The 141,736-nt window shown below is 40.8% G+C and overlaps 9 protein-coding genes across 17 annotated transcripts; 5 read left to right on the forward strand and 4 right to left on the reverse strand.

The window, feature by feature from the left end:
* The first annotated feature begins 2,918 nt into the window (after positions 1–2,918).
* LOC121192678 (amyloid beta A4 precursor protein-binding family B member 1-interacting protein-like) lies at positions 2,919–17,728 on the forward strand. 3 transcript variants are annotated; one of them, XM_041054464.1, is made up of 13 exons: positions 2,919–3,038; positions 7,836–7,895; positions 9,588–9,675; positions 10,760–10,971; positions 11,093–11,164; positions 11,247–11,406; positions 11,502–11,623; positions 11,732–11,803; positions 12,002–12,145; positions 13,761–13,871; positions 15,130–15,228; positions 15,368–15,452; positions 15,814–17,728. In XM_041054464.1, exons 1-13 carry the CDS (start codon positions 2,943–2,945, stop codon positions 15,951–15,953), a joined length of 1,461 nt encoding a protein of 486 aa, XP_040910398.1. In that variant the 5' UTR covers positions 2,919–2,942; the 3' UTR covers positions 15,954–17,728. The 3 variants fall into 3 exon arrangements, with proteins under 3 accessions (XP_040910398.1, XP_040910399.1, XP_040910400.1); XM_041054465.1 differs by lacking the exon at positions 2,919–3,038 and adding an exon at positions 3,810–3,939; XM_041054466.1 differs by lacking the exon at positions 2,919–3,038 and adding an exon at positions 6,690–6,762.
* A 98-nt stretch (positions 17,729–17,826) lies between these two features.
* Positions 17,827–40,323, reverse strand: LOC121192677 (abl interactor 1-like). Of its 2 annotated transcripts, none has more exons than XM_041054463.1 (10): positions 40,127–40,323; positions 33,925–34,092; positions 28,978–29,154; positions 25,749–25,852; positions 25,336–25,476; positions 23,709–23,809; positions 22,877–23,092; positions 21,087–21,176; positions 19,024–19,209; positions 17,827–18,916 (listed from the first exon to the last, which is right to left on the reverse strand). In XM_041054463.1, the coding sequence occupies exons 1-10, from the start codon at positions 40,241–40,243 to the stop codon at positions 18,741–18,743; spliced, it is 1,476 nt and encodes a 491-aa protein (XP_040910397.1). In that variant the 5' UTR covers positions 40,244–40,323; the 3' UTR covers positions 17,827–18,740. The 2 variants fall into 2 exon arrangements, with proteins under 2 accessions (XP_040910397.1, XP_040910395.1); XM_041054461.1 differs by having other exon boundaries at positions 22,877–23,122.
* On the forward strand, positions 40,316–47,427 carry acbd5b (acyl-CoA binding domain containing 5b). 3 transcript variants are annotated; one of them, XM_041054469.1, is made up of 14 exons: positions 40,316–40,492; positions 41,505–41,626; positions 42,033–42,156; positions 42,417–42,489; positions 42,856–43,006; positions 43,208–43,246; positions 43,675–43,893; positions 44,763–44,978; positions 45,201–45,295; positions 45,444–45,630; positions 45,763–45,977; positions 46,192–46,242; positions 46,384–46,499; positions 46,619–47,427. In XM_041054469.1, the coding sequence occupies exons 2-14, from the start codon at positions 41,521–41,523 to the stop codon at positions 46,629–46,631; spliced, it is 1,605 nt and encodes a 534-aa protein (XP_040910403.1). In that variant the 5' UTR covers positions 40,316–40,492; positions 41,505–41,520; the 3' UTR covers positions 46,632–47,427. The 3 variants fall into 3 exon arrangements, with proteins under 3 accessions (XP_040910403.1, XP_040910401.1, XP_040910402.1); XM_041054467.1 differs by lacking the exons at positions 43,208–43,246; positions 43,675–43,893; XM_041054468.1 differs by lacking the exons at positions 40,316–40,492; positions 43,208–43,246; positions 43,675–43,893 and adding an exon at positions 41,168–41,256.
* A 417-nt stretch (positions 47,428–47,844) lies between these two features.
* Positions 47,845–56,021, forward strand: yme1l1b (YME1-like 1b). Of its 2 annotated transcripts, none has more exons than XM_041055505.1 (18): positions 47,845–48,022; positions 48,660–48,794; positions 48,886–49,063; positions 49,451–49,549; positions 49,823–49,932; positions 50,339–50,489; positions 50,595–50,678; positions 50,995–51,168; positions 51,337–51,489; positions 51,665–51,797; positions 52,533–52,595; positions 52,796–52,908; positions 53,023–53,178; positions 53,338–53,489; positions 53,599–53,725; positions 53,895–53,968; positions 54,078–54,164; positions 54,259–56,021. In XM_041055505.1, exons 1-18 carry the CDS (start codon positions 47,990–47,992, stop codon positions 54,400–54,402), a joined length of 2,166 nt encoding a protein of 721 aa, XP_040911439.1. In that variant the 5' UTR covers positions 47,845–47,989; the 3' UTR covers positions 54,403–56,021. The 2 variants fall into 2 exon arrangements, with proteins under 2 accessions (XP_040911439.1, XP_040911440.1); XM_041055506.1 differs by having other exon boundaries at positions 51,016–51,168.
* Positions 56,022–56,280: 259 nt separating this feature from the next.
* On the reverse strand, positions 56,281–59,341 carry LOC121193536 (patched domain-containing protein 3). The gene is made up of 4 exons (XM_041055887.1): positions 58,616–59,341; positions 58,407–58,528; positions 58,073–58,218; positions 56,281–57,870 (listed from the first exon to the last, which is right to left on the reverse strand). Exons 1-4 carry the CDS (start codon positions 59,333–59,335, stop codon positions 56,351–56,353), a joined length of 2,508 nt encoding a protein of 835 aa, XP_040911821.1. The 5' UTR covers positions 59,336–59,341; the 3' UTR covers positions 56,281–56,350.
* Positions 59,342–60,544: 1,203 nt separating this feature from the next.
* On the forward strand, positions 60,545–65,396 carry LOC121193171 (ras-related protein Rab-18-like). Its single transcript, XM_041055362.1, has 7 exons — positions 60,545–60,726; positions 61,156–61,211; positions 61,355–61,416; positions 62,185–62,257; positions 62,585–62,703; positions 62,972–63,038; positions 63,763–65,396. Exons 1-7 carry the CDS (start codon positions 60,659–60,661, stop codon positions 63,933–63,935), a joined length of 618 nt encoding a protein of 205 aa, XP_040911296.1. The 5' UTR covers positions 60,545–60,658; the 3' UTR covers positions 63,936–65,396.
* A 1,686-nt stretch (positions 65,397–67,082) lies between these two features.
* LOC121193170 (homeobox protein Mohawk-like) lies at positions 67,083–73,581 on the reverse strand. The gene is made up of 6 exons (XM_041055361.1): positions 73,352–73,581; positions 72,866–73,025; positions 72,587–72,740; positions 72,071–72,409; positions 67,722–67,755; positions 67,083–67,422 (listed from the first exon to the last, which is right to left on the reverse strand). Exons 1-6 carry the CDS (start codon positions 73,579–73,581, stop codon positions 67,083–67,085), a joined length of 1,257 nt encoding a protein of 418 aa, XP_040911295.1.
* Positions 73,582–77,848: 4,267 nt separating this feature from the next.
* Positions 77,849–96,334, reverse strand: LOC121193180 (MAGUK p55 subfamily member 7-like). Its single transcript, XM_041055374.1, has 18 exons — positions 96,310–96,334; positions 95,815–95,933; positions 94,866–94,943; positions 93,275–93,355; positions 90,470–90,604; positions 88,058–88,139; positions 87,837–87,922; positions 87,135–87,212; positions 86,280–86,476; positions 86,119–86,177; positions 85,908–85,919; positions 85,381–85,425; positions 82,163–82,336; positions 80,281–80,361; positions 80,077–80,170; positions 79,845–79,953; positions 79,111–79,254; positions 77,849–78,076 (listed from the first exon to the last, which is right to left on the reverse strand). The coding sequence occupies exons 1-18, from the start codon at positions 96,332–96,334 to the stop codon at positions 77,849–77,851; spliced, it is 1,827 nt and encodes a 608-aa protein (XP_040911308.1).
* A 2,287-nt stretch (positions 96,335–98,621) lies between these two features.
* LOC121193409 (WW domain-containing adapter protein with coiled-coil-like) lies at positions 98,622–108,037 on the forward strand. Of its 3 annotated transcripts, none has more exons than XM_041055669.1 (13): positions 98,622–98,945; positions 99,397–99,430; positions 99,987–100,176; positions 100,558–100,649; positions 102,110–102,219; positions 102,378–102,475; positions 102,688–102,957; positions 104,407–104,523; positions 104,787–104,938; positions 105,157–105,248; positions 105,611–105,794; positions 106,241–106,368; positions 106,482–108,037. In XM_041055669.1, exons 1-13 carry the CDS (start codon positions 98,788–98,790, stop codon positions 106,549–106,551), a joined length of 1,695 nt encoding a protein of 564 aa, XP_040911603.1. In that variant the 5' UTR covers positions 98,622–98,787; the 3' UTR covers positions 106,552–108,037. The 3 variants fall into 3 exon arrangements, with proteins under 3 accessions (XP_040911603.1, XP_040911604.1, XP_040911605.1); XM_041055670.1 differs by having other exon boundaries at positions 105,674–105,794; XM_041055671.1 differs by lacking the exon at positions 104,407–104,523.
* Positions 108,038–141,736: the final 33,699 nt, after the last annotated feature.

Consider the following 141,736-nt stretch of genomic DNA (forward strand, 5'->3'; position numbering starts at 1 on the left):
AACAGTTCGGTCATACTCAGTTCATGGTATGCTCCACATGGTCCAGTGGAATTTCAGAGATTTAGTTATAAGCTGTTTTCATGTGTAACTACATTCCTATTCAACGGGCAAAGTCTTTCTTTCTAAGTTTCTGTTCTTTCGCCATCCGCTTTGATGACAGGACCAGCGCTGTGGGTTTTTAACAAGCCCTGTCAGAATTAAAATCTTCGCTTTATATGGCACCAAAGCTGTGATCTCCTCTGTAGCACTACATTTGGGTGCAGTGATAGGACTTTTAAAACACTACTCTGTAATATAGGAAAGTTGGAGCCTAAACTGCCTCTCCTGTAAAATGTAAACTTTATCACAGTTTATTGCCACTCTCATTTCCCTGCTCTGACCCCACATGGCTTTGATTAAAGCTTCCCCCCACATCAGAAACACTTAAATGTTTCCCCCTCTTCTCCTTTTCATGGTAAAATGGTGCGCTCACACGCACGAAAATACACACAAACACACACACACACACTGAATACATGCTGTGTGTGTGTGAGAGAGAGAGAGAGAGAGAGAGAGAGAGAGAGAGAGAGAGAGAGAGAGAGAGAGAGAGAGAGAAAGAGGGAGAGAGAAAGAGAGAGAGAGAAGCATCACATAATGTATATATTGATTTGGGAATTTTGGATTTTCTTAAAAGACTGTTCCAGGGCTGAAACAGCAATGTGTGCACGCACACACGCACACACACGCACAGCAGGTGACAGCAGAGCTGCTCTTATAGTTACTAATTTACTTACTGGGGCTGTTTGAGAGCACACATGATACTGAGCATAGTTACTGTCATTAACTCGGTGCTTAAGAATAGACTGGACCAACAGTCACAGCTTCATCAAACTGTTAATATCTATCAGCCCCCCCAGACTTTATTGTTTTCTATCTAACTGCTTTCACAGTGGTTGGACATCACACGTTTTACTCTGCTTACACTATTCATAGTGGTGCTATTATCATCTATAGCTGCTACTACGCCAACTTCACCCCAGTCCCATGTGAGTACAAATGTTTTATATTTTAATTTTAACCGCTGCTCATGCTGAACACTTCACCCATGTCCCCCATTTCACTCATGTATTTTCTACAGCTCCCCAGCTTACTGGGTTAACTGCAAATTTTTCATGTATTGAATTAAAAATGTTTACATTTGTTAATCTATTTATTTATTATTTCTTTATTTTTAGCAAACAGTAAGAAGCAAAATGCTATGCATGCAACAGAAGATGACATGGAAACACACTTCAAAAACTAGTATGGGAGACAACCCGAGCTGACGGCTAAGGAAAACAATTTAATTACAAAAAGTAATTAAATAAGTAGTAGTTTGATAATATAACAAAAGGAAGCCACATCATGATGAAGTGCTTCGAGAGACTGGTGAAGGACCACATCATCTCCAAACTCCCCCCCACATTCGACCCGCTCCAGTTTGCCTACCGGCCAAACCGCTCCACAGAGGATGCCATCTGCTCCGCTCTTCACCTGAGCCTGACACACCTGGAGGAGAAGAACACGCATGTGCGGATGTTGTTCCTGGACTTTAGTTCAGCATTTAATACTATCATCCCACAGCATCTGGTGGGCAAACTGGGACTCCTGGGCTTTAGCACTCCCCTGTGCAACTGGCTGTTAGACTTCCTCACTGAAAGACCACAGTCAGTGCGGGTCGGCAAGAACTCCTCCAGCGTCATCACTCTCAGCACAGGCTCCCCCCAGGGCTGTGTCCTGAGCCCTCTGCTGTTCACTCTGATGACACACGACTGTGTCCCAAGGTCTGCCACTAACCATATTGTGAAGTTTGCCGACGACACGACAGTGGTGGGCCTCATCAGAGATGATAACGACCTGGCCTACAGAGAGGAGGTGGAGCAGCTGGTGAGATGGTGTGAAGGCAACAACCTGATCCTGAACGTTGACAAGACCAAAGAGATCATCGTGGACTTCAGGAAGATCCAGCCCAGTCACGCTCCTCTCCTCATCAACAACTCGGCCGTGGAGGTGGTCAGCAGCACTAAGTTTTTGGGGGTGCACATCACAGACGACCTCACGTGGTCGGTGAACTCTGCGTCTCTGGTTAAGAGGGCACAGCAGCGCCTGCACTTCCTGAGACGGATGAAGAGAGCCCACCTGCCCCCACCCATCCTCACTACATTCTACAGGAGTACTGTAGAGAGCATCCTCACCAGCTGCATCTCTGTGTGGTGTGGAGGATGCACTGCTGCAGACTGGAGGAATGTGAGGAGAGTGGTGAGGACAGCTGAGAAAATCATCGGGAGCTCCCTTCCCTCTGTGCAGGACATTGCTTCTCAGCGCTGTGTGTCCCGGGCCAGCAACATCATCAAGGACGCCTCACACCCTCACCATAGACTTTTTTCACTCCTACCCTCCGGAAGAAGATTCTGCAGCATCCGGTGCAGAACCACTAGGTTCAGGAACAGCTTCTTCCCCCTCGCCATCAGACTTTTAAACTCTTAGATTCTTAAATCCATAGACTGCACTACTGTCTCTTTCAATCACCGTATTGCACTTTGCACTGTTTTTTTACTGTATTTATATTTTACCTGTGTTTATAGTCCTTATTTATTCATTTCTATTGCCTATTTCCTCATTTCACTGTCTACATGCCATATCCTTTATCTTTTTATACTGTTGCGAGTAAAATGCAACGAAATTTCGTTCTGTATACATTGTATACCTGAATGACAATAAAGTCTGTCTAAGTCTAAGTCTAAGTCTAAGTCTAAGCTGTCATCTGGTCTCCCAAAGAGAGAGAGAGAGAGAGAGAGAGAGAGAGAGAGAGAGAGAGAGAGAGAGGAGAGAGAGAGAGAGAGAGAGAGGATGCAGACTGAGGGAGAGTTTACAGAGCAGAGCACACCGGGCCCAGGTGTAGCTCATGCAGCTGATCACCCTCCATGCAGCACCTGCAAAGTACAAGCAAAAAAAGCATCAGGCAACTTGAAGAGAAGCTATTTGAGGAGAAAATTTTGAATTTAGGAGTTTTTATAAAGGTAAGATTAACACTTACTGTTACTTATGTGTTAGTTCTTATACACAGTGTGGTATTACTGCATGAAATCCTTGTCCTTGTAGTCCTTGTAGACTTCTTCACAGCAGACATTGTGACTCAGGCTTGTCATGGCCGACTTAACCACAGGTTTCATTTAGGTCTTTAGTGGATGAGAAAACTATAACACTTAAATTCAGTGTTGTTAAAGTCAGTGTTGATGAAATGTGGAGATACGTGATGCATAAAAAATGTATGCTGGGTCTTAATGTTTGGTTTTGACTCTGGGGTCAGTAGGGAGACCTGTGCCAGATGGTCTCAGGCGTCTGGACAGTTCATAATGTAGCAGCAGATCAGAGATGTATTTGGTCCTAAATGATTCAGTGCTTTTTAAACCAGCAGTTGTATTGTACATTGAAATCATTTTTAACTGATGTAGTCAAATTAGGGACATATGCTAGGAGTTTGCTGATGACCCCAAAGTCCATCTACTTCAAAGTATGACAAAGGTGCAACATATTTCAGCCTGACAGGTGCAGCCAAACTGAACAGAAGAGTAAGAGCGTAATGTAAATCAGTTATGTTCTGTACATGTGCCGAGCAGAGGTCTAATCAGACAAAATAAGTGAAAACACCTGTGTGACTCCACCATGACTGTGCAGCGTTGTGGGAAATGAGGAGAAGAGACAAGTATATTATGGTCAGTAGTTGCATAATTAGAAAAGCATAGCCCCTGCTTTACTGGAGAAACAGTTAGAGCTACTTCCTGATTTCGCAGGAAGCTCAGCTAATATTTGCAGAGGCGGTGAAGGCATGTGAAAGTATTCACTTATAGACTGACCCATGAGTGTCTTAGCATTTACACACACTTCATGATGCTCCCCTGTATGAAAGAGACAGACAAGGTAAGAAGACTGAGAAATTTAATTTTAGTGATTTTTTTTTTCTTTAAAGAAATGTGTGAGTGATAGCTGCAACTGCATAGCAAAGGAATACAAAAAAAAAACATGCATATTTCTCCTTTCTGTTAGTCCCTTTAAGAGTTAAATACTTGAACGGTCACATCAGCTTTGTTTAGGACAAACACATGTCCTCTCACAGCAGCCAATGAATGGTTGTGCAACTAATTAGAAAACAGTAAGAAGCTCTCGACCACAAGAAAAGAGAAAACATGTTGGTTTACTGTCAGCAGGCAGTGCTTTCTGATTCCTTTCATGCATATAAGTCTCAATAAATCGCTCTCTGTTCTCGGGCTTTGGCTCGTCCGCCTGTTCGCCTGCCTGCCTGTCTGTCTCCTCGCGGTTCCTCGTTCTGTTGATGTGTGAGACCACAGTGGGAGACGGCAGCAACAATCTGACGCCGCTGATGAGAGCATGGAATTCATAAACAAATGCGGTTTTGTCATGCATGTTTCAATGAGCACACGCTCGTACAGTATCACTGACAAGTACCAGCAATTAATCTTGAAAACAGATACATACAGTATCTGACATGTGTTTTGATATGAGCAAGAAGTTTCAGAAACAGAAGTTAGGACTGATTCTCACACGCTGGAGGCAGAAGTCCTGAGAGGCCGCAAACGTAGAAGTTCACTTTCTTGATCCACAAATTTCACTTTCGCATGGAAACAACACTTGGTTTACTACCATCGTCTCCGCTCTTCCCCTTTCACCTCATTACAGTTTAATGGATGGTCTGTTTACTGTTCAGCATAAACACAGAATGAGAGTGGACAGCACAGGCAGGACTGTACACTGTATGTCTTTCTGTTTTGCATATGCACATTAGGCTGCATGTGAGCGTATATACATATGAATATGTTTATGAAGAAGATGTGGTACAGAGCAATAAAGAGAGCGACAGAGACACTACATTTGTGAATGTCTCAAACACCACATACAAGTTACTGTATACAGGTCAAAATACGCACTTTGCATGCCTACAGCTGTGGCTTTAATGTATAAAACATTTCAGTTTAAGTTTAAACACAGCCAAACAGATGTTTGCTGTGCTCTTCAGATGTTTAGACTCAACGTCCGTTTCACTTCTCTCAGATACTATATCTAGAATCCCAGTGTGGTCTGGCTCTGTTTGAAGGAGGTACATAAAATGAAGATAAGAGCAGTCTTAGTTGCTATTGTCTTAACAGGTATTAAGAAAAATAAAATGATCATGAAATAATTAAAGCGACAATAATCAATATTTTTACATTAACGGTAGATTGCATGACAGCTTGCATGTGAAAGGGTTAGCTCATAAGGGATTAGCAGTTCAGTTCAATTCAATTTTATTTATGTAGTGCAGAGTCATAACAAAAGTTATCTCAAGGCACTTTCCATATAGAGCAGGTCTAGACCATACTTTTTATAAAATTACTATCTACAGAGACCCAACATTTCCTCCAAGAGCAAGCACAGCTGCAAGGAAAAACTCCCTTTTAACAGGTAGAAACCTTGCACAGAACCTGGCTCATGGTGGACGGCCATCTGCCTCGAATGGCTGGGTTGACAGAGACAGAGAGACAGCAAGAGGGAGACAAGAGAGAGAGAGAGAGAGAGAGAGAGAGAGAGAGAGAGAGAGAGAGGGAGAGAGAGGGGAGGGGGCCAAGAGGGGAAAGAGAACATAGGACAAAGCAGGTTTCATGAAGACAGCAAGAATTGGAGTCTGCCTCCTGGACCCAAACTGGTAATTGGTTCCACAGTAGAGGAGCCTGATAACTGAAGGATACTGGTTTGTCTGTTGGATGTGTAAATAAGCCTCCGTACACTCACAAGGTTGCAATATCAACTTAAAAGGTCATAAAATGTCAGTGTTGTATTTATGGCTTGTTTCCGCTGCCAACGAGTACACGAAACAAATCAATTAATGCAGGTTTAACAACAAAAAAGAAAATGAGGACTGACTTTACAGATCTAAACACACACACACACACACAGCTGAGAGCTTAAACACAGATTTAATGGTATTTCAGGTCACAGGGCCTTGGAGCCTCTCCCAGGATCCATTGAGCAAAAGGCAAACTAAAGACTAAAATATGTGAAGTGGAACATGGTTAATGAATTACAGCATTATGCTTTGCAACATAACAACAACAAAGCTTAATGACATACAGAAAAGAAAGCAAATACAATACAAAATGTGAGTTCATAAAATATAATCAAAACCAGGGGCAAGTTGTACATGAAGAACACAGCATGCATTCCACGTGTCATTTTCACATTAACGTGGTAACAGCCAAGTTATGTCTAGTTGTACCGTACAAGCATAAAATGGATGATGTGTACATTTATGTGCATTTATGTATAAATGTCAGAAAACTGCAAAGAAATACCTTGCTAAGTTTAAATGTCAGCCATGGTTATTTCATAGAGGGTGTGCAGTGTGTTGTGTACAGTTGTTATCAGTTTAGAAAAATAGGTAACACATGTCAGCAGGTATGTTATTTGTTATAGGACTTTTCCACCACGTCCATGGTTTTACATACACTGCTTCTCCGTGCGTCCCGTAACAGAGAAGTAATGAGAAAACTGCAGACCACAAGCAAGTAACACATCATTGAAAAAACTTGCTGTTCAAATCTTACCACAGGTATCACTTGTACAGTAGTTGCTTCCTCTGTTTAGATGTAGTGTTTCTAGTTTTAATACAGGCTGCATTTAGACATATTAATACCTGTTGTTTACTGGTGACCACCTACAGCAACCGATTCAAGGAGCTGGCAAGAAACTGTGAGTTCATTCTTCAGTTTCCTTTTTAAGTTGCTGTGTTTTTGACCTTAAAGCTGGCAAGATGCCACCTCCATATGGTAAAACCAAGATGCAAATTTTAGTTAGATAAAAATCTCTCATCTGAAAGAAGCCTCTTTTTTTTTTTTCCAATGAATTATCAATTAGTAATTCCAAGAATGTTAGGTACTTTTTCTTGATCAGTGGTTTTGGCACATGACACCTACAGAAGGCCTTTCAAAAATACTATTGGTAAACTTATTTTTAGTGAGGAGTCTGATATTTTTAGGAGTGACTTCACACTGCTTTCCATCAGCTCTTATGGTGTCTGTCAGCTAATTATGTGGAACTGTCAGAAATTCACTTTTTTTCACTTTTTTTCACTTTTTTTTAAAAAAAATTGCAGCCTAAGTGAAATTATTTTTGCAGGGTAGAATGGATGTGCTGTGAGATAAAAGGAGAATGTGGACCCAGAAATACAGATGAGATCCTAAATTATCTTCAATTAGGTGCAATAATTGAAGCTGCAGTTTATTGAAGATGAGGTTCGCTGGATGGCGATGAAAACAACTTGTGTGACTTCTCAACCAGAGCAACATGGAAACCATTTTAACATACCACACGCTCTGCTTTGTCACTTGTAGAATCATGTCAATGACTCTGCGTTCCAGTGCTTTGAACATGTTTAAAAACAGAGATCACATTTCTTCAGTTCTTTGGCTGACTAAGAACAAACTTTGCATATTGTTTATCTGTTTTTACAGCTATGACAGACATGTCCAAACTGTGTATATATGTCCAAGCATATGTGTAGCTCCATACCACAATAATGCCTGTTGGTATGTTGACCTTTTAGTACAGTTTATTTCCCAACTTTCCCACTTGCTTCTTGACAAGCTGTTCAAGAAATGAATTTTAACTGGCCTTTACAAACCGAACTTAAACTGAACTGAGACTGTCCAAAGTTTTCAGTTCCGTGTACTTCTGTGTTTCTCCCACTACAAACTTTATGCATTTTCTTTATTCCCAGTACTGCTGCTAAAATCTAAATTTCTTGTTTTTCTATTTATCCTCAGATGGACGACATAGATGCCATGTTCAGTCAGCTGCTTGGAGAGATAGATCATCTCTCTCAGGTGAGTTGTAGTTCTTTGAAAACAAGGCTGAGAGTCTACAGTCATGCTAAAGTCAGCATGTTAACATGCCCACGATAACTTTAACATGAAGCCGTTCGACAGATGTCATATTTACCAGATTCACCATCATGGCTAAGCTTGTTAGCATGGTAACATTTGCTAATTAGCACCAAACACAGTACAGCTGAGAACAGCTAAGGCAGATGGGAATGTTATTGGTCCTGTAGGTATTTGGTATAAACCAAAGCAGTGAGCAAATAAAAAACAGACCAACTTTCCAACACGGCCAGCACTAGTGCCACACCACTAACATGGCAAAAAATACACTGGTCAGCATATCCCATAATGCATTAGTAAATTTCATCTGGAATTGTGAGAAATGCAACAATAGTGTGATATCAAACATCTTTGGTCACATTCTTCCTCAAAACATGACCAGATGAGCTGTGACTCTAACACTCAAAGCTGAAAGTTCCCATCAGTCCTTTTGAAGTAGAAACAGGTTACAAGAAGCGAATCAGAATGTTTACTACTCTCTGATCTGGACATAGTCTTTGTTTTGAAACTGAGCAACAGACAGAAAAATGTGAGGCGACGCTTAGATGTGAAGTCACAGCATCTGGATCGGACCGTGGGCGCACACATAAGCTGCTCATCATATTACAGCAGCTCGCCAAGAAAAACATTACACACTTCTGACTGATGCAACCTCAGCCTGAGGTGCAATATATTGTTCTCCTTTTCAAATCTCTCCATGTAAGCTGAATGAGTGCAGCCTCGAGAATGGGATCAATTTTGAACATTACATCAGACGTACCAGGAAAAGGCTCTATATGTCACCTTGGCATCCTTCCTCTTAGAAAGCCACAGCAGTGACAGACACAGCTCAACATTACCAAAGTTTACAAGAAAAGCATTTTGATTACAGCGTTTAAATCCAAAGGATTTAAAGTAACTCCTCTTACTGCCTTGACTTACTTCTTTGCTTTACTTCTTTGGAGCCAGAAGACAAAGAGGGCTGTTTTATTTTAATCCCCAACTAAAGGAGCTTGGAGGTGTCATTTAAGCAGCAGCTCCAGCATGAAGACATATGTTTTCAGACACATTCATCAGGGTTGAACTGCATGCTAGCAGGCATCATTATAGGCACAGGTTGGCAGTCTGCCCAGCTTGTTTATTATAGAATATGATTGAGCCTGTGGAGACATGTGTTAATGATTAAAACAATGCAGTTCAGAAATTAGCCCTTTTCCCTCATGGCATTCAGATTCTTTAATGGAGACACAGGGTTTACAAGAAATGTTTAAATTCATAGAAGAATTAGTGCCATAGTTCATTGGTTCACAGGTTCAACTTGTGTCACTGCAGCATTGCACTTTTGACAAATGAGATGAAACCACGGCATGATGTGAAGCGCATGGAAACAAAGTCACTGATAAATAACAGAACAGCAGCTCAGATCAGTTCAAGGACACAAGCGGCCCACTTTGATTTTTGATTGCAAGTGTTATCTAAAACTACAAACTTCTATCAAAAGGATGACTTTGGTGTGAAGTGTATTTTAGCACATTAAATTCAATTACACATCATTTTTCACAAAATATGACTGCCATTTATTGGTGTGGGCAAGACAGTGTGGCCCCGGGGGAGTGAGATGTTATTAATGTGCCATCACATCGTTTCCCCCCGCAGAGTTTATCGCCTGAAGGGGACCCACCAGAAGCGGATCCTGATTCACACAGAGAGAGAACCTTCTCCGTTGGCTTCACAGACCTGAATGGTGAGTGATTACTCACATGTATGTTCATGCTCTCATCCAAAGCAAGAGAAATGAGATCAGCAGTGTTACACAACCAAGAGTCACAGTGCCCTGTGATATAGAAGGATGTGAGCGGGGAAGACATGAGGCAGTTTGGTCAAGAGATAAGATTTCTGCTTGAAGTTGGGGTGTGACTGTTTTTTCTTGTGCCAGAAGGTCATGCCAACCTCTAGAAACCAGGAAGCATAGAAGTGGTGAAAATCATCCTTATTTTGGGGAAAATAAAGATGATGAACGCTAAAATCTTTGGCAAAAATTAGAACTTCTTGTTGTGGCCAACAAACCAAGCTCGTCTGCAGCTTCAAGAAAACTGAGCGAGCGGAAGAATGTTAAGCTTTGATTCTAAACAAAGTGAGAAAATGGAAGAAGTTATTTTAATGAATAGTTGCCCATATTTTAGGGAAAACACCCCGCCTGGCTCAGAGTGTCCTAGTCATTCAGACATCACCAAGGTTACGTTATGTGTCAGTTAGTGAGCTGTTTCCTCCTGATTATTATTTAAAGATTTGCTAACCTAATGGTGAGTCATGAGCTCAGTCCCCTGGAGATGGAACTGGAGATGATGATTTGATAAAATGTCCAGCTAATCAAAATAAATATTCCAAGTAGGTACAATGTGAAGATGTTTGATATGTAATTTGGAATAAATTAAAATTATAATCCAGAAGATCTCCTGGTTGTCCTGATCGACTTCGAAAATTTAAAGTGAGGTTGATATCAGTGGAATAAAATTACAAACAGTGACGCTGGATTATGTCCTTGATTGCTCCTTTTTAATCCCTTGTACTTCCCGGTGGGTTAGGGCATTTGAATCCCACTAACAACGAAAACTATCACGCATATCTATTGCAGAAAAAATAAGTGACCATAAATATCATTAAAGACACTATTTAAGTTCATAAAAATATGAAGGATTATATATATATATAACTTTAAGAAATTTAAAAATGGTTTTCCAGTGAAGAGTCACTGAGAGCTTCACAGTTTAAAAACAGTGTGATCAGTTTCCATAACCTTGGCTGCCACTGCCCTTAATTCATTACAGAGTCTCTTAATGAACTGGAGGACCAGGACCTGGATGCCCTGGTGGTTGCTCTGGGATCAAAGTTGAACCCAGGAGATCTCTCCACTTATCAAGAGAACAGCAATCTCACAGATAATCAGAGTCTACCGCCTGCCATGACTCAGGGATCTGAGGCAGCAGCTGCCCTTCCTCTAAAACCAGACACTGACACGTCATCTGGAGTGCTACAGAGGGTAACCCAAAACTTGCTACTGATAAAAACAAAAACAAACAAACAAACAAACAAACAAAAAAACCTTGTGATTTGCATGAACAGGTATTAATAATTGATACTTTCTTATATTATGCTTCCAGAGTGAACCCCAGACAAAAGCAGACAAAATTAAATTGGCTCTGGAGAAGCTGAAGGAAGCCAAAGTGAGGAAGGTAAAGTCAGCGCGGTAACGTCTTCCTTCACCACGCAGTTACACAGTTAAAGTAACTGAGCTTGTCGTCCCTCTCCTCCTAGCTGATAATAAAGGTGATGATGAGTGACGGCAGCTCCAAGACTCTGATGGTGGATGAAAGACAGACGGTGCGAGAGGTTTTGGACAAGTTGTTTGAGAAGACTCACTGTGACGGTAGCATCGACTGGTGTCTGTGTGAGACCAATCCTGAGCTGCAGATTGGTGAGATTACTGTACACACACACACACACACACACACGTTCCGGCAAGTTCAGGGAGTCTCTGGCTATTGTTTTCCTGATTACCCATCATTTCAGAGAGAGGCTTTGAGGACCATGAAAGTTTGGTGGAGCTGCTGTCTACGTGGACTCGCCACAGTGAAAACAAAATCTATTTTGTGTCAAGACCTCAGAAGTATGTGATGTTCAAAGACCCACAGGTAAGTAGGAGAAAGAAACTGTGTGTGTGTATTTTCTTCACACCAAAGTTTGACTGCTTGGTTTAACACTCAGTTGGTAAAATGGATCACGGTTTTCTCACCCTGAAGGTATTTTATATGTGGAAGAAGAAGACAGTTTTAAGTGGGATTAATGAGCATGCCAAGCAACTCTTACTTAAGGTTAGTTACCAAGTCCACGCCTCAAATATTCCTGGGATTTTAATAAGTTGTGTGTCGTTTTCAAACTGGAAATACTTGATTTGTGAGCTTACATTTGCACGTTTACATTATATCACAAATAGAGGTCACTCTACTGTCGTTTCTTCGCCCTGAGTTAATTTCAGTTTTGCATCTCATCTTTCTCCTCTGAGCCTGCAGGAGCATTTTGAGGGTTCGACTCTGATTGTTCCTGATCTTGAGGGCACACTCCATCTAAAGGAAGATGGGAAGAAGGTCTGGAAACCTCGCTACTTCGTGCTCAGGGCCTCAGGCATCTACTATGTGCCCAAAGGAAAGACGAAGGTACGGCAAATCAAAGAAAATTTAAAAACTCTTCAAATTTCCTTTTTAATGCAAGCATGTTTACAGTGCACTGTTGCTAACAATGCATTGTTGTCCTGGAGAGACAACAGGTAGGTCAGAGACATTTAGCACCCTTTGTGGGGAAAACTACCTCCCCCACATGTAGCCTGGAGGAAATTGTGACTGTTGTCATGACATTAAACATGAATTTCAACCTGAAACAGCTAAAATGGTATTTTGTGTAACTATGCAAAAGGTTTTTCAAATAGAGGATTAACGATTATTTAGTTAAAGAGGCAATTGAAAGAGAAAACTGAATAAGACAAGCATAGCACCAGTCCTTAAACGAAGACACAAGAGATTTTTCTTCCTTGTGCAAAGTCTAAGATAGCTAACATGTGAGCGCTCTGGGGTAGCCAAAGCAGAAAGGCAAGAGGAAGAGCCGGAGAAATGAAGATGGACAGTGTGAATTGAAGCCTCTTCTCTGTTAAAGAGAAACATGTCCTTCTGTCACTGAGACAGAGCAGATAAACACCGCCCATACTGAATAACTCCAAAAAAATCATCCAAGAGGGAGAAATAGATGGAGTGGAAATAGTGGAAGGCAGATGTGCAAATCGCAAACATAAGAGAGCTGCAGGAATCATCTGAAGCCAAGAACACATGGATGAAGCTGAGGAGGATCTGAAAAGGATAGTTCATTAGACAGGGAAAAGATAAATGTCCAAAATCAGACAGAAAAAAAACATGTCTTCTGAGATAGTCCAGCAGTCTGAAATATACCCACATTTATTTGCAGTGCAACAAGACCGGCAGAGATGTGAAAAATTAGTGTCATATATGAAGAAATTAGAATAATGGAGCCCTGATGACCAAGCAGGCAGAGCTGAAGAAGAGGTTAGAGATGAAAAGACGAAGAAGCCTGAAAGAAGAAAAAAGTGAGAACAACAGACATCCTCCGTGGGTCATTTTTTCTTCCTGGAAGCTACACTTCCCGTTGTCAGTGAAATTTAATGTATGAACGTGATGTGTTTCTGCTTAAAATCAAAAATGGAAGGAATGCTGAAATGCTTCAGAGAGAAAAACAAAACCTTTCCGCTGCCTGATTGTGGACTTCCTTTGAAAATTAAATGAAGACAAATAGCCTCTCATTGACTTGTTTTCTTTGAAGTTTTCTTCATTTCTAATACCTACCATATAAGAAGAGAAAATGTACTTCTCTACATTACATGCTAAACACCAGCCAGAGCTTTAAGACAAAATAATGAACAGCCAGCATTTAGACTTAATTTAAGTTTTTTAGTTTATAATATTCAAAAAAGAAGTGCTTGAAAATTGATTGCTGTGTCCTTCATATACATTACATACTGTACATGGACAAACATATGTGTTGATTTTGCAATGCTGCCAATATTTGAATTTTTCTACTGTTCCCACTAAGTATCCAACAAGAGCTCTGCTGTGTACAACACATATGTGGAGCATAACCTGAGACTTATTACGGTATCGTATACGTAAACACTACAGTTAGCCCCAACAAGTATTCATCAAGGCATATGTTCCACATTTGTGTCTGTCACAGTATGATAATATGCTTGTGTTTTCTCTGTTCCAGTCTTCCACTGATCTGGCCTGTTTTGTCCATTTTGAAAAAGTCAACATCTACACCACCAGCAACTACAAACAGAAATACAGAGCTCCCTCCAACTTCTGCTTCATACTGAAGGTAAGCTCATCATTCAGAATCAAACAAAGTCTCTGCACAGCATGATAAGAAAGGCCATTTAAATAAAGCTATCCTGAACACCACAGGGTCTTTCTGCACTGTGGTGACGTTGCACATGCTTGGAATCCCATTCACTTTAAAGATGTGTTTTCAAAGGGGATGGAGAAGAAAAGTGAACACAAAGATGAGTAAGAGTCAGTGAAACAGTGGTGACATGAAGTGGACTTTAGCATCACGATGGTCAATGCAGAGGCTGCAGCCGGTGATGGCAGTTTATTTAGACACTTTCCAACAGAAAGTGGAGCAATGTTTAGGCTGGTGGTCCTGTGTGTGTGTGTGTGTGTGTGTGTGTGTGTACTTTTTAAGTATGAGCAAAAATGATTCCCATGAGCTTTATTAAAGGACACTGAAACCACCTGCTGTACATTACTGTATTAGGGTTTGGTCGCAGCAAACATGAGCCACATTGCAGACAACAGATCAAGATTAAGGTGTCAGGAGATAAGAAGTGTTAGCTATCATTACTAAGTCATGCTGTGAGGAAGTGAGAAGGGTACGGAAACACCAACAACCGTCCACTGGTTTTATTCACTTTTAACCTTTGAGTGAAAAGCAACCCCCCCCCCCCCCCCCCACACACACACAGTTAAAACAGACACACACAGTCTGGCACTAACAAGTGTTTCTCAATTGTGAGAACTCAGATGAAATAAATAAATGTTATGTATATTTGCAATAACTGTTTTCTTTTCTGGCAGAATTATAGTCACATCTATGATTTCTGGTTTTTGTCAGTTTGTTTTTAACTAATTTAAATGAATTAAGATTCAACCACATTTCCAGCCAGTGTTTTTAACAGTAACAGCCTGGTCCACAGTGCAGTAGCAGCAGCTTGGCATAGTGTGCCCTCTGCTGGCTCTTATGTGTACAACACATACACAAATTGAGAGTAGAGATGCAGCATTTGTATTAATTAAGGAGCATTACATCAATTTTACAAGTTTGGGACAGCTGTTGTGGGGAGTACCACCCTTTGTCAGTCTGTGAATATAACCCGGATGATGTCACAGTGATGTCATCAGGGTCATCTCAGGTTGACCTTTAGAGACCACACATTCTCACAGTCTGTAAGCCTCTGTTACAGACTGTGGCTGTGGAGTTTGAAAGTCCTTTCTTTATTCTTTATGGCGGTTTATTACTAAATCACTGGAATATCCCTTTAACATCACTGTTGTCTCTGCCTGTGCTGTTTTCCCAGCATCCCTGCATCCAGAAAGAGTCTCACTACATCAAGTTCTTGTGCTGCGACGACGAACACACGCTGTTGCTGTGGGTGAACTCCATCAGAGTAGCCAAGGTCAGATTCAGTCATCTGTCCTGTGAGCAGTGAAATGAGTCGTCACTTCCAAATCTGACAGTGCTACAGACACAAATTACATTTATATTTCATCACAAAGAGTGTAACAGATGTGTGTCCTCTGTGTGTGTGTGTTCAGTATGGGACTGCATTGTATAAGAACTACCGGGATGCAGTGAAGAGAGTGTCCACTCTGCATACTCTCCAGTCTGCTGCACACAAAGGTAAGCCTACACATATAGAACAGGGCGATATATGTTTAAAGAAAAAAAAAACATTTAGGAATTGATCTTAAAAATGATCCTGAACATCCTGAAAATCTCTGTAAAATGTAGGACTTTAAAACTTGCTATGTGTGTAAGATGTTTGTATTCACATTTATAGCATGTTGAGTGTTAATTCTTAATTCTAAGAGCTAAATTAGATCTCTGTGTATTTTGATGTACTTAAGACTAGAAATTTTGCTCTGAGTAGTTTTACACATTCTGGCCCAGGTCACAAAAAAACAAAACAAAAAACCACATATTCAAACCGTAAAAAACCCACATCCAGGATTTATGTCTCATTTGATCATTTGATTTACAGACAGATCCAAAAACCAGGTCCGTGGGATCAGCCCACAGCCGGGTCCGCCTCCACCCAAAATCACAGATGTTGAAGAGTATTCACAGGAGCCACCGCCTGACTTCATCCCTCCTCCTCCTCCTGGCCACACACACACCTGAGACTCGTCTTCACCTCCTCCTGTGAATCAGGTTTAACTTCACATAGGCTGGATTTAGCCAGTTTAGCTTATATTATAATAGCAGTGTTACCTGCCTAAGACGCAAAATAGTGTATTTTAAATGTTATTTATTCTCAAATCTGTAACAGTATTTATTTCTGTTTTGTTTTGGGCAAATATATTAACATACACAACAGTAGGTTGCAAATTCTTACATCTTTCTCAACAGCTTTACCAAACAAAACAAACCGTTCTGTTCATTCTTTCAATGAGCTGTTTATTACAAAAAGACTGTACATAAATTTCAATGAACACATCCTATGTACAAACTGAGAGGAGAAGACAAATATCGGATTCTGTTCCCATGAACATTTAAGTTACTGATCTTTTTTTTTTTTCCACGTTTGATCATAAGAAAACACACATTAAAGAAAGGCGCCTTGACCTGTGATGCCCTGAAATGCTAGACGTTAAGTGGTAAACATTACAAAGTTCTGCACGTCAGTGGTTGTCTCATGATTTCTCTATGAAAAAAGTATAAATAAATCCTTTACATACAAACTGCTAACGAACCTTCCTCAGCAGCCTCAGACATAAGAATAATAGTTGAATGCAAAGCTAGAAATACATTAGGTAGAAAAAGTTGTTTCCTCACAAAAAAATTACCTCATGATGGAAAAAATACAATCAAGAATGGGATGTAGTGGCAAATCATTCACTGTAATGATGCGTAGATACTTTCATGCACAGAGGCTGAATGAATACTGTTGATCTGACCGAGTCATTGTCTTTTCTGGTCTGTGCAGAAACCTGAAAATGTAACCTCTGTAACCGAACCAGAAACAAAGTTCATGTCCAATGCCCGTTAAATTCCAAAGTACATGTGATTATGTTTGTATATCTGACTTGTTAGAAACATATATTCTGAGATAAGTATTAGCTTCAATGATATTTGACAGCGAGTATTACTTGCACCAACAATCACTTTGAAAGAGCAGGCATCTTATTTTGCAAAAGCAGTAGAAATTGGAAAACAGAAGTCTTCGTATCAGCGCTGAATTTAAGCCCTCAGGATTGCATTTCATTCCTTCACTGCAGACAGCAGGTGTCATTCATGTGTAGCACAAAGTCTAGACCAAAAAAAAAAAAAAAAACTTAAGTAGCAGATTCTAGCTGTAGTACATTACTGCTGAGTCGCCTACATTCACTACAATGCAGAAGTGACTGAAGATCAAAACGACCAGTGTTCACCTTCTGGAACAAAACGCGGAGACTAAAATCCTTGGTTACATTTCTATGTAGAGCAGTATTGTTTTGAGGTTGTCTGGGTTGGTGATTATGGTTATTGAGCACCAATATGAAGCACCACACCATCAACCACTGAAAGAAATGACGACAAATCTAACGGTTAATCGCTGCTCCTCAGACAGCAACTCGTGTTGTTGCATTCAGAGCCAAGAAGGAAAAATCGCAAAGTCCATCACAGTCGTTGATAACTAATCAGTGCAGCTAATCCAACACAATGGTAAAACAACATGAAAAACATACAGGTTAGTCCTTCCTCTGCTTCACAGTCTGAAGCAGGAAACATCTCAGAGCTCTGCTACAGTAGCTGGACAGCATCACCAAATACAGTGACAATGATATAACTGTGATTTAACAGAAAAATAAATGTTTATACACGGCCACTTTGCCAAGATAAAAGTTAAAATGGCACTGTGAGTGATGAATAAAATTAATATTCAAGTAAAAATAAACACAAAATGTTTAAAAAAAAAACAAAAAGCCTTCCAATCTTGGCACCACCTCCACTGACGCTGATGGAAACTCACAGGTGAAACACACTAACTGACAAATGTACTGTACTGTACTGGCAGCTTCTCACGTTACAGTTTATATACACGTTAGAGAAAAGAAAGAAACTCCACCAGAAAGAAGAGACGGTTGTCTTTTTTTTTTTTTTTTTGTAATGCATTCTATACACTCACGTCACCCCTTTTTAATGGCATCCCCACCCACGCACAGCATAGTAAATACACAACTCCAGGTTGCTTTTTTTTTTTTTTTTTTGCCCCCTCATAAACATCTTGTGATTTGGACATCGACGGCATGGAACATTCAGTCGTGTCCTAATGCACTTACTGATGTTTGTTTGTCCTTTTTGTTGTTGTTGTTGTTGTTTTTTGATAAAGTAAGATGGATGTTTTTGAAAGGAGGAGAGAGCTGGTCTGCTGGTCTACAGTGCAAATGAAGGGGCAGGAGAGTTGCTGCTTCATCTGTTCAGAGAAATCGTGGTAATACTTCACTGTCTGGATCAACTGCGTACTGTAAATACTGGAAATGTACACATATTAATACTACATCTAGATTTGTTTGGCGTTTGTTGAAACTGTTTTGACTCTACGTCCTTTATTGTGAGGCAGAAAGTGAGCCTGTCTGAAAAGTGCTACCGATCGCCACGGATATGACAGTGATAGAAAAACAGGGTTTATCTCCTCCTTTTCATCCACAGTGTAAACTAACAGACCGAAGCTTCAGCACCTTCCTTCTTTGTGCAACACTTTTTTTTTTTTTTTTGGAGCAAAACAAAACTGTGCAAGCACAAGCCCCACCCCCAAGAAAAGAAAACCATACGGTATATTCCAAAGACTTCACCATGGCACTTCATTCAAAACAGGAGCTGTATGAACTGCTATCGCTGCACTGCAAACATCTGTACATCTTCACGGTTTTATCTCGGTTCAAAACTGCAGTGCCGTTTCGGGTGGGTTTTTGTTTGTTTCTTTTTCTAGTCAGCATAGTGCATGATGGACTCGACGTAGTTGCCCGGGAAGAGTCCAGTGACGCCGTTGCAGACGCCTTCGAACCAGCCGTCATCGTTCTTCTTGATTATGTAGATGATGGCTCCCTCCATGAAGGACAGCTCATCCTCCTTGTCCTTGGTGTAGTCGTAGATGGCCACAACTGGGAAGAGGCAAAAAAAAGAAAAGAAAGAAAACAGTGGCAGTGAAAAATAATCAGGATTTTCCACAGGTGACAACAAGAGCCGCTTGTTTTCCCCTGGTACTAACCTTTCTCTAAATAAGCTTTGGGGGCCCAGTGGGGGTCTCCGTCAGCGTAGGGATCGCTGTAATGAACCACTGCTGCCTCCTCTTCCTCGTAGTCCACAGGTGGGGGAGGAGGAGGGGGAGACGGTTCCTCAAACACACCTATGTCCTCTGGTGGAGGGGGAGGAGGCGGGGCGGGGCTGTCTGTAACTAGAGGAGGAAAGAGTGGGGGAGAAGAAGAATCGGTGAGAGGATGTTAAAAAAAATTAAATGAGAGAAGCACCAATGAGAAAAAGGCAGACGTGATCTGATCTGGAGCAGCAATGAATTTCAAAAATTCATCTCCTGCAGCAGTGTTGTGTACTTTTTCCCATTTCAAAATTCAATACTTTTTCCAAAGCCTATTTTTTTAAATTATCTATTTTTTCTATAACTGTTTTGAACCAATGTAACTGTGGAATCAATGTAACCAACCAACATTATTCTAGACTGTGCATGTAGTCAGCTTAACTTTTCACAGCAGGGATTTTTCTGAACCTTGTTACTATGAAGAACTCTGCAGATTCCTGAGGTTAATATTTTTTAATGTGCAGTAATTTAACTGTGCACTAGAGGGCAGCTTAGGGTCTTTTTTTTTTACCCCTTAGTCCAGCAGTCCTCTTACAGCACCTACTACCTCTACTAGTAACCGTATTCAGACTCCATAGCCCCTTTATGAGTCTAAATCACCAAAGACTCATGTTTCCTTTATTATGTTCAATTATATTTTAAATGTATATACGGAGTCTAAAATACTGGAATTAGATTACAAAACTAGAATGTACAGTATCTCCCTCCAGGTTGCTAAAGCCCCAGACTTCTTACTTGAGCCACTTTGTGACACCTACTCAGACAAAACTTGGGTGTATTTACACATAAGGCCATTTTCTGAAGGTTCAGCATGTTCACACGAATGCGATGTGGTAAAACGGGTGGATCAGTGTTGAACAGAACGTGTGATTTTAAAAGCTTGACTCGGCCCTGACCTGCTTTCCACCGGTCCTGCAGTCTTCAGTCCTTGAGCTGTATTTGTGCTCATGATACAAGTGTCCTCTTGGAGCAAATTTCCTTGCATCCTTGTCTCCTCAAGTTCAGCCATTAAAGAAAAACTGTACATTTTACCTCATTAACTTACAAGTTGAAAAAACTTAATGCATCCCTTCATGTCCAATCTGTTTACATACCTGTTTTTCAAAAAAACTGACTTTAAATCTGTTAAAGCATTAAGAGCTTAAAAAGCTTCACTATTTTTAACAACTGTCATCTTGGATTTTATAATCTATTCTTTCATCTGACTGTATGACTCATATCCAGTGGTGTGCTTCTGTTCAGTGTGACGACAGACAGGTACAGACAGTTCCACATCTCTGCACAGCTGCATCCCTGCAGACTGGCGGGTGGTGAGTCAGGACACGGCATCAGGTCACATTCTCTCTCCTCAGTGGACGGAGAGTACAGGACGCGCTCTTTCAGTCATCCATCCATCACCATGGCAACAGACAGACATCCGAGCCGAGGGGCGAGTGCTCCCCCTCAACCCCGCACACAGTGCAAGAGAAGGTGCGCCGAGTGTAGCAAGCCACAGAGCAGAGTGCAAACGTGAGGCAGTGTGTGGAAGCTGAGACCATTTCAGTGACTAAAGACAGATAAGATGAAGCGCGTCTCCATCGATGTACAAATCACCTTTTCCATATGTTAGTGTAAGTAATCCCAGATCCCCTGCTGTCACAGGATGTAATTGCTGATCTCACTTTATAGACATGTAGAGATTTATAATGTAGGTAATTTAATAAGTACAGTCTGTGTGTGTTTTGTACAAATGTGTGGAAGTGAATGTGTCTTTGATTAGGTAGATATGAATGGGATGAGTTTTGTAGTGTCGTCTTTAGTGTATGATTAAGCGTAATATGATTTTTGGAAATTCACAACAGCTCATGTACCTGCAGGTCTCACACTGTGTGTGTGTGTGTGTGTGTGTAGGGTATATTTGTACAGATATCTTCATAAATAAGTGCAAGTTCATGTCTATGTATGTGCTGAGTACTTACTGCTCTCCTGCATTCTGGCCACAAAGCCGGTCAGAGGGATCTGTGGGGTCAGCTGAACCATGGGAGGAGGAGGCGGAGGAGCCACAGACACTGGAGCAGCACCACCCAGAGAAGCAGAAGGAGCAGCGGAGAGACAGAGAGCGATGGAGATAGTGGACAGAAAGAATGACAGAACAAGAAAAGAACCAAAGACATCATAGAGGAGAGAAAAGTCCCAAAGTAGAACGGAGAAAGAGATGAAAAAAGAATAGGACAAAAAGCTTGTGAGCGAGCGGAACAGTGCGGGAAAGCATTGCTGAGCAACTCATTTACACATTTCCAATCAGTGTTCTTTTGTGCTGCGTTTTTCAAGCTGGGCTAAAAGATGCATTCAACTCATCTCGGTCGGAGAATCTACCTCATCAGCATCTGTTTTAAGTCAAAAGCAAAGGCTGCAGGCAGCCGTAGCTTTTTTTTTTTTTTTTTTGCTTCCAGTGAAAGTGGAACAAAGCTCTACAAAAACACAATGGTGGCAAGGTGACAGTTAAATAGCAGAAATATCGTCCTCGAAAAAGCATTTACACGCAGAGCTGCAGCATCTGGATCTGATCCGACTCCGAGTTTAATTAAACACTCATTAGAGTGGTGTGTGTAGATCAAGCGCAACATTAAGTGAATGAACTTGTATCTGTATAATCTCTTTCTTAAGCCCCTATAAAGAAGCTTTTTGCTACGCTGTCCTTAAAAAGGAGATGAATGGACAGACAAACAAAGAGAAACACAGCTGTCCTCACTCAAAGACATGATGTCACACACATGCAGACCAGGTCTGACTCATAAATCACATGTAATGGAGGGGCGTCTGTTATCTCACTGGGCAGTAATGTCTTATTATTCCACCCAGCTCTCACCGCAGAGCCGCATCCATCCACAGCTACACCCTGTGAGATCGATGAGCTGCCTCGTGTACAAGTAGCTTTTCGTGCTGTAAAACTTTTATCACAGCCGCCTGAAACTTATCTTTTACTTTAATTAAATTTCAATGACAGAGATGATATGATGCCCCAGTTTAAGTCCCTGCTTGATACAGCTCTGCATCATTGTCTCTCTCCTCCCAGACAAGACAGGCACGCCTCCTCCTCCTGTGTTTTGTGCCAAGGAAGATGCTTGTCCTTTGAGAGAGGAACCATTAGAAGAGAATGGCTCAGAGTGACGCCTGCCAAAATAAATTCTACTCTTCTGACAGAAAATATGCATATGTCCCAGGTTTCCCCTTGTCTAGCAGCTGTTTGTGTTTTCTGTCCTGAATTGCCTCCTGCCTGTCTCTCCTGAACAAGAAACCTCCTCCAACTGACTAAAGTGATAATGTCGTAACTCAATTAGAAATGTTAATGAAATGCTCTGCACAGCAGTGCTGAGGAGGGAAGTTTTCAACAACCCTGACTTCAGTAATTACAGTTCATCATTCATTTTCATTCGCCTCTGGAAAGCCCAGCCCACGTATATCTCTCAGAGCCAGAGGACAGTTTTTAGCTGTTGAGCAGCAGCTAGGAGAGGCCGACTTCTATATCCAAGTTTCATTATATTTAGATAAGGCTTCTCAGGAAGCTTTAAATCCCAATTAGAATTAAGTTAAAGATCATATTCCCTTATAAGGAAACACAATCAACACAAGATATACACAGAAATACACACTTATTTTATATTAAAAAAAGTTACTTCTTGTCACCAAAAACCTCCTTTTACTCATTCTTTCTAAAGACCTACCACACATAATATAACAAACGTACATGATGTTACATCTGAGTTACCTGAGTTCTGTGGGTAGGCAGGGCCACCGTTGATGTGAGGCTGCTGGGAGGAGACGGAGGGTGCGCGGCGGTAGGTGCCGGTGGCCGACACCATGGAGGCCGAGGAGGTGGTGGAGGAGTTGTGACGGGAGATCTGGCGAGAGATCGTGCCGAACTGGGACATGGGGATGGGACCCAAGCCGGGGCCCTGCGGCACTGAGGCTGAGGACGTCGCCACTGCAGGAGAGCGGATGGAGAGACATAAAACTACAACCTCACTTTTAGTTGCTGATTTACCTGAAATATTTAGTAGTTTCAATAACAGTAGGTGTTCATTTTCATTATATTTCCATGCAGAATATAAATAAAAATAATAATGTGCTATTTGTATAAGATTTACTTTATTCAACACTTCAAATCTGTAAAGATAAAAAAGGAAAACTTTAATCATCAAAACAGTTTGATGTTTAAGACTCTTAACGACTTTAATATTTATTGCTTCTCAGTCACTGAAGCAAGGCCTGAATAAAACTAAATGCTTTAATCTGAGATTTACACAAGTGTCTTCAACATCAAGTGAAACTTTAAGATTTGTATGAACTTTTATTATTCATATTATCATCAGTCCATATTTAATCTCTTTTGTTTGACATGATAAATCTTAGTTTGAGTGAATGTGATAATGTCTGAGCGATAGAAAATGCTCAGAGTGGACCACTGAGAGCCGGAGTGAACAAGTGACACACACACAGATACAGAGAAGAGCCCACAAATATCCATTCATGTAACCAGCAGTCAGAACACACTGTGGACACTTGTGGTGAGCAGTAAGGTTACACCTGCTGAGGCTCACCTTGCCCCAGACTGGGAGGGGAGGGGGTGGGAACTGCTAGAGGGACACCAACTCCACTGCTTCCACTGTTCTCCCTGCCGCCACTACCCCCACTGCTGCCACTGCAGGGGGGGAGAGAGAGAGAGAGAGAGAGAGAGACATTGTGGAGATCATTAGAGGATGTGTGAGACAAACTTAATTACATGACAGCACTTGACATCCTATTATTACTCTCACGTATGTCATTCTGTCATAACAATATTCCCATCACCGTGGCAACAGAGTCTGTGAACACGCTGTGTGCGCGGCCTGGAAACATTTACACATGAACTCTGGGCACCAGTCTGAGAGCACACACTTACATTTGCAGTCACACAGTGTAACAAAAACAATACAAGAACCAAAGCGTAGCAGCTCTGATGGAGGGAGTAATTAGACTTTGCCTAAAGGTGCTGAGTGCAAAATCTGAACTCAGTGAATAAACTATAATTGCATTACATTTCAAATGTAAGTGTAGTTATGATAAACAAACAGGGACACAAGAAATAACAAAAACAAAAAGACTTTGGGCTTTAATTTAAACATATTTATTTTCATATTGAGAGAGCAGTAGTCCTGTCTTTGTCCTCCATGCACTGTTCAAAATTTCAAAAGTGTGCTTGAGCAAGATACCGAACCCCAAATAGCTCCTGGTGGCCAGGCCAGCACCTGGTGTGGTAGCTGCGTGCCATCAGTGTGTGTGTGTGTGTGTGCTTGAATGAAAAAACTGAAATGAAAATGAGGCCATTTACCACTTATGAAAAAGGCTACAACCGCAACACTTTGTGGTTTTAGTTAGTAAGCTGACACCCCTGATTTTAGGAAACGATTCCTTTCACAGTTACCATACATGTTTGATCTTTACCTGGTAAATACTGAAGGTAGAACATGATAAAAGCATGTATTTTACAGCTGTAACTGAGTAGCTGAAGATGTTAGTATAGGTACACAGTCTAAAACATTTTGACATGTCATAATAGGAAAGGCACAGCTTATACTAATAAGATTAAAGGGCTCTGCTCTGTTCAGTAAACAATGACAGTGTGACACTGAAAGCAGCATGCACAACACCAGGACCTGGAGCAGCTAAATGCCATCGTTAACTTTACTAGTTACACCTGTGCTTTTCCTACTAATATAAGGAACATGAACACCCACGCTGCTGTTTTCTCTAATCCTGGTAAGTCTGATTACTTGTCTCCCCAGGTTTAAGTTCACCACACTCTACACAGAAATCTGTACATGTTCATACCAGTTGCTCTCTGCAACAAAACAAAACTGAGAGATGAGAGACAATTAAATAAGGCATGTTAGTAAAATACAGCCTGTATACGTCCACACAGTCCTGAGACGAGGTTCTGTTCTCATAATAGAGCAGTCTGACACCTGTATACTAAACTTGGTTTGATCTCCACACTGCTGCTAAATTCTGGTAGAATGTGGTTTATAAAGTGCAACCAAAATAGCTGAAGTGTGAAGCTGTGGTTAAACGTGATCAGCTTTTCAGTGGAGTACAGTGCATTACAGCTTTTCCTCTGCACTACATTCATTCTCCCCAAACAGAGACTATATGTCAATGTCAGGAATAAGAAGGGAGGGTCTGTGCTACCTGTGTGTCCTGGGCCTCTGGTTGAGCGAGGCTGTGCGTGCAGGGCTGTGCTGGCTGCCCAGTCGGGCCGGGCTCGTCATGTAGTCATTAGGCACCACCGGCGGCTTCACTGGCTCCAGTGTCTTGTAGGGAGTGTTACGCCTGGATGGGCATACAGTTAGAGAGAGAAGACAATTAATTCAATGTTTTCATGAAGTGAGAGAAAGTATAAAATCGTTCTTTGGGCCTTTGCAGACTCTGCTTATGGACTCATGGTCAGGTCATCCTGGTGTTATGATCAACCATCGTGAAATGTATGAACTGTCTCAAATAACAGTATAATGGTGCAGAGCTAGTGTCTATACCAAAGAACTAATTTTACTGAGTTCATTAAAAGCATTTTAAAAACTACCCCTACTGCTGTAAGTCCTTACCCCAGGGTACCACGACCAGCCATGGGGGGGCTTGGGGGTTTCTGTGTCGGGGGGTTGGTCCTGGCGAGCGTCCCTCCTCGCCCTGCAGCATTGTTCCCATGTTGCTACAGGAACAAAGACAAGTTAAAACCCTGCTTTTGTGTTTCCCTTACTACTACACATTACAGCTGACGAGTCACTTAACCTGAAGATGATTAAATAAAACCTGGACTGATTTCATACTAGCAACTGTTTAACTGAGCATAAATATTTGGAGAAATATTGTCACAGAGACAGGAGGCAAAGAGAGATATGAAGGGAGGAAGACGACAGAAGCCATTGCTAAATAGGTGGGTGGTGTCTTGAATGGGATGCCACCCATTGATGGGTAAATGCATGTAGAAATACAGGAGGACATAGGAATATATGTTAAAGAGTAAATATTGCAGATATGAAATATAACGTTTAATATCTTCTGTTACCCATTTTTCTTTCCTTCACTGTAACATACAAAAAGGTGTATTAATGACAACTGCTGACCTTGTGACTAGTAAGAGTGAGTAAAATATTCTTATGTGTAATGGCTGTGCTTTGTTGCACTGTGATAAATCAGCCTGTGCATTGAATCCTATTCGTCCCATGAAACAGAGATACCTTGGTACTGCAGCTTTGAGTTTTATCAACAGATGACAAAAAGAAGAGAAAGGCAACCAGCTCTTACCTTGGCCTTAAGCCACTGAGTGCAAGCAGGCAAAAAGAGAGGACAGAAAACAAGACATGCTCATTGGTTAATGGTTAAAAAAGTGAGTAACATTACAATTATAGTGACAGTAAGAATGAAATTGAATTATTTTATGTGAACTAATCCTTTGTTAATTCAATTTTTACAGACAGTATATGGAAAGAGCATCTTGAAGAACAAAGTAGCAGAGACAGACATCAAGGGGACAAATATAAGAAGGTATGCAAGTCAAAAAAGTCTGTTCTCTTCGAATGTGTGACGTGTGTTTGTTGCTGAAGCTGACAATAATTTCGATGATCAATCTGTTTCATGTACAGAATGTCAGAAAATGCTCATCACAATTTCCCTGAGTTCAAGGTGACATATTTAAATTGCTCTATTTGTCTGAAACAAAGAACATGCAATGTATAATGATATAAAACAGAGAAAAGAATTTTAGCACATATTCTTGAACTTGATTGTTTGAAAATGATTATGATAATGAATTGTTTCAGCACAAGTCACATTTTATGAAAGCAACAGAAGCAATAACAAACTGATTTTTAGATAAAATCCATATAGTTAAATCACTCCTCAACCCTGTTTGTGTGTATGTGTGTGTATGAGCCTGTTCTTTGTGCATCAGTGTCTAGGCGTGTGTTACAGACTGTAATCAGAGTGAGAATTACTTAAATCGACACACTAGAAATAATGAGCAGTGGCTTTACTGCACATGGCTGTGCTGATGTTTTAAGTGTTGCTCTGAGAAGAGAAAAAAACAGTAAAGCACGCTGAGGTCATAAATAACAGGAGTGAGGTGTTCAGACTGTCGGAGTGGCTGAAACTATGTCACCCCGGTAACTGCCAGTAATGCCAATAAAGGCTATTACGTTGGAGGGTTGAGCACAGTCATCCGTAAACGTGTGAATGGGTCTTTCCATGCTCAAGTTTGACTTCCCATCTACCCATGGGTGAGTTCCCCTGGTTATGTGGATGAAAGGCAGAGGGGTGGTGATCACGTCTTGAATGCTCAAGGGATTTCACCACAGCCAGGAGGAAATAGGCTGTAAAGAGTGCTAATAAGCTACTATTTCCCACCCCGCATGAACACAAATTACACATGTATATGTATGACAACAAATACACTAACAGACCCGTATACACACACACTACTGTTAGAATTCTCTATTTATCTAGGTAGTTGCTGGTGCAGTACTGAGTGTGAAATGCTATCAATTCTTGATATCCTGAATTATTTACAGACGTGTTTGTGTGTGAGAGAGAGAGACTGTGTTCTGGGGGAAGAATGTGGAATATGATGTGCATTTCTGTCTGCACAGAGCCAGACAAACGCGCATCCACGAACACTAATGTAGGCAGACACGTCCAGCCCTGATTAAATTAAAGGGTCTCCCCGAATGTAGAAATCATTCTACAGCTGTAAAAGACTCTTGTTGTTCCTAAGGAAAAAAGGTTGCACATTTTCTCACATCTACACTGATCTGTGGTGATTTCTGCAGAGATCCATCATTTGCAGCATCCATGAATGGTGCTTTATTTGCATAGTGGGCCATGACAAATATGTCTCAGTGTGAGCCAGCTCTCAGAGGAGGAAACACTAGCTTTTGAATTTGAATCAGTGGATGTTTGAAAAACAGCGGACAGCCACTATCTCAGCAGAGACAGACAGGGGGAGAGGGATGAAGAGGCGGACTCAAACAAGCTGCGGACATTTATGAAACCAAAAATCAATGCGCGCAAGTGTGTGTACACGCTAACGCACGAGCACAAACACACACAGAGTGCTGTATAAAAGGGGAAAAGAAGAAGAGAGAGGAGAGAGCGGATGGATCATGGGGAGAGGGAATAAAAAAAAATGAAGAATGAGCCGGAAAGGGGCTGAAGGAATATTTTCCCACGATTCAGTTGGAGATGTGATGGTGTGAGTAACACTTGGCCGAGATGCCTCTTTCTTGCTCACACTCTGGACTCCACACACAAACACCCACACGCCTTCCAGCTTAGGAAGTTGTTACTCGGCATGAACAAAATCTTAGACAAGCAAAGCCTTTTAGCCACAGTCAGCTACCAACTTAGCATCTTACTCTTGTACAAGTGTTTGTTACAGTTCTAGCTGTTTCTGTACGTCATTAACTAAAAGGCCAGAGTATCGATCAGCCTGTAGTGTGAGTGGATGTGTGTGAGCGAATCATGAAAGCAGGCAGTCAGCTTGTTCACATGAAAGTGCCAGGTGTGAACTCGCCTAAGTACGTGTTTTCCTGTCTCGCAATATCGACGCTGCAAATCAAGACCACATATCAAAGTAATGACTCGGGGATTTAACTGCAACAGTCTGGTTGTGATGAATGCTCGAATGGTGTCGAAGTGCTTTTTGAAAACAGAACAGAAACAAGGAATGAATCTGCACTTTAGGTAAACAGATATACTGACATTTACTGACCTTTAAGTTTGCTATGACTGCTAAATCTGAGGGTTTTTATTTTGAAATAAAGACCAAAGGAATCTTACTTTGACGCCGTGTCCCACATCATCCAGCAGTGTGTAGTCGATGGGCTTTCGAATGTAGCGCACCGGCCGCTCCATGTTGCCTGGGGCGATGATCTTGTGGGTGCGAGAGGTGTTTTTATTCGTGGTCAGGATGCCGATCTCCCGACGTGCAACCTTCTCTTTATGAATGTCCACAGTCTGCAGGAGAGACAAATGAAGGAAGCAAAAGTTAGGGTTTACTCTGCATACTGTAAATTATCGAAATGAATTTGCTTCAACTCAAAAGTTGCCTCTATTTAAGACAGCCATGATTTATTTTCTCTGTTTTGTAAATATATTTTACTAAAAGGCCTCCCTGTTGCCTGCCGCAGTAATTTGCTTTTAATGCAAACTTGGTACATCTGTTTCACATTAAAAGCCTCCCTGGAGTTTAGAGGGCATAATAACTCCCTTCCCTTCTCTGGGGGGATTTTGTTATTAAAAAACGTTTTTGTAATTTATAGAGCCATTTTAAAGTGTTCAAACAACATGACCACGTTTTTAAATTGCAACACCTTTTCTTTTTTAAAGCATATTTACTGTTAAAGCTATTTACTATTTATTTAAGCATATTTACTATTGTTTGAGATCCGCTAATGATTTGAGTGCCAGCAAACATTGGAAGAACAACTGCTGTTCACAGGCAAAATCTAAATTCAACACACGCTACAACTACAGAAATGCATTTCACAAAACAACTCAACATGTATTTACATGACAAAGAAACGTTATTGAATTTCACACAGTTCATTCCTCTGTGGTTTTTAAATCCCAAGACCTCCCCCTGCTTGGATACAGATTCTGGGTCCATCCTTCTGAACTCCTACTGACCCACTATTCTGCTCTATTGGCCTACACCCTGGGGCCCTTTTGACAAAGCTCTCCTTTAACCCCTCGCTCCAAGACCAATTGAAAATACCAATGACCTCCATTTCTTCTGCGATTACAGTCATCATCGCTCACAGCATCTCCTCACAGCAGGCGGCTGCATGGACTGGCCTTCAGTTTATGAATGATAGATGAAACTGGAAGGGGTGATGGATGCAGGGAGGGAGGGAGGGAGGGAGGGAAAGCACTGAATGAAAAGTGCTGAAGAATGAGAGAGGATGTGGGGCTTCATCTGTAGAATATGAGATCACACTTGGGATGATGCTGGTGAGTTTAAGTGTATACATGTGTATATTTTACATACATATAACCTATCACTAATATTATATGTATAAACCTATGTTGCTAATCCTAAATGTGACTCATTTTCTTATGTGTGTGAGAGCCCCACACAACAAAGAGGTCACACATCAGTCACCACTCAGACATCTCATTCAGTCGAGCTGACAGTTCCACTGCAGCAGCCGCCTCTCTCTTTGTGCTGGAGATGAAAAATCCAACTGAGAGATTGAAAGTCTGACACTGTAGGTGTTGAAGTTGACCTTTGACTGCCCCTCCCTCCTGTTGTGCAAAACTCTCTGTGTCTGTTGCATGCGAGATGCTATATATATGTACATGCATATATATATATAGAGAGAGAGAACATGCTAGGTTCTTTTTTTAGGAGAGGAAACCGAAGCGACACACCCAGCTTCAGCTGGGAAGTAAGAAAAAAGACCCGCCTATTTCCTGCCAGTGATAGGCGAGTAGAGGTGGAGTGCCGATTAGAGAAAGTGAGAAAAACAAAACAGCAGAGAGACACAGACAGAGAGAGAGAGAGAAAGACAGAGAGAGACAAGATAAAGACAATATAAAGAAAATATATAAAACTAGAATCTTCTGATGGGCTATCATGATCTAAAAGAAATGGAGTAGAAAGGAAAGTGGAGATGAGACAGATGCTAAGAAAATAAACTTTACAGTCTCCAGATTTAGGACTACATTATTTAAACTGTACACAACAGATGCTGTGACCACCCATCGTGTGTTTACACTCTTTTACCATTTAAGACCAAATAAATCTTGACGATGGGGAAACGTTGAAACAACAGTGACACAATTAGGGTACACATCTTTAGGTAGATGACTGGATCCTTTCAGCTTCATTGCAGCATTTCCACTACATGAAGACTGGTGGGGAAAAAAAAGTTATTCAAGTGATCCAAGTGAGGTAATCTTTATGAAATATCTAGACATAATAACTGTTACCTAATCGTTGACGACAGACCTCTGTCTGCCCTTCCTGCACTCTCTCAATCTCATTTTCTTTTGTAATCTCTTTACATTAATAAACATCTGGCTGTCTGCTCAACCTCAGCAGGGAGATTCTGAGAACAGGCACAGCTGCAATATTCACTGTTGGATGTGTACAGTAGTTTCAGCCTAATAAATCTGCGCTTTAGCAGATCATTATTCTTTGCTCTCAGCGGGCTAAGCTGTAGATATGTTTCCTGTTGCTGAAGTGTTACTGGCAGGAAGGAAAATATGAGGTAGTTTGTACTGAGGTTCCAGGACGTGTAAACAGATGTGTGATTTCATACATCAGTGATCTCATATATGGCTCATTAACAAGTCTACAAATTTAGACAATTCTACTGTGGACACTAATATTGTGGGGTTACGAATGAAACCTCACAACTGTCCGGATTATCGTTGTTAAATTTACCCTCACATATAATTCTAGGTACTTTTTGCACTTGAGAGGACTGGGAAAGAGACACAAGTGGGTCACTGAGTTGATGAATGACAATTCTGGAGAAACAAAAGGAAGAGATGAATCAGAAAGCAAACTGGACAGGACTCATGGAAGTGGGAACGAGACTCATGGGAAGGTCCTTTATGTTTTCCATGGCAACTGAATCCCAAAGAAGCAGTTCTGTTTCGTTTACTGCTGCACTGGTTTGGGTTCAGGCACTGTAAGTGAGTGCAAACGCAACCATTCAATTTAGCTGATGCATACAAAGAGGAGAAATAGACTGCCACAGCCCTGCTCTGATTAAACACACTGTTGTTTTGCATTTAGATCGCAGCCCATCTTGGATAATTTTGTGACAGTCCTCTCTGCTGTGGGCTTTCAAATCCTACAGAGACAGGACTTGGATTTGGCAGCGATGTTTGGCTACCTTCTGCTTTCTAATCCCATTTAACTCTTTCAGTTTGCACAATCTAAGCCAGAAAAATGCCTGGCACAAGCGAGCAAGTCATAATTTAATAATTTCTTGGACACATCGCTACTAGAATAATGAATCTACGCCCCGGGAGAGGTGTACGAGATGCATGTAAAAGTAAATTCACTTTTCTCTGGGTTGAACCAACCAGTTCGTTCCCTGAGATATCTGCTTTGAGACAGCAACACATATATGCATATCATAGCACCTTTTTTCAAACACCCATATCAATTGTACTGTCATTCATTAAGCCTACATAGAGTCTGCTTGGCTGACTTAGGTTACACACAGGGCTGGTAAGTTAACAATACTGTGTCATGTTTGTTTAGTATAAGCACAAGACCAAAAGACACTGTGGTGCCTCTTCTTGTACATACATGTATGAAACTCCTTAAACAAAAAAATTGATAGGTACCATTCTCCTGTTTGTTATCTTGGGTTTCCATAAAAAAATTAATAATAGTGCTATAACATCCTACTCTACTGGATCATTTTAATTGCATATTCATTCATTTTAGTACACAGTACACAAAGTAAATTGGTGATCCAGTTTTATAGCATAACCATACCTTGACGGAATTTTTCACATGCAGCATAAGGAAAAGTACATGTTTAATTAATAACTTTGATGATGGCTTCATTCTTTGTTCCTGTTCTAGGGCTCTAGTATTAATATTGCATATAGGCTCATGCTGGCTTCACCGGTACACTCATATGTAGTGGAGCCACTGTCAGTGTCATTAGTTACACCTGTGCTTTCCTGCTATGACAAGTTAAAATGGCTGCTATGAAAAAGATCTATTTTAAACCGGATGGACAGACTGGAGCTGATGGAAGTCTCTTCCTAGACACTGACAGACAACTGCTCTCAGTCCTGCCTACAGTTAAATGACCATAGTGACTCGACAGTTTCTGTATCAGAGAACCGTCAAATGTTCACATCAGTGTGTAAGGCCCTATAGTGCTATTACATCTGCAGAAGAAATGGTCCATAAAGCACCACTGACCATTTCTAAAGGATCAATAAAAGACTCCGGTTGCTCATCATTATACTGCAACTAACTCCGCTCCGTCCAGCAGCCTGCAGAGTAAAGTGGGAGCTGGAAATGCTAACCAGGCGAGAGTGCTGGCGTCAGGATTTCACTTCATCCCTGACAGGCTTAATGAAGCACACAGGGAGAGGACGGGGACATTCACTGGCTGACAGGCAGGGTGGCCACATGAAGCACACAGAGAGGGAAAGCGTTAGATAGAGAGAGGACTGCTGATGAAGCATGAGGGACTGAAGAGGGGCTGTGGAGGTTTGGCAGCTGCAGCATGATCCATGTCCCTGCCATATCTGTCTGTTTGTATAATATGCAAATGTGTTACTGTGCACTTTGGTGTTATGGCATAGAAATATGTCAGCTGGCAAGTATTTTATTGGTGTTGAATAAGCTTCTTCTAAATCGCTACTATCAGTGGCACTAAAGACTTCCAGCAGATGTTTCACATTAGAGACAAGTGGACAGTGCAAGACAACTGTGTTGTTGTACTAATCGAATTAGTCCTGTGAGTTTGCATTAAAAGTAAACATGATCAAATTTATTTATAAAATGGGAAATTAGAAGTAAAGAGCTGTATCTAATATAATTCTCTTTTAAATAAAAGCCTGGTTAACACTGAGGTAGATAGAGCCCCCTGCTATTATTTGAGAATGAATATCATTTGTTCACATGCAAACTGTTCAGTTCAGGTCAATTTGCTGTGAACTAAAAGATTTAACTGTTGGTGAATGCTTTTTAAATTTTATAAACTGTGGTGTGATTCTGTCTTCTGGAGCGGTGGTGTGTACCTGGGAGATGTGGTTGATGGAGGACTCCATGCGTCGTAGTTGCGAGGCCTGGATGTCCAGCAGCTGCAGCACATTGTTAGCTAAGGCATTGATCTGGTAGGCCACGCTGGCCAGAGACTGGGTGGTGTAGGCCTTGGTCTCCTCCAGGGCCTTCTTCTTGTCTTGAGCCTGGCAGCGAGAGGTAAGAGGGGAAGAGAGGAAGAGAAATCCTAAGTCAAAAAAACTGTGGAGAGATGTGTGGGTGAAAGAAACTGAGAAGTTGGCAAAGGGAAGTAAGGTATAATGTTGAAAAAAGTCTAGAGGAAATGGTGCGCTCTCATTGTTACATGCCTAGAAGCTGAATGAGTGGAGAGTGAGAGGGCAGTTTTTCTGCAGGGAACAGTATTTGGCAGGATCGTTCATTCTTGGCTGTTAAAGTACAACGCTCGGTTAATATCTGAAGGGAAGAGTTTATGACTCTCTGGGGAACGACTATTGTGGAATGCAAAGCAGCCTGGAATTGGACAACAATAACTTCCGAATAACTCAGATGAACAACATGGGACAGGTGCATGGTGGAAGCTGTGCCGAGTGAGCAATGCTAAGACATTTCCTAGGATCCCAAATCTCTACCCAGCTGTGCAAATCTGTTTCTGGCTGCCTTTAAATAGCAATGGGACTGAATGGACATATTTATAGTTTGGAAACAAAACAAGGGTAAAAGAAGGCCACACAGAGAACCACTCACACAGGGGACAGTCAGTCTTCTTCAGGGAGTGGGGACGCGTACTGATGGTCATTTTCAGTATAAACTATTGTAGTGATTTTATTTTTCCTTTAATCAACAATAAAGTGAAGGATGACATCTTGTAGCTACTTCGTACTTATGCCGTGGATTCAGCATTCCCAAAAGGTTAATTTAGACATGTTAATGAATGAAGAATAATGAAGAATGAAAAAATTAATCAATCATAAAAAAAACCCCTGCAACACTCTTGTGTGCATGAAAATACAAAAAAAGAATATACTATATTGAGTATACGATACATAATATATTTAATTAATTTTAAATTAATTAATTTAAAAAAAGACAGGAGAGTGGTATCAGTCCTTCATTTTCAACGCTTCAGCAAGAGAACAAATGTGCACATTTTTCAAAATGTTGAACTATTCCTTAAAAGCCTTTTATACTGGCCGAGTTTGATCTGTTGCCGTGTTTTAAACTCTTCTGACACCAGGATTATTTTGTGTTTATTTTTTTAAAGCTCTACTCTAACAGTCCCATAAATACAGCCTGAGTGGCTCAAAGACAAAAGCTATTATTTACCTGCTGTTACCAGAGAACAATTTTGTGTGTCTGTGGCAGCAGAAGGCCTGCACTATGACACCATTTTACAACGTGACAACCTGCCCACCTGCTATATTGTAAACCACTGGCAGCGACAATATCTGTTGCATATGTCTGCAGAGACCTGTAGCTCAGGCCTTGCCATGCACATCTCTGCCTGCCAGTTTGTAAAACACAGCGGCAGCAGAGGGAAGCACTACAGGCTTACTCAGCACTATTCCAGAGACTGGAGCCTAACCTCATACCTGAGCTTGGAAAACGCTGACTTGTGTATATTCCCAATGACATATTCAGACGACTGAAACACCTTGCGGAGTCACATTTTGCAGTTCTCATGAGTCACTTTTATGCACCACAATCACCAAAGTGCTGAGACTGTTACATACTGTATTCATAAATACACATTAACAATGATGTCAGACAGAAATACACACTGTTATCTTTGACACAGTGCAATCCACGCAGCAGAGAGAGGGTGTTAACAAGGATTTATAGAGAAGTTAAAACTTCCAAAAGAATCAAACTAATTAAAACAGTCTGAGAATAGCATGAATAGAAAACCCCTGGCAATAATATCCTACATCTCCCTAATACACATTGTTCATTTTGGATCTCTCTCTCTCTCTCTCTCTCTCTCTCCTGCTTTGAGATATTATGTTTCATATTAAGCTTACAAAAGGCTCTTTGTAAGCTCCCTATTTGGAATTCACTTTTTGTTAAGCACCAGACTCAACCTTAACAATGCAACAGAAATAAAGCAATTTTTGAGTGTCATATCAAAGTGAACACGAGGTCTGGTACTGGAATACTGTGAGCCTCACGAGTCAGGAATGAAAAAGCCGTGAGTCAGAGGGGTAACGTGAGCTGAAGGGGGGGGGGGGGGGGGGGTTTCATAGGGGACTTATTAAGTAGAATCATGAGTTTCTGTCTAACACTTCATTCTTGACACATCTCGACACATACAGAGAAAAAAAAACAGTAAATTTCTCTTAAACTTTGAAAAATAACTGATACTGATTCCTATTGGTGCAAATCACATACTGGAACCAAATGAAATAAATGTAGCATCTAAATGTTTAGATCCACTGACACACCAACAGAAGCCCATCTGTATCCCAAAAAACATAATGATTTCACTGTTTGATATTAAAATGATTTCAATCAAAGAGTTTCTATTTTGGTATACAAAGGTCTTTAGAAAGGCACTAACAAAGCTGAGCTCTGCTTTCAAGCCACCAAAAATGTTGTAGGTGACAGTCTGTCAGTTCTTCAAATGGCCTATTTTAAATGTTTCATCTAAGAATAAAACTTCTAATTTTTCTCTGGTATCAGAGAGTGGATTTACATATCAAGACGTTCATTGTCAGTGTGGTGTATAATTTTGGTATTCCAGTTGATAGTGTGAATACACGGCTGTTAGCCACCACCGGATTCTGCTGATCTATCCTACATAAGGACAATTATTTTACATCCATGACAACAGTATGTGGCAAATTAGACTAAAACATGCTTTGAGAACTTGGAGCAAAAAGCTCAGTGTACAACTTTACTCAGAATAACGAAACATATTCCACTGCACACAATCTGATCATTAGCGATAATGGCATGCAAAGCCTCCTTACTCTACATTCCCTGTTGTGTTTGTCGAGTGTGTTTATATGCTTGCAGGATCTGAGCTAATGTTTTTAATGTCCCTGAAGAAATCGTTATTCAGAAGAAGCCACATACAGGCATCTTCATATTCCAAGCATGGCTGTCCTGCTGTAATGAATAAACACAATATTCTAAATATTGAAGAAGGAAGTGACACAACAGTACGTGTTTCTGAGAATCAGCAGTAAAGGGGATGAAAATCATCCTGCATTCACATCATATAAATGCATAAACAAAGAGCCTAAGCATTTGTAAATAATATGGCATGCTCTCAACTGAAACACTTAAATCCACCCAAAAAGGCTTGTGTTTACTTATAATTATTTTAACCAGACAACCTTACAGTGTCTTTTAGGAGCAATGTGTAAGAACTAGTCAACTGTCGAATTCATACCCCAAACAAATAGGGAGCAGCACATGACCAGAAAGTTGGGGTGTCCACCCCTATCATAAGAAACAAGGACATGGACTCTTTGATCCCTCCTGCCCCCTCCCCTTCCCCTGTGCCATACTTGGACTGGCCATCAGGCATAGCGGGACAAATCACAGTGGGTCCTCACATCAGTGAGCTGGTGGGTTGTCAAACATCCATAAAGTTTTTACCAGCCCTTTCTGTGTACCTGTCATTCAGGGTGTGCATGGGAGCACGCTGCATGTGTGTTCTGGCACTGGGCTCAATCACGCTGAGCTACCGTTAGCTTGAATATACCTAACCTCAGCATAAAGCAGTTGTTGCCAAACCTGCATGGACTGGGGGAATAATGTTTTCCACACAGGTTTACCTTGCAATCTCAACATGTAACTGGTAGGTTGTTTACTTCAGTTTATTGTTAGACACATGCCATCGGCTTCACACCCAGTCTGCCCAGTCAGAGACAGGGAAGATGTAGCGGTGGCAGGAGTAGAGAACGAGCTCAAGGAAAGCGAGAGGGAGGGAGAGCATGGTTAGCATGCTAACTTCAGCAGATATCTCTGCAACAAAGTACACAGAGGCCTTTGACGTAACATCAAAATTGTAATTACTTCACAATCTGTTTGCTGATTTTTGAGTGTTTTAAACTAAAATGCTTGCATATTGCATTGACATTTTAAATCTCTTGGTCCATTGTGCATGCTATTCTTCATCACTGTCTCCTTCAACTATATATAAACAGATGCAACATCAGTGAGGGCAATATATCTCATCTGGATGATGCTGACTATTTCCAAAAAATGATCACAGTGCATTCTGCCACATAATGTGACTCATACATTTCATAACGTGTTAGGTTACAGACATTGGCATTATGATGCAAACATGTGGCAATGAGGATGGACGAAACGTTTTTCAGTTGTTCCCTTCAGTGCTATCTCCATTTTGTTTATTTCCATCTTTCCTTCACACACTATAGCACAAGAAATGTTTTTCTTAATCAGCTGATATGTGAAAGATACACAAATCTTTTACCTTCACAAGCGTAACATTTCCTCTCAGACTGTCCACGTCAACTAAATTGGCCGCTAAGGTAGAAATACCTATGAGACCTTAAATAAAATCTGATAACGGCACAAGCTTTGAGCAAAGCATTAAAAATCTCAGGTATCTTTCTGCATAATGATACTGGGATGAGCACACTGCTGAACAGAGCTGTGTACGCTCACCAGTATGTGGTAAGCGTGCATTCAAGCAGTCTAACCTACATTGCATTTCTTGTGACAACCATGGTGAAGTGATCTGACGTGTTATTATGGCATAATAGTGGGTTTTCTCAGCACCACAGTCAAAAAATTACCATGCTGGAGCACAGTGGGGTTTCTGGTTTGTGCCCATCTGTCAACAGACACTGCTGTTCACACCAGACCATTCAGTTTACCGACGGTCTACAATGTCAGTTCACACTCTCACCCACATTTACTGAACACACTCTCACCATGAGAGAGGAACACAGTGATGAGGTTTATTGCGAGAAACTCTTCCCGCTCGAAATCAGCAAGCATTTCTACGAAATACATTATCCACATTAGGACATAAACCCTACTTTGTGTTTCTTTTTAATGAAAAATCATATAACCATGTTGCTGAACCGCTGAGGTTATACTTCCTTTGACAGTATTTTGAAGGTGGAGAAATGACACTGGCAACAAGGAGGCTTCTCATAAAAAAAAAAGTGAATTGAACAAACATTGATAAAATGACCTTAAAAGTAAAACCGGAGGTTTGTGCCCTGATATGGCCTCACTGCTTTTCACAACTGATTCACCCTCTTCCTCACACTGATTTCACCATCAGTCTAGATATGCAAAAACAAGCAGGCACACCTATCCTCAACCTGCACCATGCATTTGATTACAAGCAAATAATCCATGGTAGACATGCTGTGGAGCCCTGTTGTAGACACATGATACGTGCATCAGGAGTAGCTTGACAACACATGAACCACATAATCATATCCACTGATAAGCCCAGTAAAATACTGAGAGATGTTTGGAGCCTGTGTTAATGGCTAATGGGAGAAAATATCAAAAGAAAATCTTAGTAAGTAGGGTGTCTCATGGCACAGATAAAGTGAGTTTATAGTGACTAAGCTTTTAATGGTGTCTTATATTTCATTTTCTGGTATAATCACATCTATGGATATATTACTAAATACTTACAATTTTGCTACCTTTTGAATTTTACACGGGTAAAATGGCTTTTTTGGGGGGTAAATTGTGTTCGTTAAATTTCTCCTTTATAACACTGTTATGTGGCCTTAACGTCGTAACGCCTGTTTGGCTTAAGTCATGTAAAAACTGATTACTAATAAAAAAAAAAAAAAAAGATGTGTATAAACGAGGGCCGAGATTATGTTCGTGTCACAGGTACCTATCAGAAATATGCAGTCAATGACAAACCACTTGGTCATAACAACGACACACCCTCTATAAGCCCCCAGCAGCTCACCGAGCACAGCCTTTAAACGTGAACACGGCTCCGGCACACGGGGCCAAGCAGCCAAAGCTAGAAAATAACGAAATACGGCCATGCCCGGCAAAGCACCGAGCCGCGGCTGAATCACTGTGCCGGGAGGGGAAGGCCACTCCGTGTAGCTAGCGGTTTGAGGATCCCTTTCGTTGCGACCAGCGTTTCCTGTCCCTGTGGTTTCACTCACTTCTTCTTCTTCTTCTCGTTACAGCACCGCAGACACGACGGAAGCTAGCGATAAATTCAGCACATTTTAACGGCCGTTACACGTCTCTTACCTGAACATAATTGTTTTCACAGTATTCCGCAACCCGGGACAGGTTCTGGTAGCTTTCCACGAGCGCTCTTTTACCGGCAGGGATTTCCTCCTCTAATAGCATTTGTAGCTCTGCCATCTTACATCCCTTTGCATTTCTCTCCTCTCTGTCCTTTTTTTTTCAGTGAGGCGAGGCGGTGATGCTGTGGTGTGTTGCTGAGAAAGGGGCTCCCCCGCCTGGCATTGTGGGGCCGCTGGCCTCCGATTCACAACAGCCTGTGACAAATCGCAGCTACGTTAAAAAACGGAGAGCGCTGATTGGCTGAAAGGCCGACAGAGAAGAGCAGCAGACCAATGACATTTCACTGCGATGGATTATTATTCATTGGTAATACAAGTATATAGCGTAAAGTAATACGGAATAATTATAGGATGGAATATTATGAGTATATAATATATTAAAATAATAATACTATCTTTTAATTATTTTTATTATTATTATCCCATTATTATTATTTCTTTTTTATTATTAGTTACAGGTATTTCGACTAATTGTCAGTTCAGTTCAGCTTTACTCACGCATCACTCATTTACACGTCTACATGATCATCACATGCGTCATCTTAACACTTATCACATATGAAGCCTAAATGGGACAGGTGACCTAAACGGCAGATTCCATAGTTTACACTCATCAATATCATAGATGTACTTGTATAAGCCAAACAAATAAACTAATGCTATAAAACTGATATAAATCTTTTCATGTTTAACAGGATGCATAAAATATTTGATGCTATATGTTACTCATTAAGAGTCAAAGACATGGAGTAGTCCCTGTAGTTTTTCACAGTGTTATTTTGATCTGTAGACCAAAAAAAACTCATATTACTACATTTCCCATACATCCCCGCAGTTTAAATCCCCCCTGATAAGGGGTTGTGGGATTTGAAGGACTAAGCTTTGAGCGTCAGAGCACCATTTGCCAAGTGTTGCTCAACAAAACACTACATTTCCCAGATATCTTTAGTTCTCAAGCGTTGACTGTTTGGCTCATCCTTGACCGGAGTGAAGATTGGCTTTCTGCTGCATATTGCAGACAGACACCGGGGTAATGAAATAATTATTGCACCGGCGAATATGAACTTTATGGTGAGTCTCAAATAAACCAGCCATAGAGGAAGCATTTCTGTTAAAGAGTATTTAGTGTTATCGCTGAAGCGTCAGCGGCTTGTTAAATAGACCAGTTTTATTTAATATCTCCTAGATTAAGGGGGAGACAATCTGCCTCCGTAGATAAGACAAGTGGCAACTAGCCTGCAGTGATGACCAAATTGTGTTGAACACATTCTGAATTGCTATTGATTTTTCCATTAATTGCCTCAAATTTGTGTTCCAAGACGTGAGGACTCCTTCATGTCATCCTCTCTGGGGCTCAGCATGGCGCAGGCGGAGGACAAACGCAGCCTGGAGGCGAAATTTGCCGCTGCAGTTAAAGTGATGCGGAGTTTGCCTGAAGAAGGTGAGAAGTCTATACTGCTCTACATCCTAGTCTATGAATGCAAGTGACTGGACTCAGGTCTTCAGTTATATGTGCTTATACAGTGTGAAGTCTGTGCTTGTTGGTGTGTAAACACTCTAAGTGACTGACCTACATGCAGAGCATTTAAGAGCTGTCACGCTTGGCTGACCCTCCATTCATAAAGCTGCTGTAAGGATAAGAGCTGATTAAGTGAATCAGTCAGGAGTAATAGCAACTGCTGCGGTTCACATGTATCTCAGCATAACAATGAGTGATTTTATTGCACTGTCAAGGTGTCGCTGCACATGAATGTCTTGTAAAAAATAAAAAATAAAAAAAAATCAAATATGATGTAACATAGTAACAAGAGTGCTTCAATTTACAATCAGCTTTTTTCATTTCTCAGGTCCTTTCCAGCCCTCTGATGACATGATGCTGATGTTCTATAGTTACTACAAGCAGGCCACCGTTGGGCCCTGCAAAATCCCCAGACCAAGTGGCTTCTGGGACACTCGTGGAAAAGCTAAATGGTATGTGTGCGTTGTGTTGTCTTTATGCACATATAACTGTTATATTCCACAACTAAATTCAGAGTCATGGTTAATGGTAATATAGGAGACAGAGAGCTGCTGCATTTGCATGTTTCACTAAATACTGATCAGCGTCTCAGCAGATATATATACAGTGGAGAACAGATGACTTACTACTCCTGTAACTGCATATTTTCTGTTGTTCTGTGTTCACTTTCTTCTCATTGTTGAAGTGTTCAACTATGACTTTGTGTTGCCAGGGATGCATGGAGCTCTTTAGGAAATATGACAAAGGAGGAAGCCATGAAGAATTATGTTGAAGACATCCAGCTGGTAAGTCCTTTCAGGGGAACCTGAGGCTGAGTAAGAAGGAGCGTGCATAATAATAAACACACAGACGTCTCTATTCACATTAATGTTTTTGTATGGTAAGAAAGTAGGTTTGCAATACTTGTGACCAAATACCTGCAAAACAATCACATTCCCATCAGCCTCAGCTGTACTCTGTGGTTAATGCTAATAAGAAAATGCTAGCATGATAAACTACGATAAACATATGCAAAACCTCACAGAATTACTAGCATTGCTTCAGACTTGTTAATAAGAAATGAGTCGATTCATCTTATAGAAATTTGTGAGTGTTGCATGTGTCATATTCTCCTAATCCCTTCTAACATAAACTTAATTATTTGTTGCCAGATTTTGGAGACCATCCCAGTCTCAGATGAAGTGTCCGACCTGGTACAGAAGCTTGGCAACTTCTACACTGAGGTAGACGGAGAAGGAGAAGATGACGGAGAAAATGAAGTGGACAGGAGACCCTTCACCAGGCCTTTTGCCAAACATGCAGGTAATGTAAAGTGTATAATCAGAGATGCCATAATAACTTCACACTCCACACTTGGAGGCATATCAAAGGAAAATAAAAATACAATCCAAGGAGGCCAGTGCTGCTAAAGTGGGACATAGAACTGCTGTTCATTTCTCTGTCAGTCACAGAGTGTTTTTTTTTCAGAGCCTATGCCTGTCTTTCATGTCTTTTTATCACCAGATGAGCTGGTCAAACCATTTAAGAAACCAACAATGGAAGGCAAGTCTTGTGTTTTTTGTTGTAGCTACAGAGTTGATAGATTGCTCCTTGTAGTCCCAGGCCGAATAAGCTTTTTTTTTTTTTAACTTAATGGAGTTGCTTTTGTTCGCTTTTCATTTGACTGACCAAGGGCATCATTCTGGGCTGAATTTAGAGCAATGCAAATACACTACAGGAACTGTGAGGAATGTGCTAGGTGAAAGCAATGTGTAGTATATGTGCTGTAAGGCATGTTCAGTGGTTAGTCAGTGTGTTGGTTTGTTGGCTTATATCATTATTTGCACTTTGTGGTATAGATTTAGTGTGCTGAAGCAGTGACTTTTAAAATGCTCTGTCAAGTGTGTGTGTTGTTTGCTTTATATTGATTTACATGGTGCAACATATTCTTTGATAAAGGGTTAATCAAGAGTGTTTCCCTCACTGTTCAGGATATGGGGATCTGTGGGATGATATACAAAACCTTCAAGGAAAAGACAGTGTTCATGGCTTAAGTGTCAGTAGCGAGGAGGAAGCGGGGAGTAAAGAAAATAGTGAAATCGAGAGAAAGGAGGAAAGTAGTGATTGGAAGAAAAGCGAGGAAGAGGAGAATGGGGATGAAGAAGACAATGCAGAAGATGAAGACAATAAGGAAGAGGAGGAGGAAAAAGGTACAATCAGTAGTTGTAGTTAGCTGTGTTTTTCCTGTGAAGTTGTGTGTGCTGTGTTGTAGAGGTTACACACACTAAGCCGACACAGGGAAGTATTTTTTAAATCACTTAAAGGGTAAGGCTGGTTATATCCTTTTTTTTTCTAAATGCAAACAAATCCCATGAAAACACCAGTGCAATGCCTGATATATAGTTTCCAAAGTATGTGTCCAAAAACACATCAGTGAACCCCACTGTTGTACTGGATGACATGTTTCTTCATTGCCATGAACAGGGGCGCTGCTGTCAACTTTGTGCTGTAAATACTCACTAGTGCACCAAATGCGTTTCAATCAGCAGCTGAAAATAGTCTGTGACTAATACACAATTTACTGCTGTGTGAGTAACTCTTGTTAAAAGATCACACTGCCCAGTTGTTTTTAGAAGGTACTAGGTCTTTTTCAAAAGGAATGTATTCAATCCCAAAGACGGCTTTGTTTTTTATGTGGTGAAGATTTATTATTTACAGCATGTAAACTCCCTCATTTCTATGCATTGCTTTTGTATATGCACTATTTGTTCATTTTTGGTTGCATTCGCTTCCTCAGTTGCCCATAAACTTAAAATTTCTTAGTATTAGTAATTTTCACTATTTTCTGACACCCTTGAGTTCCTTTTGAAGGTGTAAGACATGAATGTGATGCGGTTTCTCTCTGAATACATTCATATAAATGAGAACAGTATTTCAATAAGATGAGAGAAAGAAAAAAAGCAATTTTCTCCTCATCCAGGGTGAGATATGGACAGACAAAGAGCACATAAAAAAGAACTCCACTCTTTTGTAATGCTTTGTCGTTCTCTCTCTCTCTTGCTTTCTCGCCTTGTCTCAGTCTGGAGTCCTGACCCAAGGCTGCTGATGGTGGAGGACAAGAGGTGGAGGTCTGACACCAGAGGGTCCAGCAGCAGTGTGGAACCCAGCATGTCCTCCTTCACCAACGGGACACACAGCTCCCTCAACAGTGAGGTGGAGGAGGAGGAACTGGCCTATTCTGTAGAGCCCAGTGTGCAGTATAACCCATACATGCACTTTAATGGACACCTGAATGGTGAGATTACAAATGAATGCAAAAAGTGTGTATTTGGTTATGTCCAGTATATGGCATTAGATTTGATATCTCATGTCTCAATATCATTCATGATGATGATTATTCTGTAAAATCTTAAATATAGTATAGTCCTATAGTCCTAAATATAGTATAGTCCTTCAGGTAAAGCAAACCAAAGTAGGAATAATTACATGTTAGAGTGCTGTGTTTTGCACCCTTCAGATCACAACGATGCCGTTCTTGAGAAGAACCACCGATCCACAGACTCAGACAGTGAGGAATTCTGTGACTCAATGGAGCATCTAGCCATGGAAGAGGTGTGATGTCCTTCTTCTTCCAAAGTGTACATGACGTTAATCAACATAATGGAAAGAAAGTTACAAATATTCAAATAGAATTTAAGGTGATTTGTCCTATTAATGTCTATATTTGATTTGTGGTTGACTATCACTTTTCTCCTATAAGCGGGCGTCTACATCAAAAGTCCAGTCACCTGGATCAGGAGCTGCCTCAGTGAATCAAAAGGATCTTTGGTTTGAGAGCAGCAGTACCCTGAATGGAGGAGAGGATCAAGTACTAACAAGGGATTCCTACTTTAAAGAAGGAATTAGTACAAGCCAACACAACAGCTCCTTGTCAAGAAGAAGGAGAGGTGAGACTACACTGAAGCTGTATCCTTAATCTACCATTCCCCAAAGATGTGTACTTAGTTCAGTCTCCTTAGTATTTCAGGCATCAGATAAATTGCAAGTTGTAGCATTAATCGGTCACATCCTGACTCTAGTTTCAGGTTCTCAGTCGCCAAGGGCTGCCTGCAGCTCTCAGTGGTGTGTCAGTGCAGATGCTGCCAGCTGTTGTGTGTCACAGAGCAGACGTCCCGTCGGTGCCTCCAAGGGAAACGTCAACGAGCAAATAGCTACAGCTCTGCTGAGGCTGCAGCGCGACATGGCCAGTGTGTTGCACAGGCTGCACGCTCTGGAGATGCTCACTGTGTCACAGGTCCGGCGTTTTGGCCTCTTTATTCAGACATCATCATTTCTTCTTGCCATCATACCAGCTGTTGATTTACTTTCCCTGTTTTTGAATGTAGAAAAAAGATTCCTGCTCATACTTGTTTCATACTCATACAGGCAACTGTTTTAAACTGTAATGTTGCTGATGACAGTCTCCTTGACAATTTATTATATTTAATGACGGATTTCTATATTTTCAGTCAAGATCATCTTCGCCAAGGCAGGAGGACTCCTTACCTGTAGCACGAAAGGTCCTTGAAAACTATTTTCTCACGTTTGTTAGATTTTTATATCAAATTGAAAATTGCTTTCTCTTTATGCAGCTTTCTGATCAGTTAGCATCTAATCGGGAAACAAACAGCCCCTTTAATGCAAGTTCTCTGTTTTTATAGATCTTTAGACCATCCTGGTGGCCTTTTGACTCCTCTCCACTCACGGTGGTGTTGACTGCACTCTGGCCTCTGATTGCTCATTGGCTTGTCCAGCTTTACTTGCAGCGGAAGAGAAGGTAAGCAACACTGTCATTAGAAAATAACACTCCAATTCTATTGTCACTGATCAATTCTATGATCTCTAATCTGTTTTTATGATCACACAACGGACAAAAACTCTGTTTTCTCCTCATAGGAAAATCCCCTGAATTGGCTGACAGCCATCAGCATCAATCAAAGAACATGAACCTGGGATGAAACTGTTGCTTGTTTTGTTGCTTTGTGGCTTTTGAAAGTCACCAACACAGACAATGTAATGAGACACCAGTAGAAATGGAAAGACTATGTTAGATAAATTGATGGTCAGAAAGGCAATCAAAGGGAAACTCTGAGGTACAGCATAGCATTTTGACTTCATGGACTCTGCGTAGGGTTTTAGGAAGGGGAAGATTAATGCATTTTAAATGCAGGCACATTTTCATTGTTGTAGCTTGCTTAGCATTGGCAGGTCTTATTTATGACATGTCTCATAGATCACCAGGAACTCAATATCTACATAACTCACATAACTAAGTCAACTTTGAACTGAGATAAATTCATGATCATATACTCATACTAACTGTCTTTACCCGAAGAGTGTTTCACCATTGTCATTACCAGGTATCTTATTTATTGTACATCTCACTGTTTATTTAGGTTTCTTTTCATATTTTTGTCAAATAATATATACATATAAATATATATATTTTCCTGATAATTAAGGACATCTGCATTTTATATTGATGGTCTGAAATGTAGAAGTATTTCAGGAGCATTTCCTTTAAGACCAAATAGACATTTTAAAAATAAGGTTATTTATGTGTAAAAGTGAATGTTTATTTTATAGTTTCAGTGCAATGGAATCAAGAATTGGACTTTTGCAAAACAAGAACAAAAAAAGTGACATACAGATTACAGACAATCTATATATCTATATATAATCATTCATGTTTCTTGTCAGCTGTACACTGGAAATGAATAAGCAAGGTTACAGTGCTTTCAGAATATACAGTTGTAACAAATCAGTATATGAACAACATTTGACATGCAATAATAAAAGCATTCTTTGAACACACACATTTATTGTAATATGTTTTTGATGCTTGAACTGAAACAAAAAAGCTTTTTTTTTTACTTTCTTATTTCTGAGAAATAAAACCATTAGCTGATAAATTTATTACTTACGTATATAAATGCAAGTGATAACGACGCGGTATTTATTAAATTTTAGACAAATGTAAATTAGCAAATTAATATTATCATGATTTTATAATGACTGGCTGAACAAGCGGAACCAAAGCCAGTCGAGAAAAGGGAACACGGATTTCGACAGGGATATAAAATATGACACAACACTGGTTAGGTCATATCCGGTGTATTTTCGGCTGTCAGAGCACCGCAGAAGTTAGCAGTGGGACTTTCTGAGCCTGCGACAGAAAGTAAAAGTGACAGAGACGCAGATCTTTGTCTCTCAGGGGCAGTGGTATAACGTCGCGTAACCGTCGCGTTGTACCAGTGAGAATTAAAAATGTTTTCCTTGTCAATGACGGTCCAGCCACAGGTAAGACGGCAAGAAACGTCAGGCCGAGCTAATGTTAGCATTGTTGTTGTTTTGGTTCTTTCCCGTTCAGCTGAGCTTGCTAGCATGCTAAGGTAACCTTAGCGCCTGTTCGCTTGTGGGTGAGACTGTTGTGGACCTTTCGTTTTGGTTTGGTGATTTCAAACAAATTGACATTCACGTCTTACCCTTAATTTATCAGAAATATAAAGCCTGCTGTGTGGACCGTTGAGTTGAGAGGACCTAACTTAGTTTAACCGCTAGTGCTCTTTTGAGTGTCCAGTGTGTCCTTAGCTGCCAGATGGTAAACTGCGTCAATGAGAGACAGGTTTGACTGCTGATACTTTGAATACTCTTATAAATCAACAATTTAACCAAGTTTCTGTAGACAAAGCACAATCAACTGTATCTGTCTACTCTACCCTTATTAAGTACAAGACTAAAAGCTCGATTTAAATCATGAAGAGTTAGTAGCACCAGCCAGCTGATGTACTTTACCGGTGGCTACTGTGGGTCACAGTGTTTAGCTGCATGCGTGTTGCCTGACAACCAGGGTTTTTGATGAAGATTGTAACATGTGTGATAGTCATCATTCTTTAATATCCAAAACATGTAACTTCACACACCTGTTTGACCACAGGTGACTGTACCTCTCAGCCACTTCATCAATGTCCTCCACTCTCTGAAGAGCTCAGTGGGAAGCAGCAGCAGTGCCACCTGCAAATCAATAAAACACAAGGAGCATGCCTCCGATTCAGAACTAGACTGCACAGAGGTACGTAACCGTGGGTTGCATGTTAGAGTGGCCACTGTTTATAACTTTGCAAGGAGCAAAATGCACATTTCTGTAATCTACTTGTGTGTAGTCCATGTGGAACCTGCGGGAGCTTGGATTATCAGACCTGGGAACACAGCAGCTGGATGAGCTTGTGAACCGTGTGTTACCACACTTGAGCACACAGGCGGAGCTGCTTCCAGTGGGCAGTCAGACAGCCTGGAAGACCTCCCATCTTTCTACACACTCCTTTTTCTACAACAAGCATGGTGAGAATGAGTAACGCTTTACTGTATTCCGCTTAAATAGGTGTGCCTTGGACTGGTGCTCACTTTGATCAAGCTTGGTGAAACTGGTGCTTCTGTCATGGTGTCGGTGACTGCTGGATGCCTATTTTATTGCTAAACATAAAAGGTGTTGCAGTGTTGTTGTTGTTTAAACATGTTATTATGCTGATCTTATGCAGAGAATTGAACTGGAAACTGGTTAGTGGAGGTGATAAACATTCTTAGGACATTTTGATGCATTGCATCTATTGTAATCAGTTTAGTTAGTTTCTAGGTGACTCATAGCATAGACCCGTTGCTGCCCCTTAATCCTGAAGTAGTCTCATTCAACTGTGTGTGTAACAAACAGCACCTTTTCCCTGTTCCCAGGGTTCTCATGTGGTCCGACGCCAATGTCGGCCCAAGTTTTTTCCAGGCAGCAACCTTCACCTCTTCTGTCTCTCTGCACAGAGCTACAACACTGGCCAGGTAAGCATGGATTAGAAACACTTATAAGGGGAAATTTTTGAAAATAATATAGAGTAACATAACAAAGATAGTGACAAATAATCCAGCTGACTGTCAATATTATGTGTTTCCTGCTCTGTATCTACACTGTACAAAATTATGTGCTTGTATGTATATGTATATGTACATTTATAACACTTATGTTAATCCAGTGAAATTCTATGCTGTGCATATATGGTTGATTTTTAAACTCATTAAACATCACATACTGTCTGTCTGTCTGTTTGTTTCAAGTGTTGGTTCAGAGCAGAGGCTTTAAAACTTTAAAGAGCAAAACCAGACGACTGCAGTCAGGCTTCGACCGCCCTCTAGAGTCTGAGGGGTTCACACCATCTTTTATGAAGGTAGGTACTTAGAGATGTTCACTTGCTTAACATGCTTAGGCAAATCTTTCAGCACATTAGATTTTCTGCACACAAGAAAAGTGGAGGAGAAGTTGGGAATTGGTGTTCTGCCTAGCCTTTGTCACTAAAGGCTTATCATTTCACCACTGAAATAGACGGTATGTTTATACTATGTAGTTAGCTAATGTTATCAACTAAATTATTGACAGCAGCTGACTGTAAGGTTGTCCGACACGATAAAAAGCTCTCCTATCTGTGCAGGAATTCAAAAATAAAGGCAGAACAGGAGCACCTTAACTTTTCAGCCCTACAGGGCTTGTCCAGCGTGATCACCTTCATAGTCAAGGTGTGATAAAAGTACTCTGGCCCTGCGACATCTGCTTATCAATCTCGCCGCGTGCTGCAGGGTATCCTCTCACGTGACAAGGGGATTGAGGTGGAAAGTCTAGACACCCTGTTGAAGAACAAGAACATACCTAATGGACAACAGGATGCTTTCAAGAGGGGCTTTGCTGAGGGTTTCCTGAAAGCTCAAGCCTTGACACAACGGACACAAGGCAAGTTTTAATGGAAATCACACACCTTAGCCATTTTATCACACAAGTTACCATTATTTAACAGTACGGATGTGTGGTTTTCCTGTTATTTTTCCAACTGTTCAGACTCTCTGAGGAGGACTCGTCTCATCCTGCTGGTGCTGCTTCTTGTTGGGCTTTATGGTATCTCCAAAACCCCTTTCCTATCGGGTAAAGGCTCCTTTTCTCCTCTAAAGCTGCTGCCTATATGTTAATATTTAATATGTGAAAATATTTATATTAATAATGATAAAACTCAGCATTTGCCTGCTTTATTAATCTATGCATATTAAACTGTTATTAAGCCTGAAAAGAACAGAATCATTTTGCAGATAACAATGTTGTATTCTAACTTGCAATATTGAAGCACTAATATATGCAACCAGATGTAGCCATTAAATAACTGTGTGTGTGTGTCTGTGTGTGTGTGTTCATTAACCATGCCATGCAGTGTGATTTCGAACTTTAATCTAACCATTTTGGACAGTGCGGTTCCGAACCACATCAGGCCTGGACTCTGCAGTGGACCCTGTGCAGATGAAAAACGTGACATTTGAGCACGTCAAAGGGGTAGAAGAGGCTAAGAATGAGCTGCAGGAAGTGGTGGAGTTCCTGAAAAACCCACAGAAGTTCACAGCACTGGGAGGAAAGCTGCCAAAAGGTTAGGTGGTCGCTCAGTGTGTTTTAAAATAGATGAAAAGCTTTATGAATTACAGCAATTCTGCACTTATGTGTGTTACCTTTTTAGCACTGACCATTCAGGGCTCTGTTTTTTTCATCACTCTCTCCTTTAGTCTGATGTCCTCATCCTTGCCTCTCTATACTTTAGGTGTTCTACTGGTCGGCCCTCCTGGGACTGGTAAGACCCTACTGGCCAGAGCGGTGGCCGGAGAGGCAGATGTTCCATTCTACTACGCCTCTGGGTCAGAGTTTGATGAGATGTTTGTTGGAGTGGGAGCCAGTCGCATCAGGAACCTTTTCAGTGGGTTTTTTTTTTTTAATCATTTTAACATCAGAGTTGACCTTTTCCTTCCTTAAAGGACAATTGAATGTTTAAAGTTGTCTTTTCCTGCTGCATGGTTGTGGCAAAAATAGTAATTATAATTGTGCTGAATATTGTAGTTCATATGTTTATGTTTGTCTTGCTGTTTTCTTAGGGGAGGGTAAAGCCAATGCTCCCTGTGTGATTTTCATTGATGAACTGGACAGTGTGGGTGGGAAAAGGATCGAGTCTCCCATGCACCCTTACTCCAGACAGACTATCAACCAACTGCTTGCTGAGATGGATGGGTAATCTAAAAAAAAAAATTAGCAGTTGCATTTTTACATTTTAGGTATGCAATGATTGAGGAGTCATTTTCCTTCAGATTAAGTGAATTTGGCATGTTCTGACTGGCAGTATGGTGGGTTTGCAGTGCGTTTGTAAACAGGGAGTGATACATCTGTATGCAAAAATCTGGCCACCCCCAGCAAATTCCATATTTTGTTGATTTTCGAACTGAGAAGAAGTAAGTACGACCCCTAGCAGCAAACAGGTGTTAAGAAATGATATTGTACTTAGTTCAAATATTAATGCACTGCTACTTTTTACTTCATGAACTTTAGAAATACACAAAATTAAACTAATTAAACAGTTTAAATTGTGACATGTGCAAACTGTGGAAATCAAGAAAAGATTGTGTACACTATATAATGCATTGCGATTGTGACAGAGTAAAAGAAATTATCTATAGATACATCAACTATACTGGAATCTAATCTATTAATGAAATTATGAAAAATCAAGTTACTTCATCACACTGATGCAAAAACACTGCTAATCTGATCTAAACCTCAAGTCTGCATTTGTCTTTAATCACAAGTACATGCATTACAGTGCAGTGCAGCGTTGGTCAACACAAGAATAAACTACATACTGCCTTGTGGCACAATCTGTGACTTACCAAAAAAAAATTCTTCAGACAACAGTCATCAGAAAACAAGAGGAAAGTTGACTTGTTTGCACCCTGTGATTTTACTTTATAGGTTCAAAACAAATGAAGGTGTGATCATCATTGGAGCAACAAACTTCCCAGAGGCTTTGGATAAGTATGTTCACCTCTGTGTCTCCTGCTGTAGCAAAATGTCAAAGCTTACAATGCACATTTAGAAATGTGAAGGTTTATAACCTTCAGAGTCACAGTCGTCCTTGTCAGTAACAGAGTATGGACGACAGCTTAGAGGCTGTTTCAGAGCTGTATGCTGACTCAGCATCAGTATTTTAATAATAAACTGATCTACCCTTTCAGTGCCCTGATCCGCCCAGGACGTTTTGACATGCAGGTGACTGTCCCCAAACCGGACGTGAAAGGACGCACAGAGATCCTCAACTGGTACCTGAAGAAGATTAAAGTGGATCCAGGTGTGTAGTCTGATAATATATTTTACTCGAATGTATAATTGTAGTGCATGGTATTTGAACTGTTGACAGTCCTAGACTGACTGATCTAGAAAACTGTGGCAATGTTGTGTGCAGCTATTGAGGCCAATATCATTGCCCGGGGCACGGTGGGCTTCTCGGGCGCTGACCTGGAAAATCTGGTCAATCAGGCCGCCCTGAAGGCAGCAGTTGATGGCAAAGACATGGTCACTATGAAGGAGCTGGAGTTTGCTAAAGACAAAATCCTCATGGGTGAGAAAAGCTTTGCTAGTCGGTTAAGAAACACCACATCATTTTTCTACCAGTCCCTATTTTCACTGTCTGCCTTCCTAAATCTTTCTGTGGCTCTCTTTGCCCCTCTGTCCTTTTTCTGGATGAAATCAATTCGTTCATTCTTCTTACTTCTTCAAGGCCCCGAGAGGAGGAGTGCAGAAATAGATAAGAAGAACAAGCTGATCACAGCGTACCACGAATCAGGTCACGCAATTGTAGCTTACTATACCAAAGACGCCATGCCAATCAACAAGGCTACTATCATGCCCAGGGGCCCAAGTCTGGGACATGTAAGAAAACCCGGAGCTTGTAAACCTTATACTTTAACTGTGCATATTGAACTTTGACACCAGCTCTGGTGCAAACGTTCCTCTTTTTTCCCCTCCTCCTTCTTTCCAGGTGTCCATGCTTCCGGAGAATGATCGCTGGAGTGAGACTCGCTCTCAGTTACTGGCCCAGATGGACGTTAGCATGGGCGGCCGGGTAGCAGAGGAGATTATATTTGGCCATGACTACATCACGACCGGTAGGAAATAGCTCCCAGAAGGGGGCCAGTGAATCATAAAATATTTTAATTGAGAGGGTAGAATATAGGAAAAATCTTGATTTTTCTTATATAAGGAAAGCTGTTTGGCAGACTGAAATTTAAAAAGGCAACATGAGTGGTTATATACATGTCATTTCTTCCTCTACAGGAGCATCAAGTGACTTTGACAGTGCTACTAAGATCGCTAAGATGATGGTGACCAGATTTGGAATGTGTGAAAAGGTAGGCGGACATGACAGGGACTTAAAAAGGAAAGAGTCATCAGATTGTATTCAGTCTATGTTAGAATATAACATTTCTTTATGTATGGATTTTCTTCCTTGTCTCCCAGCTGGGTGTGATGACCTACACTGACATGACACAGCAGAGCCCAGAGACGCAAGCTGCTGTGGAGCATGAAGTCAGGCTGTTACTGAAGGTCTGTGTGATCTGTTATCATGTGACTAACCATAAAAACCAACTCAGCTCCTATAATAATATTTCTAACCATCTTTTTCTCTCGCTGTCTCCAGGAGTCTTACGAGCGTGCCAAAGCCCTGCTGAAGTCTCACGCCAAGGAGCACAAGAACCTGGCAGATGCTCTGCTCATGTATGAGACACTGGATGCCAAAGAGATCCAGCTGGTCCTGGAGGGCAAGACCCTGGAGACAAGATGAAACCAGCGAGGACAGCAACAACCTCGGGGAAGCAACAGGGAAGGGGTCAGATTTTTAAGAGCTCAGGCACTAAGGTAGGGGGAGTGGATTCAGATCTTGAGCAGTTAATCAGAGGCGTAGGAAGTCCTGGCCTACATTCACTAAGTCTCTTGACAAGTGCTCATGTGGGACAGTGTTCATCTATCTTCATGCTGTCACCTTCATGGAATCTCATCAGTGTTCACAGACAAGTAGCTTTGTTCTTTGAAACTTAAACATGAATTTCCCGCATTCAGAGGTAAGCAGATGTATGTTGCATGGGTTCATTGTATGTGGTGAAGGTTAAAAGTTTAAGTGTTGAGGATGTTGCTCAGATTTACTTTATCAGCTGGGATTAGAAAATAATACATGAATGTAAATATGCACCTTGGGTATAAAAACAAAAAATAGAATTTCTTTTCTTTTAAATTTGGGTGTATACTGTTTAGCCAGGTCTATATAATAAATTCCTATTCTGTCAGCGTGAAGCGCTGAGCAGGGAATACCATAAACCCAAAGAGCTACCATGTAATCATGGCAACCAGAATTTAACTTAATCTCAACTCATTTTTGTTGTGTTTGTGTTAGTGTCTGTTATTTGTGAAGTAAATCCTCAAGGTCAAGGATGTTTGAAAAGATCATGCATACACAGCATATATACATCCTCCTGTCCTGTGGTTCTCCTCTGCTCACGTCCCTGTTGTTTATCTTTAAAGGTGGCCTTTTGGGGGAATGTACTATAAGTATATATTTGTAAAGTGGGAAGTGTAAAAAGTTAAACTGCAACCTCTCAGCACTTTGAATAACTGAACAAATTGAAAATGCACTCATGCACTCTTCATGTAATTTATTTCATTTATGCTGTGTGTGTACAGATTGAACAAAAACTGCTGCTCAGCCTCAAAAAGCATGAAAGAAATACAAGCTGCATTTATGTAGTGATAATCGGAATAAAGTTGTGACGTTGGCCTAATTTATTAAAATACTCCGAGCTCGGCTTCTGAAAAGCCTCTCTGCAAAAATATCAGTTTTTCTTTCAACTGCAAATGAGTGGACTCGGCCATAATCCCTCAGTTACTGACCATTAATGTCTGTGAAACGTGTGAGACCAACATGACGTTTTAGCTGTCACCGTTCAGTGAGTCTAAATGTAAAGAGACATCCTCGATTCTAAATATGACATTTCTTCAACACAGTTCGTGGGTAGAAACTTGCAGTTATGTGTCTGTTAAAATATTGAATGTCTTCATTTTAAATTAAATAGTTAAAGCAGCAACAGCGTATGTAATCCTTACTTCAGCATTTTAGAACAGAAAGTAGAGCTCTCTCATCAAGATTACCACCAGCCTATGTTATATCACAGTGTTATCTTATTCAGTTTCTTTGCTTCAGTTTGGCACAATGTTTGTTCTGTGTATGTTTAGCTGTATATATGATGTGATGGGAACATTGTATATAGATGTATAGTAACGCTTTTATGCTGTGTACACACCTGAATGGCTCTCTGCTGTTGATTGAAAAAAAAAAACCTCTTGACAATGTGATGGCAACGCGTGATGAACATTTGTGCGGCTGAATTAAATAAAAAGAAGAAGCCCAAAGAAAAGGACATTTTTGGTTTGTGTGTGTGTGGCTCAGTAGGTCGAAGTGTCCCACAGATTTATTTTTACAGAACTGCACAAAATGGCACCACATATGCCTTTGTTACAAATTTAGATAAATGGCTTAAGGTTTACATTTCTGACACGTCAAAGCAGAATGGACTTTGAACCATTCTCTTTCTTAGTATGGCACTGACATATGCCCAAAAAAATTTACAGAATAAGCAGTAAAGATGAGCTGAAATTACAACGGCTGTGGTATCATTTTAGGCTGTGTGTGTGTAAAATGTGAAGAATTCTAATGTCAGAGTAAAATGGACATCCCTCATTTAACAACACCCCTCAAAGGCTCCAAACAGTGTGAGAAACACTGGAATAAACACTAAACCATGGAGCAGCCCAAATGTAATCACAAGAAACACAACCTTGAAGAATGTTCTAAAGATATAACTACTAGACACGGACAGCACCACCACTCCTAAAATAGTGGACAGTCCTCCTTGCAGAATGGGATACCCTAAATGGGCCAAGGCGTCCACAGCTTTCTCATTCACGTCACTCTTGGGACTGGAGACAAACGAGTAAGAAATATGTGCGGAGAAGTCCACAGAGAAACCAACGCACATGACGAGGTTGATCATGGAAATGGAGTCCAGGCTTACACCCCACAGGGCCATGAATCCTGTCACGCCGACAATGACTGAACAAATGGCAAAAGTCACCCATACAGAGCAAAGCAGCCTGGGTATCAGGATGAGTGAGACGACTAACATCGCAATCGCAGCCACCACAATGGTTTGAATGGTGTTGTCCATGATGACGGTATACTGGTCAAAGTAGATGAAAGCAGGGTGGTACACCAGGAGCTCTACTGGACAATCCTCTGCTGTCTTCCTGAGTCCAATCATCATGTCCTTCATTGTGGTTTTGTTCAGTGTCTGAATGAAGAAGCGGGAGGCCTGAATTTCATTGTCTGTAGTCAAGTTGATATCTTGTCTGAACGTAGAGGTGAGTTCTAAGAAATGAGACAAGTGGGATTGGAAAGCCTCTTGCGAGTTTATGTTGACACTGGTTGTGTTTGCATAATGTTTAAAGGAAAGAAACCAAGCAAATGTGCTATTGACATAGTTCAAACTTTCAAAATTTGAAATGCATGAGTGCAATTGCTGCTGTCCTTCCTCGCCCCAGTATGGGAAGGGCTGTTTCACTGCCACCATCACATTGCAGCTGTACTCAGAAAAGTGCTGCCTTTGATTATTGTAGTAATCGATGATGTAGGAATCATCCAAAGCCAGATTCCTGATATCGAGTCCCTCCTTTAAGACCCAACATCCATAGATACTAACAGCCAGATAGCCTGCATAGATGACAAATACAAGCACTTTACTCACTTTGTGGGTCAGAAATGGGCCATAGAACTGCTGAAAAATGTGGCTTATGAACTCAGTGTCCTCCTTTTCAGTGATTTTATCGTATTTCCCTCCAGCACAGCAAATACTGAAGGCTTTTGAATTCCTGGATGGTAAGTCTTCTGGGACTTTGGCACAGGTGAACCAGTGCTTCTTCTCTGCTTCCCTCTGTCCGTTCAAAGCTATACAAGCCCCCAGGAAAGTGATGCTGTACAAATAGCAGAAGCAAACAGAAATTCCAGCATAGAGGCAGAAGGACCGGACTGAGCCAAAGGGCGAGCTGTAGCCCAGGAAGAGAGCCAGGGCATCGGTCAGGGTGGTGATGGTGATGGAGACAGCAGCATCCCTGTAGGTGTCAGCGAGCCGGTCGGGGACGCTGTCCAGAACACGGGTCCTCTGCCAGCAGGAGATCATGATGAACATATCATCAAGTCCAATACCTTTAAGTATTTGGAGAAAGAGGTTATTTTAAATGGCATACATGACGTCTGAGTCTTACCCTTGGTGTGCGCAAGGTTGAATTAGCCCCAGGTTTGTGTAAAGTCACGTCTATGTCTTAATTTGTTCAGATTTTTAGTTTTGAGTCATTTTCATCTTTGTTTCAGTCCGGGTGAGTGGACCATGAGGTTCAACACAACCTACCTAATATCATAAAAGGACAGGAGGCAGCTGTCATGACAAAAGGTTGGCTCAGCACCAACAGGGCACCAAAACCACTCAGGACTGCTAGACCTGTGGAGAGCACGCCACAGGATGCCACCCACACCTTGGTCCATACATTATCCAACCTGAGGAGATTATAAAGATTCAGTCACTCAACATAAATGTTTTTTTTTTTTTTTTTTTAATTTTAGACTTTCATTTTGTGAACTTAAGGGTTTCTGGCTTTAATGAGTTCACTGTGGAATTGCTGTGAAATGCTCTCTCTAATTGATAAATCAATCCAAATTCATCACAAAAGCAGATGTTTACCAACCTCCAACAGGATATAATTGAAAATGTGATGGCTATGGTGTAGGTGATGGAGAATAAATAGATGACCGAAGCTGGGGATTTCTCAAATTCCCACTGCATTGACATAGAGGTGGAGTATGACACCTAGAAAGATTATTAATACATTTAATAGATAGCACTTTTGAAAAAAGCAGATAATTTAAAACACGGGCCTGTTTAAAGTCTGCTTACCTGAACTGAAGTTGATGATTCATTTGAAACCAAATTGATGAAACTTTCCAACCACAGATCTGTTTTTGCTTTGGTGTCCTCTCGTAAATAGTAATGGAGCTGTATGGCTTCAGCACTTTCAACAACTGAGCTCTCCTGATCCAATTTCACACTCCCCAGATTTAAATGTAGGGGAATTTTCCTCAAATCAGAGTGATACCACGGAAATGTCAAATTGACAGCATCTATGTTGCTGGCATCGTATTTAATAATATCTAGAATTTCATTAGAGGTGCAGGATCCCATCACATGAGCACAAACATCCCCATATTCAAATGACTGGTTGTTGAACTGCACTATCATACTCCTAATTTTAAAGTCCAAGTGTAAGATGTCCTGAAGAGACTCCACTGTCAGAATATTCCCGTCACTTGTAGCTATGAGAGTTGCATAATTCCCACTTGTGCTCAGCCTTAAGCTTGAAAACATGGACTCATTTCCTGGAAAAGTTTCTTGGATGTATTTCCTCTCCATCTTGGCTTGTCCATCAACAGGTGTGAACTGTTCTTCAATATTGTTGGACATTCTGTCCGTGAGAAAATAAAACCCGCTCCCCAGACCTGCCGAGAGAATAACGGGGCCGATCAGGAACCACCAGGGATGGGATCCAATAAAACATCCCATCATTTCAAAACAGATCCGTAGGGGTCTCTCGATGCAATCTGAGCGGCACTTGGCCATGGCTGCAGAAACTTGGTCCCTTCAAAGCTGTACTTCAGGTTGGCATTTAGTACAGAGACTATTTTCCTGAATATACAAGAACTGTATTCACAACCAGCTGTATTTATTGTGCCGGAGACTCTTTTCAGCTCCTTCATGGGCAGAGATTTGCATAATAACAGGGTCGGCTTTCTCTGTGATGAACAGAGGCAGATGAGGATTGAGGACCAGCTCAGTCAAAGAGCCTATTGAAGAATGAAAGGTGTAGTATGGCTCATTGGTTACATCAGACTTCTTAATACAGTCACTGGTTTCTTATTGCTTATCCCCCAGGCGATTCCCTTTCATGGCTGGGGTAACATAACGTTTAGGGCTCTTGAAGATCAGTGCAGTGTAGAAAAGGCACAGAACAAAGATGTGTTGTGCTTTATAATGTGGGTTTTCATTTAGATTGTTCAAAGGTTTTCCTACCTGTCTATTGACATTTTCTATGGTAGATTTTCCTCTAACCACTCCAATTCTACTTAAAGGTAAACAGGGCAACATTAGCATAAGCATGAAAGATCTACATTTTATCAGCAACATATCACACAGCCAAATCCCCAGTGCAACCTCCTGACAAATAAAGCACTCTGTCATTGAGCAGTAGGTTATTTCTTAACTTTTACACCAGCCGGTGCACAAAGAGGCAAATATCAACCACACCAACCATTATCAAGTCCTATATGGTAGTTGGTGGTCAGTCTTTTATTTTAGATTTAGCCAACCGACATCTGTAGATGTGGAGTGCTCTCTGCTGGCACTGATCAGATGTATCAAACATCACTGTCACCTTCATCTTCATTTCTTAGTCACAAATATCATACATGACATACAGTGTACACCCTTAGCAGGGTGGGGTTGCATCAGTCATAGGTCTGAACCATATTTCTGAGAATGAGATGTGTCTTAATTTCAACACACTTGAAAGACTCAGAGCTACCTCCTATTTTTAGACACTGTATGCATTGTGTTCTTAAAAAAAAGATGATTTTCATTACAAAAGACAAATCTCTCAACAATGTATAGACAATGTATTTTATTTGGGAAAAAAATATAACCGCTCAAAATCAAGTACACAAGAGTACAATTTATTGATTTATCTTTTTATTGTGTTTTAATTAATTTTTACTTTAGTTTGAAGCCTCGTGAACCAGCGTGACGTCACGCGTCGCATGTTGGACGGAAGTTGCGCGAGCAGCAGGCTGTCATCGGAGCAGCTAGGCGCCTGCTTCCATAAAAACAAGTAGAAAAATATCGTTTAAGTCGTCGCCAAGTGCAAGTCAGACTAGCTCCCGTAGAAACATGGACGAAGACGTGTTGACGACTCTGAAACTGTTGATAATTGGTGAAAGTGGAGTCGGGAAGTCCAGGTTTGTCGCTGCTTGTGGAGAGCTGAGTAGCTAGCCTGTTGTGAATGTTGACATTCTTCTTCTTGTGTGAGTTAATTCCCCACCGCTCAGCAGCTGTTGCTACAGCTAGCTGGCACAGTTGCTGCTCTTTGTCTGCCTGGGTATTTTAAATAATCACCGAAAACAGGATGACATGTGGGTGACTTAATAACGCAGAGGTTACGTTTACTGTTGTAAAACATTTCCTGAGTGTTTTTGCGACGGTAACGTGTACACACGGTGTTGTTCATCCATAATCATGGTGAACATCAAACCTGTGTAGTAGTGATCCTGAAATCTTCAACGAACTGACAGAGGACACGGCTGACAGCAGCTTTTAGCCAACTCACAAAAAGCCTGTTGTACTGTATCTCCTGCTCATTTCCATGTTATCTCTGTTTCCCCTAACAGTCTCCTCCTGAGGTTCACAGACGATACTTTTGATCCAGAGCAGTCAGCCACAATAGGTTTTATTCACACACACACACACACACACACACACACACACACACACACACACACACACACACACACACATATAGAGTACACAGAGTTTAAGATTGATCATTAAAACTCCTCTTTCTTTCCTCTCTCTCTCATGACTGATCAGGTGTGGACTTCAAAGTGAAAACACTCGCAATAGACGGAAACAAAGCAAAGCTCGCCATATGGGTAAGACAGAAGTCTTTGTTATTCTATGTGCAGTTTATCTGTCAGGAAAAAACATGATGAAGTACAGTGTTTCTCCACAAGATGGCGATGTTGCTCAGCAAAAATCTCAGGAAAATAAAAACTGAAAAACAGTTTAAATGCCCCATCAACAGGCACAAAGTGGCAGGTTCTCAAAGTACCATGAAGATGCTCCATACACACAGAGGCTGTAACCGAAACCCCAAACAATAAACTGTCTCAAATGTATTACCTGTGTTGTCAGTCAATTGTGTGTGCGTGTATGTAGGATTGTTCAAAGGCTCAAAATGCTTTAGGAGGAATCAAACACCACTTAGTAAAGTCATGTGTTAAATGTGCAGAGGCAAGTATACAAGGCTGAAATTACAATGTAGTTTAACACAATGGAGTTTACTTTCTTTACATATATTTATTTAAGAACTACACAACTACATGTAATTTTTTTTTTTCCGGCTCGTTCAGTGTTCTGTTTTTGTGGATATTTTTTTGATGGTCATCCCTGTTTTTAACATTAGAACAGAATAAATTGTGGATAGTTCCCACAAGCAAAGGGTCTTAGAATCCCAAAGGTCTACAAGTAGTCCTCAGCTAATGGCCAGTTCACAGTGGGACAGTCCTGAGACCTTGCAAACTTATCAGGAACATATGTCAGAGTCAAAGTCTGAGTGTGGACACTGGGACTTGGCTGCGGTACCTGTTGGTCTTAAAAGTTTTCTGTCATGGAATCTTTTACTGTTTTCACTTCTGCAGGACACAGCTGGACAGGAAAGGTTTCGCACCCTGACACCCAGCTATTACCGCGGTGCACAAGGAGTCATACTTGGTAAATAATTTATACTTGAAAATTTAATTTTCATAATTAATTTTTTTTGATACCATACGTCGATCAAAAGGTCTCTCTTTATATCTGTCATTGTTTCTTGGTTTGTCTTTTTTACATGGGATGTTATTGATACTAATCCTTCTGATATCACAGGAATAATGTCAGCCCTCCTTTTGGTGACCTACAAACACAAGTTAAATACGCAAACTGTAAATTGGCAGCAGCAAAATTAACGGCAGTCGTATTTCTTTCAGTGTTATGAAGATGTTATTGCACTGCCATCATATATGGATTCTCTCTAACTCCTTCTCCCTTCCTTTCTGACAGTATATGACGTCACAAAGCGTGACACTTTTACAAAGCTTGAAAACTGGCTGAATGAATTAGAAACCTATACCACACGTAACGACATTGTAAAAATGCTGGTCGGGAACAAAATCGATAAGGTGAGTCACTCTGTACAGAACTCACTTTTCCACTAGCCCACCTCAGTGACAGATCTGGGATTACTGGTATTAATAGCTTTATAAATGCAGTATTTCTTAAATTGTTAATGTAAAAAAAAAAAAATAGTTTTGTAACTGTGCTCACCAGCCATGGATGTTGCTTGTCGTTTTCCAACACTTGTGTAGTACATGATGTTTGAACACTTCATCCTTTACCATGTTTATTCCACATAGAGAAAATTACAGAGCATCTCTGTTTGGTTTTCAGGAAGACCACGAAGTGAACAGAAATGAAGGCTTGAAGTTTGCTAGGAAACACTCTATGCTCTTTATTGGTAAGTATCCATGTTAGAGTAAAGTTAGAGTAAAATGTACCTTAAAGCTATTAAAAGTTACCATACTGTACTTAAAAATCAGAGCTGTAATTGTATAGTTGGAACAAGTTAAGACATCACTTAGTAAGTCATGTATTTAGTTTGGTTTTGTTGCGTTGTTTGTACTTCATGGGGATTTGTGAGTCCCTGTCAGCGCTGCATTGAAAGATGCGGCCGCTGCAGAAGAACTGCATTATGATTAAAATCTAGCGGGCTCTCATTTATCGAATCCATGTCTACACGTGTTCCTGATTCTCATCTCCAATCTGCCTCTCTCTGGGAAATTAGGTTAACATTTCTGTGGAGTTTCCATTTTAGAACGGCTAAATTAAGGGGTTTTGAGAAGGGCTGGGCAAGGAGATGTCATTGATTTAATCCTCTGTCAGGATGTCTTCATCCCGCTGGATATCTCCTGATTCTTAACTGAAGCATTTCATACTTTATATGTTTATCATCACATGGATGTAATATATATAATATTTGTCATTGGGGTGGCGCCATTTTAAAAAGTTGAAATGTTTTGTTCTGTTTTGCATTTAAAAACTGAGATGTACTTCTGCTGATTTTTCTCTCTCTCTTTTTCTTTTTGTAACGTTTTGGAAAGAGCTCTCCTGTTTTTTTTTTTTTTTTTGTTTTTTTTTACTGATCTCATAAATCTCTTGCTATCCTTCTTTCCTTTGTACAGAGGCCAGTGCAAAGACCAAAGATGGCGTCCAGTGTGCCTTTGAGGAGCTCGTGGAGAAGATCCTCCAGACTCCCGGGCTTTGGGAGAGTGAAAACCAGGGCCAGAGGGTCCGTCTGGGGGAGCAGGAGCAGGCCAGTGGCAGGGCATGTGGAGGGTACTGTTCCATACCCTGAACCTCGACAAAATGTAAAAGCTCCAACCTGATAGGAAAGACTACAGACCAGAACCAGAGAGCGAAGAGACAGAGAGGGAGAGCAGTGGAAGTGGATGAGTACCTTTTTTTTTTTTTTTTAAAGAAAAATTAATTGTTGGAGTAGTTCTGTCGGTCAAACGAACTTTGCTGTTTGCACACTTCCTTTTCAACCATCAACTGTCACATGTCTCTGCTTTCTGTTTAAAACATTAATGAAAGGATCATGGAAGAATAGCCTCTTCTCTAAGGAAGTATGGTATTTTAAATTAACTTAACCTTGCCAAGTGTATGTACTGTACGTCTGGTACATGTCTGGTTTGAATTTATCTTATTGGCAACAGTGATTCTGTTGTACGTTAAGGCATCAGGTTAATAGTGTAGTGCCTATGACATGAACCAATTTGTAGGTAACAGTACATAGCTTGTCAAATTTCATTCAAAATGATTAATTATAATCAATATTTAAGTCTCTTCAGTCATTTACTTCCAGGAAAATGCTTGTCCTGCTTATGCTACGTGAGCTGTAAACATCTATATGTAGCAGCAAAGTACAAAATGTTTTACATGTCACATACTGTATATTTGCAAGCTTTATTAAATGCACACCACATCACTTTAACTGAGGATAGAGGTGGAGGAGACTTGTTATGTGGACTGTGTTCGTCTCAATGTAACATCTCTCATTTTGCACCAGAACACTGTGAATGCTTCCAATGAAGACATCTCACAATGAACCTTGGCATTTACTGATACCGGTTTATTTTTACTGTTAGTTTAACTATCATTCATTTAATGGTTATTTCCATCAAATTTTATGCTTAAGAATATATAGATGCTTTCAGATGAACTGATTTCATGGGGTTTTTTTTCCTCTTAATGTGGGAATATGCAAAACAAGTAATCGTCTTTGTCTTACAGGATTTTCTGCAACCAAACCTGTTTTTGTCTTTGCATGGCTGATCTGGATCATGACCTCCAGAGCTATAAGTGCGAGGTTTACAGTATTGAGAGCTTATTTTCCCTGTATGCATTTGGTCTCAAACTGGTCCAGTAAGCTTGTTTTCCTGAATTAATTTTGCAGTTTCTGTGTGTTGTTGTGGTCCACATAATGTCCCACTGACTTACTGAAGACATTTCTCACACATTATAGGATGAGAGCATTCCTGAGAGCTTTGTTTCTTCCTGTCTTCAAGATATATTTAATGTATTGTTGCTATTCGGTGGAATCGTATTTTCTTGTTTAAAATTCTGTTGATTGACCCTTTCTCCTCCTTTTACCCCATACTGTACTTTTCCCTGTTGCTTTTGCTGTGCATCTGTTTGAATCATATACAGCAATATGTTAAACTGATATCTGCCTTAACACTGAATGACATTTGCTATAGTTATGGTCAAATAATGTTTCTATTGTTTCAGACTGAAATAAATGACAGCCCCAAGATGCCGTCAGTCAAGACTAACTATTGTTCAGTTGCCATTTGAGAGCTGCCATTTAGTTTCCATGTTGTGTAAAAGTCTGCCTAATCAAAAGCAGGTTTACAGTGGAAACAGGAGTGAGGTGCTCTTTCCATAATACTTCGTTGATGACTAGCCTGTCATACATGCAGGACTTAAAACATTCTTTGCACAAAATGCCAAAAAAACAGACTAAAACCAGGACACAAGTGGAAAAATCCTGTTAATCGTGTTTTGTCAAAAAAGTCCCAGAGGGCAATGTGTGATTGCAAGCTTATGTTTGGTGTCAGGATGTCCCTAGATGGAACAGGACGCTCCCCGCAAATCTCTCTACGGAGGGAGAGTACCAGACATTCTTCTGAGGCTTAACGTGTCCTCTGTATTTCCAGTATTAGACGTTTTTTGGCAGCTGACCCTGTATTGAGGTCAGAAAAATTCCTGAGAGCTTATTTGGCTAGAAACTAATGTTTTAGCATCAAAAACAAAACGGTTGGATGTTTCACTTTTCAGAACAATGTTCGCTGTTTGAGGTCAAAAAAAAAAAGATTTTGTTCCCCAAATGGACAGAAACCATGTTCTTCTAGTAAGGCCCCCTATCCTATTATTCTATTATTTCAACATAGTACATACATAATTGAGAACTATTCCAAAATTAAAATCGGGTTTTGATCCGCTCTGAGCTCTCCTTAACTCTCCTTTTAGCTCTGTTTTTGGTCTCCACTAAGCTAACACCTGTCTCTTTAGCTTCTAACTGTGTCTAAATCTGTTCACCAGCAAGCCGCTAACTGTCTTCTCTGTTGCTTGGTGCTGAGTAGGGTACAGTTTTTAGTGCTTTTCCAGTAAAAGTTAGGCTGACGTCTAACAGTTAAGTAGCCTGCAGTACAATCAAAACAATGAGTGAAAAGATGCAATAAAGCGATGTAGTGCCGAAGGAGTACAGTGATTATTCTCCGTAGTTCAATGCTACTAACGAGCCTTGTCACATACAAGTAGTCACGTAGTCAATTGATACTATAAAAGTATTATTGTTGCTGCTGTAAACTTGAAGTGACTGTCGTGTCCAACATTAGCTTTACTTTTAGCTTTGATTTTGGTCTCCACTAGCTGCAGCTAACCTGTCCAACTGTGCATCGATGCTCATCGGAGGAGAGCTAACCTCAGCTTTCTGCTTTAAAACTGTCTTCCTACTCAGTCCAGCGTGCCACACTCCTGCCCATTTTGCAACCTTTTAAAAAGCAATTTGAAAGGATAAAATGAAACTGTGAGACCCACAATTGCACACATGAAAACCACCACTAAATACAGTTCAGTGAAACATAACTGCTGCTTCAGCCGCTGCTAAGCAATGATTTAAAGCAAACGACTGGTCAAAATATTTCACATTGGGTTTATTCAAATAGCTGCTGTCAGACTTTAGCATTGGATGATAATCCAGTCTCATTGAAGTTAATATAACTTACTGCAACAGAGGGCAATAGGAGGACATAAGAAACGTAGCAAAAACAGTAGAAAAATTCAACGGTGTTAGCTTAGTTTTTCTATTTTACAATGTAAAAATGATAGAAAATGTCAACGTTTATTAGCATTATAAAATAATAGGGGCTGTACATATATTGCAAGGCACTCAAGCATCTGGTATTCCTATGTGGAACGCTGTGCTTAGACCAGGCACTCACACACTGTTTGCCAGAGCCACTTTGACAGTTTGGACTTCCGAGATATGTGAAGACTTCTGGATGATGCGGCTGGTGAGAGTGGGCCCTGTGGTGCAGCTCTGCCGCAGAGCAGAGGAGGGTCCTGTAACGCAGATCTTGTCTATGATAGTTGTTCTCGTTATGGAGAAGGGCTGTCGGGTGCAGCTCTGCCCCGTGGCCACGGTCGGCACCGTAACACTGCTCCGGTTCACTGTGTGAGTCTGCCCCTGGGCCAGGTTGGTCAGAGCCACGGCAGCATGGATCTCCCTCCAGCCTTGGTCGTCTTGCCTCTGCTGGCCTCGGTCCTGCTGCTGGTCCCTATGAATATATTAAAGAAACAGCTGTGTGAAGTGGAATATTATCTCACCTAATGCCTGAATTAACACAAAAAAGAGAAAAAAAGCCAAAGAGAAGTTTTAGAAATTCAGAGCAGGAATTGTCCAATTGCTTGGATATCTCCTCTTTATATAAGGCCAGAATAACACGGATGAATTAGAGGTGGTGGTTCAATTTCAAGAACAATGGCCAAGTGAGATTATGAGTAGTGTTATTTTTCAGGTTGAAAAGTGCAGAAGGCTGATTTGATTGTGGATTGAGCAATGAATAATTACACTTACCTGTCACATTTAGTTGAAGTATAGTCCATTGTGTCTGCACAGGAGAAGAAAAACAGTCATGTAAATATGCCATGAAGCAGTTTTACTTGATAGCAGTGAAATTGCAAACAGAGAATATTTACAGGACAATCAGTGTTTGGATTAGGAAACAGGACTGTATGTTAGTGATATTAATGTGTGAATGATTTGAATTTACAGCATGTGTGAGTATCTGTATGTGTATTCATAATGGGTTTAGTGTGTATTTGTGCATCCAAATTCTAATCTGTGCATCTCTGAATGTTAGTACATTTGTGCATACAGTTCCTACTTGTCCTGCACGTCTCTCCCTGGATGTGTTTTGCAGCGCCCAGAAAGATTTGACTCCATGAAGTGCACCAGTCTGCCTGAGCTCAGCTACTCTGGCCAAAGCAAATGCAATGTGGTGTTTCTCTTGAGCTTTTGTGGAGGGAAAAAATCTGATATCTGCATCGTGTCTTGAGGACAGACACTCTGTTTTGAGATTTTGAAAGCTCTGCTAGCACCTGTAAAAGTTAGTCTACAGTGTGTCATTTCTCCTCCAAAACAGCGTCTGTGCCTCTCCAGCACTAAATGAATTTATACCAGCGGGCAAGGGAGTGTCTGATGAAAGAGAGCCTGAGAAGAGAGAAGGGCCAGTATTTTTCACAGTAACCTGAAATCAAACTGCAGAATCTCTGGCTATTTCAGAGGCAGGGTGAATAGGACTTTGGTGTAATATTATGTTGCTTGCACAATTTCTGTTTGTGGTCTGTGCATAAGTGTGCATTATATGTAGAGCATATTTTCCATCTCAGTTTTGGAATATTGCCTTTTTTTTTTCTTTGGAGCAGATAGACACTGGTCAAAACCAATTTTTCTTCAGAGAGCAATAGACAGGGAAATTAGAGGCCCGCTGTGAAACATAGTCTTTCAATGCTAACAGCCCGAAACATCTCCGTCTCTGATTACTTCAGCCAGCCTGGAGCCAAAAGCAACTACTTGTTGATAGTAAATCATTTTCCTGTTTTATGCTTTTTTGCTACTGACTGTCCCTAAGCATTTCTCTCTTTAGCCCTAACACGCTTTGCCAAGAAAGTACTTCTGTACCTCTGTTGCATTTATTACCGTGAAAAAAACATTGTTCTACCTCTGGTGAGTTTCAAATTTACAGCAGGGATCAGTTACAGCTAAATTTTTACAAGGGGTAATGAAGTTGCTCAGTTCTTTTTTGATATGACATTGTGCTGCAGTGGTGCAGTATGCTGTAATTTCATGTCAGAGCTAACATTTAACCATATTTATTTGCAAGTAAGAAACATTGGGGGAAATAAACTTTTTATCTCATGTTTGTACGTATGATGATACAGGTAGAAACCGGTTAGCTTAGGCAAAAAAGACTAAATCATCTCTGTCTGAAGGTGACAAAACAGCGCCTCTATGGCTCACTAATCAAAATGTTGCATTAAATTCATTCATTCCCCATTCACTCAGCAAGAAAGCCAATAAGTGTATTTGAATTAGTATGAAAAGTATGGAATTCATCTTTCTATTACCACAATAAATCCTGTCTCATTTATCCCACATCAAAATAACGTCTGCCTGACCAGGTTATAGTCTTGGGTGTTCACCCACAATATGAATTTAAATCCTCTCATGCCCCAAGGTCAATGACTTTCAGTCATGCTCACAGGTGTGTCATTGGGATCCACAGTGGACCACAACTGTGAACTAAGAAAATAATGTAACATCTTATTTCCTCAATGCGGATATGTATTTGAGAACAAGAGACTCCCCTCCCAGCAAGCATGTTTTGATTTGAAACAAAATGGGTGGAAAACGCAGTGAGGGATTTGTCCAGATATGTTTTCGTCTCTCTGTGCCCAATAAAACATGATTCTAGTCACATTTATGGCTCTCCAGCCTTTTTAAGGGAAATACTCAACTTGATGTAACTAGCACACTATATGGTGTAACCATACACTCCTGTACGGTAAACAGTAACATCATTGGCATGCACTTTTTCCTTTAACTTTCACACTGATGTGCTTAAAGTGTCCTTGTAAGACACAGTGTCGTGGTATCACTTATTAGTCCATCACTTGACTTTCACTGATTGCCTCAGCCGTCTCCCGGGTGGAGTATAAACGTGTTAATGGTGTTAGTGCCTGTAATGAATCTGGCAGGTTGATTTTCCACTTCACCGTCACAGTGGAGCTGTACAGGGCTGCAAACACCCTTAACATGACCAGCAGGGATTCGTTAAAAGTCTGCACAAACATTTCAGCAGCGCTGTGTACGATGACAACGAGAAACCCCCAAAGGCTCCAAAAGAAATATGGTTTGAAGTACCGCTCCTAAAATTGCAAATATGAACTGCAGCAGATTATTATCATATCTGAGCACAAAGACTGTAAATACTGTGGAGAGAAACATCTAGAAACATCTAGCCTGTCCTGTCCGGAGACTCCCTGTGAGACAACAATTTGTTGTTTTTACATTCTGGTTTTTGTATAGATAGATGACTACGGTTTAAAAGAAAACCAAAAAAGTTAAAAAGAAAGCCACCATTTCAATTTTCATACAGATTAAAGACTGCAGCTTTAAAACAAAATCAGAGAAGGAATCCACCACTGTGGTTTTTGTACGGATTAAAGACTGCAAATTAAAAAACTGTTCCCAACCAAGAAATAGCTAGCCGAGCACATAACCTCTTGTAAGACCACGATATGTCATTTTTGCACTTAGTTTTTTGTAGATATTAAACAAATCAGATTAAAAATGTGTTCATTAACTAGGATTACAGGTCCTTATAAGAGGATTTAGATACCTTAAAACAAAACCAGGCTAGCTGTTCCCCCTGTTTTCATTCTGTGTTAAGCTAAGCTAACATGAGAATGATATGCTTATTTCTTTTTAAAATGAATGAGAATTCTTGTATTAACACTTGAATTTATATAAACAGTAATTAAAATGTAAAATTAGGCTCTATTTATTTATTAGTTTAGGTAAGACAGAATACTTCGTATGGTATAGCATTTTACTCGTTCACTCTTCCTGTAAATACACTAGCTACTAGTTGAATTATCCTGTCAGTGTCAGTGGGCCAGTTTGAGGTTAGACTGAGTTTCCTTAATACAGATTAAGCCTTGTCACAGACTATAAAAATATCCATTAAATAACCTGCTTTAGTCTGGACTGGGCTTTGTGTTTTTTTTGCCAGGTCTCTAGTTGAAATGGAACTCAAAGCATGCCTTGTTTTAGAGTGAAGCTATGAGATGTGCTAAAGAGTAGGAATGGTTTCAAAAATCTTTTCACAACTCTTATAATGTAATGTAAATTTAGATTGATTTTGAGTAGGAAAGTAACACTTGGGAATTGCAGACTGCCAAAGTGCACGAGTCAAGGAAACCAAGCTACACCCTCAAACACTGATGGGAAAAGGCAAATGGATATCAGTGATCTCGCTCTGCGTCGTCTCACAAGTGAGTGGCAGCTCCGACAGTCACTCTACGAGACGTCTTCAGTACTTTACTGACAGACTGCTCCATTTCTACTTTTTGGCTGAGGTTTCCACTTCTCACCCTGGGAAGAATAAAGTCTCAGACATTCTGTAATTGTCCTTGAGACTGGACTGGACATTTCCACCATGGCAAGAAGCTGAGGCGGAACAAATGGCACATTCTAGTATATGGAAATGATATTTGCGGTGTGCAGCGGCAGCCAGCACGAGCTCCATCCAATTTTAAAAATGAGGGATTTCAGCGTCTGCATGAGTCTTTATTAGGGATGTTTGTAGAGGCTTTGGCTCCCGTACCTTAGCGGATTTGAGGGTTGTCAGTGAGTTGTGCTCCCTATAGGTCTGAAAGGGCACCCAGGTGTCAAACTCCTTCCCAGTTTCGCTGTAACTTTATAATTGAATCTCGCCGAGCTTCTGACTCTGGGTGGAATGCCAGCGTTTTATTAATGTCAGGGAGCTCTGAGGAGCCATGTGGAAGTTTCTGTTCGTTCTCCTCTTATTTTACTGTGCACTGTGGTGTGGTAAAAATGAACCGAGGGGAAGCAAGGTATTTAAACTGTCATTTTACCTCACATTCAACATTAATCCGCAATTAACAAGGAGGATGCTCTAATGATTTCTGTGAACAGGGGATGCTATGATTTCTTTTCCATCTAATTTCCCCTCTGTTTTGTATTTGATTGCTTAACTAGTCATGATTTTATGCACAATACTCGGTTACACATGTGTAACACCAACATGAGTGTATAGATTATTATGTTTTTCCACACATTGAGTGCAGATTCTGTGTTAAACCATTTTCCATTACAGAATATAAACTGGTATCTCTCACCCATGTGGTAGACAAAGTTGGTCTCCGTGTCATAGGACGAGGCCGGAGAGACGACATCTCGGTCACATTCGTTGGAGCTGAAGGACTCAGAGTGACTCCTCCTCTTGCGGGACGAAGTGACACCATCTGCCTTCGCTGCCATCATGTGTCTCAGGGTGTCGTTCAGATACCGATTCAGTAAACTGCTCTTGTATTTGGACGGCGGCGACGTGCTGTCGTCGCTGTTGGCGGAGTCAGCCATGGCGAGGACGCTGCCCTGTTTCTCAAGCACGCTCTTGTGGGAAGATGGCCTGCCAAAGTTTGACTGGCTGATAGGAGTTTGTAAGTGACACTCCTCATCTGCAGCAAAAGAAAGGAAACTGATTATTTCAGATTCAAATGATTCTTGTGAATACACGAGATGTTACAAACTGTGATAAATACCGAAGTTTCAGTGGGACAAGTTTTAGATCCAGTGACTTTTGTTGAAAGACAGTTTCATAGAAAAACAAGCAAAAGTATTAGTGGAGCCCTCACCATCTGAGTCGGTGTCATCACTGCACACACTCAGCCTTTCAGCATTTCCCTGGATGTATTTATTATAAAGTTTGATCCTCAGGGCCCAGCTCAGGTCAGGCTGTCTCACTGTGTTTTTCAGCCTCCGCCGGGCATTTGCAAACCAGTTGGAAACCTGCACAGATGCACCTTGTTACAGGACGCTGGCTCAAAAAATTCAATATCAATGCACCCCTGAAAGTGCTTTTCCTTCATTCATCCATCACTGCTTTTTGTTTTCTTTGCACAAGCTCGTCTCACCTGTACTAGCGTCATGTGAGAGCCCAGAGCCAGCAGGACCTTCTCGGTCTTGGTGGGATAAGGGTTGTCTCTGTGTTTGTACAGCCAATGTTTCAGGGGTCGGGCCATATCCTGCAGCACCTGCCTCTTGTGGCGAACTTTAACCCCACCCAAGCGAGACCTGGAGGAGTCAGGAATCACCTCATAGATTCACTAAGTCCACCTACATGTCCCTCATCTTAGACTATGACACTGATACCTCAAACAACAGGAAACTTGCTAACTCTACCTGTGATCAGAAATGTGTGCTTACACAATATCATGCATTTAATTTTAACCATGTCAGTTAAAGCAAAGCAAAAACAACATTTTAGCAGGACAGTCTTTATACTGCATTTTAACTATAACTGCTTTAAGATATATCTTTAACTGCAACACAAAATACAGTATGACCACCAGATTTTTTATATACAGGTATATTTCCAACACAGACAAACGGGGTCGTACCCATATCTCCTGTACTTGATAGAAGAGCTGTTTTCAGTGGCGTCTTGGCGTTGCAGCAGGTCTGAGTTCTGTCCATCTGTTAAACCGGTCTGAGTTAAGCCTACACAGTTCAGTCTGCTCCTCTCCTCTGCTCTCTTCTTGTCCTCCAAATGAAGCAGGGTATTAGATTTCATCACAGCAACTTTGTTCATTCTTAAACACGCAGAGTTTTCCTCGGTCAACAGGTGCATCAGTAGACTTCCAGATGTAAATAGAGACAGTAGGTTCCCATCCTTGATACGCTTGATGTAAAGGTAATTTTAAAAAGGTTTAAAAAATGTCCCTTGCTCTTCTTTCCGTGCCCACGGGAGCTGTGACCGAGAAGAGAGACGATGACAGACTCTTATGAGAGAATAATGTTTGAAAAGTCAGAGGATGTTGTCTGGTGTAGCTGAGCTGTGTGAGGAGAGTTCAAATAACCTGCTGCTCCGCCGCCTATTGGCTCTCCCACCATCCAATCACTTTGAGCACTGTGAGGAAAAGCTTGCAGAGCAGCAGCAGTGGTAGCACCCCACAATATAAAAAATATTGCACATGTGAGTATATCAGCAAATGCGGTCATTAGATTTACAAGTGAGATTCTGTCTGGTGTGACTGCAGCCTGTGCTGAGCAGTTCGACGTGCTCTCATATTTTCTACATGAGGCACATGATTCTCGTGGATCTTGTGGTTTTACCAAAAATCGTGTCAGCAAATAATAATACATGTTTTACCAGGGGATTCTGGAAATTTATGGGTGTAATTACACGGTTCCTAATAACCAGCAAAACCACCAAACTGTGCCTCGCGTCAGGCAGTGAATCCTGCTGAGTACAAATTGGCTCATAATGAAGACAACACAAACAGTGGAAAATGAAATTGAACTTTGCCCGTATAATCCTCAGCCGGTGTTGCATGTGTAATTCACAGATTTTGGGAGCTGTAAGCGCGTTAGCATGTGCACTGGTGTGTCAGAATTGTGCATCCTTCGCTCTGTGTGCAGCGCGAACTGGGGTAACCAAACGATAATGCTCATATTTGTCAGTGTTGGTCTCCACTTTGGATATGACAGGGACTGTGAACAATTATGAAAACTAAGTCTGACAGAAGCTTAGCGTTGTCCTTAGTGCAACTAGATGACAACGTGTTGGCAGTGAGCCCAGTTCTTTAACTTTAGCTGTCAGCCACTCATGTTTCTACTCTTGACATCTAAACACTCTTATGTAAGACTGTTTGGATATACGGTAATGACTTTGCCATGCACAGTCATAACTTAATAATCTTTAAGCAAACATTTGTGATTAAAATGTGTTTTTCCTGCCTGCTCTTTAAACTTTTGAAGGTTATGGCTAAAACCAGAGCAGCACTTGTTCAACCGTTAAACATATTAGAGGATCTCATAAGTCTCATCCCTGTTCATAATTCAGCTGCATCAGTGGGGAGGCTCAGTTTCAATGGTTTCAAAGCTGAAAAACACATGGACCAGAAGCATCCCCGTTAGGTGCAGTAAATTCCTCGCGCACATTCCTCAGCAGAGGTCGGAGAATGCTACATGCTATCACACACCATTTACTCTTGTCCCTCTGTGATGTGTTCACCGGCTCAACTGTTGATATTAGCTGGGAACACACCTACATTCGGCAGCCAGGAGACCTTGAAAAAACGCAGTGGGAGGAGATATATCTGTTTTTGTTTGGATAGTTTGGCGCTTGTGTATGTGTGTGTGCATACGTGTGTGCGTGTCTCGCAGGTTCATGAACTCCAGGCCTATCCAAAGGGCCAGACATCTAGCAAAGTACATTGGAGAAATTGATTGTTGTGTCCTTAAATATCCTGAGGAAGTAACTAAAGCCAAATTTAGCTATGGCATTGCATTAATTGTAATATAGTAGTTCTAATTCAGTAGATGGTTTATTAGTAATGCTTTTCATGCTGTTACATGCAGCTGCTATACTTGCTTTGCAACTTATGCTGAACTAAGGCCACGGTGGCCAAAGGAGGTAATGACAGCACAATGCCTATGTCTGCTTTAAAGCTGCACTTATCTCTGTTTTCATATTGACAGTGGATCAGATGACTGTGTGTAATGTAAAGGATGTTACTCATAGTGACAAACCCAAAGAACATTATCACTCTTCCTCTCCCCTCTGTTCTTTGAACAGCTGTAGTGTCTTTTAGCTCATTGTTTTGGTTTTACAGCCCACAACTGTGATGGGTTGAGCAGTGAGAGTGAATAGAATAGTATATTCTATTCTATTCTATCTATTCTATTCTATTCACTCTCACTGCTCCCATCAACCCAATTTCTATTGCAACTGGCAGCTGTTTTTAGTAGAAAGCTATGATAAACCTAGTGTATACTACCTAACCAGCACCAAACACAAGGTTACTGTCTGGTGAACATAGTTCAACAACTAAAGAACCAGATTTTTGCCTTGGGAGTTGGTGGAAAGTTAAAACAGAGCTAAAAGGAGAGTGAATACATTTGTCATGTTGCGCTACTTCAGCTGGACATGAAGATAAGCAACTGTTTGCTAACAGGTTCACTGTAACAACTTTATAAGCTGATGAACATTGCATTCACAACTTATTATTTTCTGCTTCTACATGGCAAAAACTTTAAACGTCTCCTGGTGAGGTCTGGGATGTTTACTTCTTGTTTTACTTCTGTAATGAAACCTGTTTCTCTGTGACATGCTAATATGTAGTTTAACAGGTGAACAATTCTTGAAGTGTGTTTGTTGTAGGAAACTTAGAAATATCTCACGCAAAGATGTTTTTACATACTATCAACAGACAGTAACGTGATTGAGCCGAATTAACCGAGACCAATTGACATCATGCTTCTGTGTAATGTTTGAAGAGGGAGCTGCAGTGAACATAAAACGGCGAGTTTTCGTTGGATCACTCCGGTGTCTTTAATGGCATCGTTATGATCTCAGAGGGTGCCTGCAGATTCTCAGTGGTGTGATGAAATTATACTGCCACGCTTTGGCCGGGGGTCGGGCTTCAGGCCCGGCAGAAGTTTGACTCTTGTCCTGACCGCCTGGTTTGCAGGTTCTGGTGACCGGGAGACATGGAGAGTGCATCTCCAAACTAATGCTCCTTTTGTGTTGCCGTCTTCCGTGTGTACTCAGTTATGTTTGACGCTGGCATGAGCCTGCCAAAGTAAAATAAATACCTGAGACTTGGCGGTGTGCTCTTTATCCCTGCAGCCTAATCCACTATGTCAAGCTTCAGTTTGCTTTTACAGTCAGCTTTGTGTGGTCATAACTTTCTCTCCGTACGTCTGCGAAGGCCCAAGTCCCCTGAAAGCCATTACCGTCTCTCCACATCATGCTGCTCCCTCTTCCTCCCAAACATGACATGATAGACACATTAACACTCCTTCACACCCAATTGAGCACAGCAACCAAAAAGAGGAAGGAAACACCATGAATGTGAAGGAATGCAGCCATTAAAAAGAATTACATGAAGCAGCTTGTGTGAAGGAGAACAGTGGAATCTGCACCCGACAGGCAGCTGCGATGCTCAAATATGAGTATTTGTTAATCCAGTGTTACTAATGGTAAGTTGCCAATTATTTTTTAATTGTCTCAATATGTTTTGGTGGAAAAAAAACATTTTCATGATTAATATTCCAAAATGAAGTTTATTTTCAGCATAGGGTGCTTAAAACCACACAATTTCAAGCCTTAAGCAGCCGAGATACTACAGTGCTGATTGTAGGGATTGTAACTTATATTTTTAGATGTCCTCATCTATGAAATACAAATATACACACTTCTACACCTTACACATGTACAATACAGCTTTTCATTCTTCTTTGTCTATGCTTTTTAATTGACTGTTGTCTTGTTTGTGTCTCTATTTTGTACAGCATATTGTTGGCAAAATGTCCCCCTGACTGCTACTAATAATATTTCTCTGGTGTACATTACAGTTAATTGAAGTGCAGCAGCTGTCAGAATAATTACATGCTGATGTTTGCGACTTGGCAGGGAAGGATTACACTCAGCCACAAGCTCTGGAGAGTTTCCTTTTTCTTTTTCTTTTTTTTTTCTTTTTCCTTATTCATCCTGCAGGCCAACGTTATTTCAGCCAAATGCCAACAGAAAAACTGGCTCTGAGACAGAGGGAGAACGAGAGAGATGGATTCTGTTTGTCTAATTAGACACACACTGAGGGACACGGTGGAAAACTGTGGTAATCACAGGACTTATTCACAAATGGCAAAATTTTAAATATGACAGAAATTCAATGTACAATGTTCAAGGTGTTGACTTGTAACTTTATAGCTTACACACAACTAATAAAGTCATTTTATTCTCTTTTTGTGTCCTATGAAAAACAAATTGAAAGGTATTTTCCTCCTCCTCACAGTTCTGTCCAAAAAATCACTAGTAAGACAAATTCACTCTATTACCAGGAGAAGCTTAACTAAACGATAGCTTCTTGTGTGTCTACAGGAGTCAAAGTTCAAATCCAGCCGGTCAAATGACCACAACTTCTCCGTGCCGCTGGCGAGGAGCACATCCACTGTGCAGGAATCCACTGGACTTCTGCCTCCTCAGTCTTCTTGAGGTCTGCCTTCAGCTCCCTGAACGCCACGGCGATATCCCCGTTAACAATCACTCTGTCAAACAGGTGACCATACTGGTTCTCCATGGTTTCAGCCAAGCCAATCATATCCTCAAAATCCTCCTCCTGTAACAAGAGAGCACCTTTGTAAATACATGTACTAACAGGATTCATCTCTTCATAGTTTGATTTATGTTTCCCTTTAATAACTATCAATCAAAAGAAGACTCTGCACAGTAAAGGTAATAAAAACAAAGATTAATGATGATATCACTGTTAATGTGACAAATACTGTTGATGGAATACTAGCAGAACAGCTAAAGCTTCTCCATATGGCGACAGAAACAATAATCAATAATGTTCTACAATAATCTGCACATACTGTAACATAACAGGGATACGGAAGGATCCCCGCGACCATTCAGCTACACTGACCGTGGCGGAACAGATAGTTACATGCTGAGAGTGAGGATAAGAGGCCTTTTTACACCAGCTGCAGTACCAGTTGAAAGCACAGCCCCATAAGATATGCCTGAACTCTCTGAGGGCCGTGCTGCTTGGCACTGGTGGGGCGGCAAACTCCAACCATGCTGCAGCACAGGTGTGTGACCTTGTGGGTTTTAATAAGGGCAACATGGTCTGCAAACACTGAATGAGGAGCCAGATGGGGGTTATGAAAGTGACCCAGCATCTTTGTGTCCTACCCAAAACACATGTACCATTAAACATGCCTGCTCTTGTTGTGAGACAGAAACTCAACAGCGAAACTAAAAGTAAACGGCTCCCTCATTCAGTCAGTCTTTCACACCATTACATATACACACACAAGATGTGACCCTTAAGCTTCTGGACAAAATGTACTGACCTATGCATAAGTTACTAAACAAGAAGCCACCCACCAAGCAACACTGTAACTCCCCCAGTCTCTTAAATGTCTCTTTAATGCAAACCACAAGGTCAGCCATGTGTAAGGCAAGGCGTGTGCATGAGTAAGCGTGTTTTTGATGTGTGTATGTCACATATGGGTTGGGTGGGTGTGTATTAAGCCCGGTGTGTTTGGCCTCACAGCGCCATGCATGTTACGAGACATGGATCAAGCACCTGACTTCACACATGTCACCTGGTGCATTGTGTTTTTGTGTGTTTATGGCGTCTCTCACTGAAAAGATCCTGACTGGGTTTGTGTCCTCTTCATCGCAGATGAATTTCGCTCTCCGTCGGGTGAGACGTAGCTCCTCGATACGCGGGGGTTTCACGAACACCACGTATGGTTTGAATTCAGATGTGTACACGTGCTTTATTTTCTGTATTGACAAAAACAGAAAGGGAGGGGATTAGATGAAGGCAGAGTTTATGGTACAATAAACTGTCTAAAAAAATGTAGACACACATTAAAGGAATAAACCAAAATTTTAGAAGACTGGCCTTTTGGCATGAAAACAGAATAAGCATAATTATTCCATTTTTTGATCCTTAATATGCAGCATAACAACAGACTCTCATTTTAATTTTAATTTTGCCTTTTATATTCCCCCTGTTCTCAATTTTGACGCTATCCCTCCTCACCGCTGGTGAGGTGTCTCGTGCCTTTCGATCCCTCACTGGCTTCCCACCATGTGAACACCGCCAGTTGTGTTCAATGGAGGGTCTGACCAAGCAGGAAGCACCACTGCCAGGAACTAAACCCTGTAGTGGTGATATGTGGGGCCTTGAAAATGTACTACTTAAACATCAACAGGTCACATGATGAGAAACTATAGGTTTCTATTACTGAAAAGGCTATTGTTTTTTGTGGCCCCAAAAAATGTCCTTCTCCTTGGACAATGGTCCAAATTCAGTTGACTGTGTAAACATTTATGTAACTTTCTCTTTTTTTTGATAGCATAGTACTTACACTAGGATGCACATCCAGGATGCACACCTTGCCTTCAGCCATCACTTTGTGCACAGAGTCTAGACTTGTCCCATAGTAATGACCTCTGTATCTGCCATATTCTATAAACCTAGAGGCAGAAAGAGACAGAAAAGTCATGAAAAGTCATGAAAAGAGAGAGGAAAGTGGGGGGGTCCTGTTTTTAACACCGTGGGAAAAGAAACTTCAAGATCAACACCTGCATAGACTGTACCTATTATTGAGAATGTCCTCTTCGAACATGTGAATTGATACAAAATGATAATCAATCCCTTCATTCTCCTGCCTCCTCTTCTCACGCGTGGTGTCTGAAAGAAAGCAGGGCGGGAGGGTGAAGTTGGCTTCAATACGGTGAGAAAACATTTAGCGAGCAGGAGGTAAAGGTGACGTTTGGGAAATTTGAAGATGTCTGTCTTACGCGGTACAGTGACGCCATAGCGGTCGGGGTCGGAAATCAGGAGCCTCCTCTTCAGTTCATTTACGCCAACGCCGCTGGGCCCTCAAGACAAAGATCAAAACACTGTGTTCTGTATGCGGGTATTCATTCCCAGTATCACTGTGTACTAAAGTTTTCCTCACGACAAGGCCAGCATCAAATAGGCTTAGTGATCTGGTGACACATCTGTCTTTATCATCAGAGGAGGAGAGAGTCAGACAGACAGAGCTCTGATTTCATTCTGATTTCAGTCTGAAAACGATTCTCCAAGCAGCCTCGCTCTATTTCTCTGTCTGCCTCTCTATCGAACGTTTAATGCTCTTATACCCTCTGGAAAATCCATAGCATCACATCTAAATGTGACATCTGCAAAGCCACACAGTATCGGTGTCATTATAGTGTAGGATGCACAGGATGAAGCATACACACACACACACACACACACACATAATGTAGCATCTGAGATTTTCTCCTGCTGCAGGTTTCTCCAGCCCCAGATTGCATCAGACTCTAATGGAGCGCTGTCTGAAAGTAGGATTCCTGACATACCTGCCTTTTCCATCACTGCGTTGCATGAGCTCGACATTACAAAATATCAAGTTTATAGAGTCTCTGCTCTAACACTGTTAATGTGTTTCACAGCTGCTCCTCAGAACTGGAGAGGAGCATCACCAGGCTACTTTCTTCTGACCTTTTTTTTTTTTTTTTTTTTTTTTTTTTGAGACTTACAAAATCTATAGGGCTTAAAGTGGCTGACAGTCACTTTCACCAACGTTCCTGGGGCACAGCTGTCTGTTGTTACATTCTAAGTGCATATGCAATGCAAACAAAAAAGGGATATATTTCCAACCTGGTCAAACATTATCCAGCTGTTCCTGTTTTAGCGATCCAGGTTTTGGCTTTCCTGTCTATATCTCTCATTGCCAATAAACTATATATTCTTAATGATGACCTCCGGTCAATGAAGAGCCTTCGCAGCAGACAGTAAAACGTAATCCAGAGTCGGGGTAAGCTCCAACTCAATTAAAGAGGTCTGAATCTAAAACCAAGCTGTCTTAACTGTTCCAGTTTGATGATGGAGCACTTGGCTGACATTATGAGGGATCTTATTCACAATCCTCTCATCCCTTTTTCTCCATTCCTTTATCTCTTCTCTATCTAGTTTTGTTTTTGCACCTCTTCAGTTCATTGTGTTGCTCTCCTCTCTGGCTCTGCCTTCCACTTTCATTTTCCCCCCCTCTACTTCCATCTCTCCTCTTCTTTCTTCCATTTCCCTCAGTCACAGATGACCTACAGTTGTATAGTAATATGACATTAAAAAGACCTGCAGCGGGGCTCAATGTAAAATTCCCTGGGGAGAGATATACCTCAAAAATACAGAGAGCAGGCCTGCTGGATTGGCAGAGAAGTGAATCTGGGGTGGGCCACTGGGTAACTTAAGAGAACACAATATATTCTGACTTGGAGTTTTCTGACAGTGTTTACGTGGTTCTGATGGGAAAGGATTGTTCTTGCACTCAAGAGTAGGAACATAAATCTTCATCAATGCATTACTTTTTCTTTTGATCAACAACAGATTCAATAATACTGTCCTTTTAGTGAATGGGATCACGTTATTTTACATTTTTTATATAGACGGGGGAAAAAAAGGCAGCAGGATAATATAAAACAGAACACACCTGACCACTTTGCACACATTACCACAGTAACTACCATGTTCTAAGCTTTGTATATAGCAATGTTAGACTAATTCACAGCATAGGAACCTATTTTCAAGTCTTTGGCACTGTGCTTCAAAAACAAACTTTCAAAACCACATGGGAACCTGCTTCTTTATGTGGCTTTATGTTCAGCTCATACATACCAACCAGAACAACCAGACGGTGTCTGTCCTTGGGGTCTCTGCGATAGGGGATCACCTCTATGTAGGTAGGGGGACGAAATGAGCTATGTACCCCCGCACTCCACCTCCTGGAGCGAGCAGCTTCTCTGGCCCTGCTGCTCTTTCTACCAAGTCGGAAACTCCTTCGTAAACCAGCTGGGGAAGAGATAGAGAGGCCCCAGACTTTGTGAATGTATCAGTGTGTGTATATTTGTGTGTGTGTGTGTTTTGCTGTGTGTTAGTAAGTATACTGATTCACCTGTCAGGTGTATTACTGAAAGCCTAGCAGGAAGTTATCCTCATGGTGACAGTCTTAAAGCTGCATTAATAGATTTGAACGTAGCCAACACAACATCTGGCATATTGTCGGCTTATAATGTTGATATGGTGATTGTGTTAGTAAACAGTCACGTACCAATTTACATATCCAGTAGATACATCAGCATTCAATTGGAGCCACATGCCTGTCAAATATAATTCTATTATTCACTCTCCTTTTAGCTCTGTTTTTAGTTTCCACCAATTTCTGAAAGAAATATATGACTTTTATGGTTTATTCTCCGCTAAGTTAACCAGGTAGTTGTCTGTCTGCCAATTAATGCTGGGCAGGTAATTAACAGTTGCCTGCTGTGTCTGGAAATTAGGTTGATGAGAACAGTGAACCAAAACTGCAAAGTTGTGGGCCATAAAATCAAAACAAAGAAACACTCGTACAGCTAAAGGGAACTTCAGAGTCAATGTGAGCGCCCCCTTCCACATTGCGCATTGTCATTTGATCCATTGTTAGTACAAATACATCGATCAGTGCAGATTTAAGAATGCATATTCATGTTGTTCCATTAATTCAACCCAAGCTAGACGCACAGAAGGAAGAGGAATCTTTGTCTTGATGAAGGAATGTTAAAACTAGGACATATTTATCTATCATGTTGGTCTACTTGGTCTATTTCCCTTTTATTTTGCTTCATTTCAAACACAATTTTGAGATAACTGTGCTTCCCTCTGTGCCCCACTTGGACTTCACTTTAACAGAAGTGCAAACACGAGAACTATTAAACATTATTAAAAACCATCAGATAAACCTGATGACAACAAGGAACGTGACAGAAGGGAACGCTACAATAATGATGGGAGGAAGAAGAGAAGAGTGCAACACCATTTAAGAAACCACTGCTGCCCAAAATCTGGTGTCAAGCACTATACTGAACAGCACAAATCTCAGTCAAGGGGCAAGAACTCAGCCTGTCATGTGTGGCTTGTAGGCCGTCTGACATCCAGTGTCTGCCATGCGACTGTGGTCTGGCCTGGCTTGGTGGACTCGCTCTCTTTCATGATGTTAACTGCAGTTAAGTGATGGTGGCAGGCTTTCTTTGACGTCAGCTGTAATTTCACTTTGTAAGCATATCTGTCCATTTCCTCTCTGGGCCTCATTCTAACAAACATGGCCCTATGGGTAGGCATTTCAAAGTTTTGTTTACATGGCATTTAAACTGATGATTTCACTCATAAATGTAAAAGTGTAATACATACTGTATAAAAACCGATGTTATACAGCAAATGAGAAATTCTGTTTCCTAGAGCGAAATGAGGTCTAGAGGGAAACGTCTTCTAGTGGTCAGTCTAAATTAATTCTGGCAGTGAAATTCTCATCTGTTACTGAAAATGCTCTCAGCCGAAAAACCAGAATAGTTTTTGAAAATGCCAGAATAGTTTTTGAAATGCTTACTAGACAGTATGAAGTAAGGGTGAGAAGAGCGATAAAACGCGAGTGGTTACTGGGCCTGAACCCTTCATGTCAAGATTGTATGATCTGAGCCAGAACCTGCAGTGCAGCACAGTGGACATTAACTCTGAGTATGAAAAACTAACATCTTTTTTTCACCCCTGTAGTGAACAATCCTAATTTCTAACCTGGGTTGTTTGATGTTGGTTTTAGACAATGCAGTAACAGTAGCATTAGTAGACTGAAGGACCTATTTTCTGATTATATAATAATAACAGTGAAACAAATGATTGAGAAATATAGTTTCTCAAGGAAGGACTTTTTTTTCGCTATTTGCAGATAATGCTGTGAGGAAGGACATTTTATTGCAGTGGATTAAGTACCAACTGTTAAAGGCTGGCACAGAGTGCTGTATGATTAGAGTACCTTACATAGCTACTACATGTATTCAAAAACAGACCAGTTCTATGAAATCTGGGAACCATATCTGAACTGTGGAGCCTGATGTCTCCCCTGCTTCACTGCAGGGAGTTTCTTGAATGTTCTTATTGCACCTCTGGTGTTGTGTGTATGAATCTGAGCTGCTGTTGTGTGTTTCTGGTAAATGTTAGCTAAGTGTTTTTAGCTTAGATAGATAGATAGCTAGCTAAGATAGGTTCTTTCTGCAAGAAAGCAAATACACGTTTCCCAAAATGTCAGGCTGTTCTTTAAAGAACAGACAGATAAGCACAAACGGCCTAAAAAAATCTGTTAGCTAAGGACAAGTGAGTACAAGCCATTAAACTGGTTTTACCCTCTTTACCTTGTCTTTACTTGTGTATCTATAATACTTCATCATGTCCCTTCTCACTAACTCTCTCCTTGATTACACTGCATGCAGTCATTCGGTCATGCAGCATCAATAAGGCTTTACATGCCAGACAAAGAGGAAACACAGAGTCTGAACCACGTCCTCAGGTGGAACCTGGCCTGAGATAAGATGAAATGCACATTATTAAATGCACATGACTCTGAGAACTGATATAATGCAACATCTGTAATTATCTTGCCTTGTATAGACGTGAGGAGCCTTTTTACAATCAGCCGTAAGTGCACGCCCCCACATGAACACCCTGCACCGCTCAAATGCACACACGCAAATACACACAAGTACATCATATCCAATCCATGAGATCAAGACAAATGGGATAAATGGGAAAGCTAAAACCACATTTGCTGTTCTAGTCCCTCCCCCTAAATCTCCAAACCACAAAACTACATCATCATATGAACTGGTCTGTTCTGTAAATATAACCGGGGTCTCCTTTCTTGCTGTTTTTTTCTCCATCTGTTTTTCAGCGCATATTCAATATACAGTATGTGTGTTGTTGTTGTGAGCTGTCATGTTCAATTGCCCTGAGTTATATTGTCTTGTATCATTCTGGTCCCCCTTTTCCAGAATCAGTGGGATATGAGTGGAACAAGTCAAACATCTCACCAATGTGGATCCCTGTTAGAGCTCCATAGTCTACATCCTCCATGACTGGAAAAACAGGAAGAGAGAAGAGGAAAGAGTGAGGAAATTATGAACACAAACCACAGGGGGATGACATTTGCATTGCTCTGAAATTTCATACTCAAAGTATTAACATATGTTCTGACCCACATGTCCTAATATTTTGCTTTGGAAATTCTAATAATAGTTTTATTTAGACATAAAATCCACAACTTAGAAATATTAATAACTACCTTACTCTTACAAAGTGATTGCTAGTGAAAAACTAAAGAACGTTGTAGGAGGCCAGATACTTTAAACCTGCTTGGTTACAACGGAGGAACATTTCACAGAATCCTCTCCCTTTTGGAAATATGATGTGGGGAGAATTACATGATTATTATCTTTGGATAACACAACCCTGTAAATCTTTAAAAAACCCAAACCAAAACCTAAAATATATACGTGCATTATAACATGTCAGTTATTCTGTTGGTAAGTTTTCAAAAGCAAATTTCGGCTGACAATACCTTCCCCCTCATCTGTGCAGCATGTGGAGAAAACAAAAATAGTGAGTACAACAGGAGGGCAGCAGAGCTCACCCATGACCTTGACCTTCACCATGACCTGTCACCTCTCAGCTTAACACTGAGGGAACTCTAATGTGTTTAGTGGAAAGTATTAAAAGGTTTTTATTCCTTTCAGGTGTGGTGAGTTTATGGACAAACACTGGTTCAGCACCTGGTGGGTTAACTTGCCGAGGCTTGAACAGGGCTTTGGGTCGCTGTAGTGCAACTCTCCTGTTGGAAGCCAGAAAAAACAAAGGTGAATTTTAACTTACTGACTTATTTATTAAATGACAGAGTTTTGTTGTTAAAAACTCAAAAGCATGAAAAGACCACCTCTCATGTAGCTGCTGTGAGGGGATGATCCCTGCCCGACTGTTGCTGTCCCTGAGGTGACAGGCCTGCCACCAGGTGTCATCCTCCATGCTGACAATGTGGAGGACGTCACCCCTTTTAAAGGAGACTGCTGCCTCCTTGCATGGGACAGCGGGATCTTCTTTTGGATCATAGTCAAAAAGAGCCCGTACAAAGAGCTTAGGAAAGGAAATCATTAAATATTTTTAGCTGTAAAACTGACTGGAAACAAATGAAAATACATGTTCTATTATTTATTTATTCCTGTTTCTCTTTTTCTCCCCTCGGCTTCGTGAACGTCTATGCGCCGGCAATAGACATCTTCGTCTGGTGTTTCTTCACATATGTTGGTGTCATTTTTGAGAAATGACTACAATCACTGAAAATAATTTGTCTTAATTCATTGCAAATGCTCGCTGCTCTAACAGTTTCCAGCTTGGACATTCGCTCCATGTATGTGGTGGTGGTGCTCCTCAATTCCTTCTAAACAAAGGGCGTTGTGGAACTTAAAATTTTCCACATAAAGTGTATAGATTTATTGTTAATGTTGAATAGCGTAGATACGGCTCAACAGATTTATTGTGTATTAAATGATAAATCAAGTGTTTAAATGATAAAAGCTGTAAATAGAAATGAAGTTATAGTGAGTGCTATCTTTGACTGTCTGATCTGAATTTACTTCTTGACAACCACGCTGCCGTAGTGACAGCACTGTGGCAAAAACACAAAATACAACCAAACACACAAGATACCACTGATTTCATCTCCTCTTATTGAAAACAGCTTTCCCCTGCAGAAAGATTGCAGGGGAATATGTTTAGTTCATATTTACTGTACCTTCTTCTTATTTGAAGACATTTCGTCCTTTGAACAGGCAGGAATTATCTTGAATGTAATGTCACCCTGAGAATGAGCCTATGAAAGGACAGTGACATCAAAGAAATAGTTTGATACATTGGAAAATACCCAGATTTTCTGTCTTTCAGAGAGTTATATGAGAAGACTGATACCACTCTCATGTCTAAGTATGAAGCTACAGCCAGTAGCCACTTAGCTTAACTTAGCATACAGAGTGGAAATAGTGGAGATAGCTAGGAAGTCTGAATAAACAAAAATATACCATAGCACATTTAAAGCTCACAGGGTAGTATGTTCATCCCATTCATTTAATAAACTGGAAACTGGAAGGCTGGATAGTCTATATTTTTCTCACTGTCAACCCCCCCCCCCCCCCCCCCTGTGTAACGAAAGCCTGATAGGGCTCTGTGTCATTGTTGTCAATGAGCCACACCATTGTACTGGGTAGCATGTTAGTGGGTGAACATGGGCACTGCAGTTTAATTTGACTCAGTTTGACTCATTTCCACCGTTGTGCTGCTGTGAATGGTCTTGTCATGAGATTTCTTGACAATAACAAAAATGTAACGCAATGCCAGCCTTGTCCTTTAAGTTACACCACTACAAAGAAAACAGGAAACAGTGAAGACAGAAAAGACAGCGAAGCAAACAATGTGACTGAACAGCAGAGGTGAGACTAACCAGTAGGGGAAGGATTTCCTTTGGCTTTCTGTGCTCCAGTGAGACTCCATTCACCTCTTTCAGCTCATCTCCTTCATGGATCAGGCCTTCAAAGTTGGAAATACATTTGGAAAACTGTACCACATGTTCTTCTCTGTAACATGTTCATTTACTGTGGACCATCATAATGTAGAGGTAGAGGATAGGACACCACTGTAATAATTGAGAGTTTATCAGCTTACCGCTTTTATCAGCTGCACCTCCTCTCATGATCCTCGCCACTACAATGGCTCCAGAGGCTTTATCCCTCTTAATTGTTGCCCCCTTGTGGATGGTGATTAGTGAATGAAAGGAAGAAAGACAAGCAGGAGAGTAGATGCACAGAGGCAAAGAGGTCAAAAGATGGAGAGTGAAAATAACATGTTGGTTTTATTACAGCCCAGACAAGCTTCTTATTTAGAGTCACTTCATTCCAGCGAAGGTTATTTGTCTCAAGACAGGACCATTTAGCCAGCTGCCTTCATGTAACGCACAAAGCGCAGGAAAAGGTTATCCAAATCAGAATTATTTTCAACAGATGTTACTGATGTGGTGCAAATCGCAATGGAAAGAGCATCTTATGTAGCTGACTACAATCAGCTCACGCTCGGGTGTAACCCTGTTCTCTGGAAAACGGGAACATGCTGGATCGATCAAAGAGACCATGTCAGAAAAAGGTCAGTCCCCCTTCCAATCTAGTTTTGGGATCAATACAAAAGTATGTTCTTTATTATTGGTCCTAAGTGCATTCCCTTTGGAAAGCTCAACCACTAACACAGGAGCATATACAAACTGCAAAAACATGTCCATCATTAACTTGTTTAATTATTGTCATAATTTACCCTAAAATCATGTTTTTCTTAAAAAGGTTAAGCTCGTCTCTGCCATGGGAGTTTAATTTTTGTTTTTAGTTTTGTTTGGGGTTTTTTTTCAATGAAATTTGGTGAAACGTGAGGCCACAGCCTAAAAAAAACAAATGCTTAGTTTTTGATGCAGATCCAGGGATTTTTAAAGGAATTTTGTGAGGGCATTTGAGTGAATATTTAACTTTCTAATGAACTAGTGGGCCTTCTTGAATGGAAAAAATCTGGCACCTGTACCCCATAGCTGTCCATCATTATACATATTTTATGATGATCTTTTTCCAGATGCAAATAAAAAAAAAAATTGAACCTTTTTTTATTGTTAAAATAGCAAATTTAGAGGATTTTGCGGCCTTGGCGGAGGTATGTTGTCTTTGTAGTTTCATTAGATTTTGATCCAGTTTCACTTGATCCAGGAAATTTCCAGAAATAAGCGAGAATGGCTTGGAACAAAGTGGAATTAGGCAGATCATTCTGGTAGTATCAAGAAAACGAGCTATGATTAAAGACCTTGAAACAAGTTGATTTACATCAGAAGCAGAAAAGAAATTATCCCAATCCCTTTAAATGCACAATACAGCTTTAAAGGACTCCATTAAGAAGCATATTTTTGCAGTGCATACACTGCACATGCTTACACACACCACACACACACACACACAACAATGCTGAAACTACGTTGTGCGTCACAGCAGATATATGGCAACAAAGATGTGGAAGAATTGACTCTGTAAATTCCTGGTTGAAGAAAGTGAGCAGCAGCCCAGAGGCAAAGGTGATCCAGGCGGCTGAAAGAGCTTTTTCTTATGTTTCCTGTCATTCCGAGAGCTTTCTCTCTGTTACTCTTTGGCATTCATGGCTTTAGCAGGCTCGCTATCCGACAACATGACATAAATTCAGTCTCCAGAGAAAAATTCAGCTCTGATTCTCTTGGATAGGTTTGTTCCTTTGAACTACCGGTGGATGTCAGTTATTGTGGTTGGACAAATTACAAATCTTTAAGTGCAGTTGCCCTGTTACATGGTTGTCTTAACTTAAATGCTTGCATTTGCGTTTGTTTTGTGTGCATTGTGAAGCCAGATAGACTGAATTAGAAACAGGCTTACATGTAGCCAAGTATAGCTGTCCTTTCAGAGCCATTAAAAGAATGCTCATGGGTTGAGTGAAAAATAAATTACAGTTTTTAAAGCTTATGTTCAGGGAAAACTGCTATTTCTCTGTCATTATTTGTGACAACAGGAAGCTTTATAGGATTAACATTTTTTTTAGTGTATGATGCAATATTCAAGTTGTTTTTTTCTTCTTCTTTCTTCTTTTTTTACTTAGAGGTTGTACTTGGGAAATGCATGTATTTGCTTTCCTGCTGAGAGTTAGCCGAGAAGATTAAAACCACTCTCATGTGGGAAGGCTAATGTAAATATGCAGCCGGAGCCATTGGGCCTAAATTAACATAAAGACTGGAAGAAGGGGGAAACAGCTAGCCTGGCTCTGTTCAAAGATTAAAAATAAATAAATAAATAAATCACCTCTAAAGCTTATAGATTAACACACTGCAGCATATCTCTGCATCCAAAAATCTTTGGGCAGAGCCAGGCTTTCTGTTTCCCCATGTGAGTGCATCAGTCTTCTCATTATCTCTCTGTAAGAGGCTCTGAGTGTATTTCCCAAAATGTCAAACAATTCATGTAAGCCAAACAGGAGATTTATTCATTTTTACCTTAAACTCTGAAATGCAAAGACATGCTTACTGACCAGAGGTTCTTTGGTTTTGACCAGACTGACAATTTTGACCGAATCCTCGTCCTCCTCCAGTACATTATCAGGTACCGGTGGCAGAGTAGGCTCAAAGTCTCTCTGGGCTACAGCATCATGGACAGACAGGAGACTCTGCGAGGGAAACAGAAACACAGAGGCTGCTCTGGATTGAGGTATTTCACTTTGAATTGCAGGTGCTGTGAATGGATGTGGTACTAGAACTAGTCTCGTTTAATGCACCTCACTTTGTATGGAAAAAAATGACACTGGCTGAGGTCAGCAGTGTAGGCCAAAGAAAATAGAAACTGGCATGTTGGCTGTTAAACTGCTGTCGATTTCAGCAGTGTGAACAAACGCCAGTGTAATCACATCAGAAGTCAGTTCATTTCATGTCTGGATAATGGCATTCTGTTAAACCAACTGTCACCACAGTTTTACCAACACAGGTTTAGACCAACAGTTTTACACCAACTGGTTAGGTTAGAGATAATACTTGTAAGATTAAAAAATGGCATGTACTCAAACAAAAATGCAACCAATTCCATTTGACCCTTTGAAGGTGACTTGGTAGTGAATGAGGCAAAAATTCCAACATGTTTGGCTGGCCTGCCTGCACTCACTACACTGACTGAATCCAAATAAACGGAATCCAAAATTTGGCCAACATGCCAAATTTGATTTAGTTTGGACTGTACTACCAGGTTGTGGGCCACCTGAGAGAAACCCCCCACATCACTAACAGTCCCTCTGCCTGCAGTTGCACTGGCTCAGCTCAAAGATCAGAAATGTCTTAGAAAAAAAAAAGCTCCTTTTCCAGTGTAGGACTGTGAATTGATCTATGAGTCACTATCAATGCCCGGACAGTTCATTTAAGTTCATTTTTAGTTAATGCTGGCAGAGTGAAAACCTCAGGTTTGTTTGCAGAAAAACTATATTTTGAGTAAACATTAATGTCTTACTGAGAACCTGCACATAGCACAATTCCAAAAAAACAAAAAAAGGGGGGTTTACTGTAATAAGGAAGAATGAGAAGAGGGAAACATCTGCTCATCAACTTAATTTTAACAATCACCCAATCCATCTGTCAGTTAGTCTACTTGTTATCCCTGCGTCCATCAACAGTTGCTCTGCTCAGAAGCTGCCAACGCGTGAGCAATGTGTCTCTGGCCACTTTCAGAGACAGGCTTTCAAAACACAAACATTAATTTACAGAATATTATACCCAGTGTCTGTCATAAGTATGTGTGAGCTCCTGCGTTGCAGCCAAGAACAAACAGGTCATTAAGACTGTTTAAACAAACCTGTTACTTCTCGTCTGGCCTCAGTTCCTCATTAAGAATACCCACAAATTCTGCAGCTCACTGGAAAACCATGCACCGTGTGTGTGTATGTGTGTATGTTTGAAATATGACTGTCAGCAGATCTGAAATAAGGAAACATGCAGCTGAGTAGTCTGGGCCTCTACATGAGTGAACACTAATAAACATAACTAGGGAGTAGATTAGCTGCAATGCCAGTGTGGTTAATAGATGTCAGCACCTCTCAGCGAGCAGAATGATGAGGTGAAATCAATTTAAATAAAATTTACAGTTGGATTAATTTGTCACTTTGTGTGACCCACATAAGAGCCAACCGTAGGAAACAAAATGCTGTAAGCCTTTTGAGGTGTGAGTATGCTCCAGTGTTCAGTTGCCCGAACAGCTTCAGAATAGGTGAGATGAAGCATGACTGCATGGAAATTAGACTCTCAGATTACAGTTCTTGTGTGAGCTTTGTTAAGAAAAATGACTGAACATGTAGCTACACTATGATGGGCTTATTTTAATGTTGATGATCCTTTCAGATTGGGGCACTAGAGTAGAAGGCAGCAAAACAACATCTTCCGACTGGATTACGTTCTTGCTTCATAAATGGTCCATGTGAATCGCAATTATAAGATATGGTTCAGTGACAGAAAACTACACAGGGATTGTTTATATGTGTGTGTGGTAATGTTACAGAGATGAAGAAATCATATAAGGGAATAGTTTGACATGTTAGGAAATTTTGGCTGAGAGTTAAATGAGAAGTTTGATGCCACTGTCAATTTGTCCGTTAAACATAAAGCTATAGCAGGATGGTTAGCTTAGCTTTGAGTAAAAATTGGAAACGGGGGGTAAACAGCCAGTCTGACCCTTTCCAAAGGTAACAGAATCTGACAACCTCTAAATCTTACACATTAACACATTATAGTTTCTTGATTAGCACAAAAACCCAAGTGTAAAAACAACAGAGAAAAACCAGCCATTTTCCTCCTCCTCCCAGTCTTTATGCTAAGCTAACCGCCCCCTGTAGTTTCACATATAAAGATATAAAAGCAGTATTGATGTTCTCGTCAAACTCAAACTTTTAGCTAAACTAAAATAAGATAACCCTGTCCTGGCTGCCAGGCTTATGGTTTAATTTAACACAAAGATTGGACACACTGCAGAAACAAGAACCAACATGTAAAAATGTTGGCATTTGAGGGAACTCCTGACAAGCCAGGCAAGCTGCTTCCCTCTATTTCTAGCCTTTGTGCTAAGCTAAGCTAAATGGCTGCTGGCTTCACATGTATAACCATTAGAGTTGTATTTGTCTCTGCTAATTCTCAGCAAGACAGCAAAGTGTATTTCCCAGGATGTTGAACAATTTCTTTCAAGAGTTTGTTTCCTTTGTAGAAATGATGTGATTTGACTGGACAACGGACTTGGCTGGGGAAGTGTAAGGTCAACACACATGTATGAAGCTACAGGTGCACATCACCATGGGAGTACTCTTCACCTTAAAGTGGGGTTTGGAAAAGAGGGAAACCAGTTCTTTCACTTCATCTCTCCAGCCTTCGTACATCAGCTCCTCCGCCAACTGGAAACAGAAAAGAAGAGAAGAAGAGGCAGGATATGTTTTTTTTTTTAATAATTAGAGGTATACGTCTATATCATGGCCTGAGTGAGGTTTGTTCTAGTCTACACTGCACTAGCCAAGAGAGATGGAGAAACAGAAAGCAGAGAGACAAAGGGTTAGTGAAATTTAGCCTCTATCTGATTCAGACTGCAGTGATACATCATCTGTACTGTTATAATTTCCTATGGCCTGCACTTTCATATGGCCCCGTTCACCTACAGCTTGGTTTTCTTTATTCCATTTTAACTATTTGTCTGTGTGCCTGTTTTGGTTTTATGTCTTTTAGCCACAGAAAAAAAAAAAAGCTCCTGAATGTTCAAGGCCACACGACAGCTGCGGCGACAACTCAAACAGAGCAGCCTTGACCGTCAGCAGCAAGTGGAGAGGCGGCGAGTGACTGTGAGCAGTCGCCCGTCTTGTCAAGCATATTACTGTAATGACTTCTACTGCTTCAAGATGTCGAGGCACACTCCAGAGACACAATGCATGAAGGTCATTAGTTTCCACTGTGAGCAAACAGAAGCCTCTCTGAGGGGAAACAGACCCACAGCTTGGCCCTTCCAGTAGGTCCTGATGATTTAAGCCAGGCGGAGAGTGGCTGTCGAACCGAATCTGAAGCAAAGGGAGTGAAGGGAAGGAGATGGTGGGAGAGGACAGGGGCAGATAGACGTATGGAAACATGGCAGGAATTACAGTAAGTATAGGGAGAAGATAAAGGAAAGCAAATGTGGAAGAAAGAGAAAAAGTACAGGAAAAAGGGAGAAAATAATGGAAGGGGAGTGTGGTTTGGTGATGGAGGAAAGAGAAGATGGAGGCATAGAGTAAAGGAAAAGTGTGAAAAGAACATGCTTATTTTGTACGTTAAGGAAGGTCCAGGAACAACAGAGGGAAAATGAGGAAATGAAGATGGGAGATGATTAGAATTGGAACAAAGGAGGTAGGCAAATGAGTGAAAATAAAGGAATGATTGGTTGGTGACAGGAATGAAGAGGACTAGTATATGAACTATGATTCACATCTGAAGGTAATGGAGACTGGCTGTGCCATTTTGAGTCACAGCTGTAGTGGGAGTTCTCTCTGTCACTTCATTTTAAATCTGAAATTAATTGTGTTCCTCCAGCCTGAAACATTAGACTACACACAAAATGGTTTTAGCAGCCTTTTGCTCAACGCTGTCCTCTGTGACCTAACTCCTGGCAAACAGATACAAAATGATATCTGCTTTAAAACACTGCCTTTCAAATGACAATATCTGAGGTGGCAGAGTTTTGACATAACATTTCATAATTCAGTACGCGTAAGAAGACAGGTACATTCCTCTCGTGCTTTCTGTGGCACAGGAGAGTCGTCTGTATAACAGAGGAAACCGTTTAAACAATGAAAAATCTTTGCCGTTCCCTCTGCTGTCAAACTGTCATCCATCCTCTGCACTGTGTCTATCTGCAAAAGATGTTTGGAGAGAGTCACTTACGTCTGAGGCCAGACTTGCCGCGTGTTCTTGGACGGGGATGGGGCTTCGCTTCTCAAAGCGCTTCAGCCGCTCGTGGATCTGTCAAGTCAGTAAAGTATCATAATAAAGGTTCTCTCTGCAGTGGAAAGGCACTTACTGCAGCTTCTACTGTTAGTACGAATCCAAACACCGCTACTACTAATACTTCTTCTACTGCTGACATTAATCAGGAAAAAACGAAACAGGAAAAATACCCAAGTGGACTAATTATATTAGTTTAAATTAATAAAATATAATATATTCAAAGATCTGATGTTACCACGACTAGAACACAACATATAAAAATATTAGAATAAATGTTGACAGTTGTAAATCAGCTGAAATGAAACTGCATTTATTTGATCTGTTTCCTTATTTTTAACAAACGTGGAAAATTTAATTCATTTAACACCTGTACATAATTACAATTCTGAGGAACTTGTACTCTAATTAAGTGTTTTCATTTTCTGCTACTTTGTGTTTCTACCTTACCGCACTTCAGAGGCAAATATTGGACTTTTTATTTCAATTCATTATTTATAATTTATGGTTACACTTTATACACAAACTGTATCATGATCTCGTGAAATCCAATACATACGATACAATTAAGTTACTCAGCAGTGCAGTACAGTAAAACAGTTAAAAAATTAAATGGTTAATATTAGTTTCATATTCACCAGCTGCAATACTGGCGTACATAATAATCCATTCTTATAATACAGAATAATATTGTAATATTGTTAAATAATATTGTAGTTTTACATTTGATACTTTAAGTATATTTTGCTGATAATACGTCTGTACTCTTAACAATTCAAATGCAGGACTTTCAAGTAGAAAAGTGGGACTTGAACAAGTTGAAAAAACTTCCACCTAAATCAGTGGAAGTAAACAATCCCAAATCATTGTAGTGAAAATGTGTTTTCACCTTGAAGAGCAGGTGAAGCTTCTTCTCCATCAACATACTGTGGAGGAACCTGTAGTCCTCCTCTCTGTCTGTATGAGACTCTGTTCCAGACATCACTGATGATAGCAGCCTACACACTCCTGGAGGAGGAGGAGGAGGAGGAGGAGGAGGAGGAGGAGGAACGGGACACACCCACGTGTAAAAATACACACATACACCACATCAGTGAGCAGTCCACCTGCATCTGTATTTGATTTACAGAACGTGCTTGGAAGGTTATGAGGTGAGGTCAAGAACCTAAAGACAGAGGCCAAAGGTTAAACTGAGGGTGTGATGAAAAACCTCCCATAGGGGATCCTTTCCAAGATTTACTGTTACAGTGACCTTACTTTATTTCTGTTATACAGACATGTTATCCATAAGGGCAGGATAAGAAAGGTGAAAAGAAAAGAAAAACCTGTTGTGCTCATTTTTGTGCACTTCCATATGAACGTATAAACTGTGGCCATACTGTACCTCTGTGTTCAGTTCGGCTCAGCATCCTCCTCACTCTGAAAAAAAGAAAACCAACGAAATAAACTTAAACTCAAATAATTCATACTCAAGGAGTATGAATATTCATGCTTCAGATTTCCTTTGTTTTCAGTCGAAAGGGAGATTAGAGTGATACACAGTGAAAAAGAAACAATTAGTGACAGAAAAGAAATGTGCCTTATTTACTTAGCATGTAAAAAATAGTATGTGGGATATTACTGCCCCCTAATGCTGGTATGAGATATTTCAACATTACAGTAATGATCTGTTCCATTGTGCATGGGAGTAAATTATTCAGTCAGTCGGCATTTGATCAATAAAATTCAGAGTTCTTTTTCTTTATGGTATTAACGATCAGCTTGATTGGTCAATATTACTTCAGTAAAATTACATCAAATAAAGAATGAAAACATAACTCATACCACAGAATGAATACTGGATGTCCTCTGCTCAGACTGCATTTATTTTCTTCCAACTAACAATTCTGATTTTGATCTGTTTATGATAATGTAGCCAAGATAAGCAAACGTATATTCTAATTCAATAGCCTTGTCAGTTCAACAAAAATGAAGCTGAGTCTGTAAACAAATATTGACCAGTATCCCTTTGTTAGCATGGCTAGAGGACAACATCCACACTGATATTAGTTTTTCTCTGACATTATTTTTATGTTTCTGTGGTTGATTACATAAGAATATAAAAATTAGCAAATGGTAAATTAAAATATTCTGGAAAAATAATGGCCAGGTTTAGACTAAGACACGTATGTCCATTCCAACAACTTTTAAGAAAATTCCAGCTGAACAGAATCAAGCTAAAGTTACATTGCACTCACCAGAGACTGTCCATTCCATTAGGCCCGGCTCAGGCAGACCATATTGCTTAATATTTGAACAGTAAGAGCTGCATTTGAACATCCACTTGTAGAGAGAGGTTGTTTAGTGTTCGACTGGCCAGACGGTAAAAGAGACTGTCTATTATTCAGTCAATATGTGTCAGGTCTGACCTAAATCAAACCAGCTGGCAATCAATGCAGCAATCAAAGAGCATGGGGCATAATGGTAGCCTATAACAGTTCGCATTCCACATATGACTGTCACTGCAGACAATTATTCACATAGATTTAATAGAATGCAGTGTCTGCAGTTGCATCCTTTCCGTGCCTTTTTCTTTGTTCTATTCAAAGGCCTATTACATACCTTTCTGTTTGGTGATAGAATACATGGATGTTCTGGGTTTTAGGAAATATGATCAAGATGTTTATTAATGGGAGTGCATAAACCTCAACAGTCACAAGAGGTGAGAGTTTGGGTGATGCAAATGCCTGTCACAGTAGAAATCCATTCACTGGATTCAAGTCTGTTTTCAAATCAGGGGCATAATCCCATGCAAGGCAATGAACAATTACCCACTACAGGAGTTCTTCAGTATCATTCTGACCTCTGACCTTTCCATGGTTAACTGAGAACTGCCAATGAGAGAGCAAACTATGAAATTATCATGTGCTGCAGATTAAATGCATAATTAAAGGTTAGTCTGTAAACTGTCCAGAGAACCAGAGTGTATTTTATACTGTGCCATTCTCCACATACTAAATATTCCCAGGAGAAAAAGACAGTGATAGACATACTGCTCATGCAGGGCACAGTGTTCATGCCAGTGATGGATGAAGAGAACAGAGCGGACTCGCTCACAGGCCGTGGGTGTGTCCCAGTAAAAAGCCAGCCAACGAGATGTGAACTCGGAGGTGGAGTCCTCAGCTCTCTTCGTTTTCAGCTGCGTCACGTTATCCAGAGACAGCTAGGCTAATACCGGAAATGAAGCTACTTACTTCAAAATAAGAGCCCAAACTCAGAGCCACCGCAGAAAGGGGGAAATAAATCTCTCACCTTAAACCATACGGTCTTTTGGCTCTTTTCGTTATGCTTTTGCTATGATAAGGCGATATCGTTTTAGTTATAACAGCAAAAATGAGAAAATCTATATATGTGTTGCTAGATTTCTGCGTAACTCTCAGCATAGATATCCACTTTTTTTTTATGACAATCTAGTTGTAACACGAATTATTTGTTATTTATGGAAAAAAAATATCTATTATATCTCTAAAAAAATTCTAGTATAAATAACAATGATATATTTGCGTACGAGGATTGCAAACATTATTTTCTTTTTTTCTTTATGGAACATTTCTTTACTCCACACTGAAGTTATATGTGATATGTTCGATAATTGCACTTTTAATTTGAAAGGTAAGAGCGGAACTTCTTTTTTCTAGCTAAACATTTCCAGTGAGTCCATTTGCCCCGTTTCCTCCTGCCTCTGCTGCTTTCTGCTGAGCTACATCGGCCGAGCCAAGCTCATACCGTAACTACATGCCAGGTGATGCACTGAGGGTGGCTTTTAATAAAGACCACCCGCTATGCAGTGCTGGTGCTCGGTGCGCGGCTTGTAGGTATCTGTATGGTAGGACAGACTGGGTCCAGACATCAGGAAGCTGAAGAAAAGAGAACTGTGAGAGCAGACACACAGGAGGCCACGGTTCCCCCTCACACACATACACACATCACCACGGCCTTGATGGTGATGTATGCAAGGAAACCAACAAGAGTCAGCGATGGGTAAATCAAGCACAGACCTAAACATTTCAAAAACAACTCCTAGGGTTTATCTCATTTTTTTTATTTGTAGGTTGGTTATTCACGGTTTCTTGTACCCGTTAGCTATTTGTGCTACCAGCTAGCAGTTTGTCTGCAATTAGCTGTGGGTTCCGGATATCTCTAGCTAAATCGACTAACGTTAACGGAACGTTGGCTAACTAACATGGTAATGGTAAACCCTGCGTATATAGGGCAGATTATGTAGGATGTATTTTTTAAATTATCTGGTAGTTTTTACTAGTGACGAGAAGAAAAAACAGCTGCTGCAAATCAAGCTAACTTAGCTAGCGGTAGCTAATTAGCTAACTAACGTTAAATATGTACAAAAAGCGCTGCTAAGGGAAGAAAACTAACATATGCTAACCGTTAATATGCAAACTGTCTAACACGTTTGTTCTGTTTATCTCCACAGGTGCAACGACAGAAGGGATCCACAATCCTATCAGGTATAACATGTTCAGTTTGTTAACGATCATCTGTCATTACCCTTCACTAACATAGCTAATCAAGGTGTCTAGTGTTTTTCCCTTAAATCCAAAAAAACAACAACATAATATTCTCACTTAATAATACTGTGAGGAAGATTTCATATACAATCATCTTCATGGCTGTCACAACACTTTACATAAGAAGCACTGTTATGGTAGTTTATGTCATGTGCTTGTAATGCTGGGTAAATTTGCTTCTGAAATTAACCTATTAAAAATTACACTGATGCTGTTTATTTAAACAAAACAAGAAAAAGATTACTGTAACTAGCCAGCCACAGCTACTCCTTTGTGTAATGACATTTCAACTCTTGTGTGTAGAATTCAAGACGGTATCAACAATTAAAAATAAACAGGGTTCACAGAAATGTAAAGCTTTTTTATATACTAAGCAAATCCTTGCCTCTACAAGAAGGAGGAGCCAGTCAACTACTATGTGTGTGTGATGGTATGTTAAAAAAATTTCATCAGTACATAAGCACATCCCAACAAGTCTATCTGACATCCTTATCAGACCCATAAATCTCAGCCAAAGAGCCAGTCCAGCAGCCTTCACCGATATGACAAGGTGCGCGATGGCTCATCGGATCCCACGCCCCCTTACAAGATGCTGCGACGCTCAGACGAAAGTCCTGTCAGCAGACATGGAGACAGCACAGGGCATGGCAAGGCAAAACCCTCTCACACAGTTAGAGGAAAAAATGGTAAGCCCAGACCTGGTGGTCTTACACATGCATGCAATTTTAAGTATTATTTTAAAGGACTGTTAAAAGGAAAAGAAGGAATCTTGGTCCTGCAAAAACCTCAGAAACTATCAGACTCCTGTGGTTTACAAATACAAAGTATTCTGATAAATATGGTTTTGTCATGTATTCACTGTAACTGTTATCAGTTTTTAGGAAACATGGGTGCAGAGTTTGGTGAAAAGCAAGACATAAACCTAGAAACTGGCATGGAGAACCAAATAAAGTTTTAGAAGGCAGTGAAAAGTGTTTATTGTTTCACAGCTGTGGCTGCTACTGAGGTGTTACTCCTCTGCACAACATTGTGCATTTTCAGTTAATTGATAAATGACTTTGTTGCAGGGACCAGCGGCTCTCCTCAGGAGAACTCTCACAACAACAGCTCCCACCATGGTTCCGACTCACATGCGACTCAGAGCAAGCCTGCGGACAGGGTAAGACACTGTCCGGCGTTATCTGATGATATAACCTCAGCATTTCCTGTAGAAATTGCCGTCACGCTCCTTTGCTACATGGTATGTGGGACATTGTGTAGAGACATCTGTCCCTCTCTCTATCAGCATAATGTATACAGGCTTTCTGTAATAACAACTGGTGATGTTGATTTATAACTTAAATTTGCTGTTATTTTGCTTCGAGTAGAATGAAGAGTGGTAAATAAATATGACAGATAAACAAAACAAATATGTTTATTAATGTGAACCTGCACACATCCATTATGAGACAGATGAGAGGAACACAGGAAGAGACTGACTGCTGCTTTACAGTTTGTTTAGTAAGATTAAGTGTTTGTGTTTGGTTTTTGTTTTGCTAATATGATTCTGTTGATAATGATGCCTTCCAATCCATATTTGTTCAGCTGTGAAGTTCATAAGCCCAGAACAGTTTGATCAGCCATTAGCTGCTGCAGAAATAATTGTCCTCTTTTTGTGGGCCATCTCTTTCAGGGTAGCAGACCAAGCATAGCATGAGTGACTTAAACAGTAAATGTTGATGATTTTGGATAATTGAAAACTATTTTAGTTTGTAACATTTGAGAAACTGTGGAGTCCATCATAAAAGAGTTATCTTTATAACAATAATGAAAACCATTTGTATTGAACCTACATCATATTCTGCATCCGACAGGAGATGATGTAGAATGGTTAAACTACAGTTCATGCAATTAAAACCCCTTTTTGTAGGAGTAGTAAATGTCAAATCACACCCTATTTTTGTTTGTAGTAATACCAAGACCCTGCTATATTTTGCTACCACTGCCGTCTTTGTTTATCTTGGTTGTCAAAGTCAAGTCTGTCAATTTGTTTTTCTCAAGAAAGATCTATACAGTTGTAGATAAGGAGAAAAAGGATGAGGCAAGCTATACCCTTCCTGGAACTCTTGGAATGACAGAAGTTGTCCGTATGTACATGATCATTAATATTGAACACACCAGCTCCCATTAAGCCTCCATTATTGAGGCTGGAAGACATGGGACATTTTACTCCTAAAGGGAGCATTGGCTTGATGTATACTGTATCCTGCTTACCTGGTTAAGTGCACACCATATATCAAGGCTGAGTCCTTTCCACAGCGCCCCAGGTTCAAATCCATCCCAGGCCCTTTGGTGCATGTCATCCCCTCTCTCTCTCTCCTTCCACTGCCAAAAAGGGAAAAGGGCAAAAATGCCCCACATAAATCTTTTTTAAAGTAGCGATCATATTTTAAAATGATAAAAGTTTTCCTTAAAGGAACATACCAGTAAGTTTAGCTGGTTTAGTTTCCATTCACTTTGATATACAGTAGAATGTTTTGAAAATAGCTTGAGGTGTGTAATCCATCACAGTGAGTGTAAAGTCTGCAGGCAGTTCCTTAGCCTTTCTAAGATCTCATGCCTTGTCTGTCTCCACCCCAGGACCCAGCAGATGACTGGACAGAACACATCAGCTCCTCCGGGAAGAAGTACTACTACAACTGTAGAACTGAGGTCTCCCAGTGGGAGAAGCCCAAGGACCTGCTGGAGAGGCAAGCCTGCTTAAATGAAGCTACAACACATTCTCACACAGAGCATTCTCACATAGTGCACTTATTCCAACAAAATACCATTAGTTTAGGGTAGAGAGTTTAACTGCAGCCTGCATTCTGCACATAGTCACGCTTGCATTCTGTTTTATCTGCTTCAGGGAACAACGACAGAAAGACTCAGTCAAGATGGCGGCGAACAGTTTCCCCAGGGACATGGACTACAGACAAGAGGCCTTGCAGGACAAAGCCACAACAAGTATGGCTTAACTGTAAAACCTTTGTAATGAGCTTCAAGTTTATACATAGCCTCTAACATTGTTGCTGGCGTCTGCTGATCGCTTTTTGGATAAACATCTGAGATACAGAGAAGTTGTTTCTTTTCTTTTTGTATTTTTTTTTAAACAAACATGCTCAGAATGAAATATTGTGCCAAATAATACTGTGTTCTTCTGGTCTGCTTGTCTTCAGAGACCACATCAGGGGACCAGTCCGCATCGTCCAACTCCGCCCATTCCTCCTCTTCCTCGTCTTCTCAGAGCCTGAATTCTGCTGCTGGTGCTTTAGGTTCCACCCCCTCCACCATGTCCTCCTCCTCTTCCTCCTCTACGGGGCAGTCTGTCCAGTCCCCGTCACCGGCACTGCTGCAGGACCCAGCCCTCCTACATCAGCTCCTCCCGGCTCTGCAGGCCACTCTGCAGATGAATAACGGCAGTATGGACATGGCTAAGCTCAATGAAGGTGAGGGCACAAAAGATGACACGAGCATGAGACTTCTTCCCCTTCCACATGTACTTCTGTCTTCCACTGTGTCTTTTTGGAGAAGATCTCCGGGGTCACTATCACTTCCCACACATAGTGATTTAAATAGAACTTTTTTATGCTGTGTGTGATCCTGTATTATTAATAAAACAACACAGAATTGGCCACTGCATTGCATTAGCTCTGCTGTGGTTTTACTTCACACAGAGTGCTCCCTACATATTGTCTTAACCCAACTGTAAGATGATTTTTTTCCTGTAAATTACGTTTGAAAAAGTGGGGGTTATAGTATATTAGACTACAAGACACTTGCTTGTTTGCTGGTGTAGCAGTGGCCCCTACAGAGTGTGTTGTATTAAGGGTTGTGGAGAGAGTGTCTTCAAGTCTGTTGACAGTGTGTCTTTTAGACAAAAGTGTTAGATCAGTTTAACCTATAGGAGTTTCTGAAGGGTTGTGTAATGTGTTTTCCTGCCACGAGTCCAAAGACTTGGATCATTTGTCAAGCAGTCAAAATTATTTGCTTCCAGAGATAATGAGGGGCTCAAAGAGACAAGAAGAGTCTGATTAATGCTGTCGGAGAAAATCATTATGATCATGTCAAAGATCCTGACAGGAGAGACATTATCGTGGAGAAACTGTTTTTACAGGTGCACAGAAGGTTTGCATTTGTTGACAGTTGGACTCGAGCTGCGCTGACCTTTGTGGGTACAGCCAATCACGGCTGACCGCTGCCTGAATTGAAAGACTGGCAAATAGCTAATTTCCTGTGCTTCTGAATTACAATAACAAACAACTCTGATACCAAAACTAGACAAAAAAAACAGATGCGGCTGCCAGAGTGAGAAAGCAACATAGGCACTGTAGCTAAGGTGGTGCTCATAAAGCAGTCTTTGTTAGATTTGTTTAAATGACAGAGGTTTCAGTGTTTTTATAGCAGCCGCTGTAGGGGATGGCAGATTGTGTTGATGAAGACAGATGAAAGAAATGCAGAGTGAGAGACTGCATTGATTTACTGAGGGCCATGAGGTCATGACTTCGGCTGTTTGTGCAGCTGTTTCTGATATAATGTTGTGCGTATGGCAAATAATGTCAGTGTCTCTCTGTCCCTTATCTGTTATTAATTGGTGATTGTTCTGCTGTTGGTGACCTGGGCTCGCACCTGGCATTTACGGTGATTTTCCTGCTGTCCCTGTCTGTGTGAACCTGACGTACACACGTGCTTGTTGTTTAACCTCCAGTTGTTTGCTGGTAAAATGACATTTACATGAAAGGATTCATCTTTCCACTGATTGGTTTCTTATCTTAACTATGTTTTCTGACTGAAGTGTGTGTGTCCGTGCCACTCACCTGTTGTGCATCCTTGCTCACTCACTTGTGTGTGTGTGTGTGTGTGTGTGTGTGTGTACATTTCCTCTTTCCTCCCTCCAGTCTTGGCAGCTGCTGTCACCCAAGCTTCCTTGCGGTCTGTGCTTCATAAGCTCCTCACTGCTGGACCTGCTTTCAACGTCACTGCTCTGCTCTCAGCTGCTCAGCACTCCAACCAAGGTACGGCCTCCTCGCTGTTTCTCACCATCTGCTACACAAACTAATTTCCTGGTTGTTTTTAAGGATCCTGCTCTCCCCATCATCACCAAGTTAAAAAATAAATAAATAAATAAATATATCCTTTGACCTTCAGTCACTGAAACTCTGTCTTTTATTCAAGTTACTGACATGGAGGCCAACGCTCTGTACTTGCACATGTGTATGCAGATGATCCCCTGTCCCTCCATGCCAATACCATGTCTTCTCTCCCATGTCTTTTGCAGCCCAGCACTCCAGTCAGTCTCCTGTCTCTCTGACATCAGATGCATCATCATCACCGCGGCCGTATGTCTCGCCACGAAATGGCACGCCGCAGAGCAACCAGAAGTCCCTGCTAGGCCTGCATCCTGGCAGCATCACATCCTCACAAACAAGGGTGAGCGCCTCAACTAAAAGACACAAAGAAAAGTCTTCTTTGAAGAGTGGAGGGGGTACTTCCTCTATCTCATGACTCACGGCCTCTCTCTCTGTCTCTGTCTTCTCCACTGTGTTATGGCTGCCCTTGTCTGTCACGTCTTATCTTTTCCTTTTTCAATTGCAAACACATGGCGATGCCCTTATTTCCTGTCTCGCTGTCTTCCCTTCTCTCTTCAGGGAAGTATGTCTTCAGCTAAACAAGGATCTGCCCCCCTGTCTCAGACCACTGAGAAGCGTCCAGAAGACCCCAGAACTCTTCAGCAGAGAAGGTAGAAGTCAGAGTTTGAATTCCCTTCAACACACCATTTCTTTTGTGACGATAGATTGCATGGAGGTAAATAAACAAATGAAATCTAGTTTTAATTATGCAGTTCCCTGAACACATACAAGTAAAAGACCTTACTTCAGCTTGTCATGGCAAAAACAAATTGGTGAGGTTGACACAAATGTCCTCAACATACGAGCAGTTTTTGAGTGGTTCTGATATACGTGGATACCATAATAAACATGGTATTTATGCTAATAAATGAGGACAGATGAATAGTGTAGACTGAATAATCTGCTGTAAGCCAGAACACCAGTTTTATTTACAACATAAACACAAAGTCAACCAGTTGTCTCATTCCACCAGCCAAGAGATTTTGTGCACGGGATCAAACGTATCCGGCGCTGCTTTGCCCCATGTCCTCTCCAGCAGCACCAGCCAAACCCAGGCTGATACCCCCGGCTCCTTCACTCCCACCCTGGCAGCTCATTTTGATGAGAACCTCATCAGACATATCCAAGGATGGCCTTCAGAGAACACGGAGAAACAGGTACAGTTCAGAGTAATTGGTTTGGTTTACTTTACGCTAGTTTAAATGGCTGTAGCATTAAGCCAAGTGTTTTTTAAATTATCCATTGACTCACAGCCTTTCCTTTGGTGCCGCCGTTGTTTCCATGTATGTCATTAACAGCACAGATTCATGGGGCTGATAGCACAAATATAGACTTTTGTACCATAAGTTTTCACAGCATTATAATGACTAAACCATCTCCATGGTAACTGAGAAACTCCGCCCACAGAGGAACGCGATGAGTTGTGGTCGAAAGCTTCTGTTTCCAAGGTTATGAATAAATCTTTGCTCTGCTATTGAGTTTTGTTTAAATCAGAATCACAAAATCAGTAAGTTAGTGTTGATGTTACTGAAAGTATGTTGAAAGTTTGCTGTGAAGATCTGTAGTCATGACTTGACAGAAAGCACTCGCCTCTTCCCGTCAGGCGGCTCGGTTGCACGAGGACATCCACAACATGGGCAGCTTGTACATGTCAGAGATCTGTACAGAGATGAAAAACCTCCGCTCCCTGGTCAGAGTGTGTGAAATCCAGGCCACACTGAGGGAACAGAGGTGAGGCAAATGTAAAAATTTAGCATAAATATTTGCATCGACTGATGGCATTCATCAGCTTCATTCATCCTTTTTTCTTTTCTTTTTTCTTTTTTTTTCCTTCCCAACTACAGAATCCTGTTTCTGAGGCAGCAGAGCAAAGAGCTGGACAAGCTGAAGAACCAGAACTCCTACATGGTTTGAGGACCTGAACAGAGAAGAAAGGACTTGGATGGATGAATTAAAATATTGATAGACAAAGCGGAATAGACATGGACGGCAAGCAGCCACAGCCTGTTTATGCTGCCTGTAAGAGCAACTGAAAAAAAGCTGTTAAAGAACAGCGGCTGACGAGGTGAAGAACCATCATCCTGAACATGTCTTTTTTTTTTTTTCTGCCCCTTTTCTTTTTTTTTTAAATTTGTTTTTCCAATGTCCATCACATGAATTGCTCTCACTGAAAGGGGAAACTGACAGTTCACTGAGTCGGACACTTAAACCAAGTGGACATAAAGGACCTGAGGCTCTTTTCAAACAGCACCTTTTCGGACTGTGAACCTTGGATTGTGTGTATTGTGTTGGGTTAACTTGTTTTCTGGTGTGTTTTGATGTGTAGTAGTCAGGAAAAGATTCCTTCTTGGAAAAACGAACTAAAATAAATCATCTCATAAAAATCGGAGTGACACAGTTCTCAGGGGGAAGGGGGAGTGAATGAACTCCGTTCACGCCTCAGACTTCTGAAATGGACGTTGTCATGCATTGAAATGTATGGATTCAATGGCAGTGATGTTACTAATGTTATTTTTTATTCACTATACTTGTCAGTGGTTTTGCCATCCCAGTGTGTCTTCGAGCTGGTTGGTTTTACATGTCATGACATGAGATTAGCGAAGACCTTCGAGCAGACCATTACTTCAGTGTGCTTCAGATATTTTGTCCCAGTTGATGGGAATCTGCGCCCCAGTGGTACAAATTCACCAGGAAGTTATGGTTAGTTTTGTCAAACACGCTCCAGATGTTTCAAAGCCATTTTGAAAAAGCCTGCATTATTGGACCTAGGTTGGCTGCTAGTACTTATGAGGCTGTATTCGTTAGTATCCCTGCTGGCCATTTTCTTATCCCTTCCATTTGTCTCTTTTTTTTTTTTCTTGTGTAATTGTCAGCATTATGTTTCTCTCCCAAGACTAATTGGGGAAATACTTCATTCCTTTGGTGCAGCTTAGCAAGAGATTGTGTAAAAGAATAGAGGAGAGTGACTGAATTTACAGTCATGAAAAGTTAAATTATTGTTGCACATGATTGATTACGTCCTTGTAGTCATAATGGAAAAGATTGATGGGAAGATGTTTTATTTGTATTTTTTTTCAACAAGGAAACTCGTATTCTTATTTTGGTTTTGTTCAGCTGTCGTGGCTGCAGCCCTTTTATCGACTGAATCTAGCCAGGCTACGTTTTTTTTAAAGGGTTCATTCATGATGAGAGGGTATACTTTTTATATGAAAACACCACACAGTCATACACTTCTACACCCATGAAGCAAGTTCCTTTCTCTCTCATCTGTTCTTTTTCCTTGTCCTTAAATAGTTTCCACCAGATCTGATGTGCACACTTTTTGGGGTAGGGGCTTTGTATTCCATAAAATATGAGAATAAAATATTATACCACATCTCCTAGCTCGACGTTTACTTGCTGCTCAGTTTAAGGTTGTGTGTGATAGAGGTGATGTGTGTGAGCTGTTTGCCTTGAGTCATTTTCCTGATGATTAATGCATTCTGTAATTTATTTTTATTAAAATGTGTAATTGTACATCCAGAAGAGGGTTTGGCTGACAGCTTTGAGAAACCACGCACTTGGTGTAGGTGTCTCCATGTTCTTTGTGGCTTGGGGGCCTGCACACTGTGCCATATTTTGACACATCAATATTATCAGAGAGAGTTTAGTTAGTGTCTGCAGATGAGCTGATGGACGACAGCTCCATCTATGGCCACATGGTGGTAACAGTGAGCTAGCTCACCTCCAGTCTGGTTCTGCTTATGTGTGTGTTTTTGTCCTCTTGCCTCTATCAGATTAAAAACCTATTACTGCCCATGTCACATGTAAAATGTAGCCTGAACAAAAGCAGAAGGCTGGATAAAATCAGAACCACACTGACCTGTATTGTAACTCTGGGCCAACTCTGAGGCAACACACACACACAGGTACACAGATGACAGATGATAATGCAGAGCTGGCGACTGACAAGGCAAAAGCATGATGGAAAATAGCGAGTTCAAAATGTTAAAGTATTTTACCGCTGTTGCATATATGGGATGACATCGAGCTTGGCCTTTAACTGAGAACACATCAGCAGCTTTTCCTGCTTGCACAGCTCCACAGTGAGCTTGCGAACCTTTGGCTTTGTCCCCCTCTCTCTTGGCGGTTACAGAAGAGTCATACGTATGCCACCATTCTAAGTAAAACACTTGTTTTTTTGTTTTGTTTTGCATTTCAGGTGCAGCTCTTTTACCTGTGGCCATATCAAAATATTCCCTAATTAACCTAAAGAGAAACAAAACACTAAGTGATGATACTGGTATTGTAGCTCAGTAGATACTGGACTTTTGAATTGGATTTATATAGAAATCTGAGGGTTAAAAAAATCTGATGACAATACTTTATGTTGGCAGAAATTATTAATTTTTACACAAGTGCAAGCTTTTTTTGATAAGGAGGGCTTAAATTTGGTTTTGAAGAGCTTAAGTGAAGTTTTGTACTGATGGGGCATTTACAGTTTACAGAAAAAAGTACCGCTACTGACACCAAGCTGACGTTGGCCCATATAACTGATTCATCAGTCTAGCTCTAATGGTGATGAACCAGATTGAATGATTTTTGGTCTATGCCATAAAGACACTGTCAGGCCTGCCTCACCCAAATTACAAAACACAAAAAATCAAAACAGAAACAAAAACATATTCTAACTTTGCTCCAGGTGTATTTGTTCTTTCAGATAGTTTTGTTTTTATTTAACCATGTTTTGAAATATCAGTCTCTGAGTTTTCTGCCGCTGCCCTAATACAATAGAGGTGGGTGGAATTTCATTTAAGGTGCTCAGAGCATAAGGAAAACACAGCCTCACCTCTTTCAATAAACAGTGTCACTGCTACTCTGAAATAGACTGAAGCCCTCACCTTTGAGTTTCCCTCAGAACTACTTTCATTTGAGGAAATAGTACCGCTGAAAATTGTTTCGTGGTTTACATTAAGGAACGTCAGCATTGTTTCTGGAAACAGATGTTGCTGCTGACTTCTTTTCAGTGTAGTTTTTTTACTGCTGGACCTTTGTGCCACAAAGAAAGTTCCCTTCCTGTCCATCATATTAGAGCTGGAGCACTGGGAAACATCTCAGAGGTAAACATCTCAACACTAAGTCTGTGCATGGCTCGACGATACTAGAGGTAACTTGAGATATTCGGTTTTGTTTCGATTTTGGGTTTCTTTGTAATTTCAGTGAAGATACTACTTTTCACATCATTTGCACTTAAACATTCACCCCACACACTGCAGATATGCTTTAGTGTGAATATTACTCTTCTAATTATGCTTGTAAATAGTCGTGTTTAAAAGCATGTGCGCTGACTTGAGAGGTGTTTGTTTCTTTTTATGATATCAAGCAAAATAAATGATGCTCTTGAGAATTCTTGTTCTATGGTAGACCAGCTTCAGTGGTTAGACTTGTTTAATTTGTGCCCCATGTTGACTCGTTTGATCTTTTCAATTTGATTGATTTGCAAGAATGAGCATGAGCAAATATGTTGCCTGAAATATTTTGTTTTTTATTGAGTAGATCTCATGCCAAAGTTAAGGGCTCCATATCCAACAAACATCCCATTTTTATACCTTTATACCTTTGAGATTCGAAACCAATGAATCTTTTTCTTTTTTATAAACTCCTGCACTGCTTATCGTCTATTCCAAATTTTCTCTCAGTTTCATTTATTACCATTTGCTGGTGGCACAAAAGAGCCTGCACCGACTTTTCCTAGTAGATGCATTTGCAGCTATTTGTGCAGAGATCACCAAATGTGTCTGGTACTGCTGCTTATTTGTCCTCATATACTGTGCAGTGTTGTCAGAGGGTGCGGGGGGTGGGGGTGGGGGGGTGCCAGAGATTGCAGTGTGCTGCTCTCATTACCAACCAGTTTGCAATAGTCTCCACTTTCCAGCTGCATCACTAGCAAAGAAGTAAACACAATTAAAGATCCCTCTCATCTCATAATGTGATCTATGACTCAGACCCGACCCATTAGTTTTAAGGTTGGTCTCATGGTCTGAGCTAGCACAGACTTTAATTATTACATTTATTTTTCTTGATCTGACTGCCAAACAAAATAATTATGTGCTGACATTGTTTGCCAAAAGTGACATCGAGACTCAGATGTTCTGCATTGTTTTTTTCCTTCATAAACGATGTCTCTTTGACCATCTCCAACAATGACGCATTATATTTGAATTATCCCATATATCCCCCCTCATTATTCCCTCAGATATATTCCTCCTAAATCACAGCTGATAATGAGTCCCACTGTGTGTGATACATTCAAATGCTCTTTCATTGTGATAATGATGAAGGAAGGAACCCAGCTTCTTCACAGATCTGCAGCCAAACCTCAGCCCCCAGCCCCAGTCTGCAGCCTCTGCACTGCTGATACCAGGGCCTGGTCCAAGCTGTGGTGCTGGTCTTAGGTAATTCCTTAACTGTGGATAAATAGTGATGTGAAGACACGGGTGTTGGTGGCTTGTAGTGGCTTGTAGTACAGTGTCTCATTGTAGAGGTGCTTGCAGAGGTGGACAGGCTCAGGCTAACAACACTGCAGGAGGGAACTCAGTATCAACGTTTCAAACAGGGCTTCTTCTAAAACTAGGAGGAACATGCTGAGCCATTATCTCTCTCTGCAAATGGTTCACCCCCACCCTTGGAAATATTTTATATACCGTGATTTCTCATGCAGCACATCTTGTTTTGGCAGTGCCTTTAAACTGTGTCTGGATTCTGCAGCCTTGTTATATGTTATCTATCACATCTAAAACGAAGAAGAGAGGTTTATGTTACCTTTACTCTCCATGGTGGCATTATGTTCCCCTGGCAACTCAGCTGACACACTGCCTCTTGTCATTAGATGTGAAACAGAGGTGAAATTGTTATAGTGTTAAAGGACAGGTTCACAGTTTTTCACGTTTGTTTTAAAATAATACCCACATGCCCATATGTACACTGAAACAGCCTTTGCTTGCTGTAATCATTCTACCTGTTCAGACAGGCCATCCAGAGATCCTTTCTGAAAGCAGTTTCAGTGTAATTGATGGGGGACAAAATCCAGTCTGTACAAAGATGTATTTCGAAGTTCAGCTGAAGTTGATATGAAACTAAGTGAGTGTCTTCAAAGGACAAATGAGAGTTTTGTTTTAAGACAAGACTTGAAAAAAATGTGACCCTATCCTTTAAAGGGAAAAATCAATTGCAAGCTCTCTCCTTAAATTAAATGTCTCATTTTGCATTTTGTAAAACTGCAGTTAATTTCAACACTTGCAGACATCTTGCTCACAGATGTCTTATTTTAAGGACAGAAGGAAGCGGATGTGGATGTACGTGTGCATTGTTAAATACCACCCTACACAATCAGTCTCTTTGAGTGCTTTTACATCTTCCCCTGCTTCCATGGCTTCCACTTTCTGTCCATCCATGCTGGGCTGTACTGGTTTCTCCCATCAGCAATAGCATTATAGTAGTAACCACATTAGCTTCATCATGGTATGTTTGAATTTGTTTGATCACAAGCATGTGTCACTTTTTTTTTTGTTTCCTTTTTGGTTTGTGAAAAATTTCACCAATTATTCTGACAATATATAAAATGTTGCTGCCAAAGTAATTAATGTTTAACAGCTACAAATACAACATATTTTCACTTTTCTTAAACTGAACTTTTACCAACATCATTCTATATCACAAGGGTGAACTATTTTTTCCAACATCAGCAGGAATCTAACATTCTGTCAAAGGTACTTTGGACAAGATATTGGCCTTTGCGCCCTTGAGGCAGCTCAGAAACATTGCACTTTATATCATTCCTTAAACCCTGATAGGCTTGATCACTGTCACCTTATATAACAACCAATATATCTCCTCCCCAGGTGATTGATAGATCCCATAGCTGCTGCCTTCGATCCCTCAGTGCTCGCTTCATCCAGCGCAGGTTAAAGGTCATCTTCATCTACTCTTACCTCCTCTGTGTTCAGCTTGTTCTCCTTTGTAACATCTCCTCACATGCTGAGCCTCAGTCAGCCGCTCATCAGTCAGGGTGTGTGTGACACACTGGGCCGTCCCCATGTCCTATGGCCCCTTTTGCCAAAAGTGTTCTTGGGGGACATGGGTAACTGTGCTGATTACCTGTCATACTGTATTTATTGCTGTCACACATTAATTTATAGGGTCCCCCTGATTCATGTGCGCCAGCTGTGGTCTCAGCCATTAGCCCAGTTTTTCTGTCCACCACTCCTCCCCTCTGCTCTTCAATTAGCCCCGCTACCTCTCTCACCTTTACTTCCCTCTCTTTTGATCTCACCCCCCTGTCTTTCCTCCTCAACTCACCCTTTTCTCCTTCTTTTTTTCCATCGCCCACTCTTTCCCTTCTGTCCTTGTCATCCTCCTCACCCTTCCACTGACCATTTACAACCTCCGACGTCATTGACTCCCCACTACTCTCCTCCCATCATCACAGCCAGAGGGGTTACATTGAAGTGACCGATCTCCCCTCAAACTGAACTTTACTTCGACGGGAAGGGGTGGGGGGGTGCTAGCTTTGGTTGACTTTGTAAAACTTTTGATAAATGAGAGCGCTAATGGCTAGCGCCTTTTAAAGTTTGCACCCTTTAGACTGACATGTGAGCTGAGGCTGGCACATGTGTCATTATGCAGGCTCTCTAAATGAAGCACACAATTTTAGAACTACAACCAATGATTATCTTTTCTACATTAGAATGGTAACACTTGATGGATTGATGGTCAGAGGCGGGGGTTGGCAGCCGCAAAACACAATACACTGTCATGCAAATACTGTATGTTGGTGAGCTATAGATCATGTCTTGTGATTTAATACCATAGGTCCTCTCAAAGCCCACAGGCTATGATACATAGCAAAGCCACTGATAGAAAAACCTCATGTAAATATTTCTGTCTGCACATAAGTCCCATGGTCTTGTTTATTAAGATGAAATGTATGAATGCTGTGAAGTACCATTATTAAAGGCCCTGAGAACTTTTTTTTGTTGTTGCAATCAACTATGAGCCATAGTTTTCTTCATGAGCACAACATTTTCTTACAAAGTTAGAACAGTTTTGGTTACTTTACAGGACAGACATTAGGCATTTCTTTTTATTTAATGTTTTTCCTCACCGTTTTGAAGTGAGCGGGGCACCGATGGAAACTATGTGACATTACAGTCACATATTTCTGAGCACAAATGAGAATTTAGTGACTCAATAAACACAGCTTATGAGTTTATTAAAACTGCTATATTTTGAATTAACAATGGATCGCATGGCCACTTGTATATGAAATGCGTTTCCTGTAGTGATAAACCCACAGAGAATTATCACTGGACTGCAGTTCCTCTCAGCTCTGCAGGGTTTTATTGTGTCTTGTGGGTCATTGTTTTGGTTTTAGGGCCTGCAGCTTTAATGATTTGATTCGTTTAATGTTGCTATGTGCTGAATGTGTAAATAGGCCAAAAAATAAAATAAAAAAATCAATTATTGCAGGTTTGATTATTGCCTATTTAGTCAGGGATACTTTGTATTCTAGATAGCAATTTAAATTTGAAACCATGTTTTTCGCATATTAAAGATCACAACGATAAATCTTGTGTGATGATGCCATACATTGTCATGAGAGCACACGTTTCCCAACAATTCCTTGAATAAAGCCCACTCATACCTGGAAAAATTAGTGAGTGACCTCTGCAGTATCATGCAGGGATTTGGCATTTACCTATGAAAACATGTCTCATAAACCATTCCAATCACAGCTCCTACCCTCTGTGGCAATGAAGCACCTCAAAATTACTGCGGACCCATGCACTCACAGTTGGAATTGCCTTTCTGCAAGTGCCTGTATGCATCTTTTATTTGTTTTTGTCTATTTCCCAGACTAATCTATGTTTTCCAGCCCGAGGACTTCCGAAATCTGTCTGTCTAAACACTGATGGCTCATCTTTTAAATGACTTGCATGGAGAATGTAGAAAAACATATGGTTATTTTTGAGAGGATGACTTTTTACCCCACACCAATGATGATGTTGCATCACCCAGTGCACATCCTAGTGAAAATCGTGTGGGTAGTGGCTTTAATGTTGGATGGTGTGTGTGTGTGTGTGTGTGTTCCATCGATTGAATGGCTGATGGGTGTAATCCTGCTTATTTATACATGCATCTCAGCCCTGATTGTGTGCAAGATAGAAAATACATATCGTGCATATATAAATATAAATCTACATAGACACATACAGAAATAGGTGAAGGGTACAGTTGAGCACAATATCAATCCTGTCAGTCTCATTATGGATTTCAGAAGCTGTAACAATACAGACTCACCACAGGGGAGGGCTGTTAGTCAGTGGTCTAACCTATTGATGAAGTTTCATAGTAAACGAGCTCCTCGTGGGCTGCTTAGATCCAAGAGTGACTCTAACACATATCCAGGAGCAAATTACTGTCTGGCATGCATCCAGAAAGGGAATTAGTGCTTAAACCACATAACAAAAAAGCAACGGAACATGGAACTATTTAGACATTCTTCTTGGTGTTTGGCCTGAGGGTAGACTCAGAATCTCAGAAGAGGTTTTAAATAGGAGATAAAAAATACATTAAAAAGTGGTCAAAATTTGCTTGAGATAGGATATTGTTGATTTTTATTTTATGTTCTTTGGCTCGTTGCACTAATCTACAAGGACATTGCGGTAGATGGAAAGAGGTGACACTTTTGATGAAACCAGACAAATCTGAAAAATGAAGTTTGGTGCTCTGAAGAGGTTGGTGTGGATATGGATCACACCCACAGGTGATAGGTGGCTTGAAGGGTTGGAGGGGTCTGGGTTTGGAAGAGGGCATTACACTTAAAAATGTAATCATTTGACCCGACTGTAACTTGTGTTAACTGGACAGGTCTGCTTTACAGACCTAATGACATTCCTCCTCCAGGTCTTTCCTCACAACACAAGGTCTTTATGGCATGAGGAGCAGCTATTTTCACTTCCAAAGACTATCTATCATGGTGATGTATAAATCTAAGATAGGAAGGAGGTGAATATTTATAGATTTACATGATTTCCTCCAGGCAACATGAGCCAGCCTTCACAATGACATTTACATATTTTCTAATTTATTAGTCAAACACTAAAAGAAGAACCAAGAGGGAAACCAAGAAAAAAATTATATATATATATATATATATATATATATATATATATATATATATATATATATATATATATATATATATATATAGTCATGTATAAACATGTGATTAAGTAGGAGACACAAAGATCATCACGTGTGCATATCCACAGACTTTGGTTTTGACTGGAGGACTGGGGACAGTTTCTCTCTCTCTCTGTGGTCTCTCTGATGAAGGGAGGTTTTGAGCACCTCAGTGCAACAAACGTGGTGTGATTAATTGTAGGTGGGATGTGTGGCATTTTCCTAACCTTTCCAAGAAGTGTTGTAAGAAGGTTATGTGTATTTCGTTTTTAATAATTGTTCAACACGGCACTTCCTCTTGCTCCTCATGGACCGGCTTCCTCATAGGGTTTATTGGCTTGTATAGTCCTTTAGGAATTACCCATCTCTCCACTTTGTGCATTGTAATTCCACTGTAATCCCTAGCTGACTAAGTCCTGAGATTCAATAACATGTCACCCATCCAATACCCAATGAGGACCAATAAACTCATTATACCCCAGACCTGGAGAATGAGTTGAAGTCATTTTAAAAAGCACAGCAGCACTGTGACCACAAGTGGCAACTACAGGATAATGGTAACTAATAATAAAAATAATTATAATTATAAAATAGTAACTATTTAACCATGGTGCAATAGTAGCACAAGTACAGCTGACTTGATAACGTCAGTTACAGCAATATCTGGCTTAAGTTAGTTAACATTCATTAAATTAGCCACCACATCCCTCGACCAAGCACAATGGATATGGGTGGTGAAGGAGAGGCACCGATCCACCCCAGCTCCCCCAGCACCATAGTAGGCAGCCCTCTGACCCAGCATCTCTTTGTGTGTGTGTGTGTGTGTTTCACCTCCTTGGTGTGGGTTAAATGCAGAGAGTAATTTCCCCAGTTGATGGATAATAAAGGAATAAACTTAAAACCTAAACTCGAGTGGCCATTGGGACAAATTGGGAGCTGAGTAGGCTGAGGCTGAGTGGTGGTGCCGTATCCAGCTCTCTTAATAAATCAATGGTCATACCAAAACTAAATAAGGCTGTCGAAAAAGCCTTGAGTGTATTGAATTGACCTTTTACTGTATTCTGAATGAAGCAATAGTTAGCATGTCCAGTTAACTGTATTCTAACCGGGTCAGTGTACTGCTGTAAAAGACTGTTATTTCCAATAGGCCACAGAGTTACATTATTAACAATGCATATTAGCTTGTAGCACATCCACTGTGTAGTATGTCCACATTATGTGCAAGCTGGTCCTAAATACTAACAGAGTGAAGACTAGTGTTTTGCTCTTTCTGCTTTTTATTTGATTTAGGGAACTTTACACTCCTGCAACCGTAGGCAACCTAACACAACCCCTGCCAAACACGTCGGTTAGCCTTTTTCCTGAAATCCTTTTCTCTTACTAAATATACTGTTTGAAGTAATAAACCATTTCAGCTGGCAAAATCAATGGCTGTTAGCCAGAAAAGGGAAGGTGCTTCTGTGTCTACCTTTGTCTGAAATCAAGGCCCCAGTTTTTCAAAACCTATTAAGAATTTTGAGCATAATTTCTGCTCAAATCTACCACCATTATCTCTGTAAACTGCAATGTGCCATGCAAGAATGGAAAGCTTACCAGGCACAGCAAGTAGGGGGGCTGGGGCTTAGAAAGCAGTCAGTTGAGCGAGGTTGTATTTTATTGCCTGAAATCAGCTTTCCACTTGTAAGATAAAGATTGTGCAATTTCTTTTTTCAAAAGTTATACAGTTTAGCATGAATACTGGGCAATTGTGTGTTTACATGTGATAAAGGTTACAAAAGTATTGCCTTTTAAATCAAATTTTCATCAAGTCTTGTCATCACATAAATAAATAAATATCAATGAGCTTTGCAGTCTGCAGAGCTCGTGCAGTCCAATCAGCAGATTCCCTCCCACTTTACACCAGTTTGATTTCCAGGGTAACCCTAGGATGATTGAAGTCCTACAGCCAGCCCTAAATGTTCCATGCGTTTTGGCCGTGGCATCCGGTGCAGTTCATGGCATCCGGTGCAGACTTTTTAGAAATGAAAGATTGTCAAACGTGAAAGATTTGTTTTAAGGTCTAAACAATAGATGGCTTGTTTTAAGGCTCAGTCAAAACTTCTGCTGGTTTGGTTTCGTACTCTGTGGCTGTTGAGCAGCTGAGCTTTGCCTCTTCCTGTTCTTCTTCCAAGTTCTTTTGTCCTCCATCTTTACCTCTGATCAAACGTTGTCTGATTTACCAGTTAAAAAGTAGCTCTGCCTGTGCCAGATTGTTTCCCCTCCCTCTCCTCTTCACTTCTTCCTCTCCTTGTTTGTAGTTCATAAAAACTGTTAAAGGAGAATGAATCTCTAAAAACTCTTGGCAACTAGTGTAGGTTAGCGAGCCAGGAGACTGTGTAGACTGTATTGATGAGACACTGCACTCGACCATGAGAATCACTGGTAGTGATGGGAATTACTGCTCTTTGAAGGGAGCCGGATCTTATGGCTCCTTTTTTTTTCTGAGAGCTGGCTCATCATTCTTTTTTTCTTTCTGGCTCACCGCAGCAGTGGGGACAGCTCCATAAAACAAACGTCTGTAATTTGACATTCGGCTCTGACGGACAGGACCAATCAGATTATTTTAATGATGTGGTGACCACCTCCCAAATCTGCCAATAGGCATTCAGCGAATGGCAATGCAAAGAAGACATGGTAGCAACAGTCCTGGCGACAAGAACTGAGCACCTGGGGCCTACAGTACAAATTTGGGAACAACAATTGACAAAATGACTCGGTTCCCTTCGTTCTTACCAAAGAGCAGATGAATAGAATGAGATAATAGTGAATGTACCATCACTAGTCACTGGCCCTGCTGGCAAACATGTTCCTTTATTTCAACTAGATGGACAATTTGTTGTCTGGCAGGACTGAATCAAGGCCAAGAGGGGAAATCGAAAGAAAAGGGCTAAATAATTATCTGTCAAGTTTGCTTTGTGTTTGGGTTTGTGTGTGTGTGTATGTGTTTGTGTTTGTGTATGTGTGCTTTCTGATCATTTGACAAAACAATGTTAAATGCTGATTCATTGTGATGTGTCTGTTGAGCTGCCACACCAGCAATCTTATTCAGAGTGGAATGGATTAGCATCGAGTCCTGACGCCAAATTACAGGCTTGCACGACAAAAGTCTGATGAAGTCAGTTTGATTGCAAAGAACACTTCATGGAACAACAAAACACTTACCCCAGTATGGAGCTACTTCTGAATAAGTCCCTGACCTTTGACTCGCCAAGCTCAACGTGACGAGACAAAAAGAAGCTCAGTGAAAGGGAGGGGAGCTTGTTAAAAAGAAAGAAAACTTACAGGATCTATTGTCAGAGTTTCTGTACCGATAGCACTAAGAAAACATTGCACTTCCTCACCTGCCTCTTGTCTCTGTACAGACTTTTAAACAATAAACTGTGAATGGTCTGGTGTTTCAAACCCATTTATACTGTGCTAAGTAAAAGAATATCTGGCTTACTTGTACAATGCATAGAGCTGCAGTCCTGGCATAAGTATTTATGTATTTATTGCACTACACATGGTTGAAGTTTTCTGATTCTAGTGTCAAGTCCTGCATTCACAAAATTAGTGTTTGACACCTTCTGGCAGCTTGCATCAGTTCCTTCCTTTGGCAAAGACATCAGACCACAGAGAGACCTGAAATGTAATTCAAGATATTCTCTCAGTTTATTAGGCACAAACAGAGATAAAGAGAGCAGAGACAAAAGAACGAACATTGAACTTGACAAGAAAAAGTGTTCTCTGCAGAAGTAATTTAGGATGAAAGGAGTTGCATTGTTGTAATGATACACTGATAATCAAATGAAGTTTGTAAAGATGGCCGAATGCTCAGCTAAATTAAGTATTGATCCGTCTTCTGCTCAGAGCATGTGAACATGTGAACAGAGGTGAAGAAGGTGAAGAGGAGCGGGTGGCTGCCCTTATGTTTAGGTTTGTTTTCTTTTTCATTGTCCCTCGTTTAGCAGATCCCTCCCTGCAGTCCATTACATCACCTCCCTGATGTGAACTGAGCCAAAGATATGGGGGCCTGCTGTCTGGAAACAGCTGAATAGGAATTTCCTTTTCAGTGTAACCCCCCCCCCATAATCCATTTTGATGAGGCGAACGAAACATCAATGTTCCTGTCTCTTGAAAAGCCGGTGAGAGTAAATAACGATGTAAATCTGTCCCGGCAACCAGTGACAGTCTGTTTTAATTCTGTATTCATCTCATGTAACAAAAAAAAAAAAAAAAGAATGGAATCAGGGCCTCAAGGTAAACCCTGAATGGATGCTCTTCTAAATCTACCTTATGGCTTCAGAGTGTTACACACAACACATAAAAAATGGTCTGGTCACTCTATTGCAGCTCTTACTCAAGATCCCATCATCCCCTGCCTGCAGATGTTGGGTCCTCCAGCCTTGTGTGTTCATTTCATGGAAGTACCATTGACAACATATGGGAATCGGGACTAAAACAGATGCCCTCAATATATGGACAGCAGCATGTGTAAAAAAAAAAACACTTGCTGTATTGTTATTTGCAGTTTCCACCAACAATCTTCTCATACAGTATGGTGTAATATAGTGCCAACCACGCTGACTTAGAAATTGAGAACAACCAGAGAAAATGAAGGGCTAAGTCCCAGGATTTGTGTGACAGTGAAGAGACAACTGTGTTAAACAGCATCTTCATATCCCCTTCCTGAGATACTTCATTCTTTACTCAGAGGCCTGAGGAGAAAAGCAGCTCGTCTCCGCAGCCTCACCACCGTGGTGCTGAATAAATAAAAAGGGTTTCACCGTGAGGAATGAATTACTCTGTCCACCTCTCTAACATGTCCCTACAGGTCCTCATTATAACTAATCCTGTCAGTGGCTGCCCACAGAAGATAATCCTAGTGGTGTTAGGCACTGAGGCCACTTCTGTGTCCTTCTGCTAAATCAGTACTTTTAAAGTAAATGCACACCCACATGGGAAAGTCATGTGTTCAAAGCAACGTGTCCGAGGAGGGAATAAGAGCATTCGAATGCACACACTGATTGGACTTCCAGTTGCAGTAATATTATTATGATGCACCCATAAAATAATGATGGTGTATAATAAAGTAGTAATGAGGAAAATAAACAGGATGCCTTAGAATAATAGGTTTAAAACTGCAATTATAACTGATTATATCTGATCTTTGGGCCACTTGGGGAGGCCGTGCAGCAAGCTGTAAACACTATACTGATGTAATAATACCTTGTAAACTTGGCAAACATGATAGTAATGCAGTGGCTTATGTATACATCCAGCAGACACGGAGCAGCAGCATTACTGTTATTTAGAGTCGTGTTTGTGTCCACATGATGAATGTAAGTTTAATATTCACTCTCCTTTCAGCTCTGATCTTCGTGTAACTGCTCATGTTAAAAGCATCTGGCTCTTTAGCTTCCAAGCACTCCGCTATGTTCACCAGTTAGTCACAAACTTTGTCCATCTGAAACTTTTCGTGCTGAGCAGATTATGTTGAGTGGGTTTTCAGATTTTGGCTGAATGAGAACGGTGAGAATGATTCAAAACAGCAAAGTGCCCAAACACCAAAACAATCACCTAAAGGTTTATAAAAGACTCTGTAGAGTTGAGGGGAAGCTGCACAGCTGGGTCAATATTATCTGTGGGTTCAACACCGTGAGTGACCCCTTTCACATTACATGCAGCAGTTTGAACCATTGTTAATGTAAAAAAAATATATATATATATTGTTTAGAGCAGCTTTAAGAGGAACTGGCAAACTCCCAGCATGTATCATGTGTTTTGAGCACTAAAACACATATCATATAAAATGAATTGTTCATTCATATGAAATGAATTGTTAAATGAAAATGATAATACCCTCTGCAAAGGACTGAAATGGTCCCACAGTGAAGCATAAATGGGAGTGAACAAGTAACAGTCCCTAAAGCATTATCTGTGTGACAAAGCAGTCTTTGTCAACTTAGAAAATATCTCCACAGATTTACCAGCTATTTGTGTTCATTGGACATTAGTCACTGGTAAATGCTTCGCTTGAGCCAGACTAATGAAAAGGCCTCTGTGGGGTAATAGTGAAAGTGAGTTACGCTGCCTGTTCTTATTAGCAGCCTGGACATGTTGTTAATCACAGGACATAATGAGAAAAGTTATTTAATTGTATTTACCATCGACCTGTTACAATATTTGCCAGCTGTCCATCAGGTGTTTAACGTGATGGTTCATAGTGCAGACTGACATTGAGCGTCCTAATGCACCATTAGTTTTTGTAATGTTTTGACCATATTTCTGAAGGGCATACTGTTCCCCAAGGTTCACCTACATAGCTGCCCCATATTTGGAATGGTTTTGAAGTAACATGCTTGTGTTTTTTTTTTTGTTGTTGTTGTTGTTTTTTTTTTAATTACAGCATTTCGAGTTGGAGACTGAGATACAGAGCCAACGAGAAGATGTGATGCAGAGTCCTCTACTGTATCTGCAAAGTAAGCAAATTCCCAGCACACACAGACCACCACTGTGAGTGTGACATAGAAGCTGTCCTGTATCCTAACACCTCATTTGAAATGTAATTTAGCCTTAGCAGGTATGCAACATTTCCAGCCCTGTCTCCTTGAAATTACATTTATACACAACTAAACTGCAACAGCAAACTTAATCATTGGCTGGATTATGTTCAGAGGCAACCTTTTTCTTTTTTTTTTAATGAATGTATGAATGAAAGGCAGTGGAGTCGACTGGAGGCTTTTGGGGTTTGGTTTAAATGTGAATAAACATCTTAAACAAGTGCTGTTAGTGCCTAAACATAACCACAAACTTTTTTAATAATGCTGTGGGCTACTGCAAATGGATAATGTGATCTATGAGTTTTTGAAGGAAAACTAATATGCTGTGAAAACAATTTACTGATACGCAGTTGCTGTTGCAGTTGTGTAGAAACATAATTTCTGGGACACAGCTAACAGTCATTTACTGACAAAGCCAAGATGCTGACTCCATTCTAGCCCCAGTTTGTGCCTCCCATGAAATCATTTGACACTTTTACAGTGATGATCAAATTGGAGTCACAATCATGAGCCACTATTTTTCTCTGAGATAAGGTCAAGACAAACTTTGACAAACCTCACAGGTCTTTTGACAGCACTTGGCACATTTTGGCAGAGATGTCCAGAAGCGTTTGGTCCTGCTGTTACAGAAAAAGAAAAGTCCCATCCACTGCACATTAAAGAAGCCTCTGAACCTCTACCCCAAAGTACAGCTTTATTCCTTCAAGTCAGAAAAGATAGCAGTCTTAATTGACATATCCTCAGTCGTCTCATTTGATGCAATGAAAATCTGAAAGTGTTTAATCAAGAATCTTTGCTGGCACACGGCCACATTGCATATTTCTATTCAAAACAGTCAGCTAAATTAAATTGGTTCCATCCATTCAGTCATTTGTCATTCACTGAAAATATGGATGCTGAACGCACACAGTGAGACTCTGAGCCCTAAAAGGCTAATTTAAGATAAATTATTATCATGCTGAAACTATTTTATTACAAAATTGCCACTTGTTTTATGGCAACGTATGCACAGATGGACATACACTACACACACACACACGCTCCCTTGCCAATGCACATAGTTCCATTACAGCATTTAAATGGCTTATCATCAACTGTGAGTCACTTCCAGCGATATCCTGAGATTTATTTTTCCACTGGTGATTGAACTTGAAAGTTTATTAGTTGGTAAGCAGTGCATCATGGGTAATCGATCACACTGTAAGGACTGTGGACAACTGGACTCACTACACTCACAGAGCTCTCACAAGTGTGGAAATTCAGATTAACTCGTGGTATGCTTTTGCTTCATGCCACCTCTTGTGTATATAAATGTTACCAGAATTACATGAGACGATGACAGCAAATCAGTTTTCAGTGTCAGAGTCATTTTCCTCACCGTAATTGGTTGGGTTTGTTTTAATCAGCAGAGTTACAGTTGACGGGGCTTCAAGCTTCCTCCTGCAGACAGACAGGAAGATCCCAAACACGCTGCCTCAGTCTGATGCACCATTTTCCACCCAATTTACTGAAGATAATTAATTATGAGGAAAAGAGAACAAAAGAACTTGAAGGGATATTAAGCGAAAAAGCGGCTGCTGCAGAGTTTTTTTTTTTTTTCGCCCCTGCTCCCCTTTTCTCGGGGCGACGCTCGGATCACCGCTCACACAGGCGAGAAGAAAAAGAAGCGTGGTTTCCACCTCATTTAAAGATCGCTGTAATTATTCAGTACCCTTCTTTATTCAAAGTGCCACACTTTTTCTGATGCATTATCTCAAATCACAACAGGTAATAAAAGCCATATATCTTCATTCTTTCAAGGCCAGCTTTTTTCACGGCGACAGCAAAATAGATAGAAAAGCTTTCTGGAGGCAAGATCTCATTTGCTCGGCTGCTGGAATAAGTTTACACGCCAAAATCCCTTTTGCAAATAAGGGAAAGGTTGATCAATTAGCCCTGACTAGTTCTAACCTGTCTCTTAACTAATTATGTTGGATTTTTAATTACACATGAATGCATGGCTCGCTCAATAATCCATTGTTTCACTTCGGCAGAATCTTTTTGGATGCTGGCGTGGCAACAATGTCTAAGAAACGTTATAGTGTTTGTTGTGATGAGGACCTATGGACCAGCCCTTTTTGACCTGAATGGAAGTGGAGAAAGCAGCACGTGACCTCTGCCCCTTTGTATCACTGTTTACAGGCTGTGTACCCTCCAGCACAGCAGGTTGACTGCTTTAGTCCGCCGCTTGTGCTGTTCTCAGTGGTGAGTATTGGTGTGGAAGGGCGAACGATTCCTAACTAATGGGTTGTGGCCTACAACCTGGCAGTGATGAATGGTGCTGTAGGCCCTTGCTGTGGTTTTTAGGATTATCGTGGTTGTAGCTGGAGAATTGGAGGCTGAAGTGAGCTTAGCTGCACTCAAGCATGTGCTCAGCCCACGAACTCCGCTGCAGTCCTCAAGGGGTTTTTATTTCAGCCCCGTGTGATGGGGCCTGGGTAAACATGGCAACAAGCCAGGTCATCTTCACATGACCGTCAGGTAGCAGGATCGCTGGGCCGTGTCACTTGAAGGCAGTTTCATTATCATCAGGGCTCAGGGTGTGTTATGATGGCAGATGTGACTGATCAAGGTGTTACCTAACTTAACTTTAAGTGTTTATGAATTGGTAAGACAAGAAGGGTGCTTCACAGCTGAGAGCAGAACAGAGTGGAGGTCAAAAGGTGACTGTTTATCTCTGCCAAGATCCTTTCCTGCCAGTGGCAAGAAGCCTTTTGTCCACTGCCAAAGAATCACGATGTTAATAACCTTGCTCCGTCGCTTCTTTTTTGAGCTCATTATCCTGACTTTTCTGTCACAGGATTTTTAACAGGATTTTAAGCAGTGAGAGAAGAAGCCTTTTTTCTTGCATTTGTCATAAACTTTTACTCTCCACAGCTTCTTATATTTTGCTGCATAGAGGAAGAGAAATAGATATCATGGATACAAAGGAAATAAATATCATTCGCAGGGTGTCATTAGTTAACATGCAGACTCACAGTTAGCCTATACTTAGACTTAATGACCCCTTCCAACCACTTGAACTTTTCCAGGAAACTAGGGACCTTATAACAGATTCAGCTACTGCATTTACCTGCATTTTGAATCCATTAACCAGGTTCTGCTTTCTACAAGGTTCTGCTCCCCACGTAGTAATTTCCACAGGCCGAGGAACCATCAAAGACACCCTGCAAGGCAGTCACTGATATCAGTAAGTGGGGATGCGATTGTCATTCAGTGTTAATTTCATTCATGAAAATTATGATGAAAAATGTCTGTTAACAACCTTTTTTTTTCCATAATGAAAAAGAGAGTAAAGCTAAATAAAAAGTAACCTTTAAAAACAAGAACTAAGATGAAATGTTTTACATTTTTCAAATATTTTGACCTGTTACACTGCTGTGAATGAGAAACACTCTGCAAAGTTCTGTGTGTGTCAGTAACATTATCTGCTGTTACCTGTTCTGTGAAGAAACTGATTTGTGGACTAAATTCATCTACAATCCATTGAGAATTAGACAAGAGGCAGCAACAAAACAGCTGAGACAGACTATGAAAACACAAGCAGCACAACAACATTTATAACTAGAAGGGCACTCAGAGACCTTCAGACCTCCTTCAAGGCCAATGTAAAACAGCATACACCAGACCAAAGAGGAAAAAAACTGAAATTCACTGTGGATGATCCAGATGTGCCCCAGTGTTTAATGGGTTCTTCCCAGGCCCGTGCTCCATCCCTCCACCATGTCTAGTACAAATTGGTTAGGTGTTGTTTTTTGTTTTTTTTTTCTTTTTTCAGGCAAATAAACAACAAACAGACACAGGTGAAAAATCTAACCTCCTCGGCAGAGATAACAGGATAAGCTAATGTAACTATTTAGTGCTGTGGAGGTAACATTAATGTCACTTCCAGTCGGCCGTCTTTAGAGTTGCTATCAGGAGGAGTGAGTAAGTTCTAGGATTAATGTCGCTGGTCCTTTTAAACCGTCCTTTAGACATAGTCTAAACAGAGATCACAGTATTGATGTATTGATGAAAATGAGCAGTATTTCAGTGAACAGGTGAGTGAATCCAGCTCCTGAAAGTCTCGCTGCTCTGCAGTGAACAGCACAGGTAGCTGCAGTAATGCCAGGTTAGCAGGAACAACTGTACTAGATCAGAGAGAGCGGATCTGTTCAAACAGGCAGTTTGGAAATGCTGACTGGATTTACTGAGGTGAGTCAGTCTGTACTGCTGCAGACCAGAGTGACATGGACAAGTTGAGAGAGACACCCGTAACCATGGTAACTTTACACAAAGATGGCGACAGCTGTAGTCTGAAAAATACATTGAAGATATGAAAATTAAAAATGTATGATGAAAATGAGACAAATGTGTGCATTTGCTATTGTTTCCTTGAATGTGTCACCCACCTGTATCTGGTCATAGTCAGTGACTGAATCTAAGTTCTGTGCTTAAGTAAATTACTTTAGAATTTCCATTTTATTGCACTTAATACTTCTACTCTGCTACATCTCAGAGGAAACCGTTGTGCTTTTTACTCCACTACATTTATCTTGTAGCTGTAGATGTTTGTTACTTTGCACATAAAGATTTTACTTAATAAAATTGTCATAGAATAAACTACCCAACAGGATATGAAGTGGCTAAAAGCAGCTTCACCTCACATTGCTACAGGATTAAAATGCTGCTTATTCATTGTTGCATATGTAATAATAATCCAATACTCTTGATTCTGTAGGTCTGATGACACTGTACTTTTTTAATGCAGAACTTTTACTTGCAATGGAGTGTTTTAAACTGCAGTATCACTATTACTTTGTAAAGTCTCTCAATATTTCCTCCTCCACTGTATCTAGTGGTATGCATAATTTAAATTAAGCCCCAGACACCCTTAGAGGTTTCAGGGGCTTAATTTAAGTGAATTTACTGTCAAACAAAGTGCTGCTATGATAACCTGCATTGCATTTCAGCTCTAATCTGCCCTTATCTTCTGGCTGCCTAAGGTCTCTGCACAGCTACGTATATGTTAAGGCACTTATATGGTCTAGAAAATGTACATACCTCAGACCACATGTCCTTATGTTACCTCAAACTCTGCACAGAGCGAAACACATATCTTGGCATCTTTGGATCTATTTTTCAAGAGTAAAAATATGTCACTAATCGCCTTAGTAGCCACATCTGGCAGCACGGTGGAGGTCCATTAGAAAACTGCCTGTGAGGAAATAATTGAAATTACGTATCTGGACAGAAAATAAAATAGCTGCTTCTTGGAATTGTGGTGTGGGCGTAGGAAGTTAATTAAGTAATTCTGACTCAATTTTATTCCGTGTTTTTAATCACACTCGCAGCATGGCTGTAGGGATGGTTATAGTGGTCGGTCCACCATGTTGATCCAGATGGTGTATTTTGGTGATCCCTTTTGCATTTCCTCTAGAGGCAAGAGAAAGTGAACAGCTTCTGGGTGGACTAAAATGTTTTGACAACAATGGCATGAGTTAAGATAAAATTTACGCAAGTTAAGTTATGCACATTGATGACTGCCTGACCTATCTCTAGTGTTGTGGGACAGTGGGATTGTTGTGAAATATGCCTACAGATATTAAAGGTCCCTAGAGAATTTATTCTAGAGTATCCATTGCCATCATGCCTTAGCTGCATTTTGTGTTTTGTGCAAATTAGCATGTTCTGAGTCTTTTTTCCCCACACTAAAGGTAAGAGCCTTTAGTTTTGTCCCTGTCTGTGTTAATGTGCTCTGTATGTACAGTATGCATTTTGGTAATTCTGCAGTTTTATATTATATATTATATTCGCTTTTATTATGCAACATTTTCAGATAAAGTGCAACACAGCAGGTCTGCTCATTACACTAACTTTCTGTTTTTTGTTTTTTTTGTTTTTTGTTGACACTAAAATAATTCATTTGGAGGTATTTTTAATTCACCACCTGATGCAATTTGTTTCCTAGGAACTGGTGACAGCCCCATGCAGATGAAGCTATATTTGTTTAGTCAGAATATAGCAGCTGAGTGCAGCAGCAGCAGCAGCAGCAGCAGCAGAGACTGTGCTGCACTTTAACTGCTCGGTTTAATATCTAATTTAATCAGGATCTGAAGTTCATCACCGCTCACTGAAGCTACACGCTCACGTTGTCCACAGTGGCAGCGTTAACACTTCCTCGTAATGAAGTATTGACTTGAAGGAAATCATTCATAAATGTGACTTTGTGATGCTTGGGACAAAGTCATCCCTCTTTCATGACCTCCTCATAATACAGTGAATTCACAGGTAGCCAAACCTTATATACTGCATCATTACCCTCCTGATTGATTTGTGTCACTGTCCTTGAATTGATTTAAGGAAAAATGTGTAATTGTCTTTTTTTTTTTCCATGTCCAATACCAGTAGCTGTTTCCAGGGACTAATTCTGCACCAGTGAACCACGTGGTGGCAAAGATGATTTATAACCAGGTAAAAAGTGAGATTAAGTCATGGACAAGGCTTCCTTGGTGTGGCATTTATCAGGACGGTGGTGTCCATTACAAGGGAGGACAAAACTGTATAAACACTGCCTTATCTATGACAAAGAAATGGACATGAAATGATGTAGCCCACCAATTTCCATGTAAGATGGAAAATAAAATGGAGCCTTAGGCTGATTAAAAAAACAACAACTACATCAAAAAATAAAAACTGACGTCACAGGTGTCAGGGGGAACCTGGGGAAAGAAGGATGATGCAGATTCCTGGGGTTTGATATGAAGATGACGACTTTCTCTTTTACCTCACCTCTCTGAAATAAGGAAACATGTGATAATGAAACATGTGATGCTCTCCTGAACCCCAAACTGCTCAACACTTCTTTTCATTTAACACTTCTTTTCTGTTTTCTATCTCTCCTGTTGTCCAGCTGTCTGATGTGGTGATCCGGTTCAGTGTCCTGAATTAAAGTGAGCCAGGCAGTGTGTTGAGAACCCAAGGGTTCCTCTGACATGTTGTGTAAGTAGCCAAGGCCTTTGATGGATGACTCTTATTTTCTTGTCAACCTCAGACTACTTTTATGTTTATCTTGATATCTTCTTGATGGGCTTTCATTTATCCAGTACAGACTGGACAGGACAGGAAGGAAGGGAGAGCGAGAAAGAGAGTCAATCAAAGAGAGAGGGAGCATTGCGAACAGAGGCAAGTGGACGACAGGAAAGTGACCAGAGAAGAGGTCCTGCATTAACTAAATTGAACATAAACTGTTATAGGTCAGGGAAATAATAAGCTGATTTTGTGCAGAGTCGTGTGAATTAAGTGTCATTTTCTTCAAATATCAAACAACTGGTGCAACAGCAGCTCCCGAATTTCGAATTCACTCCCCTGACCTTCATTTGACTCCAGCAGCATCTCATTTACCTTCGTCCAGTTGGAGGCCCTGCAGGCCAGAGATGTGAATGTGGTTCGCCCTTTTCCTCTGTGTAGTCATTACTGGTTCACATTCGGGCAGCATGCACAGCTGGAGAAGCTCTCATTTTCTCCAAGTAATTCTGTGGTATTCATTCGGGCCCTGTGGTTGTTAGTCACTTGATGAGCAGCACTCCCCTGCACCACCCAGGGGAAATTTAACCACCTCACATTGATTTTCAAGGCCCTCCATCAACTGACCTGAAAAAAAATATCTTGAGCATCCTTGTGAGAGCTCCTCAAAACACACAGAGAGTGTGGCTTTTTTTTTTTTTTTTTTTTGGTTTTGGTATCTGTCAGAGTTTAACCTGCAGAAACACTGTGAGTTATAGGACTGTTAAACTAGTTTAGACCTCTATTTGTGGGGCCAAACGAAGGGCTACAAGTATTTTTAGTTCCCTAGTGCGCAGCCAAAAACTCAATAGATCGCTGTATTTTTTCTTCACCGTGTTTTTATTTCCTTTATCAATAAAACGGGAAAAGGGGGACTCTGCTGCACGCTGTGCTTCTGTGTTGTGTTACGGTCCAAACAGCACGCTTCATTTTCAATACAAATGAGCACTGGATGGGCCATTTCACAGAACACACATTTATCGTAAACAGGTCACGTCTGAGAACGTTTAACATTTTGCCATTTAATAAGTGAAGTTTCATAACAGCACTTAGCCGAGTTGGGCTCATTCGTTGCCTTGTGCAGACACACTGATGCAGATTCTGTCTATTAAAAGAATATAAGAGCATAATTATTTGTCAAATGGCATACAAGAGTGAGAATGATCATTTGAGTGGAAGGTGAGCTAAGTGTGATTCAAATAGACAGTGCAGCTCCACGTTTTGTGGAAGATTCTTTTCTCAAACTTCATTAATGTCTGACTTCTCACATTCTGACATTTGCAGTGATTGTTTTGTCATCATCCAGCGGTGGAATAAACTGCTTCATTGTATCTATGACATTAAAAGAAAGCGTTTCCTGAACAAATCTCATCACCTCAGCGAGAACGTTAAAACTGCCAAATAAGGAGACATCTGACACATCGCGTCTACACATGAGGCTTAACGTGAGCAGTTATCAGAGCAGCAGCAGCAGCTTCAGTCCTCCATCTGTGTCCATGCTGTCTTCAGGCACAGCATTAACAGCTCTGTCTCTTAGAAATTACGGTTCTATACGACAAATACCTCTCAGAGGAAATGTAACTGGGACCCGTTTACGTTTTCTATCAACATAATAAGGAAATATTATTAATTTACGTACTTGGCAAGTTGCAAATACTGTATGTTGATACTGAACATATCAGTAAACTGTTCACAGACAACACATTTGTTTTAATTTGTCCAATATATCCAGTCTTGGAGTTCAACATCTGCTTGTAGTGACTACAGCATTGTTAAACTTGTTTATGGTTAAGTTTGGACTCTCACAGCTCTTGGTTAAGATTAGGAGAAGATCATGGTCTGATTTAATGCAGAAAACGTTCACAGTGACACAATAAACAAGTGTTTATTGAAATTTAATCAGACCCATAATCTTTCCCTCACTTTAACCAAACTGCTTTGCTTCCTAAACCACCTCAGAAATCATTGTTATTATATAAAAAAAATTAATGGCCATGCCTGTAATTACATTGCCACCACAATGTAATTGGGAAAACAGTTTCGTACAATATGAACATAATTTCACATAGGGTTGGTATTGAAGTGTTGGTCCCTCATGTTTTGACAGCACTCAGATCTCCTTCACAGTACTTAATTGATTTGAACGCTTAAAAACACATCTTTGGTTGCCTTTTGAGCATGTGGCACGAGTGAAATGTGAGCTGTTACACTGCCTGTGGAGGAGCGCCTCCTCTGTTCAGTAAGACAATGAGACACAGCCCTAATAGCCTAAATGGCCACAGAAGACATGTTCTGTACAACCATTTTCACAGACTGAGTGGGATTCCTCAGGACAAGTGAACTAAACTTGTGGAAAATTGGCAGAGTGGCCCTTTATCTGATGTTCTATAAAGGTTCCTTTATTCTACAGAGTTTTGCAGGAGACAAAAAGGTCAGATCTGACCCTCAGGATGGCACAAAAATACCAATCAGATTTTTCAATTATGGCATTTCCAGCTAAATGGGAACCCACTTGTCTTTTACAACCGCTCCTCTGACTACGCTTTGACAAACTCATAAATTTAGATCAATAACAGGAGTAATAATAAAAAAAAAAAACAGTATGAGACATATTAAAAAGGTTTGTAATATATAGATATTTAATTTCCCAAATTGATCAGAAACAGTGAAAATATCACTGATGAAGGTTTTATGTGTAGTCTGAGAAAAAGATGTACATCAAGGCCTAACACAGTGCACCTCCTTCCTTTGGTATTCATATTGAAAAGCTAAATGTAAGAATAGTGCGGTGCACAGCAGCAGGCTGCTTTGTTCTCACATAATTTCTTTCGCACAGAAGACTGACTTCAACTGTATCGTGTAGAGAGACAGTGACCCATGTAACTGTGCCCCTGTCACCCTGGAAAAATGGCAAATGATGAAATCATCAACTGTTCGAGCTCATAGATGTTACACTGAAATCACTACCTAAACAAAATTCATGCTTTGCAGGATTATTGTTTTTTTCCACTGAGCTCAGCTTCTGCTGTTGGAATCGACACGTGACGCCGAGCTGCCATCATCACATCTGTATCGTCCACTCAGCTTTTACACGCTAGCCTCGATAATGACAGGTGATTTTTTTTCAACGCAATGATAAACTGTGGTGTGATGATATTTATCCACTTAACTGTCTCACAGAGTGACACTGTACATGATTAAAATGTGTAAAACTGTGATTCTGAACACACAAAGTGACTGTTCAGTGCTGAATGAACTGAGCAGAGTTGAAGCTGTTTTAGTGAGTATTTTTACATTAACAGTGGATCTCATGATTACGTGAAAAGGGTGGTTTGTAGGAGGTGATCACAGAGAAATATCACCCAGGTCTGGAGTTCCCATCAATGCTCCAGAAACTTTTAGTGTCTTTTAGCTCACTGTTTTGGTTTTCTGGATGGTAAATGAAGTGTTTTGGTTCCTTCTCATTGCTCTCATCAGCCTGTCTCAGAAAGCAGCTGTTTTCAGTAGAAACCTTTAAATAACAAAACAAAAACAGGTATACATTACCTGCCCAGCACCAAATGGCAGACAGGCAAAGCTAGTGACTAGATGGTGAATGTAGTGGAGCATTTAGAAAGTAATGGGACAGATATTTCCCTCGGGAGTTGGTGGAACGCAAAACCCAGCTAAAAGAGAGAGAGAGAGAGAGAGAGAGAGAGAGTGTGAATATTGGACTTATTTATCAGGTGGCCAGACTACAAATGAATGCTAATGTTGCTGGATGGGTAAATAAGCAGTTGTTTGCTAAAAGGTTTTATCTGGGTTTGTCTCCCTAAGATTCTTTTCACAAATGAGTATGAATTAAAATATTTCTCACGCACACTCATCTTTGCCAGACAGTTTATTTTCGTTCTTTTATTGATCAAAGTTTGAATGACTGCCTTCATGTTTACACAAATGTAAATATGTTCATGTACTCTTTATATTATTAGAAATCTCATGATGGATTTAGATGGATTGTCATCCTACATTATTATACTACATCTTGTGAAATGATTGTGAAACACAACTAAAACAGGGCAGCGTTGATAAGAAGAGCTGAACACAGACAAATGTAATAAACTGCATTTTATTGCAATTATTAGTGGTGATAGTGTAATGTGGTCATTGGTGGGCTGTCATAAGAACAGAGGTTCATGGCTGTATCTGACTTTGTAGGTGTATCTGTCTTTGTTTACAACAGTCAGGTCTGTCCAGGTGGAAGGACATGTGATTCACGTCTTGGAGCAGTGAGAACAAACAGCTGTGACATCTAAAACAACACTATCGTCCTCACCCACTCTCAGCTAGCCCTCACCTGCCAGGCAGCCGGCTTATAAATCCCAGGAAACTGCCTCCTCCTGACACCCATATGCTCATCAGCTGTGGGATGTATGAGCTTCACACATCCAGAGAGGCCTCTACTAACATCCAGAGCCCACAGCCATTACTCCCCTGGCACAGGCTGTGTTTCGAAGGCGGCATCGAATCTGATGGGAGTTGGCTGTTGACTCAGGCTGCCTCTCAGGTTGTTTCACTTCAACCGGGCTTTGAAGGGCACGGTGCCAGCGTTTCATAAAACATTTTGGAATCCCACTGTGATATATGGGCGTCTGAAACATGAAATAACGACTTTAATTTATTATATAGTACAGCAGAATCTGGGGGGGGGGGGAACATACAAGAAAACAACAGACATGATACAATCTATTGGAGAATTCTAAATGAACAGCGCTGGTTTTTTAGAGTTCAATTTTCAAGGCAGAGAAGATGGCTGCAGACATCAGAGCTTAATATCTTTTGATACTTTGGTTTTGCCCAGCAGGAAAATACTTTTCTCAGACGAGGACGGTATCAGACTTTGACAAATTACACAGCGACACAGTGTTTCATCCAGGCATTCTCTGTCATTTCCTGTTGTGACACTGGCTCCACACAAATTACAAAGTGTATGCATCGAGTAGTATACTTCATCTGAGAAACTTTTGAATAGAAAATGTAACTCATGAGGCATGTGTTTTGTGTAACTTTTCACCTATGGTGTCTATGTACACATGCATGTAAGGACTATCTGTGTTTCTATTTTGTTTGCTCGCTAGCTATTCTCTGGGTCTTAAAGTCTGCTTTAATAAAACGTAAACCACAGTAAAACTTGATTTCTTGAGAAAATATCAAACTCAAGACGTAAAACAGGTCACATGCCCGTCACTGGGCTAATACAGGTAGACAGACAATCACTCACACTCACGTTCATACCTATGGGCAATTTCAAGGCTGTCTATTCATCTTGGGAGGAAAGCGAAGCAGAGCACACAGAGCGATTCTCAACAGGAGGAGAACATGCAAACGCCACAGAGGAGGGCACGGAGCCGAGAATAGACCATCATGCTGTGAAATGACAGTGCTAATCACTGTGTCACGGTGTCACACTGCTGTCCCTTAGTGTCTTTTTTTTTTTCTTTAATGTAGACTGGCTTTTCTGCTGTCAGGTAAAAAATTAACAACACACGATGGATTCTGTGTTGGTTTTATCAGAGCTGAAGTTTGTTGACCTCTAATGCCTTTTTCAGTGAAATCTGCTGCAATGCACATTGATAGCAGCTCATAGCTGTTCAGAGTGCACAGTTCAAAGTTGATTTAGAATTGATTTTCAATTTATATTCAAAGCTCCGCCTCACCTTTGACATGTAAAAGAACTCTGTGACCTTGAATCTCTCTGCCAATCACCACGGCCTTCAGTGACTTTCTTTGATGGTAAAAAGACGCCATTAATCTCACGTCTCACCTGTCAGACCCACAGAGGGCTGTTTGTGATGCAGGCTATATGACTAACACACTCTTCCAGTCTCCAAGGACGCACATTGTTACTCCTTCAGCTCCGACCTGTCCCACCACGTTAGGACACAAGCTTTCGTATTACTGCTCGACAGTGCTTCAGCACACACTGTCAATTAAACTCACACTGTGCTCTTCGGTTTATTTAGGGGGTGGCAAACAGACACCTCTCTCTGGGTTTATTAAGTCTAAAGAACCTCCACTGAATAAAGACAAGTCAGACCTAATATAGGGTTTTCAGAGCAGTATTAACTTTTAACTTTTCACAGGGATCAGATAGTGGGGTAAGTAAACCAATGCCAAGACTTTCTTGATAACACTGGTGGGTTTCCAGGACCACCCAGCCTGAGGGATCACCAGTGATCAGCTCCTCAGTTCCCCTCAGCCTCTGTCTTCAGCCCCTGCTTAACTTCTCTCAGGTCAAGTTTGTCCCTCCATCTCACCAAACCTGCCATTTTCCATCCACCTGCCAGATGTCGCCTGACTTTTATCCAGTCTCCTTCCCCACCTGCTCACCGGTTTCTTATCTGCAGTCACCTGAGCTTCCCCGCCCACTCACACACCTATTCTCAGTATTTAAATCTGCCATTGTCACCAGCTCCTTGTCAGATTGTCTGCTCACATTGCTTCGTGTTCTCCGATGTGCCTGCTGCCGACGTTTTGGTAACCTGTTGTCTGTTCCTGGCTGTGTGCTTGTCATCCCATCTGCTCGAAAGCTTTATTGCAACTGTCAAAGCTGCTTTACTGCTTCATCCTGCCTTTGAGTCTGCGTTCAGGTCCTTCCTTTGCTGTAATCAACAAACATGACAACCAGAAACAAGAACTGAATACTTACACAAAGGATTGTGTTGAAGATTTTGGGTACCCTTACATGAACTCATTGATTCTCTCAGAACTGAGACTGAAGTATCAAGCCGACAAAAGTGGGCAGCTGCCCTGGCCCCAGACCCCAAAGGAGACTCTGATGGCCCCAGGTTCAGTGTGTGACAGTTGGTTTGCTGCTGTGCTTCATTGCAAAGTTGTTCATGAATATGCATCACTGAAGAAAAAAAGTAGTTTCAACATCCACCTGCTCATCTGTTCTCATTCTCCAGTCCCCCCCCATAGTATTTATACTTATTTATACCATGTTCACCGGCTCCTTGCCAATTCGTCAATGTTGCTTATGTCTGTAGCTCATCACTACACACTCTCCATCCTGCCTATAGCCTGTACCTGTTCCCTGTTCAAGCTGTGTGTGCATTTGGGTCTTAAATAATTTGGGTTCTTAAATCCTGGCAGACGCTGCTCCTTCATCCCTGTGGAGGTTTTGTGGACATGTCCATTTGGGAGGATACCATGGGGCAGACCCAGAATACATTGGAAGGATTAAATGTCACAGCTGGCCTGAGAGCATCTTGAGATCCCCTTTGGAGAGCCAGAGGACGTGGCTTTGGAAGGATTTCTGGGCTACCTGGTTGAGCCTGCTGCTGCTGCTGCAACCTGGATCCAAATAAGCATTGGAAAATGGATGGATGGGTACAATAACTAGATATTTTAGTTGAAATTTTGCTTACATGGTCCGCATTCCAAAATGTGCTTAATCAAATTAACACACAGCATACCTGGAGACAGGTAGTGTTCAAGCACAGGAGTACAGGTCGGTTTCTGTGCCTTAAGGCAAAACATAATTAAGCTGCCACGCGAAGTCCCCCCTGGAACTCTGTTACTTGAACGTGACTGTGTACAGAGACAATGCACAGAAAATGGGATAAGCATGGGGTCAACATGGGCCCACCGCTTATTTTTGCCCCAGGGCCCCGTAGTGAGTTAATCCACAATACACAAGAAAAAGCGAACAGACATATCCACTCTTCCCTTCTTCCGAATCTGCGTGTTCACAGTTTCAATGTAAGGCTCCACCAGGCATGAACAGAGTTGTGTGTCTCGGTACGCGCAAGAAAAAAGAAATGGAGACGTACAGCCCTGGCCTTTAAAGAAATCCTGCAGGTAATTGAACAGGCTCACCAAATAATGACCTCCCTGTGCAACTTTGATCACTGTCTTCTGTGCGTTCCTAACTTTAAGCCACTGCCAAGATTCTGTCAATCAAAAGCAGCACACGGGAATCCTTCCTGTTATTCTAGCACACACCTCTTTCGGCTTTAAGTCTAATCGATAATGTGTGTGCTGGAGCGACGTCATTTAAATGATATGGAAAAGGATTGCTCCAAAGTTTCAAGCTGTACTTCTAAAATTTTGGCCACGAAACAGACATTGTGAACTGCTTGTTTCTGCCTGAGGGTGAAAGAGCAGACTGTCGCCTGGGTGAACTAAGAACGAGGAAGGATTACTGTTGAACCTGCACATCCTGCTATCCACCTGTTCCAAAACCTTTCCTCTAAGAGACGATATAAGACCAGAATGAGCAATCTTTTCACAGAAAGCCATCATTCTACTCAAGCAGCTGCCCTGCAGCTCTACCTCCATTCAATCTCTGCTCCCCAACCCACCATAGTAACACTAAATTTCGGACCTACAGCTTGCTGAAAATCTTGACAGGCATAAATTTTTTCCCTCAGTCTTAAGCTAAAAACGTTTTTTTAATCTATGTATTTATATATGTATCCATGTCAGCTTTGTTAATTTTGCATTAAAGGTGCTATGAAAATAATTTGTTGTCTGCTCAAAGGCCTTACCACTACTTTTACTCCCTTTTTCATTGTGTGTATCTTTTTTTTTTTTTATAATTCAAAGTACCTTACAACAGTTTGAAGCAAACCGAGACGGTCTGAGGTACTCAAGAAATTTTGTGGCCTTGTACTTTTCATTCAAATGCCAGCATTAGTATTAAGCATAGAGTGGGAGAGGTTATTTCAGGAGCTAATGGGCCATCAGTTTGATTTCTGAGATGCTTTCAGTTTGGGGATTTTGGGGTTTGTCTGGTAGCCAGACACACCACATTGGGCCACATTTTTATGTTTGAAGATAAACTTTGAAATTATTAGTTTGTCTTTTCTTGAGTTCAGAGTGGATTGGACAAATCAATTTGGGAAAAAAATTGTACCAATATCTTCACCTGCTGTCAAGCCTCACTGAACCGAAGGCAACACAAAGTACAAAATGTCACGGTCTAGATTCTCACCCAGAAAAGAGTGATGACACAAAGACGCATGAGCTGAAGATGTTTTAACTCAGGTGAAAACTTTCACTAAACAGCCGACAGCATATGTAGTTGACGAGCTACAGCTTACACATTTACAACTGCTACACTGACTATTTGTAGCAAATAAACACAGACCGCAAATGCACCCGAGTGATCAAATTACCACGAATAAAGCATTTTGTGTGTTCTCCTGAACACAACATTAGGATCAGAGCAGTTGCAAATTGTGGTAGAGGTTAGGCTGATGAAGTGCTTTGATAGTGAGCAGCATCAGTAGAGTCGGGCACTGACAGCCTGATTGGGCTCTGTTTTTGTAAAGGGCCCACTGGGAAAATGTTGCAGGGAGTAAAATATATCACTTGTGAGTGAAACAGCACGACCTGTCTGTCCAAACTGGTTTGCAGATTTCTCTACATACAAGTCAAAGGTGAAACTGCAATTTCAGCAGCTGAGGAAGACCTTTTTTGGGGCATTTTTATGTCTTTATTATAGACAGTAGAAAGGGAACAGGAAACAAGGGAGAATAAGATGCTACAAAGGTTTCCAGCTAGACTCAAACCAGGAGCACTTAAATCCTCAGGCCATGAAGGCTCCCCAGAAAGACTAGAGGAAAGGTTATACAGAGGACAGTTAAGAAGTGACAAAATATACAAATACTTGTAAAATTGAGGCAGGATGTTTTACTACTGAATGTATTTCCAAAGTTGTAACATCTTTTGCTGGCAAGACAACACAGAACTATTGTTAATAAAAAGGCTGAGGTTCATTGCAAGAGACAGAATTCACTGAGATGTGTCTTGGGGCACCACCGTTTACTCACCATGGGTGCACACGAAACCCGACGGCAGATGTCACAGTTTCCACTGCTCTTTAACCACAGTTACTGTAGGTGAGAGGGCCTCACGGGCGAGAAGCCTTCCCAAGCCAAATCACTTCTCTAAACAAAGCAGGAGAAGAGACAAACCACACAGATTACCACAAAAAAAAAAAAAAATGATGAGGAGATGTAGGCTGAATTTGAATGGAAAGAAACTCATCTGGTTTGAACAGACAAAGTGGAAGAATAAAGAATACCTATGGCCAAACAAAAGGCTACAGTAAAGGAGCCAAAACTAAGGAGTTGAAGGAACAAAGAAAAACAGGAGACAAAACAGCAGCTGGGAAAACACATATATTAACATCACTCACCACCAACGTGAGTAGCACGTCAACTCTTTCACTAAAGAAAGGCTGGTATGAAAACTACAAGAAACAATGCCTGAAGACAATTTTGGATGAACACACAGACACAACTGATGATTACTAAAATACATATTTTACTTTCAGCATCTCACACAACAGCCACGTTCCAGCAGGTGTCTTCAAAACCCTTTGAGAGACTGATGGAAACAAGACTGGAAGGGAAACGTGTTCTCTGCTGCTCTTCCATTCATATTTTACAGCAATGAAAAGCAATTTCAACACAGATTTGAAAATTGCCCTAGCCACATAATTCATCTCAACATGAATCCTTAATTTGGCTTTGTCAAAGTGATGCAAGTTTTACAATAACATCAATCAAAACATTTCACTCCCCTCTGTTTTATTGTTATTTAATGGTGCCGGAGTTGAGCGTTTCATATCAGGAGTGATTATGATTCTGTGTCAGAGCACTGTAGAGAAAAAATGAAAGGACCAGCTAACATCCTTTTACCTAACTGTTAATGCTGGTGAAAAGTAAACATTTTTATTTCTTAGGGTTGTCAAAACAAAGACATTAGAGACATCACTTCCTTATTACTTGCTTTGGCTTTTTGACATTTGGCATTTTCCATGTGACCTATGTGTTATATGTGGAAATTATGAGGAAATGCGTCCCACACTAGAGCTGAAATTTTATTTGTAATTATTTGATGACGTCTCTGCTTCTCTGCTTTACTTGAGATTATGGGGGTGAAAGGTCCAGTAAACACAGTTTTATCACAAAGCTCAAATGGAACAATACATTTTCCCCTTTTTTCTAAATGGACCCCGATCTCAGTTTATGATAAGCACTAAATCTTAATTTTATGCTGCACTTACAGTATCAGCACTGCTGACGAAGGCTTTGTGATGTGGCTGAAAGTCCACAAAAAGCTAGTAAGTGGGCCTTGAGTTGGAATAATTTATTGTAATTCTCTAAATTCTCATATTTACTGTCTTTTTATGGTAAATCACGCATATGAGCAGAGAGTATAAGGACACAGAACAATTATGTGCAGGTAATGTTCATTGTTCAGCATGTTTTTCTTTTCTGGTCTATTATGATTCATTTTGATGATTGAGTTTGTCTTGAATTGCCACTTGACCTACTTACAGTGCCTCTCAAGTACCTGCAACACATCCCAGTGCACGAAGCCCACTGTGTTTGATGAATGTTTTGAGGGTAATGGAAGCAAAGAGGTGGGTGCAAGGTGATCCCATAGATACATTTGCTCTGGGCCCCAGGGCACTGAAAATATATGAGGTATTATGCTCTAACGAGAGGGAGAATCAGAGAAATTAAAAGAGCTTGAGAAAGCAAAGAATTGTAGACTGGTGAATTGAAATACTTCTCTCTTGTCACATTTGGCTGTAGTCTGCAAGTGTTTGAGGGACAAACTGAAAGAACAAAGAAAAGAACGCCTGCAGGAGATCTGCAGATCAGTGACTGAGTGAAAGAGAGTGGGAGAAATCACAGTCAGTTACTGTGAGATATCTCACTTGCTAAACAAGAGCACTGAGATGGTTTGCAAGGATGTGAGTTAGAACAATTGGCATAGTCTAACAGCTCTTCAGCCACGCTGGTGCTGAGGTTTCCGACAAGGGCACTGGGGGGCCACAGTGTGCTGACGCCTGGCAGTTCTGCTGTCACCTAAGCTGAACGTCCTGAGCAAACCAAGAGGGAGGCATTGAGATTTATTTTCCAATCATCACAGATGGAGAACACAATATAGCTCCCATTTGATTCCTTGACATCACAACATCAACAGAGAATGCACTGGAATTTCAGCTTCAGCCATTTCTGTGGTTTTACAGTTTGCCTTATGGCTTTTTATCCAGCTCGCTCACTTTATATCCACCTCCCTCAGTCCCAACCCTGCCAGCTTAATGCTGGGTAAGGAAACTCAAAATGGCTGATGGGAGACTCTGAGAGGTTTTGTGGGAGTTTGCGGTTGAGTGTGTGTGAGAATGTGTTTCGTACACATGGGTAAGT

This window comes from Toxotes jaculatrix, chromosome 14, assembly GCF_017976425.1.
Source record: "Toxotes jaculatrix isolate fToxJac2 chromosome 14, fToxJac2.pri, whole genome shotgun sequence".
NCBI classification, from domain to species: domain Eukaryota; kingdom Metazoa; phylum Chordata; class Actinopteri; family Toxotidae; genus Toxotes; species Toxotes jaculatrix.

Excerpts from the sequence above, each read along its gene's own strand:
- LOC121193409 (XM_041055669.1), top strand. The coding sequence starts at position 98,788 with ATGGTAGGACAGACTGGGTCCAGACATCAGGAAGCTGAAGAAAAGAGA. Across the intron at positions 98,946-99,396 it reads CCAACAAGAGTCAGCGATGG|GTGCAACGACAGAAGGGATC; the intron begins GTAAATCAAGCA and ends TTATCTCCACAG. Across the intron at positions 102,220-102,377 it reads CCCAAGGACCTGCTGGAGAG|GGAACAACGACAGAAAGACT; the intron begins GCAAGCCTGCTT and ends TATCTGCTTCAG.
- yme1l1b (XM_041055505.1), top strand. The coding sequence starts at position 47,990 with ATGTTTTCCTTGTCAATGACGGTCCAGCCACAG. Across the intron at positions 48,795-48,885 it reads CAGAACTAGACTGCACAGAG|TCCATGTGGAACCTGCGGGA; the intron begins GTACGTAACCGT and ends ACTTGTGTGTAG. Across the intron at positions 52,909-53,022 it reads GAAGATTAAAGTGGATCCAG|CTATTGAGGCCAATATCATT; the intron begins GTGTGTAGTCTG and ends TGTTGTGTGCAG.
- LOC121193536 (XM_041055887.1), bottom strand. The coding sequence starts at position 59,335 with ATGGCCAAGTGCCGCTCAGATTGCATCGAGAGACCCCTACGGATCTGT. Across the intron at positions 58,219-58,406 it reads TCAATTATATCCTGTTGGAG|GTTGGATAATGTATGGACCA; the intron begins GTTGGTAAACAT and ends TAATCTCCTCAG. Across the intron at positions 57,871-58,072 it reads CTGTCCTTTTATGATATTAG|GTATTGGACTTGATGATATG; the intron begins GTAGGTTGTGTT and ends AAATACTTAAAG.
- LOC121193180 (XM_041055374.1), bottom strand. The coding sequence starts at position 96,334 with ATGCTGAGCCGAACTGAACACAGAG. Across the intron at positions 86,178-86,279 it reads TCACAGCAGCTACATGAGAG|GAGAGTTGCACTACAGCGAC; the intron begins GTGGTCTTTTCA and ends GGCTTCCAACAG. Across the intron at positions 79,954-80,076 it reads GAGGACATTCTCAATAATAG|GTTTATAGAATATGGCAGAT; the intron begins GTACAGTCTATG and ends TTCTGCCTCTAG.
- LOC121193170 (XM_041055361.1), bottom strand. The coding sequence starts at position 73,581 with ATGCACCTGTTGACCGAGGAAAACTCTGCGTGTTTAAGAATGAACAAA. Across the intron at positions 72,410-72,586 it reads TGATGACACCGACTCAGATG|ATGAGGAGTGTCACTTACAA; the intron begins GTGAGGGCTCCA and ends CTTTTGCTGCAG. Across the intron at positions 67,756-72,070 it reads CAACTTTGTCTACCACATGG|ACACAATGGACTATACTTCA; the intron begins GTGAGAGATACC and ends TCTCCTGTGCAG.
- LOC121192678 (XM_041054464.1), top strand. The coding sequence starts at position 2,943 with ATGCAGCACCTGCAAAGTACAAGCAAAAAAAGCATCAGGCAACTTGAA. Across the intron at positions 9,676-10,759 it reads TGGCTTCACAGACCTGAATG|AGTCTCTTAATGAACTGGAG; the intron begins GTGAGTGATTAC and ends AATTCATTACAG. Across the intron at positions 13,872-15,129 it reads ACTTCTGCTTCATACTGAAG|CATCCCTGCATCCAGAAAGA; the intron begins GTAAGCTCATCA and ends CTGTTTTCCCAG.
- LOC121193171 (XM_041055362.1), top strand. The coding sequence starts at position 60,659 with ATGGACGAAGACGTGTTGACGACTCTGAAACTGTTGATAATTGGTGAA. Across the intron at positions 62,258-62,584 it reads TGCACAAGGAGTCATACTTG|TATATGACGTCACAAAGCGT; the intron begins GTAAATAATTTA and ends CCTTTCTGACAG. Across the intron at positions 63,039-63,762 it reads ACACTCTATGCTCTTTATTG|AGGCCAGTGCAAAGACCAAA; the intron begins GTAAGTATCCAT and ends TCCTTTGTACAG.
- acbd5b (XM_041054469.1), top strand. The coding sequence starts at position 41,521 with ATGTCATCCTCTCTGGGGCTCAGCATGGCGCAGGCGGAGGACAAACGC. Across the intron at positions 43,007-43,207 it reads GCCTTTTGCCAAACATGCAG|ATGAGCTGGTCAAACCATTT; the intron begins GTAATGTAAAGT and ends TTTTATCACCAG. Across the intron at positions 43,894-44,762 it reads GGAAGAGGAGGAGGAAAAAG|TCTGGAGTCCTGACCCAAGG; the intron begins GTACAATCAGTA and ends GCCTTGTCTCAG.
- LOC121192677 (XM_041054461.1), bottom strand. The coding sequence starts at position 40,243 with ATGGCAGAGCTACAAATGCTATTAGAGGAGGAAATCCCTGCCGGTAAA. Across the intron at positions 25,477-25,748 it reads GCTGGTCGTGGTACCCTGGG|GCGTAACACTCCCTACAAGA; the intron begins GTAAGGACTTAC and ends ATGCCCATCCAG. Across the intron at positions 18,917-19,023 it reads CAAAGCTTATTTAGAGAAAG|TTGTGGCCATCTACGACTAC; the intron begins GTTAGTACCAGG and ends GCCTCTTCCCAG.